At 34.3% G+C, this 144,179-nt stretch overlaps 4 protein-coding genes across 11 annotated transcripts; 3 read left to right on the top strand and 1 right to left on the bottom strand.

Annotated features, from left to right (window-relative positions):
- Positions 1-29,988: 29,988 nt before the first annotated feature.
- LOC141392954 (uncharacterized) lies at positions 29,989-31,890 on the top strand. The gene is made up of 3 exons (XM_073965916.1): positions 29,989-30,214; positions 30,283-30,485; positions 31,679-31,890. Exons 1-3 carry the CDS (start codon positions 30,151-30,153, stop codon positions 31,796-31,798), a joined length of 387 nt encoding a protein of 128 aa, XP_073822017.1. The 5' UTR covers positions 29,989-30,150; the 3' UTR covers positions 31,799-31,890.
- Positions 31,891-43,901: 12,011 nt separating this feature from the next.
- On the top strand, positions 43,902-90,409 carry Schip1 (Schwannomin interacting protein 1). 7 transcript variants are annotated; one of them, XM_073968299.1, is made up of 10 exons: positions 43,902-44,173; positions 59,359-59,828; positions 59,907-60,231; positions 60,292-61,184; positions 61,256-61,898; positions 61,965-62,053; positions 85,249-85,366; positions 85,426-85,805; positions 89,527-89,801; positions 89,876-90,409. In XM_073968299.1, exons 2-10 carry the CDS (start codon positions 59,370-59,372, stop codon positions 89,937-89,939), a joined length of 3,246 nt encoding a protein of 1,081 aa, XP_073824400.1. In that variant the 5' UTR covers positions 43,902-44,173; positions 59,359-59,369; the 3' UTR covers positions 89,940-90,409. The 7 variants fall into 7 exon arrangements, with proteins under 7 accessions (XP_073824400.1, XP_073824402.1, XP_073824406.1 ...); XM_073968301.1 differs by having other exon boundaries at positions 43,919-43,988; XM_073968305.1 differs by lacking the exon at positions 43,902-44,173 and adding an exon at positions 44,360-44,531.
- Positions 90,410-100,615: 10,206 nt separating this feature from the next.
- On the top strand, positions 100,616-110,754 carry LOC141394269 (tetraspanin-6-like). Its single transcript, XM_073968420.1, has 5 exons — positions 100,616-100,857; positions 100,930-101,118; positions 101,204-101,374; positions 110,342-110,461; positions 110,543-110,754. Exons 1-5 carry the CDS (start codon positions 100,768-100,770, stop codon positions 110,696-110,698), a joined length of 726 nt encoding a protein of 241 aa, XP_073824521.1. The 5' UTR covers positions 100,616-100,767; the 3' UTR covers positions 110,699-110,754.
- mthl15 (methuselah-like 15) lies at positions 110,752-143,592 on the bottom strand. Of its 2 annotated transcripts, none has more exons than XM_073968419.1 (8): positions 143,471-143,592; positions 141,985-143,247; positions 124,544-124,728; positions 124,228-124,483; positions 124,005-124,083; positions 112,017-112,195; positions 111,552-111,938; positions 110,752-111,495 (listed from the first exon to the last, which is right to left on the bottom strand). In XM_073968419.1, the coding sequence occupies exons 2-8, from the start codon at positions 142,925-142,927 to the stop codon at positions 111,344-111,346; spliced, it is 2,181 nt and encodes a 726-aa protein (XP_073824520.1). In that variant the 5' UTR covers positions 142,928-143,247; positions 143,471-143,592; the 3' UTR covers positions 110,752-111,343. The 2 variants fall into 2 exon arrangements, with proteins under 2 accessions (XP_073824520.1, XP_073824519.1); XM_073968418.1 differs by having other exon boundaries at positions 143,349-143,581.
- Positions 143,593-144,179: the final 587 nt, after the last annotated feature.

The following is a 144,179-nucleotide window of genomic DNA, read 5'->3' as shown; positions in this document are numbered from 1 at the left end:
CATCGAAATCACAGTACACATGATATACAACCCTGCTTTTGCCTAAAAAAGTACCAAAAGTTGCAACACTTTTCATGTATCACAATAAACAAGGTAGATGGTCAATTGCTGCCACAAAAAAATGTTAGAATCAAAATTTGTAAACAATGTGAAAAAATATTAAATTACTTTGTTACAATGCTATTTTTCATTGTTCCATTGTTTCATTTCCCGTACTTTTTTAATGGTAATACAAATTTCTTAAATTGCAAAAACCCCAGCATAAATGTCAAAATCAACGTATCAGCTATAATATTAGATGCCAATGAACAAGCTTGCTGCTAGTTTCTACTAGGCCAAAATTGTATGGCAGAAAACAGGAGAAGGGGGTGTTATTCGGTGCTATTTTTGTTTAAAGAGAAGTGCAAGTCTTGCTAGATTTCGAAGTACGGGAACGTATTTTTAGCACTAAACGGGAAAACTACAACAAGTACTAACATTGTGCAGGTTCTGAGCACAACTTTTATCTATCAAAATTTATTATTATGATATCTTAACGATAAAATCATTTTTTTTATTTTTTCATTTGTTAGTACCATACACAATTAATACTAAATATAGATAATTTTACGATAATTTTCCAAATAAAGTTGTAAAGTTCTATATTGTCGTATATTTTTGATGATTAACAGCGTGTTTTTGTAAAAAGTTTTTGCCCATTCGTTCGTCGATTTCATGAACGAAGACACAATTTGGTTTTCATAGCGGTTGACGTTTGTATTCGTGTGACAAACAAATGAAAGCTTTTTATTTTCGTAATTTTTTTGGTTTTCGTAACAAAATCAGACGAACGAATACGTCAAAAATAAACGAATGGAAAAGACCCATCGTTTTGAAAGAAAATTAAATAATTTGAGAAATTAATGGCACAAAACACACGAAAACTGGAAGGGAAAGCAATTTTATTTATTTCCATAGAAGCACACGCGTATATGTACATCTGTTTCTTCATATTATCACAATTATTTTTGGACAAATTTGATTACATTTTTTTCTTATTTTTTGTTTTACATCTGTGTATCGGGGTTGCCATCAAGTAACACATTTTACGTGCAGATGCCTATGCAAAATTCAGAAAATAAGTATCATGGAAACCCTGAAATATAAAAGCTTTTATAAAATAGACGAAAGCTTTCAGATAAAAACGAATGGTTCGTCAAATTTTACAAGAACCAAATTTTGAACGTATACGTTTTAGTACGAACGGTTCGTGTGACAGGCAAGCATTTTTACAAAAACACCCTGTAATTCAATTTACAACAACTTGTTTTGAAAATCTATGTTCGATCAGCTGCGCATATGCATCTACCTTGATCATTGTGATATGTTTGAAATCAACAAAAAATAAGTGTAAACTCCGGGGTGTATTTCAGGATTTCGTGAAATCCAGTGGATTTTGGAGCGCTAGTGTAAACTTGGCATTAGATTTATTAACTCCATAAAATCTCATGCGACAAATCGTAATAGCACGGTTACACTACAGCTTTTTGCCGGGTTAACCCACTTCATGAGGATTTATTTGCTTAATCTGCTCAAATCTGACCAGATTTGCCATACAAAAATTAAATCCTCTCATGGTTGGGTTTATTTTAAATCCGGCACAAATCCACCACAAATACAGTGTTGTATTCGGTATTTGTGCAAAAAAATCCAACTCTACTCAAAAAGTACCAAAAGTTGCAACTGTTTTTGCAACGGAGTTTGTCGTGTTTTACACGTTTACGATTGGTCGCATGGGATTTTATGGAGTTTATAAATCTGAAGTTATTTGGAAATCATAAAATTATTTGTTTTTTTTTCATTAGACACTTTTTAACAAAAAGTAAGCTTGATACCATGATACAAAAATGTATCCCTGTGTGTAAAATATACCAATATGAGCAAAGAGGGGACGATATCTCATACGAGAAATTGTAAAAGTGTAACACACGACTTTATTAGTTATTTTATATGTATACGTAAACAAAAATCAGCTGACAGTTTATATCCTCGAAAAGCTAAGTGTAACCTGCAAAGATTAACCCACTGGATCTATTAAACCCAGTGGGTTAACCTTCAGTAGTGTAACCGGGGTATAAACGTGTAAAACACGACAAACTCTTTTGCAAAAACAGTTGCAACTTTTGGTACTTTTTGAGTAGATTTGCATTTTTTTGCACAAATACCGAATACAACACTGTATTTTTGGTGGATTTGCGCCGGATTTAAAATAAACCCAGCCATGAGAGGATTTAATTTTTGTATGCCAAATCTGGTCAGATTTGAGCAGCAAAAAGCTGTAGTGTAACCGTGCTATTACTCTCAGAACGACGATAAAATGTGTCCCATCTCTAACAAATGAGAGAATTTATCGAAAAAAATTAATTATGACAGGAAAAATAAAAAATTAAAAATGTATTAAAAATCCAAACCTTTTTAGAAAATCCGCAAAATATGAATGAAAAGTAAACGGTTTAACGACTAGCAAATTTTGTCTTCTCTTTCATTGCAGTTACATTTTTTGTCCATCGTTTCAAATTCGCGTACAAATTTTGAAACAAAAATCAAATGCCTGCCGGAAAGTCTGTATACCAAAAAGTTTTTTGGCAGTTCTCTCTCTCGTTAATTTTTAAAATAGAAAATTTTGAAAATATACTGAAAACACCAACATTTTGAGAAAAAAAGAAAACATGAGTGAAAATAATATAATTTAATATTGAATAGATGTCTGTAAGGACAAATATTTTTTCAGATCATATCAATTAATTTTACTCGTCTTTTGGCTGAAACTTTCTTTAAAATCAGTAAGCAAAAACTTTGAAAATATGAATCATGTTGCACAATTGTACCATATCGTATGAACGGGTTAATCCATGTATTTAATTATGAGAACGAACGACGTGATTCAAATGCTGGTATGAACATGGCATTAGATATATTCGATATTTCATTTTGAAAAAATCGATTGACATCGATATTATAGGTCGTTTGTTATCACCATAAATAGCTTTGTTCCTTTACTTTTTTAATGGTAGAATGCTTGGTTTACATTTACGAAATCCACTCGATTTCAACTGTCAATTCCTTTGCGTATACGTCAAATGAAAACTCACCTGAAATCCATTGGATTTCATTTGACGTTTAAGCAATGGAATTGTCAGTTGAAATCGAGTGGATTTCGTAAATGTAAACCAAGCATAATTTTTTAATTATTTTTATGGTCTGTTCCAGTACTGCTAGAATATACTAATTTTTACTATTTTTTTCGATAACATAAAGGAAAAAATGTTATCGTAGTAAAAAATAGTAGCTTCTTGCAGCTTCTGGAACAGAGCCTTAGTAAATACATTTTTTGACCACTGAGAAGTCCATAACCAAATTACAGTAAATTTTAGCAGAATATGTAGATAAAAGCTTAAAAATGTCTAAAATCGGGTGGGCCTATGTCCACAATTTTTGATAGGGATATTTCGGGACCATTAAGAATTCCAAATTCAAGCTAAAAATGTATGCTTTGTTCCAGAACCTGCAAGAAGCTACTATTTTTTACTACGATAACATTTTTTCCTTTATGTTATCGGAAAAAATAGTAAAAATTAGTAGATTCTTGCAGTACTGGAACACACCAGTAGATAGAAACATGAAAATGCCTGAAATCGGGTGGTACCGCTATATAGGGGCTATAGGAAAAAATAAACCCATGTTGGTTCTGGTTTCATATTCATGTATTTTCATCCAAATCTGAAAAGTGTGCAAAGTTTCAGTTCGATTGGTCAACTGCAACTGTGTTAAAAATAATTTACTAGATTTGAACTAAACGGACACCAAAGCAAGTTAAATAAAACACTGTAAAAAGGGTTTTTTTCACAATAGACTCCATTTTCACCCTAAGGCGTTTGTTTTCGGGACATTGACTTTATTATCATACATTACATTACAAAAATTCAGTGAAATCGCGACTCTACATTGCACGACCTCCTTCTCGACTGCAGATAAAAATGTAAAAACGCTCAACATCAATAGTTTAAACAACGGTGGCTACTCACTTCGAGATGGCGCTCATTATAGCCACGAAAAGGTAGGTGTTGGAATTGCCAACATAAATGTGGGATAGTACTAAATGCGATATAACGTGTCGTTTACAAATACACAATTTTGAGCAGACAGTAGCAAAGACAGAAACCTTTTAGAAAATACATTTCTCAATAAGCATAGACTAATAAATATATAGACATCTAATGTGTAATGCGGCAAGTTTCCAACAGATGGATATTACGCAGCAACTATACCATAGACTAATAAATCGTATAGACAAAGAGATTGTAGTGTCTTCTCTCTTTGTAGGTGTCGCCCGTATGCAAAGTGCCTAATCTTTTCATTCAATTGCACAATGTTTTGGGGTAAATTACAATATTTTTTTGGATTTGTTTATATGAGGATGTAGATCTGGCCAAAGATTATCCATATTTTGTCTTTTATCAGAATAAATAGTTTAAAATCTATAGTAACTTTAAATAAAACTACTAACGCCATCTACCAATTTTCGAAAATTTCGAAGATAAGTGCTGAGAGCAAATAAATGTCTATAAATGTATTAGTCTATGACTATACTCAAAAATAAATCTGTGTCATAGCATAGACTAATGAAAAGATAGACGACGGAATGCTCTCACCGAGTATGTTCGAATTGAGTATGCTGAAAACGCAACTCAAAATAAAATGCCAAAAAATACAAGTTAATAAATATTTTGTTCTGGCAAAAGACAACTTGCGGTTAGTTTTTTTCAGACAAAAATATCCATGAAAATATTGCCATTTTTCGCAAAAATCGTCTTCGAACTTTTTTGGGTTTTCTAATATATTCACCAGATATAAATCAGGTTTGAATATGGACTATATTTGCCTATTCCTTTGGGTACCTCCCACACAAAATTTCGGATAAGTTCACTTTAAGACCTGCTCTTGACTAAAATTGATTTCTGTTGAAGCTACTTGCAATCGCTGTCTCATTTACAACGGTAAAAGTTTTTTCAGTGGCAAGTCCATACTTCTTGGGAAAACATCCCGAAAGGTGTAAAAAGCCCTATGTCACCATATGTGGCTCTGGAACTGTTCTACCGATTTGGTGCAACATTTGGTCTTCGTCATATTTTATCCAAACTTAGTTTCATGGGGCAATACCGGTCCCCAACTCCCGGTACTTCTCCCCAATATTTAAAAAAAGTCACTAAAATGTTAGGACGATATCACTTGAATGATGCAACCAATATGGTCCAAACTTTGGATCTCCTAATATTTTGTCAAAATTTAATTTAACTTCTAAAATGGCCCATATCGGTTCTCCCTAAGGGTACCTCCCCCACAAAAGTTCAACATTTGTGTTAATTCCTAATCCACATTTTTGTCGGCAAGTTCAAATGTTGAAAAAGGGCAACAAAATTCTGAAGAGACGCTAAATAAATTCTATCTGTCCGTAGATGAAAGTTTCAATAATTTTATTTTAATTTCAAAAATAGAATCCTATTTAAAGCCTTTACCTAATTAACTGCGTGTTGCGTGTGCGTTCAAAAAAAACAAAAACAAAATAGTACATGTATTTGTTGTTGTTTTCAATTTGAAATACATGTATTTTGTTTTTGTATTTTTGAACGCACACGCAGTTAATTAGGTAAAGGCTTAAAAAACCAAATTTATGTGTCAACATAGTTGATGCGACCACCTTCTATTTCTACACTAAACACCTGCATGGATACAACTGAATATATCAGTTCCGACATTTTTCAACATTGAGTGAGTATGGATATGTAGAATGTAGTTTCAGTTACAAGTTGATACTGATACTTTTTCAAACAGGTATGATATGAGTTGGTATAGACAGAAAAAAAGGAACATATTTGTTTATATCTGGTTTGTACAAACTGATATAAATGGATATTGGTGTGATACAATAAGTATTTATTGTATGTAGCCCAAACAAAATAGGAATTGAAATAGAAAAATTCCCACAGAGCTGAATTTTGGTGGAAATGTAGGATTTGTCATTACAAATGAGGTCCTAAAAATCTCTGTTGATCCCATGCATGCAAAGAAACTTATTCATGGTCATAGGTCATATTTTTGGGTTTTTTATATATCTCAAAAACTGTGAGCCTTACCAAAAAGTGACTAAAGCAAAAGACAACGACCGTAGAATTGTCTATAAGATATCGCGTTCCTAAAAGTCACATAATAATGATGTGCACATATAAAGCAGCTATAACTTATTTGACCCGAAAGTCAGGATACAAAATCTGGTTAGACATGGTGCTACTGGACCGAGTACTACAAACCAAATCAAAAATGTGAATTTCCAATTTCTTCAGAATCATTCCATGGACCATTAGGAATAACAAAATCGTTTAATTTGTTATGGAGGGTATATTATGTTTGTCATTCTGTTTGTAACTCCTCGAAATAATAATTTAAGATCATATAAAGTGTATATGTTCTTTATCAGCCTGCTTCTACACCGATATAGCCCCATGACTGTACTTCTGTGGAAGTGACTTTAATGTCCGAAGTAAGTAGGTGGATAATACTTCGGTAAATGTATTGTAGGTCTATTCAGCTTGGAACAACCCCTACCTTACAAAGTGACGCGTCGTTTTAAGGGCTTTTGATGGTATTATTCTCTAAAGGTCAATCCCCGAACAGAACAACAACATTTTCGGCGGTGGTGGCCTGAGTATTTCAGCCATGAAAACTTATTTACAAGTTGTGTCGTAAGATACTCCGTTCGGGCTCGGACTTGATATGGAAGAAGTATCCCTTTTCCCTTCCATGAAAACTTATTTACAAGTTGTGTCGTAAGATACTCCGTTCGGACTCGGCGATAAAAGTAGGTCCCATATCATTGTGCCAATATGAATCTCTGTGCACTCATTGATATGGAACAAGTATGCCTTCTCCCTTCCGGGATGTTGTAGGAACATATAATATGTAAGTATTTGTTTAAACTAACCATGGGAGAGCAAATATGTTACTCTCTCTATCTCCCTCTCTTCTTAATCAGTACCACACCAATTTAAAAATGTAACAAGCCAACACTTGCCTGCGGGAAATAAATTGGTTTGAAGGTATTTTAAACCTAGTTTTGAAATAACCAAAAAACGCTTCAATATAACAAAACTATTTGCAATAAATATTTGGAATATAATAAAACTATTTTTGATAAATATTCGCGTTTTCATTATTAGGTCGGAAACTTTTCTAGTAGCCCTCGTATATTCCACTCACTGAACCCAGAAAAACATTCGAATTGATGCGTTCAGTTATAACAGTTCATGTCTTTAATACTTATTTATCCCCTAAATAATAAAAATGTTCAAAAATGTTATTTTTTATGAAATTTTCCTTAGAAGTTATTCACACAAGCCTGTTACACCTATAGTATCTGTTGGTATCTGTAGTATTTGAAAAATATCTGTTGTACAACAGATACTTGAGAACGAAAAAACAAATAAAGTTCTCACTCGTTCATATACAACACAGAACTGTTTCTAACAATTATGTTATTGTGAGTATACACAACCCAAACAATATCATAACTGTTACACTCATTCCCACATTTATATCATATTATATCTGTTATGTATATGATATATCTGTTTTGTTGATATAAACAGTTATACCATTGCACGTGTTTATTCTACACACATACTGGAAATCTTCTTGGGACAAGGGATGATGCGACTTCCCGGGCCACACTAGCATGAATTTCATTAAAAAATTTCACGAAATTAGGTGTTCTTAAATCGAATTCCCCACTACAGCAATTTTATGATTTTACTCTACTATGGACGTCGATCTAGAGACTCATAATTTCATATCAAAATTTCAATGAAATTACGGTAGTGTGGCCCGTCACACTCAAATAAATCCTCATAAAGAAGGTTAACCAGTCAAAAACCTATAATATAAACAGGCTATAACACAGTAAATGAAAAGCCATATTAGGTCTGTACGATAACCCAAAAGTTTGTGCAAATTTGCACAATTTGGGCGTTTGAACCGACAAAAATGTTGATTTTTATTAAAGATCAAAAGTTTTGAGGAGGAGACACTAAAAGGAATGGATCGACATTGACCATTATGGAAGTGGATCTCCAGCCACTACATATGGTGCCTATGGGATTTTTACACCCTTCGGGCTGTTTGCTCAAGAAGTATGGACTTGCCCATGAAAAAAGTTTTACCATCGTAATTGAAGCAGCGAATGCAAGTTGCTTCAACAAAAATCAAAGTGATTCAATAGCAGGTCTTAAAGTGAACTTATCCGAAATTTTGTGTTGGAGGTACCGGATGGAGTCATGGTAGAATAAGAAAAGGTAGCAGCAATACACAGCTGACTGAACTGGGTTGTAACGTTAGTGTCAAATTTCATATGACATTTTATTCATTTATTTCTATTTCGATGTACATTAGGGACATATATTTATTGAGAAAAAAATATATCATTCGAAAAAAAAAACATTTCCCAGAAAGACTTCTTCATATCAATGATATGTAACCTCCTCCAAGTTCGAACGATAAGCCGCGCAGTAATAATAATATGTGAGGTATTTTGTTAAAATTTTAAAAAATAAAGCCCTAATAAACATGTGCTTCTTTGATTTCTAAAACAAAACATTGAAACAGCTTCTCCTTTTTCTATGAATTTCCAGCGACCCCAAACTTTTCTGCAAGAATTCTACTTTCTGCGAGAATTTATGCATTTAGTGGAATGATGTGGAAACATACAAATTGAAAAGGTAACGAATTTTCATTCATGTGTTCCAAAATATTCAACCAAATGTGACAAATTATTAGTTTTTTAAATTCCAATAATTTATAGACATTTCCTTGTTTTGTTTACAAATACAACTGGCAGTAACGTTACAAACAAAAACAAATTCCTTTGTGGTTGTTGTTCGAGTTGTATTTGTTGTAGTATTAACTTTACCTTATATTTGTTCTACCATGGGATGGAGTAGATAAATATAGTCCATATTTGAACCTGATCTATATCTGGTAGATATATTAGGATGTGTAAAGTATGGACCAATTCGGAGACTCACTTCAAGATTTACCGTACGAACAATTTTTGCGAACATTTTTGAACTTTTGTAGGGGAGGTACCTGAAGGAGTGGACCGATATGGCTTATCTTCAAACTTAAACTATGTTTGGACAAAATATTACTAAGGCCAAATGTTGGACCGAATGGGCAAATCCTTTCTAGAGTTATCTTGCGCTCCAACCATCTCACACGGTGTCATAGGGGTTTTTTTTTGCAACTTTCATGCTATTCTCTCAGGAAGTATGGACTTGCCCCTAATGAAACTTGTACCCTCGTTTGGGGGGCAGTAAATACAAGTTGCTAAAACAAAAATCAAAGCGATTCGAGAGATGGTCTTAAACTGAACTTTTCCGAAATTTTGTGTGGGAGGTACCCGAAGGAGTGGACCGATTGAGTCCATATTGAAACCTTATCTACGCCTGGTACACATTTCGGGATGGGCAAAGTATGGGCCAAATCGGTTACTCCCTTCAAGAGTTATCGTGCGCACTAATTTTCCGAACATATTCGAACTTGTGCATGTGCCCGCTACTTCGTTAGCGGAAGTGACACAATTATAAAGAAAATCTCAACATTAAAACTATTTTTTTAATAGAAATTATTTTTGTTATTTCTGACCGATTTCTGAATTTAATACCCTAATTTTGTTTTCAACAGCATCTCATATGTTCAACAAACCAAACATTATTGAAAGAATTTTTGTTTTAATTTGAAATTGAAAATCAAAATTTTTATAAATTCATCGCTTCTAATCATTTTTTGTCTAACTGTATTTTAAAGAAAGAAAATATTTTGTGCGACACCTGTTATGTGAAAACAAAACTATTAAAGAGACGTAAATCATTCGTAAATTAGAATGAAGTTTATACCATTATCACCAACTGCGACATCTGTTGCAATGGAAAATAACAACCTTCATTGTCTTTCCAATATATATTGGTTTACGATAAAATAAATGCGATATTTTATTTTTGTGATATTTTACGGTATTAAGAAATTATAGCATTTAATTTGACAAATGTGTTGCCAACTAAGTACATAAGTAAGTAATAACAGTGAAGAATAAGGATTTTTGTTATTGTTATTTTTTGTGGTTCCAGGACGAATTTTGCAAAACCCGGCCTTATCTCGCACATTTGCACCAACAGTGACCTACTGGTAAAATTTCAAGCTCCTAGCTTTAGCCGTTTTAGCTGGGCGTTGATGATGAGTCAGTCAGTCAGTCTGTCACTTATCACCAAACTCAAATATATAATAGATTATTATTATTATTATTATTCCATACAAAAGTGATTTTATGAAATTACTGTATTGGGAAACTCGATCTATAAACGCCAAAATAATGGGAAAGTTTCGTATGAAAGTATCAGCATGTAGCTTTATGGCCCCGGCACATACGGTACGTTGTGCGTCGCGTTACAACAACCACATGAAAACTTCAAGAACAAACTTGGCATCACTTACATTTTTTCATGTGGTTGTTGTTTTTAACGCGTGACGCATGACACCTAATTTCATGAAATTTTTTAATGAAATTCACGCTAGTGTGGACCGCGACTATGGAACTCGATCTATAAACGCCAAAATAATGGGAAAGTTTCGTATAAAGTTTTAGCGTGCAGCTTTAGTCCTTGGTCACACTAGATAGTTTCATTGAAACAATTTCATGAAATCCAGGATTCCTAGGTCGATTTCCATACTAGAGTAAAGTCATGAAGTTAGTGTAGTGAGGAACTCGATTTAAGAATCCCTAAAAGTTTCAATGAAACCACTCTAGTGTGACCTTCGACTTAGAGATACTAAAGGTTTTTTATGTTGCATTGTCCCGGTCCACACTAGAGTGATTTCATTGAAAAAATTGCATGAAACTATGCGTCTCTATATCGACTTCCATAGTGGAGTTAAATCATAAAATTGCTGTAGTGAGGAATATGATTTAAGAACGCCTAATTTCATGAAACTTTTTAATGAAATTCGCGCTAGTGTGGACCGGGACATTCCCATCTCTAGTTCAGCTTTCGAAATAGACTCCAATTCCACTCCATTAAAAATGTCCGTCTTGTAAATTACCGCAAAAATGTTCGCAATTTTAGTTTGTATTTTTTATTTTATAACAATTTATTCGAAATATACACACTCTTTTTTCTCTTTTGAAGAAATGATGTCGGCAGCGGCGGGTAGGGATCAACCAACTGTTTTTGTTTTGTAGGGATCTCTAAAGCAACTGCTTATTAAATGTATCCAAGGGAGTGCATTTTTCATAACTCCGTGTGGCCTGCATCGAAGGGTCCCAGCAAAAAAATTGGAAGTTGTTCAATTGGAGTTATGATTTCACAACATCTTTAGTCCAAAAGAGTTATGAAAAATGAACACCGTTCGATACAGATTATAAGCAGTTGCTGCAGAGATCCCTACAGAAAAAACAGTTGGTTGATCCCTACACATTTCTTCAAAATATAAACAAGAGTGTATACATTTCGAAGAATTTGTTATAAAATAAAGAAATAGCAACTTAAGTTGCGAACATTTTTGCGGTAATTCACGAGACCGAAACTTTTACCCAGCAAAAAGTTTGCATCCGCGGATGCAGTTAAATCACTAGGACAATTGCCGCTGGAGTACATCTTTTCCTATGAATTCACCTATGAATTTTACAAGAGAGCGCGCAGCTAGGATGCACTCCATTTTGCTTCCACGGCACACAGCTAGGATGCACTCCATTTTCGATCCAAATCGCAGCCTTTGATGTAGTGTTTTGGATTGAATTTAAAAGCAGTCTAAAGATGTTATATAATGCAAGCCATTGCAAATATCCCAAAATAAATAAAATACATTTCTTATTTGTATAAAACAAGAATATTAACTTTATTACATTAACACAAATTATAAAAATGCTCCATTAAATTTAATCGTAGCTGAGTTTACTCCTATGTTCTGCATTTTATGACACCGCAACTGATTTTGCTTCATCATCCAAATGGTTTTTCATTTTTCCTCCTGCTCCAGTTCAGATTTCCAAAAAAACACCAACTCCACTTCAAAAATAATTTGCGTCTCGTGAACTACAGCAATGTTCGTAACTTTAGTTTGTATTTCTTTATTTGTTTAAACAAATTCTTATAATTTTAGATACTCTTTCTTGTGTTCAGAAAAAAAGACTGCGACATTTTTAGGGATCAAAAAATTGGCTTGCTTGGCTAGGTATCTTTAAGCGAGTGCTTCAAAAATGTATCGAGCTGAGTGTATTTTTCATAACTCCGTGAGGACTGCATCGAAAGATGTATTGAAATCATAACTCTGCTTTGCAATACTTCCACAATTTTTTGCTGGGTTAATGGTTAATTTTGTTACAAACAAAAACAAATTCCTTTGTGGTTGTTGTTCGAGTTGTATTTGTTGTAGTATTAACTTTACCTTATATTTGTTCTACCATGGGATGGAGTAGATAAATATAGTCCATATTTGAACCTGATCTATATCTGGTAGATATATTAGGATGTGTAAAGTATGGACCAATTCGGAGACTCACTTCAAGATTTACCGTACGAACAATTTTTGCGAACATTTTTGAACTTTTGTAGGGGAGGTACCTGAAGGAGTGGACCGATATGGCTTATCTTCAAACTTAAACTATGTTTGGACAAAATATTACTAAGGCCAAATGTTGGACCGAATGGGCAAATCCTTTCTAGAGTTATCTTGCGCTCCAACCATCTCACACGGTGTCATAGGGGTTTTTTTTTGCAACTTTCATGCTATTCTCTCAGGAAGTATGGACTTGCCCCTAATGAAACTTGTACCCTCGTTTGGGGGGCAGTAAATACAAGTTGCTAAAACAAAAATCAAAGCGATTCGAGAGATGGTCTTAAACTGAACTTTTCCGAAATTTTGTGTGGGAGGTACCCGAAGGAGTGGACCGATTGAGTCCATATTGAAACCTTATCTACGCCTGGTACACATTTCGGGATGGGCAAAGTATGGGCCAAATCGGTTACTCCCTTCAAGAGTTATCGTGCGCACTAATTTTCCGAACATATTCGAACTTGTGCATGTGCCCGCTACTTCGTTAGCGGAAGTGACACAATTATAAAGAAAATCTCAACATTAAAACTATTTTTTTAATAGAAATTATTTTTGTTATTTCTGACCGATTTCTGAATTTAATACCCTAATTTTGTTTTCAACAGCATCTCATATGTTCAACAAACCAAACATTATTGAAAGAATTTTTGTTTTAATTTGAAATTGAAAATCAAAATTTTTATAAATTCATCGCTTCTAATCATTTTTTGTCTAACTGTATTTTAAAGAAAGAAAATATTTTGTGCGACACCTGTTATGTGAAAACAAAACTATTAAAGAGACGTAAATCATTCGTAAATTAGAATGAAGTTTATACCATTATCACCAACTGCGACATCTGTTGCAATGGAAAATAACAACCTTCATTGTCTTTCCAATATATATTGGTTTACGATAAAATAAATGCGATATTTTATTTTTGTGATATTTTACGGTATTAAGAAATTATAGCATTTAATTTGACAAATGTGTTGCCAACTAAGTACATAAGTAAGTAATAACAGTGAAGAATAAGGATTTTTGTTATTGTTATTTTTTGTGGTTCCAGGACGAATTTTGCAAAACCCGGCCTTATCTCGCACATTTGCACCAACAGTGACCTACTGGTAAAATTTCAAGCTCCTAGCTTTAGCCGTTTTAGCTGGGCATTGATGATGAGTCAGTCAGTCTGTCACTTATCACCAAACTCAAATATATAATAGATTATTATTATTATTATTCCATACAAAAGTGATTTTATGAAATTACTGTATTGGGAAACTCGATCTATAAACGCCAAAATAATGGGAAAGTTTCGTATGAAAGTATCAGCATGTAGCTTTATGGCCCCGGCACATACGGTACGTTGTGCGTCGCGTTACAACAACCACATGAAAACTTCAAGAACAAACTTGGCATCACTTACATTTTTTCATGTGGTTGTTGTTTTTAACGCGTGACGCAACGCACAACGTACCGTATGTGCCGGGGCCATAAGAGTTTAGTATGTCCTGGGCCACACTACAGTAATTTCACTGAAATTTTGATATGAAATTATGCGTCTCTAGATCGACGTCCATAGTAGAGTAAAATCATAAAATTGGTGTAGTGGGGAATTCGATTTAAGAACACCTAATTTCATGAAATTTTTTAATGAAATTCACGCTAGTGTGGACCGCGACTATGGAACTCGATCTATAAACGCCAAAATAATGGGAAAGTTTCGTATAAAGTTTTAGCGTGCAGCTTTAGTCCTTGGTCACACTAGATAGTTTCATTGAAACAATTTCATGAAATCCAGGATTCCTAGGTCGATTTCCATACTAGAGTAAAGTCATGAAGTTACTGTAGTGAGGAACTCGATTTAAGAATCCCTAAAAGTTTCAATGAAACCACTCTAGTGTGACCTTCGACTTAGAGATACTAAAGGTTTTTTATGTTGCATTGTCCCGGTCCACACTAGAGTGATTTCATTGAAAAAATTGCATGAAACTATGCGTCTCTATATCGACTTCCATAGTGGAGTTAAATCATAAAATTGCTGTAGTGAGGAATATGATTTAAGAACGCCTAATTTCATGAAACTTTTTAATGAAATTCGCGCTAGTGTGGACCGGGACATTCCCATCTCTAGTTCAGCTTTCGAAATAGACTCCAATTCCACTCCATTAAAAATGTCCGTCTTGTAAATTACCGCAAAAATGTTCGCAATTTTAGTTTGTATTTTTTATTTTATAACAATTTATTCGAAATATACACACTCTTTTTTCTCTTTTGAAGAAATGATGTCGGCAGCGGCGGGTAGGGATCAACCAACTGTTTTTGTTTTGTAGGGATCTCTAAAGCAACTGCTTATTAAATGTATCCAACGGAGTGCATTTTTCATAACTCCGTGTGGCCTGCATCGAAGGGTCCCAGCAAAAAAATTGGAAGTTGTTCAATTGGAGTTATGATTTCACAACATCTTTAGTCCAAAAGAGTTATGAAAAATGAACACCGTTCGATACAGATTATAAGCAGTTGCTGCAGAGATCCCTACAGAAAAAACAGTTGGTTGATCCCTACACATTTCTTCAAAATATAAACAAGAGTGTATACATTTCGAAGAATTTGTTATAAAATAAAGAAATAGCAACTTAAGTTGTGAACATTTTTGCGGTAATTCACGAGACCGAAACTTTTACCCAGCAAAAAGTTTGCATCCGCGGATGCAGTTAAATCACTAGGACAATTGCCGCTGGATTACATCTTTTCCTATGAATTCACCTATGAATTTTACAAGAGAGCGCGCAGCTAGGATGCACTCCATTTTGCTTCCACGGCACACAGCTAGGATGCACTCCATTTTCGATCCAAATCGCAGCCTTTGATGTAGTGTTTTGGATTGAATTTAAAAGCAGTCTAAAGATGTTATATAATGCAAGCCATTGCAAATATCCCAAAATAAATAAAATACATTTCTTATTTGTATAAAACAAGAATATTAACTTTATTACATTAACACAAATTATAAAAATGCTCCATTAAATTTAATCGTAGCTGAGTTTACTCCTATGTTCTGCATTTTATGACACCGCAACTGATTTTGCTTCATCATCCAAATGGTTTTTCATTTTTCCTCCTGCTCCAGTTCAGATTTCCAAAAAAACACCAACTCCACTTCAAAAATAATTTGCGTCTCGTGAACTACAGCAATGTTCGTAACTTTAGTTTGTATTTCTTTATTTGTTTAAACAAATTCTTATAATTTTAGATACTCTTTCTTGTGTTCAGAAAAAAAGACTGCGACATTTTTAGGGATCAAAAAATTGGCTTGCTTGGCTAGGTATCTTTAAGCGAGTGCTTCAAAAATGTATCGAGCTGAGTGTATTTTTCATAACTCCGTGAGGACTGCATCGAAAGATGTATTGAAATCATAACTCTGCTTTGCAATACTTCCACAATTTTTTGCTGGGTTAATGGAGTGGTGTTGGAGTCCATGTCGAAAGCTGAACTAGTGATGGGAAGGCAACATAAAAAAACATTTTGATGATGAAAGAAAATCAGATGCGCTTGGATTAAATCGAGAACGGAGGAAGTAAGGTCAAATGTGATTGAATTTAATGGAAACTTTTTTAATTTGTGTTTACATAATAAAGTTCTTTGTGTTCTTGTTTTACACAGATAATAAATGCATTTTATTTATTCTGGGATATTTCCCAAGGGCTTGCATTTTAATTGCATCTTTAGACTGATTAAAACTGCAATCCGAAGAATGCATATAAATTCAATCCAAAGAACTGCATCTAAAGTTGTGATTTGGATCGAAAATGGAGTGCATCCTAGCTGTGTGCTGTGGAAGCGAAATTGAGTGTATCCTAGCTGCGCGCTCCCTTGTAAAATTCCTAGGAAAAGATGTACTCCAAAGGCAAATGTACTGTACACTTTTAGAGATTCAACTGCACCCGTGGATGCAAACTTTTTGCTGGGTAACTCCACATGCACAAGTTCCAAAATTTTTTGCTGGGTATATCCAGGGAACAATACCCAGCAAAAAAATTTGGAAGTTGTGCAATTGGAGTTATGATTTCACAACATCTTTCGATGTAGTCCAACAGAGTTATGAAAAATGCACACCGTTCGATACAGTTTATAAGCAGTTGCTGCAGAGATCCCTACAGAAAAAACAGTTTGTTGATCCCTACACATTTCTTCAAAATATAAACAAGAGTGTATACATTTCGAAGAATTTGTTATAAAATAAAGAAATAACACCTTAAGTTGCGAACATTTTTGCGGTAATTCACGAGACGGACATTTTTAATTGAGTGGAGTCCATTTCGAGTCCATGTCGAAAGCTGAACTAGTGATGGGAAGGCAACATAAAAAAACTTAGGATGAAGAAAGAAAATTAGATGCACTTGGATTAAATCGAGAACGGAGTAAGTAAGCTCAAATGTGATTGAATTTAATGGAAACTTTGTTTAATTTGTGTTTACATAATAAAGTTCTTTGTGTTCTTGTTTTACGCAAATAATAAATGCAGTTTTTTATTTTGAGAAGAGGGGTGATTCAAGATCATCACATGTCCTTAAAAAGAAAGGGCATACACTTATGCCAGAAGAGGCCTGTTGTGCGCTCTTATTTTTTGTGTCCTGGGGCTCAATTCTGTTTCTATGAAAAAGTGAAATGAAAACTTTTATAAAGGAGAAAACTGTCAAATGAAAAAAATTATAAAGGAAATATTTTTCATTTCAAATTTTCATAGAACAAGAATCCAGCCCCTGGAAGTTGTCCCATTGACGTAGTCCCTCAAGTTTTTGAACCCGATGGCCTTGATATGGTCGAGTCCTGTAATTATGTCGTTTCCCATTAGTTGAGTTCTCAAGTTTGTGAAAGCCTGGCAGTGGCAGAGATAGTGTTCCAACATTTCGTTGTCCTCGCCACATGCCCTGCACAGCCTATCCTGTGCAGATGCGCTTGTAGTCCTAGATGCCCTGTGAGGACATCCTTTTTACTCATCACTAGGAGGTCACTTGTTTTGTCCTGGTCTGGGTTTCCCCATAGGATTTTTGTAGTTTTTCCCTTTTCCTGGTTATAACATAGGAATACATGAGCATTCTTTGCCCAAGCTTTTAAGGCCTGCGTACATAAGCTGCCTTGCCTGGTTGCCTTGCTTTCCTGCTTCATTTCTGACATAATAACAATAAAAGAATAAAGAAGGCCGAGCCAATTTCGAACTAGGTTGCCCTTTTCTTTTTTATTCTTTTATCAGAAGTAAGCAAGGTAAGCAGGCAAGGCAGCTTACGTACGCAGGCCTTTAGTTCTATACGAATTGTCTCTAAAGCCCTAGTTGGTGTAGTCCTCATCTCCCCGCTAATGCCTAGGCAGCACATTCTTTGGACTCTTTGCAATGTTTCCACATTGTACTTTTTGTCCATAGCTGTCCGCCATACAACAGATGCGTAAGTAAGAATCGGTCTTATTACGCTTCTGTATAGCCAGTGTATCATTCTAGGATTAAAACCCCATTTTGAGCCTATAGCCCTTCTACAAGTTGACCAACATCTGTGTGCTTTGGCAGCCCTTTCCTGAATATGGTCTTTCCATTTGAGTTTCCTATCTAGAATTACCCCCAGATATTTAACTGTTAGAGATATAGTTAATGTCTTATTCAGGAAAACTGGTTCCTCGACGGAGCCCAATTTCGTTTTCCTAGTGAAAAGACATAACTCTGTTTTTTCCCTGCCCTACTTTGTCTCTTCTTGTTACGTCATGTAGCGCGCAGTTCCTCAGCGTTTTGTCTACACGAAATACGTTGTTGAAAGCACCTTCTATGTCGATGCAAACTGCGAGTGTGTACATCTTCATTTCGAAGGTCCTCCCTATGTGGTGTACTACCTCATGTAATGCGGTTTCCACCGATCTACCTTTCACGTATACATGTTGTTTATATTAGCTGTGTTCCTTTACTTACCTGAGGTTATCATTTCTACCATTTGTTACCATTTTTAACCTGCAAAGCGTTCCTACAATTTTTCCGTTCCTTTACTTTTCTGGTAAAAATATTCATGAGAGAGCAATTTTGACACTTTTCTCTTTTACCACCCTTACCATTAAAAAAGTAAAGGAACAAAGCTATTTCAACATGTCGTTGGGGATTTTGCTCTTGATCATGGTATCGACTGTCCGTTCCATTGTCTTGAGTAAAAAAGATGTTAAACTTATCGGGCGATAAGATTTTGGTACTGCGTAATTTGCCTTAACTGGTTTGTTTTCACTTACTTTTTTAACTTTTACTAACTTTTGCTATTTTTGGAACACCTTTCTAGCAATAATATTCTGGAGCATAGCTGAACTGAATTTTATACTTTACTATATTTAGTACTTTTAACATAAACAGTGAAGTTCTAAATTCCATATGTTTTTGTAAAACGGACTAACTATGCCGATACATCTACCTTTATTATTGCACCATGCCATTTATGTCCAATTTACATTAGCAACTTTTTCGTCATTTAGAGCTGTTTCGTCATTTATTTGCTAAAACAGGCAACATTTTGCGTCATTTACCATACAAAAATAAATGACGATAGCTACGTCATTTATTCTAAACAACGCACGAAAAAACCATACTTTTATACGCAACCCTGCTTTTTCGTCATAAACTACCAAAAAATGCAACTGTTTTATGATGTCTTTGTTTGTTTGTGTGTGTTGTAGAAAAACAAAAATACTCAAACGATGACAAACTGAAAATAAATGGTTAAAAAAATTATGTTTTTTTTGTTTTTGGAATTAATTTAAGTTATTTGATACACATTGTGAAATTCCTATTTTTCTGAATAAATATATTGTGTGCGTGTGTTTGTGTTATTGTATAAGTGTGTATGTGCGATTGTGTGCGTAAGCAAATGACGCAAAAAAAACAGATGTAAAACGAAATCATTTAATATGCATATGTAAATTGGACTTTAACGTTTTAAGCCATGGCTGCAGGGTTGTATTTTTCGTTGGATTTTTTAAATCCGGTTATATATAAACGTACTATAAATGAGCTATAAGAACTTACAAATTTTTGCTGGGAAAATTTGCCGCGTAAAATTTGCAAGTGCGACCAGCTCACTTTTAATCAGCTGTTCGATGTAAACAAATGAAAATGTTTACGTTTTTACTCTTATGTTACACGCAAAAACTTTCATACGAAACTTTCCCATTATTTTGGCGTTCATAGATCGAGTTCCATACAAAAGTAATTTTATGAAATTACTGTAATGGGGAACTCGACCTAAGAACGCCAAAATAATGGGAAAGTTTCGTATGAAAGTTTCAGTGTGTAACAAAGAGTAAGTAAATTTCACAATATGAAATATTTCAGCTAACCCTGCGTTTACACATGACAGGACAGTTGACTACATGTATTGCTTGTCAAAAACCCAAAACTTGCCTGGCGTCCAGACAACTGCAAAAACAGTTGTAAAATTATGAATGAAAATCGTCGATTTCTTTTTGTGTTCCGTTCACATATTTTGTTTTTGTTCATGTTCTTTTGTTTTCAACGCATCTGAATTATCGTATCACTTCTTTTTCACAAAAATGTCAAAAATTTGTTAACCCGACTGTCTGTGAAAATATTATGCTGGAAGACAACCGACAAATGTATGTATGTGTTAGTAAATCAGAGTTGTATTTGAAGACAAACTGTCTGGTGTAAACGCCTAGTAATCAAACTCCGGCAACCATGTTACTACCCAGCAAAAATTTTTGGAAGTTGTGCAATTGGAGTTATGATTTCACAACATCTTTCGATGTGGTCCAACAGAGTTATGCTTGGTTTACATTACGAAATCCACTCCATTTCAACTGTCAATTCCTTTGCGTATACGCCAATGAAAACTCGTCTGAAATCGACTGGATTTCATTTGACGTTTAAGCAAAGGAATTGACAGTTGAAATCGAGTGGATTTCGTAAATATAATCCTACTATTATGAAAAATGCACTCCGTTCGATACATTTTATAAGCAGTTGCTGTAGAGATCTCTACAGAAAAACAGTTGATCCCTACACATTTCTTCAAAAGATAAACAAGAGTGTATACATTTCGAAGAATTTGTTATAAAATAAAGAAATAACAACTTAAGTTGCAAACATTTTTGCGGTAATTCACGAGACGGAAATTTTTAATGTAGTGGAGTTGGAGTCCATGTCGATGGGAAGGCAACATAAAACAACTTTAGGATGATGAAAGAAAATCAGATGCGCTTGGATTAAATCGTGAACGGTGGAAGTAAGCTCAAATGTGATTGAATTTAATGGAAACTTTTTTTAATTTGTGTTTATATAATAAAGTTCTATGTGTTCTTGTTTTACACAAATAATAAATGCATTTTATTTATTTTGGGATATTTCGCAATGGCTTGCATTTTAATTGCATCTTTAGACTGATTAACAATGCAATCCGAAGAATGCATATAAATTCAATCCAAAACACTGCATCCAAAGCTGTGATTTGGATTGAAAATGGAGTGCATTCTAGCTGCGCGCTCTCTTGTAAAATTCATAAGTGAATTCATAGGAAAAGATGTACTCCAACGGCAAATGTACCGTACACTTGTAGTGATTCAACTACATCCGCGGATGCAAACTTTTTGCTCTGTATTTTTTACAAGCTTTACTAATGGGGCTTTTACACGGTATGTTTTATACATAACGATAGTCACTTTTTACAGATCTGAATTTGTACATGTGTACAGATACAAAAATTGTAATACATCAAAGTGATATGGGTATGCATATGCATTTTTACGAATAAAACGCCCTCTATTCTTGACTGTACAACAAAAGGAAAACAGCTGTTTCATTTGTTGGCAATATTAAAAACCAAAAGAACAGAAAACGAATGAAAAATAAAATTTTGCTGTGCAGAAAGAAATACATATGGGCAAAAACACAGTGAAAGTTGCTATGCATAAACATATAAAAAAACATTTACGAACTCCACTCGATTTCAAGTGTCAATTTCATTGCTTAAACGCCAAATAAAATCCAATGGATTTTAGACGAGTTTTCATTTGACGTATACGAAAAGGAATAGACAGTTGAGATCGAGTGTATTTCGTAAATGTAAACCGCGTATAAGTCACTAAGACGGTTTTTACACGAGCGAAAAATGTTCGTTCAAAAACGTGTGTTCCGTTTTAATTCTCATTTGTATTTGCACTTTCAGTGTCGCGCTGTTGATGTCATTTTGAACAAGCGTACCTTTTGAACAAATAAATGTACCAAAAATGATTACTTAAAAAATTAAAAAAGACTGTAAAATTAGATAATAAAATGGGTAAAAATTATCAACAACCACCCAGCAAAAAGTTTGCATCCGTAGCTGCAGTTTAATCACCACAAGTGTACAGTACAAATGCAGTTGGAGTAAATACTATGTTTACATTTACGAAATCCACTCGATTTCATCTGTCAATTCCTTTGTGTATACGTCAAATGAAAACTCATCTGAAATCGATTGGATTTCATTTGCCGTTTCAGCAATGGAATCGACAGTTGAAATCGAGTGGATTTCGTAAATGTAAACATAGTAAAACCCAGAAAAAAGTTTGCATTCGCGGATGCAGTTGAATGAATCACTACAAGTGTACAGTACATTTGCCGTTGGAGTACATCTTTTTCTATGAATTCACTTATGAATTTTACAAGAGAGCGCGCAGCTAGGATGCGCTCCATTTTGCTTCCACAGCACACAGCTAGGATGCACTCCATTTTCGATCCAAATCACAGCTTTTGATGTAGTATTTTGGATTGAATTTAAAGGCACTCTTCGGATTGCATTTTTAGTCAGTCTAAAGATGCAATAAAAATGCAAGCCATTGCGAAATGTCCCAGAATAAATAAAATGCATTTAATATTTGTGTAAAACAAGAACACAAAGAACTTTATTGTATAAACACAAATTAAAAAAGTTTCCATTAAATTCAATCACATTTGAGCTTAAGGCCTGCGTACATAAGCTGCCTTGCCTGCTTACCTTGCTTACTTCTGATAAAAGAATAAAAAAGAAAAGGGCAACCCAGTTCGAAATTTTCTCGGCCTTCTTTATTCTTTTATTTTTATTATGTCTAAAAGGAAAGCAAGGCAATCAGGCAGAGCAGCTTATGTACGCAGGCCTTTACATTTAATACTCTGTAAAAATTAAAAATGTGTCCTAAATATTGTGAACCCTATCTGTTGTATTTATATACTTTGTGTCAATATTCCATATAAAATCAACTAACAAAAACCTCTAAAATAGCGTTCGTAACGTAACGCTAAACAACATTTGAGATTTTCATGATTTTTGGTCAAGGATCAAATTTTGATGTCAATATTTGTAGTAGTATGTGTAAATGTTTCTAAATATGAGAATGTGTGTGTGAATTTTATGGATTGAGGAAAATCAAAATAGTTTTGATCAAGGCACCTTTATATAAGGTAGAAGTGGCAATCAGCTGTATTATTACTTTTTTGTAAAATTGGTTTTCAAAATGTATTAGGGTCTACTCATGAAATTTGAAACTTCGAAATTTTGCTACCATAAAATACTTATTTTCATCGTAAACGTATAATAACAATGACCTACGACAGTTCTGAATGCTTTATATTTACATTTTGATTTAAATTTGTTCTATTTTAGAGGATTTTCCAAATGTATTTATGTTTTTTCTGAGAACATTTTTAGAACGAACCCATTATTCTATTTTTTCTTTGACCTATAATTTTCTATAACAATGTTGTTTTTGCAAATTTGTTAGTTGTTGTAATTCATGCATTTACCTTATATAAATATGTCTTGGTTTTGATTTTCAAAATAAAAACCCAGGCAATCCAATCCGATGAATATGGAACATTGTGTTTGCAATTCTATTTGTTTTCAAAACAATGAAAATAATGTCAAAAACGAAAACATAAAAGGAATTGCCTAAAAATTGGCAGTACGAGCACTGTTTTCCATTTCCAATCCCCTGGCGTGTCTCTCCTACAAACAGGGACTTGCCGCAAGTAAACTTGCCTAAATTGGGACTTTGTGACAGCTATACCTAACTCTCAGCGCGAGGTACAAAAATTATTCACCAACCTACCACAACAACGCTCTCTGAGCGTCCGTATTACCCAAATACGTTAAGTCCTAAATCACATTTAAAACACAAAATCCGCGAACGAAACTTATTTAAATGTTTTCATTCGTAAAACAAATAATTTTCCTTTGCAATGAATTGTATTTCATGTTTTGTTGCGCTTTTGTTTTTAACAAACAATAACGTTCTGTCAAAATTAAATTTTTTCTAGTTCTCATAAGAATACATATGTTCTACTTTTTTCACCACACACGCCCTGGGTATACGCAGGTATATAGGTATGGGCCTGAAGAAATAAAAAAATTATGTTCATTCATTTTTAGATGAAAACATGAAGATTTCGCTTGCACATTGAAGGCTGATTGAATGCTTCGGTACACACTTATCAAGCACGCACGTACAGAAGGAGTTCATGGGTTAGACACTTCAATTTGATAGTGTATGGACAGCTTTAAATTCCGGCTGACATCCGATTTTATCCAATTTTATTTAGCCACGAATAAAATTTCTTGTCCTTGTTTTCAATTTTAAGATAAAGTGTTAATGCAGTTTATTGTTGGAGCAATTTACCGATGCATCTACCTTTATAATTGCACAATGTCAACAACAGTAAAAAATGTCAACCCTGTTTTTGACAGAATAGGTCATAACAAGAAAAAAATTGTTATCAGCTGTTAGCTGTGGCCTACCTTATACATTACCCAGCAAAAAGTTTACATCCGCGGATGCAATTGAATCATTACAAGTGTACAGTACAAATGCCGTTGGAGTACATCTTTTTCCAAAGACATAAATACAACTAAGACTAGACAAAATGCATGCAACAAAAAAATGTTTACGAAACTTTGTATAGAAACATTACCCTTAACAGGTTGCAGTTAATTCAAAATCGCAACCAAGGAGGAACATTTCATGTAATGGTATCAGAAACGAAATTTATGAATTCAAGGATCTATTCAAGAATAATTCTATGTCAATTGGATCGGTAAATTCGGTTAAATACGTACAAATGTATAAAAGAAAAAAATGTTATATCACCATATCGTGATATAACATTATGTTAAATTCAAAAGCCATTCACTGAAAAATGATAGCAAACAAAATGTCTTATCTTGTTGTATTTATGTCTTTGCTTTTTCTATGAATTCACTTATGAATTTTACAAGGGAGCGCGCAGCTAGGATGCACTCCATTTTGCTTCCATAGCACACAGCTAGGATGCACTCCATGAGGACGCTGTAAAAACTGATGCGATCGAAAGGAAATTATACAAATAGCAGGATTAAAACGCAAAAATTTCAACAAATTCCAAAATGAGCTGTCTGAAAGCAAATCTCCTAAAGAAATGTGGAAATCGTTAAGAAATGTGAAAAAATATAGACAGGAGAAACCAGTAAACAACTCTTGGTGCGAAGAACAAAAAGGGGAATATCTGGAACATCTAAGAAAGGAATCATCCATAGCCCAAACGCCAACCCAAGTAAGATTTGGTCACACTTCCGACCCCAAACCAGAAGTGGAAATAGATGAAATGGAGGCTTTTTTAAAATCCGGAGATCCAAATTCTGCAGCTGGAGCCGATAACATAACATACAAAATGATTGACAGTCTTAATTCCTCAGAAAGAGCGAAATTTCTCGGCTTCCTAAAAAACATATGGGAGCAAGGAGTATTCCCAGAAGAATGGAGAGAAGTTCGCATTGCACCAGTGCCAAAAAGAGGCAAGGACCCATCTGAAGTTAAAAATTATAGACCCATCGCCCTGATGTGCACTGCACACAAAATTCTTGAAGGAGCTCTAAAACCAATTATCCAGAAATTTATTGACGAAAACAACATAATCCCGCAAAGATCGTATGCTTTCTCAGCTGGCAAAACTACATCCAACTGTATAAATGATTTAGTCAACTCCGTGGAGTTACACAAAAAAGCTGGAAAAATAGTAGTGGGAATATGCATAGACATAAGCTCTGTTCCAGAACTAAAAAGTTTTTACAATTGTTACCACTTTTACACATTTTGCGTTCCCGTACACAAAATTTATATGAAAATCGTTTACGACTTTTACAACTTTTACGACTTTTACCACTTTATAAAGTACGGGAACAGGCCAATAGACAAAGCCTTCGACAATTTGGATATAGGCAAACTTGCTCTAACACTCTTTGAGTATAACTGTAATAGTCACATAATAAAATGGCTGTTTGAGGGAATGGAAAAAAGGAAGTTGATTCTGGGAACAAAGGAGATTACCATCAAGAACGGTCTACCACAAGGCAGTGGGTTAATCCCAATTCTATTCAACGTTTACACGGCAAGTCTTCATTCATTTAATTCAGAATACTGTACACTACACCAATTCGCAGATGATTTTTTCCTGCTTTGTCACGGGCCAAACTTTCAAGCGGCTAAAACAACCCTCACTGCTAAAATTCTGGAGTTTAAGATGAAATGTGAACAGATAAACCTCCACTTCAACATGGGGAAAGTGAAGATAATGCACTTCAATAGAAGGTCTCGTCCACTGAACATTCAAATAGACGGCGTAGAGCTTTGTCAAACCAACAACCTTAAGTATTTGGGTGTAACTCTAACATCAAGCGGCTCGGCGAAAATATACATTGATAATTCAACCTCTGCAGTGAAAAACAGTTGCTCTTTTCTTAAGATTCTCAGTGGTTGCAAATTCGGCGTCAAACCTTCAAAAGCGATTCAGTTCTACAAGGCATTTGCAAGACCGAAATTAGAATATGGGGCAGCCACTTTGTCAAATCTAACAAAAACCTCAGAACAGAAGCTAAAAACCTGTGCACAAGAAAACCTTAGGAAAGCGCTTGGTCTCATACGCTCTACACCGATCCCTATTATCTATAATTTAGCGGCAGAATACAGATATAGAATCGAACTGGCAACAGCAAAAGAACTGGTGAAATGCAAAGCCTTCAATATACCAGCCGTAAACGCAGTCGAACAAAATTGTGACTTAAATACAAGCTACGCAAAAGTCTGGTCTAAATTTCACAACGTACTAAAGGAGATCGCTCCGACTAAAACAACTTGGGTAAAGCCAAAAAATAGAGACCTTGGGCGATTTTTTCAAGAATACAGCCAGGAAAAAAGTCTGAAACCAACTCAAGCATTATCTCTCAACTGCTACAGGAAAAAAATAACCAAGTTGTGAATGAAGAATTCGACATCTTTTTTACGGATGGATTTGTCCAGAACAACAAATCAGGAGCTGCCTTTTATCATTTGAGCTCGAAAACAACTAAATCCTTCTTCGTAAAGAAAAAACTCTCCTCTTTGTCAGCGGAAATACTGGCCTTTCTACAGGTAATATGTTACGCTGAAAATAACAATATTAAAAAAATAGCTATACTTACAGACAGCCTTAGCGGCCTGCAAGCGATATCCAATAAGAATCACAAAAACTACCTGATTGACCAATTTGTCACGAAAGAAAACAACTACGCAGATAAAATCCAATACACTACATTCCGGGTCACTCGGATATAAAATACAATGACATCGCAAACAACGCTGCAAAAAACGCTGAACACGATGGCACCCTTCTCCAATTGGCATGGCCAATTGGCAATGCAATTAACGAAATAGCCAGACAGATTTGGGAGGAATGGTCAAGTGAGTATACTGCAATAGCTCGAAACAGCAATTCGCAATTTTTTACGATTTTTCCGAACACATGCAGAACCCCTTGGTTCAAAAATTCCTCTTTGAACTCATTCCAACAAAAAACTCTAAACAGAATCCTAAGTGGTCACTGTTTCAGTAACAATACCTTGCACAAAATGAACGTGGTCTTATCTAGTGACTGTGAAGTATGTAAATTAAATGACACTGATTCACATATAATTTTCAACTGCTCTAAATATAATGACGCGAGAAGAATTTTCAGTTCTTTCTACGAAGTCCTCACCGTAGAGGAGTTCGTGAGTAAATTTGGCTTGGGCAGCCTAAATGTAATTGTGGAATTTTGTAAAAGAGTTAATATTGAGCTCTAATCTGATTATTGATCGATTGATCTTCTTATTTTGATACTTTGTACTTTGGTTTATGGCTCTGAACATCTTTCAAACTCCTCTAGGTAGGAGTGGGCCAAGGAGAGCGCTACTCTTTCAAGCATTAACTGTCAAAAAAAAAATTGTAATCAGCTGTTAAGGGTTGTTTACACCATCTATCAATGTCGTATGAGATGTCAAATTTTCTACCTGCGAATGTTGTACACATAGTGTGACCACTATGAAAATTTTCATCTATCAAAATGATTTGGCAACTCATATGTAAATTTTTCATTTAGGGAGCGCTCTATTTGATACGGCATTCTCGTATGTAAACATAAATTTATCAGCTGTTTTCTGGCATTCTCAAAAAAAAAAATTGAAAAACGAAATCTTTTAAAAAAGAAAATGGAAAGTTATGTATATTTAAGTATTTAGAAAAGTAAATAAAGGGTGTTTATAATATTATTTTCTGATCGATTGGCCGAAAGGAGCAGTGTTGGAAATTATTGCTTTGTGGCAAAACATTAATGCCTCTATAACCCCAAAAACCTATTCTACCACAACAAACATGCTAGATATTCATTTTCCTTCAACCAAAATTAAAAATTAGCGTAAATTTGTAACTCAACAATAAATGTAAACAATGACAAAAACAGCTGTTTTTATATTTATAGGTTATGTCATACGAAAATAACACTTGTAGGTATGAACGCACAAATTGAAAGTTGTATGGATGACGTCAATTTTGACAAACATAGAGAATGTCGAATGGTTGAAAGAAATGACAGCTCATATGACATTGATAGATGGTGTAAACAGCCCTTTAGCTGTGGCCTACCTTATACATTACCCAGCAAAAAGTTTACATCCGCGGATGAAGTTGAATCATTACAAGTGTACAGTACAAATGCCGTTGGAGTACATCTTTTTCTATGAATTCACTTATGAATTTTACAAGGGAGCGCGCAGCTAGGATGCACTCCATTTTGCTTCCATAGCACACAGCTTGGATGCACTCCATTTTCGATCCAAATCACAGTTTTCGATGTAGTGTTTTGGATTAAATTTAAAGGCACTCTTCCGATTGCATTTTTAGTCAGTCTAAAGATGCAATTAAAATGCAAGCCATTGCGAAATATCCCAGAATAAATAAAATGCATTTAATATTTGTGTAAAACAAGAACACAAAGAACTTTATTATATAAACATAAATTAAAAAGTTTCCATTAAATTCAATCACAATTGAGTGTTCTTCCCCCGTTCTAAATTTAATCCAAGCGCATCTGATTTTCTTTCATCGTCCTAAAGTTGTTTTATGTTGCCTTTCCATCACTAGTTCAGCTTTCGACATGGACTCGAAGTGGACTCCACTCAATTGAAAATGTCCGTCTCGTGAATTACCGCAAAAATGTTCGCAACATAAGGTGTTATTTCTTTATTTGATAACAAATTCTTCGAAATGTATACACCCTTGTTTAATTTTTGAAGAAATGTGTAGGGATCAACCATCTGTTTTTTTTTCTGTAGGGATCTCTACAGCCACTGCTTATAAAATGTATCGAAGGGAGTGCATTTTTCATAACTCTGTTGGACTACATCGAAAGATGTTGTGAAATCATAACTCCAATTGCACAACTTCCAAAATTTTTTGCTGAAAGTAGTAAAAGTTGTAAACTGCTTCCATATGAATTGAATGGTGCCTGAAGTAAAGGGACGCTTTTTGATTAAAATGTGGTAAAACTTGAAGGTTCTTGCACGTAAAGGAACATATCTATGAAGTCAACTGTCCTGTCATGTGTAACAACTCTGATTTACTAACACATACATACATTTGTCGGCTATCTCCAAGCTGTCCATCATTCTTTTTAGCAGACTTCATTTTTGACATTTTTGTAGAAATAAGTGAGACAATAATTGAAATGTATTGAAAACAAAAGAACATGAACAATAATAAAATATGAGAAAGCAAAACAGAAAGAATTCAATGATTTTCATTCATAATTTTACAACTGTTTTTGCAGCTGTCGGGACGCCTACATCACACAGCAAGTTGTGGGTTTTTGACCACCAATTCATGAACTCAACTGTCCTGTTATGTGTAAATACAGGGTAAACTACATAGCCAGATGACAATTTTGCTTTGTTTTCATTTTTCATCATTGATTCCGTTTTTGCTTGTTTGAATTTTGAGGAACGTTTTTAAATTGTTCGGCGTAAATCCACATTAAAAAGAAACACGTTGTTTGTTATTAAATGTTATGTTCCATTACTTTTGAAGTTGTAAACTGCTTCCATATGAATTGAATGGTGTCTGAAGTAAAGGAACAGAGCAAAAGATATTTTATTAAAGATGTCATTGAAGCTTTTGAAACAAAGTGTAGACATTGTCGAATCTGAATTACAGGAACCTAAAAGTTTGTTTGTTGTGTTATGTTTGTAGAAATAATAATTAAAGTTATTTTTTTTAAATTCATAATTCTAGGCAAGAAAAACAAAAAAGTTTCTGTCAAGAAACACGACGCATCTTCTCGTGTTAAAGTGGAGGAAAATCAATTTAAACAATATAAGAAGAATATACAGGATGTAAGGAGTGAACTTAAGACAAAAGACAAAAAATCTGAAGAAAATATTAAACGACTTCTGGCATTGTCTATGAACACCATCAATATCAAAGATGCAGAAAAGGTGAGCGTGGCATGATGGATGAACCATATGCTAAGGAATAGAAACAAATACAAGTTACTGTCGTAAATAGTCTAAGGGGTTTGATCGAGTATGCTGTGCAGACGAGGTTGTACTGCTTCTAAGGAGAAACAGTCCAGCAGGCCCGAAACGGCTCTTAAAATAGCTTGCACCTGGACTTTGAGGTCTGGGAAAACGATAGTGGGAGCTGTCGAGGAACCAGTTTTCCGAAATAAGAAATGTATTTCGCGGGATAGGTAACACAAATGGAAATACTATATTCAGGGAAGGGCTAATAAAGCCCACAGATGTTAGTCAACCTGTAGGAGGGCTACTCAAAATGGGGTTTCAATCCTAGGACGATACACTGGTTATACAGAAGCGTAATTAGACCGATTTTAATATACGCAGCTGTGATATGGTGGACAATATGGATATGGTGGACAATATGGACACAATCTTGTTTGCCCACCCCATAGAAATTCAGGTAAGGTATGAATCAGCCCTCGCAGCTATAAAGCATAAGTCGACGAGCGAGTGGTTCTAGACAAGACAAGACTCACAACGGGTGAGTCAATAGATCATAATGTATTCACATAAAGTTTTAATACGTAGCACAGGTGCCAACAGCAAGTTGCGGGTTTACAGATTGGGCTGTGCTAGGAGGAAAACGTGACTGGGTCTTTATATCGTAGAACCGGAAACAAGAATCTCCCTTCGACTTCCAGATCATAGGACGAGGAACTCCTTTCCTTAAGGTGCACCTGGAGGAAAAATCGCATTTTCACCTCAGGTAGTCCTTTCGGTCCTGATTCCAATGGTGAATAACTGTTGTCCCGGAAATGTCTATATAACCTCCAGGCCGACATCTGAGCTATTACAGAGTGTATGAACTGGTAAAACGCTAACACAAAGCCAATAACTGTAAAAATGCTAACGAACATATAGCTATAAAAAGCAAGAAAATGGAATCAAAAACTGTTTTGGAGTGCAAAAAGTCAATTAACGACTACTCCCATTATGGTTCGTAAACATTATATGGATACAAGGTCATGCGGGGATTAGTTGCAACTTTTTTGATCCGATCGATTTGAAATGTTTACCATACATTTTCTGCCACTTTTACTTCGAAATAAGTCAAGATAAACCTAATCCAAAATCTAATGTAACAGTTTCACGTTTTATTCTATTTTCAGATTGTCCAGAGGGCACACAAAGGACGTTATGTGAAAAAGATCATACCTAAAGTTGAACAAGAGTCTATATTTACTGAAGAAGATTTTCGCAAATTTGAAGAAGAGTATTTTAATTCATAGATATTCAATTTTTATTGTTTTTTAAGTTTATTAGAAAAATATACATACATATATTAATGTTTTAAATAAAGCTAATGTTTAAGTGTTTTTAAGTTATGTTGTTGTCCTTGTGGTTTGATGTTCACCATAGAATTTACATACAGCCAATTATAAATTTTCAGTTATGGGAGATTTCTTACTCTAACTATCTCACACTAAGGTAATACAAATGTGGTTATGGCTGACTTCACAAATGCCTTAATGGAGCACATTTATGCTTGACGACGCTTTACCACGACAAAACAATAATGGGTGTAAACACTGATTTGACAAAGAAAATTACAGGTGGTTTTTTAACAGTTCTGAACGCTCACAATGTGATTCATAAAATCAACAAGTTAAAAGGGCGTTATTCCCTATACCTTAACGTAATTCCCTATACCGAATTGTGTTGAAATTAAATTGATTATCTTCCTTTCGCTCGTGAAAGTATGTACTAAGTGTCTCTGCCACGTCAGGGCTTATTCATTGGAGATGTGGAATATTTTCTTAAACAATGAGACTCCGAAATACCAAATTACAGTCATTCCAATCTGAATCCTTAAAAATACGTTGAATCGGGTGGTACTGTTAGATGAGGACAACATACGAGGAGGTTTTCTATCCATTGATAAACCGAAATACCAAGTAACACTCACTTCATTCGGGAAGGGTAGAATAAACTTTTAAAATAGCTCACATGGGCGGTATCGTTACACACGACTACCAAATATACATAGGTCACATATTTAAAATATTTCAAATTTAGCTTTTGTACTGAGACCCGCGATTTGGGTCCAAAACTATGACGAAAACACCAACTATCTCGAAACACCTAAAATAGTTCTGTACCGTTCGTTACCTATATGGGGGCTATATTTTATCGTGTTTAAATAATTCCTTGCAGGAATCTTGCATTCCCATAACGAAAACTATATGTATACTAAAGTTAAGCAGAAAATTGGTCGCTGTCTTTCAATGGGGTTATAAAACATGAACATTAGGGCTGCTAAAAAAAACATTTTTTGGAACTCCTGCCAAATAAATTTCCTAAATTTTTCCCATTTGATCCAAAAACCTTTTATATGAGACTATGGCCTAAAAAACTATAGAAGGGAGTAATCCATTTGATCCAAATCGATTTCATAGATTAGGCTAGAATATGGATTATATCGGCTCACTTCTTCAAATACTTTCCATACAAAATTACTTCCAAACGCACATCTAGTATCAAAAGGGTCTATATGGGACAAAATCTTAGAATACCACCATCACAAATGTTCAACATAAGTGCAGATACTCCTTGGGGTCTTCTTTACAGCGATATTCGATTTTTCCTGAGCAAGTCCATGATTCTTGACATAATGGGCCAAAAGATCTAAATCCTGCGGTGACCAACTAAAATGGCTGTTCTATAGATTTTTCCATCTTGATCTTCATTACTCCTTTTACCATGCTTCCAACCGTTGATTAATCGGTGTGGGCAGAGTCTTATGTAACTTTTGAAGCAATAAATGAAATTTTGGAAATAATAAAAAATAAAAAAAAATATTTTGGAAATACATACCCAGCAAAAATTCGGAACCGTTAGTCATTACGTAACTCATTACAAAGTAATGTAAACAAGCTTCTTTTCGCATTACAAGTAATCTGAAAAGTAATGGGTTACTTCTTAAAAAATGTACGAGGCAAACCTACTTACTTTACTCCTCACTATGTAATGAGGCCGGTGGTACAGTGTGTGTGTGTCCGACTATAAATCCTGGGGTTGTGTATTCAACGCTCACCGTCGGCACGCGAGTTTTTGTTCATTAAAAAATAACAGTTCGTGGTACACATGTTTACTGCACATTTAAGACCTTAAGCAACCCTTAATATTCGTGTGCGTGGCACAGTGTGTAGTGTCTTTGGCTAGAAATCAGAGGGTTCGTGGGTTCAACTCGGGCAGACAGTGAAATAAAATAAAGTAAAATAAAAGTAAGAAGTGTGATGAAATTAAAAACAAATTCTCTACATCAACTCTTCTAGTGGCCACAGAATTACTAGTTATTCTAGTGGTCATAAAATAACTAGAAACTGAGTGCGACATGCCCTTGTAAAAATAATGGGGAAGAAAGGGGGTTTGTGAGTAGTTACGGCTGCCAAAAATCCCTTACAAAACCCATGATTTTGGTAGTAATTTGGCAATTCACAATTTTTTTGGTGCTAGTGATATAATTCGAATTTACTCAAATCTGATTGGTTGATTTGAATTTGAGGTAAACTTGTTTTTGTTTTTACTGTAGCAAACTTTCGAGCGCACTTTAAATTTAAAATTATAAAAAACGCAAAGATGGCGTAGGGAACGTGGTAACTGATACATATAGCGTACTGTTGTGTATTCGAGGTCATGTGTTACGAATGTGACAAACAATATGGGTGTCTAACGGAGGGTTAAACGTGTGCCCTCCGTTGGACACCCATATTGTTTGTCACATTCGTAACACATGAGTCTGGCCAGACCCATATAATTATTTATATTTTTTAGTAAACTTAATTAACATTTTCATATAAAAAGTTATAGAATATAAATATTTAAAGGATCCTAATATTTCATAAATAATCCTTATTCGCCAAAAAAACATGTCGAAAAACTTTAAATTTATTTAATATTTTGAAGTTAGTAAAAACGGTCATATAGCTATGAAGTAAAAATTAGCATTTTTCTTGTCTCTATGCTGGAAAATCCTATTTATATTTCATTTTGAGACACTTTATTTTGTTTTGGGGTATTATTCAGAACGAAGAGTGTCTATATTATAACCTTACAGCTTATTACAGTGCAATAACGATGATATCAAGAGGATTTTCTTCTTATTCCTATGGAGAATCCTATATTTGAATCAATCCACCCCACAAAAAGACCAGAAAAGCTAAGTAAAGTGTTTTATTTGTCCAATTATATGTATAATTGCCTAAAATAAAAGTGTAACCCTATTTGAAAGGAATTTTATAGTTTGTGTTTTTTTAGGTTGTTCGACACCATTTTGCACGACACGATGTGTCACGATTGTGCTAAATTTTTGGCTTAAATAATCCTCTTTAAAAGTTGTGTAAAAAGAACTAATGAACTCGAAAATCGAACAGTCTGCAATGTCAACAAAATATGAAAACGAGAAAATACCCAAAATGTAGTTTTCTTATAATTATTTTATTCGTTTTTATACCCCCCACTTTTTTCCGTTTGTGACGCATTGAAATAATCATTTGTGGACCTATAAAGCATATATATTCTTAATCAGGATAAAATTCTGAGTCGATCTAGCCATGCCCGACTGTTGTAATCACTCTAGCGTCCGTAAAAATTGGACTCTTTTTGCCATAGGCAGGTCAAGTTCGGCCCATGTTTCGGTATTCAAATTTTGAGACACTTGTTACCACATCAACTAAGATTAAAATAACATGACGCGATTATTTACTTTAAAAAGTGGTTAAAAAAAGGCTATAGACTATAAACATTTCTAAAAGAATTATTTTCACGGTTTCTCCCTAAGACTTGCCGTTCTTGAGATATGAGTCAAACAATACAAAATATTTCCACGCCACCTCTGAGGTAGTCTACACTGCGCGATTATTTTAAACTTATTTCGAAAACTGTGTTTTTTATAAAAAAGTGTTGCTTTTATCAAATTGATATCATTGAAAGTTGACTTCACCTGCAAGGTCTACTTCTAATTCTTGTACATTAAAATATTGTCCGTTCTTCAGATATGTATAGCGATCCTATGAGTTTAATTATGCATCATATGAGCATATAAGCTAAATATATATGTCTGAGCATTTACATATATGTAAGATACTGAAAATTCTACTGTTCTATGACCAAAAAAACCAAAAAGTCCCAAAATTTTGCTGTTTTCCACGCATGAGATCAAATTAACACCGCAAAGACAAATGCTTTAGCAATAAAAACATCAAACAATAGTCGCTTTGTTATTAGGCATACACAAGTACAGTTCGTAAACAAATTCTGCTATCTGGGAAGCATGATCTCAACCGAAAACAGTGCACAGACTGACATTGAATTCAGAATTGGAAAAGCCCACAGCGCCTTCTTCCAATTAAGAAACATCTGGAACTCAACGGTTATACTATCGACGTCAAAAATCAACATATTCAAATCAAACGCACTGTCAATACTATTGTATAGTTGCGAATCATGGCTAACAACAAAAACCTTAAACAACAAATTGCAAATCTTCACAAATAGATGCTTGCGACCTATTTTAAAAATCTGGTGGCCAAATGTAATAAGTAATGAAAATCTGTACAAAAATGCGATATCGAACCCATAATAATAAACATAAGGAAGTGGCAATGGATGGGTCAGACATTGCGAAAACAACAAGATGAGATATGTCCCCAAGCCCTAGACTGAAATCCCCAGGGTCACAGAAGGAAAGGTCGGCCAAAAACCACTTGGAGAAGAAGCCTGATGAAAGAAGGAGTTAATTGGAAATAAAGAAAGATGGGATCGATGGGACTTCTAGAACGTTGTTTTAAATGGCAAAATATAGCTCTCCACCAAAATTCAGTTTGCTATTTCAATGTCTATTTTGACAGAACTAAAATTTGATTGCGTGGCATAAGTATTTGGAAAAAAGTTCTATTGGTTTTTCGACCTCAATAATTAAATGGTCTGTTCCAGTACAGCAAGAATCTGCTAATTTTTACTATTTTTTCGATATGTTATCGTAGTAAAAAGTAGTAGCTTCTTGCAGGTTCTGGAACAGAGCAATAAATGTCTAATTTATACCATTGATTATTATCAGTTACTGTAAAAGGAATCAGAAAATTGGAATTTTTGTGCAAAAGTAGTTTTGGATTTCTAATTTTGTTCTATTTTTTTGGAGAGCAACATCTGCAATTTCACATTTTCTACCTACATGATGCATATTTACAGCGTTTGCAGTACTTTCATCCAGGGACGTAGCCAGGATTTCATTTCGGGGGGGGCCCACCTGACCAAAATTTTGAAAGTTCGTGTTAGCGAAAATGTCTTATTTAGCAAAGATGTAAACCTTATTTCAGACTTATTCTACTGATGAAATAATTTTCATTACTATTTTTTAATTCAAATAGCGTAAGACTTCTTGGCCATTTTTATCTTGTTTTTAGAACTTTTTTGACAATATGTCACAGTTAATATATAGTCAAAACAATGAATTTATTAATAATCCCATATATTTTTGGGCGTATCATTTATCAATTAATTCACATCTACAGTGAATGTTATGAAATTCAGTGATATCACTTCGGTAAGACCAAAAGAAATCGAATACAATGGAAAACCTTAGAAATATCATAACATTTAATTTTCAAATATCTTAACATTATAATTTCCAAAAATAAGCAAAAATCCGATGTCTACCTGTCACAAAGAATTTCTGAAGGCCGAGAACTAATGCTGAGCAATAGTTAGGCTATCCATCAAGAAATTCTAGCACCTAATCGCGGTTACGTAAATGACAAATTCTGTCGCCAAATCGTGCATCTGTCAATAGACTAATTTTGGCGTCCAATCGTCGGACTTCTCTTATAGAAATTCTGGATCTTCTCATAAACTTATCAGGAACAAGGGAAACTCTGGAATCCAGTCTTAACTTCTTTTAAAATGAAATTATGTCGCCCAATCCAAGGTCTATACATTCTTTTAGCAAAAATCCATAAACACAATTTTTCCCAATCTTCATTTTTTATACTCTGTGTGTTTGGAAGAAATCTGTTTCAGAAAACATGGAGTCGACTTAGCTATATCCGTTCGTGTGGGTAGTCGCCTGAGAGCACGATAATTCTCCAACAGATCAACCGATTCGGTCCAACATTTGGCCTTAGTGATATTTTGATGAACTTCGAAGATCGATCTACTCATTCGGCAAACTTGCAGTTTAAGACCTCTCTGGATAAGCTGTGTAAGCTTAAGACCTCAATGGTCATGTCTTCACTTCATTTATGCTAATAATTAAGTTATAAGTAAAAATATGAAATAAATAAATCAATAACTATTTTTATTTATCTCTCTCTCTGGAAACGCATTGCTTTTTTGCAACAAGTGTTCTCGGGGCTCCTATTACTACCGTACATATTTTTCAGAGGCAAGTCTATACTTCCAGAGAAAATGGCCTGAAAGCTGTAAAGAACCCCTAAGGCAATCATGTAGTGGCTAGTGCGCACGACAACTTTCGAACCGGATACTGCGTTGGTCCAAACTTTGTTTATCGCAATATTTCAGCGAGCCTTATATATATAAAATTCCCCCCAATTTTCAAGAATTTTAGCTAAAGTGGTATTCGCGAGTTTTCTTGAACGGAGCAACAGATTTGGTCCAAACTTTGGATTTAGTAATATTTTTTCCAAACTTAGTTTTTGCTCGAAAATGGGCCATACTGGGGTACTTCCCTCACAAATCTTCGAAATAGTTGTTTAAGTGCAGTATAAGGTGTTTAGAGCGGTATTATGTTTTTCGTGGGCAAGTCCATATTTCCTGACATAAGAGTCAAAAGGTGAAAATTATACTGTGGCGAACTGAAAAGACTGGTGGGCGCAATATCTTTTGAAAGGAATGACTCCCAAAATAAGATCTACGCCCAAAATGAACTATGTCGGTCCGGTCCATTTCTCCATACCTCCTCTGCAACACTTGTGATCAATGATACAAATCCATATTTTGTTTGCAAGTTCATACGTCCGAAAATGGCTACAAATTTCTGAAAATCTCCTAATGCATAGTTTTTGGGTTTAAAGATTTTGGCTGTGTAGCCGCTATTCGATCTGTCTATAGATGAAAGTTTCAATTCACACAGGCTCAGGGTATATTCATGTCCGCAAAGTCGAGTGGTACTTGTTGAGATTTTGTCGAAAAAGAACCTGTTTACGATAGGTTCTTAGATTTCGTTTGTCGTCACAAGGTCCTTTACCGAAGGAGGAAAACTTAACATTTCTAGAAATGTGCATCCATTGAAATTACTTTCTAAAGTACAATTGCTGTGACGTTTTCTTCTTGCTTCATTTAAAGAGTAATCGACAGAAAAATCTCTGAAGATGAAATTCATTGTAATTTTGGAATATTGGAAATAATATAATATATGGTCTGTTCCAGAACTGCAAGAATCTACTATTTTCTTCGATAACATAATGGAAAAAATGTTATCGTAGTAAAAACTAGTAGCTTCTTGCAGGTTCTGGAACAGAGCAATAATAAATCAATATATATAAAGTAGAAAAATGTTTGTACGTTTGTTTGTTTGAAGTTTATGGACTCAAAAACCGCTGAACCGATCTTCCTGAAATTTTCAAAGTATATCACTATATGGCCTGAAGGTAACATAGGCTATAAAAATTTCTGAAATTCCGCGTTGATCCGGAGATATAGCATCAGAATCGGAGGTACCTCCAAAAAATTTATATTTTTTATGCAAATATCTATAGAATGGTAACAGATGTCTCCAAATTTTGGATGTGTGCAGGAATTTGGTCTAGAAATAAATTTGCCAAATCATATTAAAATCGGTTCCGATTTGGATATATTTTCGGCCGATTTCATGTATTTTATTTATTAAACACGCTATGTATGTCCAATTTCAATGACATTTGGAATGTGTGACGAAATTGGGTCTAGAAATAAATTTTTCAAATTATATTGAAATCGGTTCAGATTTGGATATATCTCCCATATATATTTTCGTCCGATTTCATGTATTTGATGAACAAACACGCTTTATATACCCGATTTTAATGAAAGTTGCAATGAGACGAAAATTGGCCTACAAATAAATTTGTCAAAATATATTTTACCTTATTCAGGATAGCGAAGCGCACCGGGTTCAGCTAGTAAAATATAAACATTGACCTCAAGCTCAATAATGTTGATTTTATTAACATTCGAAAGGTCAAACAAAACATAAAAATTCGACAGAAAAATCCTTTTGTCCAATATACATTTACGACACTGCGGTGGCGTGAAAAAGCGGCGTATTTCATTGTGTTTCTACTTTAAAGGCCGCGGCACATACGTTGAGCGGCGCGTTAGGCGTCAAAAACAACAACCACATGAAAAAAGTGTAAGTGATGCCAAGTTTGAAATCGACAGCGGTAAATAGGAATCTGGAATCAAATGGTTATATAATGTAATAAATAGGTACATTGTATTTAAAAAACTGAAGAAAAAAGAACAACAACAACAAAGCACGAAACACACGTGTTTGACCGCATACACACCACCATTTATTATAAATCAGCATTCCTTCTTCTTTAACAAAAGTCCTCTCTCCACCTATAAAAAATAGGTTCTAGCATAAAAAATACGTTGGTACCCAAACAAATAAAATTGAGATATGTTACAAAATGTTGCAAACATATATTTGTTTGGACACAAATAAAGTATGTTTGGATCCAAACATACTTGTAACATATATTTTTCTGTGTGTACAAAAGAACTGTTCCAGAACTGCAAGAATCTACCAATTTTTACTATTTTTTCGATAACATTAAGGAACAATTGTTAACGTAGTAAAAATTTTTCCTTTATGATATCGAAAAAAAGTAAAAATTAGTAGAATCTTGCAGTTCTGGAACAGACCAATAGATAGAAAGTGAAACTCATGGCACAATTACCAAGGTAGTGGTATCACACCAGGTGTTCGAATATGAAGTGTCAAATCCCTTTATAAAAAAAATATTTTTGTTGTAATTTTCCCAACAACATAAAGAAATTTTTGAAATTACATATTACATATATATAATTTATTGGTCTGTTCCAGTACTGCAAGAATCTACTAATTTTGACTATTTTTTTCGATAACATAAAGGAAAAAATGTTATCGTAGTAAAAAATAGTAGCTTCTTGCAGGTTCTGGAACAGAGCAATTAATTGTTTCAATTTTAAATACATGTATTTTGTTTTTGTATTTTTGAACGCACACGCAACGTCCCAATTTACATTAGGCGAGTTTACTTGCGGCAATTGTCAGTTTGTTGATGAGAGAGGGTGCTGAGAGGCAAAGGGTTACCATATGCCTCACCTCTCTCTCCTACAAAATGACAATTGCCGCAAGTAAACTCGCCTAATGTAAGTCCCAATTTACATTGGGCGAGTTTACTTGCGGCAATTGTCATTTTGTAGGAGAGAGAGGTGAGGCATATGGTAACCCTTTGCCTCTCAGCACCCTCTCTCACCTACAAACTGACAATTGCCGCAAGTAAACTCGCCTAATGTAAATTGAGACTATATTGGGACAACACGCAGAGTTATAGGTTTGGCCCTCAAACTTTAACATAGAAATAGTGTTGCCATGTGTATGAAATATAATATTGCAATACACTACACGTACTGAGGATCTGGAAGGACCATTCATCTATCGTTTGGTGTTGAATATGAGCGGCGACCACCTAGACAAATAGACAGCAGTAGCTGATAGGATGGCTGCCTGCTGAACTGCTTTGCTAATCAGTTGATTAGCAAAATTTGTCCTGTGCACAAGAAAGGAGACAAAACGGTTTGTGTCGATTACAGAGACATACATAAGTCTCCTTTCCATCGCATATAAAGTGCTGTCGGGCGTATTGTGTGAACGATTAAAACATATGGTCAATGGAATAATCGGGTCATACCAATGCGATTTTAGACCTGGGAAATCTACAGTAGACCAAATCTTCACTCTACGCCAAAGCCTAGAGAAGACCCGTGAAATATAGATAGACACATACCACCTATTCGTCGAAAGGTGTTGCAAGCCATGTCCGAGTTTGTTATTACTGCAAAATTAATACGGTTATGCAGAATAAACCAAAGTAGGAAAGAACATTTACGTGACGTTCAATACCAGACGAGATTTCAGAAAACGTGACAGTCTATCGTCTGACCTATTTAACATACATACAGAATATAGCACTGTATACAATAAAGAAACAATATTACGTGTACGCAGATGACATCGACATCATAGTTCGGTCAAAACGAGTTATGTTTGGAAAAATTGAAAATGAGTATGTCAAAGTGGATCCGCAGAAACGGCGATAAGACTTATGCTATCAACATGCAAGACGTCCAGTAGCCAGTAGACTCGGACCAACTGTGGACGTTGAATAATTACAAATTTGAGGTAGTTGATGATTTTGTTTACCGTGCCACCGTCATGTATAAAACAAACAACATCAGTTTTGAAATGAAAAGAATAATATAAACAGTTTAAAAGCAAAATTCCTCGTCATAGAAAAACTATACTTTGCCAGACAATTATACTACCCCTACTTATGAATGGATCCGATGCATGGGTACATGTCAGCTGGAGGCATGGGAAGGGAATGCCAATGGAAAGACCAAGTTTAAAATTATACCACAAAACATGGCATCCAAAATTGGGAAGTAAAGTAGAAGATCGGAGCGTTTGAAAATCTATTCTTAGTTGAGCATATGGAACAAAACGTGCTAGAATAAAATCCTTCTAAGTAAATAAGATTAAAAACGAGTTATTTAACTAGGTTAAAATAATGGGCCTTATAATAACACTATGCAACACTAAAAATGCAAACAACTTCTAGTATGCATTTTTTGAAAGTATATGTTTAGACAACGAAAACCCTGGTAGGGTTTTGTCCTGTCAGATCCAGTTCGGATTTTATGGCCTCATCTAAACCCGGCTAAATCTACACTTTTTTGCATTTATAAGGCCTTTATCTCAGAAACGAATAGGATTTTGGCCTTGCTGTCTTTAGCAATATTGTAGCCCTAAACTAGTAGAACTTATCCTTTGAACAAACCACATAAGAAAAACTTCATCTATGGCATCAAAATCTATAAAATATAGAAAATTTTACATAATTGCTGAAATTCGGGTCAGTATCGGCTAAACTGTTGGGAGTTGAACCAAGTAACCTTTTGCAAAAATCTTCCAAATAAAGTTTTCAACAATTCTTTAGAACATTCTGAAACTCTAAAATGCTTACTTCATGTTGTTTCAGCGGTATTTTGCATCATATCTTTTACAACACGTATTTCAAACACAGTTCACACCAAGAGTTTATTCTCGCATTTCGGATTTCACTACATTATTGAAATTTTTATTAAATCGTCGTAGAAAAATGTACTGAAAACAACGGCATAGAGGCATTTTACAACAATGACATGTTCTGAAGAGTTGTGTATTACATTCCATGGAATATTTTTCCAAAAGAAAATATTAAGAAAAAATTAACGGGTTTGGAGATACAGTGCGAAATGTATAAAAATTGTGGAATTTTTGCATATATTTTGAAATTTGAGGCAATAAATGTAGTTTTTCGAGTTCATTATTTCTCCAAATATTTTATTCTTGTGCTTATCTACAAATTTGCTTCAGAGGTCAGAAGAAGATTCGCATTGTTTTCAAAGATATAGCCCCGAATTTCTTTAAAAACTCAATATTTAACCATGTTTAGATGGGGCCATAAAATCCGAGCTGGATCTGATACAACAAAGCCCAACTAGGGTTTCTTGTCGTTTGGGTCTGTACTTTCAAAAAATCCTCAGTTCGAATTGTTTGCACAAGATCAGCTTAAAAATGTTGCACAGTGTAATTGAACGAAAGTACATTCAAATTTAACATTCGCCTGAAAATAGGGAATACAAATACTAACAACATTCACACAAATTTGAAATCAACCAATAATATATGAATAAATTTCAGCAATTGTCTTCACTTGGATCGGTTCAATGAAATACTTGCAATAGCATCCTACTTGTTACTGTCGGATGCTTATAATAATGACCCTTATACGAAACATTATCAACAATGGGTTAGCAGAATCATTAACAAACATTAAATATCGATGATTTTGTGTGGAGATTTTCTCGAGATAAACGAAAGCAATTCCACTCATATATTGGCAAATTTGATTTCAATACTCTCTCACTCTCTGTTTATGTGGGGGTAACCGAAATATAAACAAAAGACCGGCTATCGGTGAACAGCTGTGCCTGTCGGTCACTTTTCACGTGGTATGCACCAGACGGACGTCATTCCAGCAGTCATGCGCATTACCAAATGTCAAATAAACCCCTAAACTCTGCGGCTATATGTCAAAATCAGTTACAGTAGATTCGTCGTGTGGCTCCGTGGTCGTCGCATTGAAGTCGATAGTTCCATAGCGCGTAACGGTAATATACGTTGTCTCGTCCTGTTTGTAGTTTTTAAAGGAAAGAAAAGAAGAATAAGAACAGAATTTCTATACATTTTCACACTCCATAAAGTAGAGATTTATTTTCCAGTCGTTTTCTCCATCGCTAAGTGTAGTGAGGCGAAAAAAAGTCCATAATAAAAACAGAAATTTGCTATATTTTAGGTAAAAATTAATTTGAAATTATTAAATTGGAAATGTTTAGATACTCCCACACTGTAAAATCCATAATTTAGTAATCACCTCTAGTACAAGGCTCGGTTGGTTGTCTGTATGGCATGATATGTGCATGTGAAGAAAGCAAAGAATTCGAAATTTTGTACGGTGGTTGTGAAGGTGGTGGTTGCCATCGACTTGGGTGACTATACACCAACCAAAAGGGGTTGAATATTTTCTCAATTACAAAGTGTACAAAGTGGTTCTTCGTCGGAACATTCTTTGATGGCATTTAAAGTGAAGTTTTAGTATTGATTTTTTATTTCATTATTTTTTTTAATTTGTTTATTTTATTGTGAAAAAAGTGGCAAGTTATAATTAATTTGAATAGAAATACGAAAATATTTAGCATTTAAATATATGTACGTACGTAGAAACACCTATTCATAAACTCATATTAATATACATATGTACATATATTGATATTTGCGTTGAGAATATATATGAACGAAGCTGTGTGGATGTCATAGCATACCTATTGTACATACAAACTGACAAACAAACAATCAAACAACTAAACAACCATTAATATCAAAAATACTCAGTAAAAATAGAATTTCAGAACGAAAAGTGTTGTGCAAAAATGTTCCGCGATAAGTTCAATCAACTGTTGGCATACATTAGCCTGAACTAACTGCACGGTGTACATAAAGAGTCTTGCAATTACTATGAACGGATAAATTGGCCAATTACCACCATATACCAACCACATATTGGTCTTTAAGATATTTTGATTTTTATTTCACTTTTTTTGCTCGAAATTACAATTTTTCTTTCTCCCCTCATCATCACAACGGTCGATGTCTCATTCGTGGTGAAAAATGAAAAACGCATGCGTCCAAAGAGTACAAAGTCTTCGTGTTTACGACAAAGACACCACAAATGAAAAAATCAATGTACAATCATTGCAAATTCGACAACTTCGTTCAAGGATAACAATCCCATTTACAATTTTGTCTGCTTTGAATGTAATAGTGAAATATCGAACAATAATCCATCTTTAATAACTAATTTTGTGGAGACCCAATTGGATTTAGAACTGAGACTAACAATACATAGTTGTGAGACCAATTAATCAGTCAATATCAATCAAAAAAATTCACATATCCATTAAGTGGTGAAAGTGTTTTTCGTCAAGATGAATAAGTGTTTAATGCATCCATAGAAAGAAATAGTGTCCCACATTTGCTGTTTCCAGTAAATTTATGTTTGTAACTGTGATGAACTAAAAAACAGTGATGTCATAGTTGTGCTGGAACATTCATCATTTGCAAAAAATTCAAACCCTCTCATTATAATTTTTAATTAAAAGTGTTTGCTTGCAATGTCCCAACGACGCAAAGGTACACCCATAAAGTTTTCTTCATTTCGTGACATACATATGTGACATTTTGTTAATTCCTTTGAAATATTGTAAGGACCACCTAATAATTGTAGTATTGGTTGGTTTTTATTAGACCAGTGCAATCTGTTGCACTACGCCCATTTTATATAGTAGAATCGTGATAACTCGTAGCCTGATAATTCGAAAATTTCAATAACATCTAATAACTTGAGGGTTCCTTGAAGCGGTAAATCTTAAAAAAATACCGGCTTAGGATAACGTTTTCGGATTTTACTGTATTTCAGAGTTCGAAAATAAACAGTACACTAACATAGTGTACCGCTCCGAGTACAGTATCACTAAAATATTTTTAGCGTTAGTGTTCCGGAACACAAACACTAAAAAATATTTTAGTGATACTGTTCCGGAGCACAACGACAAACGTAGTGTACCACATTTTGGTACACTAAAAACGTTGGGTACCGCAGTCGGAACACTAAAAATCGTAGTGCTCCGCAGTCGGAACACTAAAAATCGTAGTGCTCCGCAGTCGGAGCACTAAAAATCGTAGTGTTCCGCAGTCGGAGCACTAAAAAATCGTTGTGTACCACATGTCGGAACACTAAAAAAACGTAATGATAATGTACCAACCACGAGTTTATTATGATTTGCGAGGAAAATTAAATATTTATAATTTTTGAGATAAGTACAAATTAAGACATAAAAACTCAGATGCACCTCTTAAATCCATGTATGTATACATTTTAATTAATAACGTTGGGAACTTATGTAGAAAATATGAAAAACATTGATTCGGTGGTTGTACAATTGCGCACTAAAAATTGTAGTTTTCTGACTGTGGATACATAAAAAATAGCACACATGAGTTTATTATGATTTGTGAGGAAAATTAAATATTTTATATATTTTTTTTAATAAATACAAATTAAAAATAAAATTTAATAGAACACGTGAAAAACGCCTGATTTGATTTTTGGACAATGGATCAATAAGAATCGTAGTGCTCGCCTGCGGAGTACTACAAATCGTAGTGTTCCGACTGCCGGATCACTAAAAATCGCAGTGTTCCGGCTGTCGGATCACTAAAAATTTTAGTGTTCCGACGGCCGGATCTCTAAAAATCGAAAGTCGGCACACTACGATTTTTAGTGATCCGGCAGTAGGAACACTACGATTTTTAGTGCACCACAGTCGAATACTACGATTTAGTGCTCCATTGTACAAAAATCAAATCAGATATTTTACACATTTACTTCTAATTTGTATTTATCAATATGTATTTATTTATCCTAAAAACATAAAATATTTAATTTCCCTCATAAATCATAAATACCTTAACGTTATTTTTAGCGTTTCGGCTCGTGGTACGCTACGATTTTTAGTGCTCCGACAGTCGGAACACTACGATTTTTAGTGTTCTGCAGTCGAACACTACGATTTTTAGTGCTCCATTGTCCAAAAACCAAACCAAACATACATGGATGTAACATTTTATCTTCATTTTTATGAATCAATTTTAATTTTCATTTTCCTAAGAAAACATAATTCCTTTGTTATTTTTTAGTGTTCCAACACGTGGTGCACTACGATTTTTAGTGATCCGGCAGTCGGAACACTAAAATTTTTAGTGTTCCGGCAGTAGGAACACTACGATTTTTAGTGCTCCGACAGTCGGAACACTACGATTTTTAGTGTTCCGCAGACGAACACTACGATTTTTAGTGATCCATTGTCCAAAAACCAAAGCAGATATTTTTCACATTTTCTTTTAATTTTTATTTATTAAAAAATATATATATATAAAATATTTAATTTCCTCAGAATTCATAATAAATTCATGTATGGTTCATTACCTTATAGTTTCAAAACGTGGTACGAAACGATTTTTAGTGCTCCTGCACGACAATTTTTGTGCTTCATTCCACAAAAACTAAATATTGTTTTTTCATAATTTTGACCAAATTTCGCAATGTGTTTAACTAATTTAAACATACACGGATGTAACAGTTTATCTTTATTTTTATTTGATCAAATTTAACCAAATATTTAATTTTCCTAAGACAACATAATACCTTTATTATTTTTTAGTGTTCCAACACGTGGTGCACTATTATTTTTAGTGATCCGGCAGTCGGAACACTAACGATTTTTAGTCCTCCGCAGTCGGAGCACTACGATTTTCGTTGTGTTCCGGTACAGTATCACTAAAATATTTTTTAGTGTTTGTGTTTCGGAGCGGTACACTATCGTAGTGTACCTATTCACCGTGGTACGGTACAGAACGGTACGGTACGATACCATAGTGTTTATTTTCGAACACTGCTGTATTTAGGTATTTGCTGTTAAAGACTCTGTGAAATTGTTAATAAGAAAAGGAATTAAGAAATTTCAATAATTTCAGAGTAAGAGAGTCTTAGAGATGATCAACTCTGGAAGCAAATACCATACCTTGGGAATTGTGGATACACTTTTATAGGAAAAATTTAAGGAGCAAACATGACAAACATACAATAAATATCATATCCAAATTAATGAACATTAAAATCGAAAATACATATGTACATGCATACATATAATCCCAATCAGATCTTGATTTGGTTTTACGCAAAATTAATGAAAATATCTGTTAACCAACTCAAGATAGAGACATTAACACGATAATAAACGAAACTATAAGAGTATAGTTATAATGTCTCGACGAGCGGAGTCGATTTGGTCATGTGTGTCCGCCAGTCCATCTTAACCTTGTCGTTACCTACAGGTAGCATTAGATAGGATTGTCACAAAATTTGGTGGAGATGGAGAATATGAAGAAGAATCTTGAATATTGGTTGATGGTTAGGTAATAACAAGTAAATAGTTGTTAAGTTCGGCCGGGCCGAACTTTTTATTAATTAAAATGGAATTAGGTGGAAAAAATTTTCGACCATGGATACCCCAAGTGCCTAAATTATATAATCTAATCTAAAAAAAATCAGCCAGGTGAAAGGTACCACCTACAGGGCTAAACCAAAGTTTCGACCTATCTTTACAACTTTGGTGGAAAAGTTTTATAATTGCAGGGAACCTCAAAAGTCAAATTATGGGTAGTTCCGTTAAACAATGTAGCTAAGACCCTCAAAATACCGTTATATGGGAGATATACCAAAACATGGACCTATGTTGACGATTTTTACTGAAGCAGTTTCGTGGCCACTGAAAATTCAAATGTAAAATTACTGCTAAGACCCTCAAAATACCGAAAATCGGGAGATACGCTATATGGGAGCTATACCAAAATATGGAAATATTTTGAAGCAGTTTCGTGGCCACTGAGGTACCGTTATACGGGAGCTATACCATGGACCTATAATGACGATTTTTGGTGAAGAAGTTTCTTGACCGCTGAGAACCTCAATAGTTAAATTGAAGCTAGTTCGGTTAAAAATTTTAGCTGAAATCCTCAAAACACCAAAAATCGGGAGGTAACATTATATGGCGGCTATACTAAAACATGTACCTATGTCGACGATTTTTGGTGGAGATCTTTCGTGGCCACTGTGAAATTACAGCTAGTTCGTTAAAATCCTCAAAATACCGAAAATCGGGTGGTACCGTTATATGGGAGCTAGTTCGATTTTTGGTGGAGAAGTTTCGTGATCACTGGGAACCTCAAATGTCAAGTTAAATTGTTAAAAAATGTAGCTAAAATTTTCAAAATACCGAAAACCGGGAGGTACCGTTATATGGAGACTATACCAAACCATGGACCAAACCATGGATTTTCGGTGGAGAAGTTTCGTGGCCACTGAGATTCTCAAATGTCAAATTACAGACAGTTCGGTTAAACATTTTAGCTAAAATACTCAAAATACCGAAAATCGGTATGGGGACCATACCTTAACATGCACCTATGTTGACAATTTTGCTGGAGAAGTTTCACGATCACTGGTTAAAAATTGTAGCTAAAATCTTCAAAATACCGAAACTCTGGACCTATATTGACGATTTTTGGTGGAAAAGATTCGTGGCCACTGATAACCTCAAATCTCAAATTACAGCTAGTTTAACTAGAATCCTCAAAATACCAAAAATTGGGAGTTACCATTATATGGGGGCTATACTAAAACATGGGCCTATGCCCATAATTTTTGGAATATAAGTTTGTTGATCACTAGGAACCCTAAATGTCAAATTATAGCTAATTCGGTTGGAAAATGTGACTAAAAACTTCAAAATACCTGAAATCGGGCGGTACCGTTATATGTAGGCTATACCAAAACGTGGACCATCCATCATCTATCTTGACCTGCCTGCAAACAAAAGACGCATCTTCCCAAAATTTCCGTCCTATCTCAATTTTTGTGGATGCCAGAGTGATTACGACAAACGGACGGACACGCATTGATCGACTCAGAACTTTATCCTGATCAAGAATATACATACTTTATAGGGTCGCTAATGCTTATTTCAATCCGTTACAAACGGAAAAACAAACTTATTATACCCTGCATACTATGGTGGAGGGTATAACAAACTTTTGTGGGGAAATAGCCAACATTTCATTCTTATGTTTGTTTTTTTATTGCTATTATTTTATTAGTATTAAGGTTATTTATGTTTTGGGATTTTTTTTGAAAACGGTGGGTCAAATCAAAAAGTTACAAAAGTAAGGACCGTTGTTATATCGTATCTAAGTCCATTTTTAGTTATCCCTTACTTTAAGAGAAGTAAGGGATAAAATTCGCATTACATCCTCCATTTACAATAAATGTTATATTATGTAAAAATATGGCAATATCAAGCCAAAAAACAGTATTTTTCAATTCTACTGGAATCTGATTGGTTGATTTGAATTTGTTATCAAATTTTTCTTGTTCTTGATGCAGCATACGCTCAGGCGCACTTTAATTTTTAAAAGCAACACAAAGTTTCTTTTTTTGTAATCTGATACTTATTCCTAAAGCAAACTTGTAAGAATATAAAACAGGTTGTCAGTCAGATATCGACCAAAATTTAACTATAGAAAGGATATACATAATAATAGATCGCAAAATTCTCTACTAGTTTGGTATTTGTTATCGTTTTCCTAGAAAGAATCATTTTTGAGATATAGCGGTTCTAAAATACACTTAGGATCGTTCTTATGCCTTATCTTTAAAGTCTATGGCCCATTATTACATCCTTTCGGTAATAAAATGTAAGTCGTTTTCGGACAGATAACCCGGTTTTTATTTTTACATGTTTGCTTTACGAATAAGTGTCAGATAAATTAAAAGGAACTTTGTGTTCCTTTTGTAATTTAATCTGCGCCCGAGAGTATGCTTTACCAAAAACAAGGAAAATTTGAGAGCAAATTCAAATCAACCAATCAGATTTGAGTAAATTTGATGTATACAGACTTTTTTGCTTGGTATTGCCTTATTTTTATAAAATGTAACATTTATTTTAAATGACAGATGTAATAACAAAGCTCTGGTAATGTGAACTTTATTCCATACTTTTCTTAAAGTAAGGAATAACAAAAATTGACTTTAAAGACAAGATGTAAGAACGGGCCTATTTTTGTTATACCTTACTTCAATAAAAGTAAGGAATCATGTTCGTATTACCAGGGACTTTTTATTAAATCTTCCATTTAAAAATTAATGTTATATTATGACGATATCTAGCCAAAAGGCCAGTGGTATTAAGCCTGACTATTAAATCTTTGTGGCCTGACGTTGCCTATGGTCAATTTTGGTGTTTGTGTATGAGTATTTCCCATTCCGTTTGAGATATTTATATCAGGAATATTGTCAATTATTTCATATTCCATTTCAGAAAAAAAGGATAAATTTTTTTCGCTCTACATCAACGATTTTTGATATGTAGGTTAAGAAAAAGATTCCCAGTACGAATCTGGTCGCGAGCCAATTTTTGGTTGTTGCGGACAAAAGTTATGGCGCTTTCATTTCGCTTTTTAAGAAAGAAAATATTATAAAAACGCTAATTATTTTAATGCGCACAATTGTTACAAAAAAAGTTCTCTCAAAGTGACTTCAGCGAGTAGATTGCATAATACCTGCAAAATGTTACACAGAATTCGGGGAATGTACATAAAATTGATAAATTATTGAATATAAGTGTACTTTTTTCAAAATTAAAGCCCATTTAGTTGTCATATAATTACATAAAAAATTGTTGTGGATCCAAACTTCACGGCGTATCAAATGAGACTGCAATCATACAGATTGGTGTTATAGTTTGGATGTTACAGCCAAAATAAGCACATATTTTGGTCAAAAAATAATTTTTTGTTTGAAAAAATATTTTTTTCACATGCATTATGTAGTAGAAAATATTGTAAACATTTATAGGAATACTTCCTTCATTTTGCTTAAATCTCCTAACAAAATAGACGGATTTTGCTTTATTGACATTCATATTAAAGCTTTCCCATTAGGGAAGCTAATTGGGTTGATGAGGATATATGTCAAAGCTTCTGAAATGGAAATAGAGGTCAAATAACCCATTTTTATTTATATGCATTTTAAAATACGTGTAAATCGCGTAATTATCAAAATCGTTTTGTCCGCATGTGATATTCATGTACAGCAAGACCATATCTGTTAATTTGTATATATTTTTCGAAATTTAATTTGGACTCTAAGATGTAGCATCGGCTGCATCTTAGCATTAAAAAAACCTATAAAATATCGCTAATTTGCGCAAAGTGCATACAATTTTTGTCCGCATCCGATTTCAGTGTTCACCATGAAAATCTATATCGATATATATCTGTTTGAAGGCGATCAATCAAGAACCGTGGATGTAGCATCACACATTAGTTTTTGGGATAAAATTAATGTAGCTTCCTTATCAGTGAAGTTTTCAAGTCTCTGTTTCCGCTAAAACGAAGTTGCTGTATTATTTGTTTCATTGCAGTGGAAGCGAACCGCAGAAAACGCGATAAAATACGCGATATTTCCAAAAACACTTTTAGGTGATTTTTCTACTTTGGACTTTCTTGTAACTCGCGTTTTAGTGGATGGATTTTCACGGGGAATGACATATTAGATCCGGAACGTAAAAAACTAAAATGTGCAATCAAGTACGAGGAAATCGAATGACAATTGTAAAAATTAGGCTCGATAAATATGATTTTTAGAAAAATGTTCACACAAAATTTCCGTATTTGGATGCAGATTTCTATGAAGCTGTGTAGACTACATTCACGACACATATATCAAATAACTCAGAATCGCGAGTTCTACAATCCTATGTACGATTTTTTGTAAAACCTGTTTGCGGAATGAAATTAGAAGAAAATGTCAAAAAACACTGTAAAACTGGCTTCAAAATGTCAGCATCATTTAATGGTAGAAGCAGTTCAAATTTTGAAAAGTAATACATTAGTGAGATGATCCTTATTTAGTTTGCTTCTACTTTTACTTTGACAGAAGTGCGAGAGAAGTGTGGTTTACTCACAAATCGAGAGAAAACAAAAAAGACATGGTGGCTTCAACCCATTTTTACCCATTTTTTAACATAAATATAGCCACAGCTTCCACACAAATTATCTTTTAAGGCCAATATTTTTTGCCACGTCCAACAACATTTCATTTTATCCAAAAATATTTAATTTGTATAATATAGAACCACAAGTCGCGTATTCTAAAAGGGTAAACCTTGGCTTCAGCTATGTTAAATTTTCAAAAATATTGGTGATATATACTAAGTGGGTGTCGGTAGGTTATTTCAGAAGAATAAAACAATGGAAAGTACTTTTAAATAAATAGCTAAATTGGCCAAGTTATGCTTTTTATACCCTATACCACAATGTGGAAAAGGGTATTATAAGTTTGTTTTGGTAAAAATTCATGTAACACCGCGAAATATTCGTCGGAGACCCCCAATGTGGCATACCAATCTTCATATCTCGACGAGATAATGCGATTTTGAGATGTGTGTCTGTCCGTCCGTCCGTCTGTCCATTATAAATTGTAAACACGCTCCAGGCCGCAATTATGGACCGATCGTCACGAAATTTTGTATGGAGGTCGGGTTCAGATCAGAATAGATCCCTATTCTTATTGGTGATGATCGTGAAATATTTAGCGGGCGAAATGGACCAAAAACATAATATTTATCCAATTTTCTAGCGGCTCTGTAGGTCTCAACAATAGTCCGATCAACGCGTAATTTTAAATATATATCACAAAGGAGAAGCTTGCAATTTTAGATGGCGATCGGATAATATTTAGAGGGTTAAATGGACCAAAACTTTTGTGTGAAAATTGTGAAAATTTTTAATATACAGCTTATATCTTAATTCCTGGAAGTGACATTCCGGACAAGTGAGATATACTTGAAAGTGGAACGCTTGACCTTTCAATTGATGCCAATTATGTTGGTGTGTATGATCAGATAACAGAGTTACAGCCTAATATATTCCGTTATTTGTTTGTGGTGTAATAATAAACTCGCTAGAAGTCGCAATTATACATCAATAGTCACGAAATTTTGCACCGGGTAAGAGTATAGGTCGAAAAAGATGCCTACAATTTTGAATGATGATCTGATATTCTTTAACGGGTGAAATGGACCATTACTTTTGTATGAAAATAAAAACATTTTATTTTTGGTCGATATTTTAATTCCTTGAGGACATATATATTACGCAAAGTAGCCTACATATGGAAAAAAATCTACTGACCTTTCCTCTGATGTAAATGGCAATAAAGTGTTTGCTAGATAACGTGCCTACTGTCAGTGTTTGAATTTGCTACTAGTTTTTCACAGCACAGCACAAGGTCTATGCTGGTGCTGTGAAAGTGACGCAGCATAGCACATAGCCATAGCATCAAAAATAAAAACGAGTGCTATTGCTATGCTGTGCTGTTTTCAAAAACAAAATCGAAAACTGTTGCTGTGCTATGCTGCGAACATAAACGTAGCATAGCACAAGGTCTATGCTGCGCTTCTGAAATCTTCATAGCACATAGCATAGCATAGTCATCAAAATCAAAAACGAATGCTATTGCTATGCTGTGCTGTTTTCAAAAACAAAAACTGTTGCAGTGCTGTGCTACGAACATAAAAGTAGCATAGCACATAGCATAGTCATGAAATCGAAAAACGATTGCTGTGCTCTGCTATGCTGTAAACATTTCTACATAGCATAGCATAATTAATGTTAACCCAGCAAACTCACTAACTCCCATTATTATAAAGCCTTTTTTCATCGATTGGATAATAAATGTGGTCTATAGAGTGATTTTGTGAAAATTCGCCTTTGGCCCTATAAAATGGGGACCAATTTTAATTTGTATTGGCGAATTTTCACAAAATCACTTTACAGATCACATTTATTGTCCAATCGATGAAAACAGTTTACAAGATGCTAAACAAGTAATCCCACAAACATTTTTGAAAAATCGGGTCAGATTTTAATTTTGGCTATATAAACGGCCCATGGAAACTTTGAGGCCCCAGCGGCACGTGTTAACATACTCCGATTGAGTTCAAACTCTGACAATCTTAATTTTTAACAAAACTAAAAGTTTTAGGAGGGTGCCGCATAAAAAATCCGACATCGATTTTTAAAACCACTCTAGTACATATATTAAACCAGTAAGGAAAGGATCAAAGTCGGGCGGGGCCGACTATATAATACCCTACATCACTGTGAATATGTATAAAATATATATGGGAGCTAAATCCAAATCAGAACAGATTTTGATATAATTTTTCACATTTATTTGTAGACCAAATTCCGTCACATAGTTCAAATTTCATCAAAATTGGACATATATAGCGTGTTTCGTGCATCAAATACCTATATCGGTCGAAGATATATATGGGAGCTATGTCCAAATCTGAACCGATTTCGATATGATTTGCCACAGTTATTTCTAGACTAAATACCGTCGCACATTCCAAATTTAATTGAAATCGGACATATATAGCGTGTTTCGTGCACCAAATGCCTTAAATCGGGCGAAGATATGTACGGGGGCTATATCCAAATCTGAACCGATTTTTACCAAAACAAATAGCGTTCGTCCTTTGGCCAAAAAAACTATCTTCCCCAATTTTCATGCGAATCGGACAATAAATGCGACCTGTACTTTGTTTACAAAAATACATGGACAGACGGTCAGACGGATAGACAGACGGACATGCGTAAATCGGAACAAAGCAATAGTTGCGGTCAAAATAATAGTAGTTTGTTAAAAATATCGAAATATGCAATTAGTCATGGTTTCACAGCTTAATAGAAATTCTGTTATATTTCAAATACATACTTCTTTGCCATCAAACATTTTTCTGGGTTATGTTTGATGCTATGCTGTTGATTTTGTTCATAGCACAGTACAGCAATAGTTTTCGTTTTTGTTTTCTTGACTGCGGCTGTTTACTATGCTGTTAAAATGTCTGCAGCACAGCATAGCAATAGCATTCGTTTTTGATTTTGATGACTATGCTATGTGCTTCGCAGATTTCAGAAGCACAGCATAGACCATGTGCTATGCTACTTTTATGTTCGCAGATAGCACAGCAACAGTTTTCGTTTTTATTTTGGATGACTATGCTATGCTATGTGCTGTGAAGATTTCAGAAGCACAGCATAGACCATGTGCTGTGCTACTTTTATATTCGCAGCGTAGCACAGCAACAGTTTTCGATTTTGTTTTTGAAAACAGCACAGCATAGCAATAGCATATTTTTAGTGATTTCAGTGCTGTGCTGGTAGCAAATTCAAACACTGCCTACTGTCTAATAGATAATGGGTTCTGTGTAGAGAACCACATTTTTATCCCATGCTACATATTGTCTCTCCAAAAGTTTATGTAACACCACGAAATATTCGTCCTAGACCCCTTATTTACGAAATTCATATCTCGACGAGATAACGCGATTTAGCGATGTGTGTCCGTCCATTAAAAATTGTAAAGAAGCTTAAGGCCGCAATTATGGACCGATTGTAACGGACTTTTTAAGGAGGTTGGGTTCGTGCCAGAATAGAAATGATAAGTTTTTGCTGATGATCGTGAAATGTTCAGGGAATGAAATGGACCAAAAACAAAATTTTAACCAATTTTGTAGCGGCTCTGTAGGTCAAAATAATAACCCGCAAAATTTTAAACAAAGTTTGAGTTTATGATGAAGAAGAAGCGTACAAACCAACGTGAAGATCAGATAATAGTTAGCGGGTTAAATGGACTGAAACTTTTGTGTGAAATTGGTAAAAAATTTCAATAATGTAGCGGGTTTCATTACGTTTTAGTTTGTTTGAACTAAATTTTCCTTTACTGCTACAAAAATGTCTTTGTCATGCTAGATAACTTTTTGGTTTTGGTCATAAGTATTATACATTACATCTCTGATATTTGATAATTAAATTTTCACAATCATTGAAAACAAGTTCCGTGGAGAGCGATTGTCCAGGGATAGTGGTATTGGGTATTCCATGGTCGGCTCCGTCCGACTATAGACTTTTCTTACTTGTTTAAGTATGAGTTGTCGAGTAAAAATGTGGACATGAAATAATTTAGTGATTTTATTTTATGAAATGTCGTTAAATGTCAAATAAATTGAATAATTACAGCCAACATTTTTTTGAAAAATCTTACTGAGATGTTTATATAATAAAATTAAAGAAAAAAAATTAAAATTTGCAATCACAACTACTAATGGTATTTTTTTTAATTGTAAAGTTGCCTCTGGGCAACTTTGGCCATTGGGTTAATAAAGTGGATATATTAGTGGAAGAGGAAAGTGATGGTTAGTGGTATTGAATGAAGTGCAAAGGTTCATTGGGATTTTCGTGCTTGTGAAAAATATTGCATTTATGCAATTGCCCACAGGCAACATTTGGTAACTCCCTGACCTCGAGGAAATTATTATTGCTTTAGACCGCTCGCTATCTGTACTAATTTTATAATAAAATATATGTATATGGGAGCTGTATTTAACTCCGAACCGATTTAAATAAAATTTTGTTACCTTACAATTCTGTCACATATTGCAATTTTAATCAAAATTGGAGATACGTACATTGCGTGATCTGTGCATCAAATATATTAAATCGGGACTATATCCAAATCAGAACTGATTTCAATATAACTTGGCAAACTTTATTCAAGACCAAATTCCGTCACACGTTTAAAATTGTATCAAAATCTGACAGACTTTGGGTGTTTGGTGTACTAAATACCTCAAATAGGATAATATACCTATAGGATACTATATCCAAATCTGAACCGATTTCAATACAAGTTGACAAACATATTTCTAGATCATATTCCGTCACATGTTACAAATTTCAACAAAATCGGACAGAATTTGCGTGTTTGATGCCCCAAATACATCAAATCGGGTGAAAATATATATGGCTATATCCAAATCTGAACCGATTTTTTCAAAATAAATAGCGTTCAAATAAAAATTGGGGAAGATTAGATTAGACTAAAATTGTCAGCTGATAGAGAAAGTCAATAGATGCCGAAGATGCTGAACCGATTTTTTTAAAATAAATAGCGTTCAAATAAAAATTGGGGAAGATCAGATTAGACTAAAATTGCATGCTGTCAGCTGATAGAGAAAGTCAATAGATGCAATACATTTTTTTGCAGACGTTAATTAAATAGACCATACCACGTAAGTGTGTACGGTATAAATGCCAAGTTATGACTTGATTGCGGTCAAAAATGTAGAACTGTTCGTTTACTTGATAAACGGTACAAATATAGAAAATATGTATGTACTCGTATATGATTGAGACACTTGTAATTACCCAGCCAACATTTTTCGGAGTTCTTTCTGAATTTTGGTCCGAATCTCTGCACAAGTTATCGATTCCGAATTCTTTCCAAAATCTATACAAAAGTTTTAAGGACGTGTCCGCTGAAATCCGAATAGTTTTGTCGAAGAAAATTCGAAGGAAACATTCGAGATTTTTATTGAATTCGAAAAAAGAAATGCTTGAGAAAATCTAAGAGAAAAATTTAAGAAACCATATTGAAAATAGAACTCTTTTCGGATTTTTTCCGAGATTCTGAAAAATATCGGATGAAATCAAAATGTTTGATCCGGAAATCGGAAATGTTGTTGATAAGGTTTTTTTTGGTTGATAAGTTTTTTAACCACTACCATATAAAATAAATACCATAATAAATAAATAAATAAATAAATAAATAAATAAATAAATAAATAAATAAATAAATAAATAAATAAATAAATAAATAAATAAATAAATAAATAAATAAATAAATAAATAAATAAATAAATAAATAAATAAATAAATAAATAAATAAATAAATAAATAAATAAATAAATAAATAAATAAATAAATAAATAAATAAATAAATAAATAAATAAATAAATAAATAAATAAATAAATAAATAAATAAATAAATAAATAAATAAATAAATAAATAAATAAATAAATAAATAAATAAATAAATAAATAAATAAATAAATAAATAAATAAATAAATAAATAAATAAATAAATAAATAAATAAATAAATAAATAAATAAATAAATAAACACAAGAAAATGTGTAAAGATTCTTTGCGAAAACCGGTAACATTTTTAAGGGAAATTCAGAATAATCGAAACCCTCGGAAAAAATTATTGTTGTTGTTTTTATATATGTATGTATGTACATATATTTGAATGTGTGGTCGTTTTTAAAATTTCAACCTCTTAATGACAAGTCCAACTTTTTAAAAACCCTACAATCGTATTATTCACACATACATACATACATATATTATAATAAAAGTAATTACTGACTAATAGGACTTTCTTTCTTCTTTACAGACTAAAGCGTTATGCGAGTTCCCGATATATCAGCAACAGCTGGTTACGCTGCAAACATATTTAATCCCATCGGCATTCAAAGAGACAACGGAAGCTCAAACTCGCTTATATCAGCACTAGGAAACGAGCACAACAAATTCGACAATATTTCACCAACAGGTACCGGACATTATTACCGGGAGCCAACAACTACAAATTACGCCTCTACGGCAGATGAATTTGTACAAAAAGCACTAAGCTCAACGCCAACCGAGTATTCTGCCTCGCACGGCCTAAACGATAATCTTTCGCATTATTGTTGTGGAGAGATACCGAAAAATCTCCCAAATCTTACGTCAGCTGAGCAAACCGATGAATGCTACGACAAAGAAGCCAATACAAGTGGCAACACCTATAAAAGCTTCAAGGAGATATTCAACACAAACAAAAGCTTTTTTGAGGATTGTGTACGAGACTTTGAGAATATAAATGTAGGTTATCATCATAATAACCATAAATAGTTGGAACTGCTCATGACACCTATTTTGTGTTAATTCGTTTTTTTTCAGTTATTAAAAAATGTTGCGGATCATGGAAACGATAAAGAAGTCGTTGATCCCATCGATGTGATTAGTTCCCCAGAAAACCATAATAGCAATAACGAATGTGCCCTGTACAGTAGTAAGAACTCCTTTGATAATGACTTTAATCAATATAGTGTTACGAAGTGTGAACACCTGGAACAGCAACAGAACGATCGTAGGACTCCAGCTAAAGGCAACCAAGCTACGGTAGACGATTGTCTGCAATTGCCGGATGATAATGATTACGATGATCATTCGATGATCGACTTGTGCAGTGAGACTAAATCAAATTATGACAGTGACGAGAAAGGTGAATTTTATCAAATTGCCCTGATTGGTTTATTTTAATTTATGTTTTGGCCTTTTTTAGACGAAGATTTTCTGACATCTGCCTCATCGTCAACGATATCTTTGCACACCCAAAAACATTCCTTTTTCCCCAGAGGCATAATCAATCCCAATTATCCGGGATTCCAGCACTTGGCCCATACGCTGTCGGAGCATTTTGTAACAAGCTCTCCTTCCGACTCATTTGAGAGTGATATGTCGGAATATGAAATGGATTTGAGTGCAGATAGTTTCGATAGCCTAACTGAGGATAGATCTCAAATAGAGTTGAACAACTTCAATAATAATACGACACAGTCTATAACCATGAACCCAGATGGGTATCCCAATCATCGTCACGAAAATTTTGACTATATTCACGAAGAAGATGGTGATTTCTATTTGGTGGATTGTGACAAAGGACATCGACCCTCATTCGATGATGACGATGCCAATCGTAACAAACATCACTCGGATAATAATCCATTCAATCTTACCGATCTGCAAGATGGTGTACAAAGCAAGTTGTCACTTCTGGAAGCTGAGCAGAATAACGGCTGTCAAAATGATCAGATGCCAGTCTCAATAACACCCGACATTCTGATCAAGAATCACCACCAACAAGTAGAAACTCAGTTCAAGAAGGAGAACAGACCCGATCTCTTGAGAGGTGTTAGTCCCCATAGTATCAAAGAGACCATCATAGATCAATCACGGCCACCACTTACCGTGGCTATTCATCATCAAGTTCACAATGGCTTCAATACTCGCACTGCTGAGCTGAAAGATGAAATGTCTTTCGGTCTTACGCCTGTTGATATTATCGGAGATTTTGGTCAGGAAGTTGAAAGAGAGTTTGGACTGCTTGTCAGTGGCTATCGCCGTTTGGTAGATACCCAAGATAATACACTGACTTTAATGGAAGACGGTGATAAGGTAGGGTAGCTGCATGAACTTATTCTGTTTTCCGCAAATTCTCTTTACTTTGGTGTATATATATTTTCTAGATTTCTGATGCAGCCTTATCCCAGGTAAAGGATCAAATTGACTCTAGTAAGTATTTAGATGCCTTTAATAAGCAGACCGAGGAGAATGAAAGACACAGAACCACAATACCAGATTTGGCCGATGATAATGCTGTTGACATTCCAATGCCTACGCAAAATGACGAAATGACTACCAAACAGACGACGGAAGATTCCAGTATGGAACAACAATTGTCGTCATCCAATCCCTCTGAAAATCGTCGAAAACCGAAATACCAAAAATCTTCCTACGATGATCGCCAATTGCCTCCTGTGGCCATTGAGTACAAACGTTGTCAACAAACACGATCAGCTAAAAAACCCACAAACCACAACGACAAAACGACGACAAAAATACAGAAGATTACACATTCCAAACCAAGCATTGCCAGTCGTATATTTCATCCAAAACGAAACGGCAAACATGACAAATCTGACAGTAGTTCGAATCGCAAAAGAGAAGAAGCCGAACTGCACAAATATCAACAGTTGATCAGCGACAAGGAAGAGATTTTAAGCAATAGCAAGTATGCAAAACTGTCATCGTGGGCCCAGCATCTAAAGAATTCTGTCAAAGATCGAGGTTCCCGCAACAGTACGGATCTGATATCACCAAGCGCATTAGGTAAGATGAATCTAAAAAAAATTAGAGTCTATCAATTTTTACTATCTTTTGTGGTAACTCCCTTAGAACTTTTTGATGCCTATAAAATCGGAACAGAAATTGATATGGAGCAGCTACAACAACATTTAAAAATGGCAAAAGAGATAGAGAGACAGGTTTGTATAATCTATGATTCGTAATTTCGTTAGGTGACTAACAATTCTTAGCATTTGCTCATGCCCCTCACTGGTAATAACCTAAAATATTAATCTCTTGGAATTTTAACATATAAATACACGTCCAAATGAATTCAATATCTGCAATGAGTTTTTTTTTAATATCTTCAGAAGCTGAATAAAATCAGAATTACAGAATTGACTTAAAAAATACCTGAAATCGAGCGGTATCGTTATATGGGGGCTAGAACAAAAAGTGGACATACGACCATCATTTTTAGTGGAGAAGTTTCTTGATCACTGGGCGCCCAAAATGCCAATTTATAGGTAATTCGGTCTGAAAACGTAGCTAAAATCGTAAAAATAACTGAAATCGGACATTACCGTTATATGGGAGCTATACCAAAATGATACATATTCCGATATTGAACTTAACCTGCTCCCAAACAAAAGACCGATCTTTCCAAAATTTCAGCGCCCAATCTCAATTTTTGTGATTGCCACAGACGGACGGAGGGGTGGACTTGCATAAAAAACAAAAAGTAAAAACCAGTGTTCGAAAATAAAGAGTACACTAAAATAACGTACCGCTCCAGGTATCACTAAACAATTTTTTAGTGTACCGTACCGGAGCACAACCACTAAAAAGTATTTTAGTGTACCGTACCAGATGACAACGAAAATCGTAGTGTACCACTGATCGGTTCACTAAAATATCGAAGAGTACCACTAGTCGGTTCACTAAAAAATTTCGCATCGGTAATATATACACATGTGTTTTTTGTGATTTATGAGGAAATATGAAGTCTTTTATGTTTTATATAACTTGTAACAAAGGGGGAACATTCTTGAACTATAAAATCACTTGCATTAAGAATAATGTCAGTATCATGGTGTAATTAGGATGTGTATTTGCGACAACATCAATTCATATAAAGGTAATATATGCTAGATTAATTTTACATGTTCCAACAAAAAACCACAGTCGGAGCAGTAAATATCGTACTGTTTCGCAGTCGAAGGAAATATATACATCATGGGCGTAGCCAGGAATAGCTATGGAGGGGCAGCTACACACTCTAGATCCTAGAAAACAGTTCATTTGTATGTAAAGATTATAAATATTACAAAAAAGCAACCATTGACACCCCCTAGAACGACCAAAAAGAATTCCTGGCTACGCCCATGATTAACATACTTAATTAAATATATGATTATATAAATTAAGTGCATGAATGTGTAATATCCATCCATATCCATATCCATCCATAATGAAACGGCATTTCTATTAAATGTTTCAAGTAAACAGCGTCCGTCTGTTGAAATCAAGGAAAAGTTCGCGATATTTAAGATAGAGCTTAATAATTTGTGAAGACGTTTTGATATAGCCCCCGATTTTCGGTATTTTGAAGGTTTCAGCGTCATTATAAAACCTAAATAGACGAAATTTTGCATTAAGTCTTTGATGGTGGTATACAACTTTTCTCCCGAAATTTGTCAGTACAGCTTCATGTTTTGATAAACATAGCCACTACAGAACGGTTGGGCGCCACCCTGGTGCAATTGTACGCACACCCGCCTTGCACGCTGAAGGTCGTGGGCTCGATTCCCCGGCCAGGCAACATCCAAAATTTTCAACGGTGGCAAAAATACCTCTCAGTAATGTTGGCAACATTTCCTGAGTATTTCAGCCATGTAAAACTTCTCTACAAATGGTGTCACAAGACACGCCGCACTATGTCGCGAGTTCATATTAACTGTTGTAGTTGCATCAATTTTGGTACACATACCTATTATTGACTTACAAACTCCAGGACAAAAAAGCTGGGATGGTCGGTCCAAGTTTTGATATACCCATAGAACCGTACCTCTCTATTTTCAGTATTTTAAAGTTTTAGTCATAATAACCAACCGAAATTACTGAAATTTGCTGGTTAGTCTTCAGCAGAGGTATGAAATATTCCAACTAAGTATTTTGGGTGTAGGTCCACGTTTTGATATAGCCCCCATAGAACAGTACCTCCCGATTATCAATATTTTGAAGATTTTAGCCTCATTATTGCTGATATAGCGTGCAGAAAATAAAAAAATGGACTTGAAAGGAACTATGAAACATTAGTACAGTATTGAACTAGAGTGTTGACTGTACTTAACGGCATATATAATAATTAGTCAGAACGGAATAACGGTACATTACACAGATATTTTTTCAAACGTTAACGATGAAATTTTTTAGCTGCAAAATTGCTATAGACGTGTGCATTCTGTGAATATATTATTGTGGAATCTTTTATATGTTTGATATATCGCATAAATTATTTTAATTTAGATATTTTCTGCTAGCGAGCTTTATTTAAGTTTGGTTCAACTAAAACTACGAGTATGGTAAATTTTTTGATAAAACATATCAGATATCACTTGGAATTGATCGCAGCATAACAGATAAGAAAATACAACACCAAAAAAGTACGTCCTATGGTTCCTACGATATGGGTGGAATTAGGGAAATTAATGCAGTGATGTGTCTCCAAATACACAGTTAAAAACACGTTTTTATTACTAAAAAGTGCAGAATGGGTTGTTTTTGAAATAATATGTTTGATTTTTTTTAATAAATGGGTGAAATTTTAAAAATACCGAAAATCGGACTGTACCGTTCTAAGGAGGTTATGTCAAAAAGTGGACATGTGCTGACAATTCTCTGTCGGAATATTTTATACCACCAATGATAACTAAATGCCAAATTTCAGCCATTTGAGTTGGATAATGAGGCCAAAAACCTCAAAATTTAAAAAATAAGGCGTTATCGTTCTTTGGGAGTTATACCAAAATAACATAAAAAATATAAATTTACCAAATATATCAACAAATGAAGTAAAATTGTAAATCGGAAGCTATTATTATCATAATTATGGATAAACATACAATAACATAAGGACTTTTATTTTCTGCACGCTAGACCTGCATGTTCACCACTGTGCGCCCCACTTGAGCTCTTTTAAAGGGAGTATTATCAGTTAATATGCTCTGTCCCTGCAAGGATTAACAGGAAGACCTTAGTACTTTTATAAACGAAAGGAAACTAATGGTTTCTATTTACTTTAATACAGTTCGTGGTGAAGGGTATAATAAGTTCGGCCGGACGCACTGTGGGCGAAATCCAAATCGTAACGATACCTCCACATATAACATATATTGAACTCTTTCCCAGCTAGCATTTGGAAGACTGTTTTTTCAAAAATCACATTGAGGAGTCTTTTTAGAGTCCTTTTGGTGATCAAAAATTGATTAAGTCGCTTGTATGAACAGAAAGGGACTCGAAAGTGACTCCCTATAATGATTAAAAATGTGTAGCAATCACAAATAAATCGTTCAGGTGTTTAAAATGTGACCATTTTTTTGTTATTTATTGTCACATTTTGATCATCTGGAAGATTGAAAAATGCTTAATCAAAAAAGGGTCGTGCAGGTGTTTGAAAAGTGACTATAATTATGTATCTTCTCATCATATTTTGAACAGTTAGGTGATTAAAATTGATTGTTTTCTTTTATTTTTGTTTGTTTGATAATAATTCCCATATACACTTTCTACAAAACTTTGATATAAATGTAACGTATAATATTAAGAGTATAGACAAACACATGTTCAGGTTTTGCCAAGGGAAATGAAGAAGCAGTATACTAACCACCGCGCAATATAAAGGATAATTAAAAGAAATAACAAGCAGAAAAGACAACAAAATAAAGGAAAGAAACAAAAAACAAAAAAGAATAAAAAGAAAATTCTTTTAATTTATTTCGTGTAATAAAAAGACTGATATATGACTCCCTAAAGACGCATAAACGATTATAAACATGACTGTAAAAGAGTCCCAAATTATTCAACAAATCACCAATAAGTGATTGAAATACGACTCGAAATAGACTTTATATACCATCAAAAACGACTCAAGGAAGACGCATTTGTGATTTGTTTAGAAGAGTCGCCTGAAGTTACGTTTTCCTCCCGACAAAGGAGTCATTTATGATCAGAAAATGAGCTCATATTCCAGCTTTTTAATCGTGTAGTCGAATCAAAAAAGACTCGAATTTGATTAAAATTTTCAAAAAATGCTGGCTGGGGGAGACTTCTCCCATATCAATGAGTGCACCCCGATTCATATTAGCTCAATGATATGGGACCTACTGTTATTGCCGAGTCCGAACGGCGTGTCCTAAGACATCACTTGTAGAGAAGTTGAAAATGTTGATGCTGTCTGGCCTGTGAATCGAACCCACGACCTTTAGCGTGCAAGGCGGGTGTGCATATCATTGCACCACGGTGGCACCCAAAGCTTTAACCGATCTTAATGTTTTGCTATATGAAAGGCCCAAATGCCGATTTACAAAATTAAAATTGAAATTTTAAAACTGGGCAGTACCTATTTAATAAAATAAACAGGGTACACTTATAGGGGGCACATCATAAACTGTGCCTCCATAGATAATATTTCGCAGGATCGTTGATTACCAATCAGAATTCAAAATATGTACCAAACTACAGAAAAATCTATGGAATCCATAAATCTGGACGTATCTAGGTATGCATATATGGGGTCTATGCAGTGTTGCCGAATTTGATATATCGTCATTTTGATGAGTTTTTAATTAATTTCTTACATAAGACAAAATTGCATAAAATATTAAAAGGGATTTTCTGTTTAATTTTTCACCGATGTTTTCTGATCGCGGAGAGAAAAAATTGGAATTTGATATCAAAATATGCTACATTTATGACTAAAGTCCTTTAAATACGTTTTTATCTCATATGTGACTATTTAAAAATTATACTCCTAATTTAAGTCGTATTGCAGAATCTCCAAGATAATACTATCTAGTACTATTTTGCCAGTTTGTCCCGGTCCACACTAAAGTGAATTTCATTAAAAAATTTCATGAAATTAGGTGTTCTTAGGTCGAATTCCCCACTACAGCAATTTCATGATTTTACTCTACTATGGAACTCGATCTAGAGACGCATAATTTCATGTCAAAATTTCAGTGAAATTACTCTAGTGTGGCCCTGGACTTTTATGCAACAAAAGCGTTCCAAAAACTGTCAACATTTTTTACTTCTCTATATACAAAAATGGTGCTGAATTACGCTCTTTTATCTTACTTTCTGGTAGACAAAACTAGCAACTAGGATTGTTGGTTTAATGAGTTAATTTTCCTAAAAGAACTTATTTACCACTCCCTACATTCTATTTTATTTTAAGAGTGATTACTCATACGTACATATATATGTTGGTGTTGTATATATACCATGTACAACAACAACCATCCGTGCAATATGACCTAATGTACATCTATACAAACATTTCAAATACAAACTTGTGTGAGCTCCTACCAGTACCACTCAGTTGATTGTTTATGGCTTTTGTTTTGTTTAATATAATGTACTACCTTACTTTCGTTTAAAGCCATGTTAATACGACATACATACATACGTATGTATGTATGCAGTATGAACAATGATCGTCAGACACGCGGTACCATCATCCAGTTTTAGGTTTTGCTGCATTGCAAAGAGAAGACTTACTGACTCCAGCTACAACTACATGGATTTGACAGCTTCAGTTTGGTTAATTAGCCGACCAGGCAAGCAAGCAACCAACCAGATCAACTTTGAAATCAATTCCTAACTTACTCAGACGTTTACTCTAAAGATAGTACGCTCATTCAATATGGGAACAAATAAAGCTCTTTTTCGGCTATTTTACTGCCGTATAGCTGTGGTGCTAGCTCACCATGCCTTTTACTGTTTTCATCATCATCATTATGTCTGCTTTAAAAAAAATTCGTGTTCAATTACATTGTGTACAAATGCTGAATGTTTCAGTCAGTAGTAATTTGAAGTTCAGGCCATAAACTCTCAGTGTGGCGGTTGTGGCGTAGAGTAAAATAAAAATTCGGTTATTAAAAATTCGTGCATCGGACGAGTATTATTTCTTTGTTGTATTTTGGCTTGCAGGTTGATTCATAATCCAACAACAACAAAAAATTGAAAAGCTTCAAATACACACATAACAATAACCCCACTTTACACTCGGCATAATAATTGTAAATTGACTTCATTACACAATTGGCCCGAAAGCGGATTTTTCCTCCTACCGTCCGCGACCCTTGGTCAAGTCAACTAAGCATTTTTACAACAAAAGAGGGACTTAAAGAGAGTGGCAATTGTGCATTAACGTTGTTGTTGTTTACCGACAATAATAACAAAAACCAAAATTAATTTCGGTTGTGAATATAAAGTTTTTATTCGATTTTTTAGCAAACAAAATGTCAAAGATGAGCTTAATGAAATAAACTGAAAATTTGTGACAAGTGATTGTTTTAGTTTTAGTCTACATATGTACATATCTGTGATATACCATTAATAACGTCACACACGCAATCATATGCTATGACCATGACCACCATTGCCACTACTAACAACAACAACATCAGCGCCAATAATAATGACTTGCACCACGAAGAAGTGGCAAATGTTGGCGATTCGCTGAAATATCACTCACGACGTCATTATAAAAAGGATTCCCGATTTGTCTTCGATTTGTATACCCTTTGTTATGATGAGAACGAAAGTGTCGATACAGTGGAATTATTTACATCGATAGTCAATAATACGGCGGGAAATTGGATGGAAGAGGTACAGAAAACTTGAACAACTAATTATCTGACATTGAAAAGAAATTCTGGAATTTTTTATAAAGTTTTTGTTCATAGTGCCCCACAGTGGAAGTTTTTGTTTTTTTTTTTTTTTCAATCAAAGGTCTCACTAAACTTAAAATTTCGTTCGGGAATGCTCCAAAATATTATACGTATAAGAGCATAATACGAAATTATAGAAATATCGTTGTAAAAATGTGTTTGTATGACTAAATTGTCAATACCTCTCCAACAAAATTTTTATACACTTTTCTAGTTCATTGAGCACACCATTGCAGCACGGTGGCACCCATAATAATATAACATACATACATACATAATGTAACAAACCTAGCAAAAAAATCCTTACTAAATAATGGGTTTTTTTATTGTAATCATTGGTAGTCGTAACTACTTAGAAAAAACCCTAATAACCCATTATTTTAACAAGGGCATGTCGCACTGATAACTAGTTATTCTACGATCACTAACTTGTTATTTTATGGCGACTGGAAGTAGACAAATAAGCTGAAAGCATATCGATGCCTCACTTCCTCAACCTCGTATCTTAAAAAATACAATTTTTGAGGAGAGATAAAAAACTATCATTTTTGGATACATCAGGGTTTTTGAAAAAGTTTAAACGCAATTATTAGGGAATTAGATGTTCCCAACTTTCTAATAACTGAGTTTAAACTTTATCCAAAACCCCGACGTATCATCAAAAATTTTATTTTTTAAGGCATATGTTTTTCTATTTTTAGAACTGTTGAGGAGGGAATTTTTTTAATTTGAACACAATTCATATTTACACCCTCCACCATCGAAATATTCATCGTATATACATATGTATATATTCTTGATCAGGGTGAAATTCTAATCCGTAAAAACCAAGTTACAGCTCGCTATTTTAAAGATAGGATGTTTGATATTGGAAATGGGCTATATCCGTCCACGTTTTGATATAGCCCCATAAAACGGTACCACCCGAATTTCAGTATTTTGAAGGCTTTAGCCTCATTATCATTTTGGTACTTGGTCTTCCTTGGGGGAATAAAACTTTCACCCAGAAATGTATCGGTATAGGTTTGCGCCTTCATACAGCCCCCATAGAACGATACCTCGCGATTTTGGGTATTTTGAACGTTGTGAAGTTTGGTATTTAGTCTTCAATTGGGCCATAAAACTTCCCATATAAAATTCGTCGGTATAGGTCCACGCCTTCATACAGCCCCCATAGAACAGTACCTCCCGCTTTACGGTATTTTGAAGGTTTTGGCCTCAAGATGCTACCGAAATGGCTGAAATTTGGTATGTAGTCTTCATTTGGGGTATAACACCTTCTACATGAAATTTGTCGGTATAGGTCCGCGCCTTCATATAGCCCCCATAGAACGGTACCTCCCGAATTTCGGTATTTTGAAGTTTGTGGCATATTCCTCCGAAATTACTAAACTTTGGTATTTAGTCTTCGATGGGGGTATAAAACTTTCCCCCAGAAATTTGTCGGTACTGATCCACTCCTTAATATGGCCCCTATAGAACGGTACCTCCCGAATTTCGGTATTTTGAAGTTTGTGGCCTCAATATTCCATCGAAATGGCTGAAATTTGGTATTTAGTCTTCGTTGGGGGTATTCAACATTCTCCTTTAAATTTGTCCTTATAGGTCCATGCCTTCATATAGCCCCCATTGAACGGTACCTCCTATTTTCGGTGTTTTGAAGATTAGCCACATTGTTTTACCGCAATTTCTGGAATTTGGTCTTTAGTCTACTTCATAAACGAAATGAAACTAATTGTTCCATTTTACTTCAGTACAACTATACACCACGAATACGAACATTAAGGGTTGTTTAAACGCTTACATGTGCTTGCATGTGCATCACTAACTGTTCTTACCGGCCGACGGTGAGTGTTGAACACACAACCCTCGGATTTGTGCCACCGTACTCGTAACATTGTAAGGAGTAATACATATAAGCAGTTATTTTTGTTTACATTGCTTTGTAATGTATTACATAATGACTAACGGATCCGAATTTTTGCTGGGATATTTACACATTTTAGGTAAATGGATATTGAGTGGAGTGAGACATGAATGATAATGGGTAATATCGGTTTATGTTTTGATATAGCCACCAAAGGACGTACCTCCCGATTTTGAGAATTTTGAAACTTTAAGCCACATTATTCTAAAATTTGTATTTAGTGTCTGTTGGAGATATAAAACTTTCCTGTCGATAATTGTTATTGTAGGTCCACATTTTCAGGTACCTACCGATTTATGGGATTTTTGAAGCTTTTAGTTAAAATATTCAACCAAAATAGATCAAACTTTGTATTAAATCTTCGTTGGGCGTATAGCCTCATAGAACGACCCGATTTTTAAACTTTTAGGCACATTATAATTGTCCCCATATTTTGGAGGTTGGGAACCCTCAGAGGGGAAGAAGCCTATTGATTGTGGTGATGGTCGGATAATATTCAGGGATCCGAATGAACAAAAAACTTATGGGAAAAAGTCAACGTTTTATTCTTATACGAATACATCCACTTTTAGAAGGGATATTCCAAAAAAAAGCTTGTCAATGGAAGAAGAAAAGATAAACTTTGCAGTGATACAAATAAGGTTGGGATAGGTCAGTAATACATCCCATTTTGTAATTTTTTCTTTGAATTGTAATGACGAATATGCCAGCTTTGGTTGGGCGCCAATCAAATACTAGAGATATAGAAAAATACGCACAGGTATCCCAATTTCCATATTGTGGAATTTAAATTCCTAGCCGGATATCTCCGCTAGAAGAGAGAACCTGATAATGAAAGTAGATCGTCTGGGCCTTATATCAATACCAAATGCGCTGGTGATAATGGTATTGAAAATCGGTCCACGTTTTGATATAGCAGCCCCATAGAACCCTCCCGATTATCGATATTTTAAAGTTTTTAGCCACATTATCTTATCGGAATATCTAAAAATTGGTATTTAGTCTTCTTTGAGGCTACAAAACGTTCTCCCCAGATGATTTTTATGAAAAATCGTCAAAATGACAACAAATAAAATAAAAATCGTCAAATCTTTTTAAAACAAGTAAGAAAAGACTATAGTCGGAAGGGGCCTTTTTTAAAGAGACTTGAAATTATATTGGAAAAACAGTAGATCCTCATACAGGTTAAGATACAGGCAAGATATAAATAATTGCGTGTACTTTAAATTAAATTTCAGATGGTATGTGATCAATATATTAGCGGCAATTGTGATCAATATAGGAAAATGTTGACTCTATACCATATCGACCACATTGTTGACATCATTTGTATGCAAGACCGACCACATACTTCACGTTGAGGGTCAAAAGTTCCTCTTTCATATAATTTAGTTCCACAGAACTATAATATACAGTTTGAAATGTTTCACACAAGATGTATAGTCCGTTTGACTCACTAAATATCTCGTGAGCAATATCTAAAAGTAGGGTTCGTCCTTGTCATAAGGTCCCGAATTCCATGCGAAATTGTTTAACGATTGATATATGATTGAGTTCTGAAGATTCATAACAATTTATAATGAACATACGGGCCGACGTTCCAGGTGGGCCAACATTTACTATTGAATAAAATCAAAAGTAGCACCAGTAAAGAAAGGATCAAAGTCGGGCGGGGCCGACTATATGATACCCTACACCACTGTGAATATGTAAAATATAAATCGGAGCTATATCCAGATCTAAACCGATTTTGATATAATTTGGCACATTTATTTCCAGACCGAATTCAGTCACACATTCCAAATATCATTGAAATCCGACTTATATAGCGTGTTTGGAGCAGCAAATACGCGAAATCGGCCGAAAATATATATGGGTGCTATATCCAAATCTGAACCGATTTCGATATAATTTGTCACATTTATTTCTAGACTGAATTCAGTCACACATTCCAAATTTCATCGAAATCGGAAATATATAGCGTGATTGGTACAGAAAATACGTGAAATCGGCCGAAAATATATATGGGAGCTATATCCAAATCTGAACCGATTTCTATATAATTTAGCACACTTATTTCTATACCAAATTCAGTCAAACATTCCAAATTTCATTAAAATCGGACGTATATAGCGTGATTGGTACATCACATACGTGAAATCGGTCGAACATATATATGGGAGCTATATCCAAATCTGAACCGATTTCGATATAATTTGGCACATTTACTTTTAGACCAAATTCAGTCACACATTCCAAATTTCATCGAAATCGGACATATATAGCGTGTGTGTTACAGAAAATACGTGAAATCGGCCGAAAATATATATGGGAGCTATATCCAAATCTGACCCGATATCTATATAATTTGACACATTTATTTTTAGACCAAATTCAGTCACACATTCAAAATTTCATCAAAATTGGACGTATATAGCGTGTTTGGTGCAGCAAATACGTGAAATCGGGCGAAAATATATATGGGAGCTATATCCAAATCTGAACCGATTTTCACCAAAAGCAATAGCGTTTTTCCTATGGCTAAAAAAGTTGTAGTCCCCAATTTTCAGCTGAATCGGACAAAAAATGCGACCTGTACGTTGCGAACAAAAATACATGGACAGACGGACAGACAGACAGACGGACGGCCATGCATAAATCGACTCAGAAAGTGATTATATGTATATCCCCAAAGGGAACTATGGGTCTATTTCGTTTCCTTTTGTATGTTACATACAAATGCACAAAGACATAATACCCCTTACCACTGTGTGGTGTAGGGTATAATAAAAACATTAAGACGCTGTAGATAAATGGAAATCTAGGATATTCTCTGTCACGATTCCGTCAATTTCTTTACAATCATATAATGACAATTTGTCGGATGGAAGAAAAATATATTTCTTTAACAAGTAAGAAACGACTATAGACGGACGGGACTGACCATGTGATACCCTATACCACTATATCTGGCCACTATATCTGATTGCGACTTGTTGCTGCCGTCCATTGTACATTGTCCTTACTAGAAGGCCCAAGAGCTAAATTGCGCACTCTACACAAATTATATGAAAATCGGTACCACCAAATGTGTGTCTGGAACCAATATTTCGAGGTATTACATGTTACATGTTTTTTTGTTTTGGTAAAATAAACATAGTGCCCTCAACACACTGGGGTGTAGGACATGATACTTATTATTAAGAAATGGAATGATCTTTTCCGTCAAATTCAGGACTAAGAATTTACGAATGAGTTGTTTTAACCATGTGTGACAGTCGTAATCGTTATAGTTTATATATCTTAACATGTTTTATTTACTCGAAATATTAGGATCGCTATACTTAAGGCACCAAAATTTCGAGGTATAACATTATGTTTGAGCAAAATTATACAGAAATTTAAATACCCTAAGTATCACCTAGATTATTCCGATTTCCTTCAATATAAAAGCGTGGAATTTCTCTGTCGTGGTTTCTCTACCATGATAGCGTCAATTTCTTTATAATGAAAGCGAAATTTTGTAGCATAAAATAAAAATGTAGGTTTTTACACACAACAAAAAACTAAGGAACCCACCTATATATTAGGAAGCAGTTCCGTTATCAAACCGCTGCATTATATCAAGAGTTAATTTTGTCTATATAAGCTAGTTGGCAGAAATATACCTCAAGTAATTGAAATATGGACTAAAGCTTGAATTTAAATATTTTTCCCACAAAAGTTATGACCAATTTCACACACTAAACACCATTCAATCATCACCCAAAATTATTGGTATCTTCATTGACCTAAACTCTTACCTCGTGCAAAATTTTGTTACCATTGATCTATAACTACGACATTTTCGTGATTATAATACACTGTAACTCTGACATCTGACCACCTACGTCAACATAATTGACATCAATGGAAAGGTTAAGAGTTCCTCTTCCAAATGTAACTTACTGGACTGAAATGGGTCTCCAAGAATAAAGATACGGTCTGTACATTTAATTTTTTAAAATTTTCACACAAAAGTTTTGGTCCATTTAACCTGCTAAATATTATCTGATCATCTTCTAAGATTGTCATGAACTCAAACCTAATTCAAAATTTTCCGTCGATTCGACAACTATTGCGATCTACAGAACAGCTACAAAATCGGGTAAAAATTTTGTTTTTGGTCCATTTCACCCGCTAAATATTTCACGATCATCACCAATAAAAATAGCGATCTATTCTGATGTGAAACCGACCTCCATACCAAATTTCGTGACGATCGGTACATAATTGCGGCCTGGAGTTTGATTACAATTTATAATGGACAGACGGACACACATCGCTGTATCGCTTTATCTCGTCGAGATATGAAAATTGGTATACCACATTGGGGGTCTACGACGAATATTTCGCGGTGTTACATGAATTTTTAGCAAAACAAACTTTTTATACCCTTCCCACATTGTGGAGTAAGGTATAAATATAGTCAAAAATAAAATTACGCAAATTTAGATATATGTAAGTATATTTTTTATTAAAAGGAATGGATATTCAAGTTATTAAACATATTGTTACGGAATTAGATTTAACTAATCTCCGTGTAGACGTTGTTTTATTCCCCGATACGATTTGTACCAAATAAAACAGGGTTCGTTTTAGATTACGTTTCTACAATGCTTTATTTACTTTATTACACTTATTCAGAACCGACTTTAATTACAAAGCACACAGCAAGTCTCTAGTTAGCACGCAGCTCTTATTTAACCGATCTGTTCAGTTCAACGCTTAAAACACAACTCACTCGTCATTGTCAGTTCCCCTGTATTTATACCCCAAAGTCTCCCTGTTCTAGAGCAGACGTGACCAAAAAGAGAACAGCCCAAAATGTGAATGTGTTCAAACTATTGGCAACTTATGACTGTGTGTTAGTGTGTTTTTATGCACGCACGCTACAAAACAAAAACAAATCAAAACATTATCTCTTTTTCGTACGCTTTTTCTATGCATTCGGGTCGTATGTGTGTAAATTGCCGAAAAACTTCGGCACCGCTGTGTCAAAGAAGAACACATTTGTTCTAGAGTCCTCTAGAACACATATGGCAACACCTCGAATCTGTGCAGCGAACACACAGACGCACATTCGCACTAAGCGAACAACCATACTCACATACATACATGGGGGGAATACAATTGGAAGACAAGCACAGTAATGACGTAACTACAACAACAAACAGATGCAAGAAATAAAGAAGTGACAAACTAAACAATAATTACATGACTATGCCAAAACAAAATAAAAGCACATTAATGAAAGGTAAAGTAACATCTAGAATAATGAAGAGAGTTCTACATGGTAGTTGTTGTTGCTTAAATAAAGTAACTGCGTAATAAAAACTTTACGTTACAATTCAAATTTTTAAATTAACGGAAATTAAACTAAACTAACTTAAACCTATCAGTTACATTCGTAACAATATTTATACCCTACACCACTATGTGGAAAGGGTATTATAAGTTTGTTTTGGGAAAAATTCATGTAACACCGCGAAATATCGGTCGTAGACCCCCAATGTGGTATACCAATCTTCATATCTCGACGAGATAAAGCGATTTTGAGATGTGTGTCCGTCCGTCCGTCTGTCCATTATAAATTGTAATCAAACTCCAGGCCGCAATTATGGACCGATCGTCACGAAATTTTGCATGGTGGTCGGGTTCAGAATAGACACTTATTGTTATTGGTGATGATCGTGAAATTTTTAGCGAGTGAAATTGACCAAATACATAATTTTTATCCGATTTTGTAGCTGCTCTGTAGGTCGCAAAAATGGTCCGATCGCCTCGAAATTTTAACTAAAGTAAGATGACAAAGAAGAAGCTTGCAATCTGATATCCCATTTAGATATGACTTCATTAGCCGGATTTAGCACATTATCAGGTTTTATTTGCTAAATCCAGCCACATCTACCAGATTTCCCATACAAAAATAAATCCTCGTCTTGAGTGGATTTGTTTTAAATCTGGCATAAATCCTCGTATACAACTCTGTTTTTTGCAACACGTTGCTAGAAAATACAAAAAGTTGCAAGCTGGCACAAGAAACAAGGTAGATGCATCGGCGAATTGGTACACTAAAAATAATTTTAAATGTAAAAATTTGTAAACAAGGCGGAAAAATTAAATCTGTTTTGATGTACAAAGTTGATTTTAATCAACTAAGACTAATATTTACGATGTCTAAGCGATAAAATAATTCGTTTATTTATTATTATTTTATTTTAGATGGGCAAACTGCAATAAAATAATTCTTTATTTGCTCTTTAGTTAGCATTAGTAGCATAATGTGCTAACATTTTCAGTATAAAACAATAAATTTGCAATTTGACGTATGTTTATTGAGACGAATTCAATTTACAAAAAATTCTTTTGACGTTTCAAATTCGATCAGATGGGCTGAAGCATCTATCTTGGTAATTGTTCTATGAACAAAAAACAGCGGACTGCCATTTATATCCTCCAAAATGTATATCTAAATGCAATGAGCTTTGTACTGGATTTATTAAATCCAGTGGAGGATTTATGGCTAGTGTAAATGAGCTATGAGATAGTGATCAGATAATATTTTAGAGTTGCGTCGTTCATGAACGAACCGGCTCAAAGGAACGATTCCGTGAAAAGAACGAACGGATCCGTATCCAGCCCATTCTTTTTTATCGTTCATTTAGATCCCCGATGGACGAGTCACTGCTGCTTACAAAATTAGCAGCATTGGTTTTGCAGTCAAACTCTAAACCAGAGACGCGCTGTCTTTGCAAAGAAGTATAGTGAGGGCACCCACTGAGTTGTTTTTGCATTTGCTTCTCTCTCTCACGTATGGTGTACGTGTAAATAAACAAACGATGAATATCATGTGGTTGTTGTTTTTTTTTCACCAATGCATACACATATGCTGTAGTATTAATGGAAATATTATGGGCGACGCTGCTCTAAACAAACGCTGCGTTAGCGCAAACAGCAAAATTTCCACACAAAACAAACAATGATTCAGAGAGCTACTCTCGCTCAGTAACTCACCTCGTTCAGTAGCACATCTCGGTCATATCTTTCTTTTGCATCATTCGTTCATCTGGTTCTTTCATGTCAAAACCACCACCACTACGTTCAGAAACAAAACCACCCCCATTATCACACAATGTGTCATTCGTGAACGAACATTTTCAAAAGAACGATTCGGTGAAAAGAGAGACAGTCATATGCAGCAGAGAACGAACGACATCAAAAGAAAATAATAAAGTCAAATGTATTGTTGAACGAAAAAGAGCCAACGAACGAAGTAAACGACCCGGATCTTTTTGGTGAACGGAATGAAAAAGATCGATCCGCTCAATGAACGAGATTGCCCAACACTATAATATTTAGCGGGTTAAATGGACCACAACTATTGTGTGAAAATTGTGAAAATTTTTAATATACAGCTTATATATGTATTCCTGGAAGATACACTCCGCCCACGTAAAAATTAGGAAGGCCATTTCTTGACCTTTCCATTGATGCCAATTATGTTGATTTACGTGCTCAGATAACAGAGTTACAGCCTAATATATCCAGTTATTTGTTTGTAGTGTAATCAGAAGCACGCTAGAGGTCGCAGTTATAGATCAATAGTCACGAGATTTTGCACGATGTAAGAGTTTAGGTCGAAGAACATACCTACAATTTTGGATGATGATCTCATCTAGTGGGTTAAATGAACCATTACTTTTGCATGAAAAATATAAAAATTTTAAATTTGGTCCATATTTTACTTCCATGTACCAGCAAAGTAGCCTACATATGGAAAATTAACTACTGACCTTTCCCCTGATGCAAATTGGAATAATGTGTATCCTGGGTAACTAACGGGCCTACTGCCTAATATATAATAGGTTTTGTGTAGAATACAACATTTTCTTCCCATGCTACAATTTGTCTCTACCATGATAGATAAATTCCCAGCATTATTGCATATTACGTGGAACCCTAGCCATAAATTCGTTTGCATGCAAATTGTTTGAATTTCTACTCATTATTAGTTGTTTTTTACCGGTTAAAATATATTTTTGATATCACAATATATATCCACAATGAACTATTTTCGAAATACACAAAATCGCGTGCATTTCCAAACAATATGTATGGTACAATTGCACTTTTTTTGGACGATAGATCTTCAATAAACTCACAATGTTCCCTTTGAAAATTTTTATATAGCATTTACATTTGTTCAATAAAATTGGAGCAATGTCCGTCTGTCGAGCAATGTCCGTCTGTCGAGCAATGTCCGTCTGGGTATATTTGCAGGGGCTTATATATGTATTTATTTATATTAGGTGTATTCCAAAAAGGAACCTGATATTCAAAGAAAATTTATAGATGTATCAGAAGAGGCTACCAATGTCAATTTTCCAATTTTGGAACTTTTATTAGAAATGTATAATGATATACATAATTGTTCCACAAACATCGTCTGTTCGATTCCTCGGCGAGGTAACATCAAACTTTCAACGGTGGCAAAATACACCTCAGTAATGTTGGCGACATTTTCTGAGTATTTCAGCCATATAAAACTTCTCTAAAAGTGGTGTCTTTGGACACGCCGTTCGGACTCGGCTTTAAAACTGTAGGTCCCAAGCTTAATGTGATAAGGTGGCAGAATCCAAAAAAAGTATTTCTTACAATAAGCTAATTCCCAGGGACAGTGGTGTAGGGTATCACATGGTCGGCCCCGTCCTTTGCTTACTTGTTTTATTTTAAATCCGTACATTAAATAAGGAAGTTTTTTTATAAGTAAATATGTATGTGAATAAAAATTTCGCGATTTTTTAAGTAATTCATTTTGTAAAAATAATTAGCAACTCGGCTTTAATACACACAGAAATATATATGTTAGAAATATGTTTGGGACTGAAAAAAAGGCCCATATGTCCCAAACATATTTTGCAGCAAACATATATCTGTTTGCAAGCAGTCCCAAACATAACATATGTTTGGGTCCTGCAAACAAATATATGTTTGGGTGCAAACAAATATATGTTTGGGTGCAAACAAATTATATGTTTGGGTGCAAACAAATACAAACCGAAAAGCCACAAAAAACAAACACATGTACCAGTGGGCGCTTTCTGAGAGCAAGGGAGCGTAAATTTCGATGTAAACATATACACACATTTATAAATAATGGTGGTTGTTTATTGAAACGCATGGAAATAAGCAACAACAGATACATAGGTACATAAAAAATTCCAAAGAAATACATAACAGACTTTAATAAAAGAAAAACGGAATAAAATAACTTATAAAAAGTTACACTTTTAAAAAAGAAATAAATATATAGAAACATCGATAAACGCTTCTCCTTAGTTGTGAAATAAAACACATTTTCCTTAAAGTTGAAATCATCAGTGGGAAATCGGCATCTGGAATTAATTGATTATAAATGTAATAAATATGTACATCCATATTTAAAACATACATATGTATGTATGTATATGACAAATGTATTGATGTAATTACCAATATAAATGCGATTTATTCCTTGTCCAATAAAAAAATTCCATTTACCTTTTTGATTCAATTATAAAATGTCCAATTATAAAATGTATTGGACATTTCTTTAAGAAAACACAAAACACTCACTCACACTCACACACTCACATTACCGTCTTTACTCAACGATTTTATTTAGACCAGAGTTCACCAGCGAGCTGCTACTGAGAGCAAATTATCGTAACTTTCAATCCAAAACACACGGTAATGCAGAGTGAGGCAGAGAACATTTTTGGGTCTCTCTTGTGCTCTCAATGAGCGTAAATATGTTGTTGTTCACAACGTGTTAGCATCTACACAGGCTGTGAGCGATAAGAAATTTAAGCTCACTTAGAGCACATGGGCTCTCTTGTGAGTCACAATGCCTCCTCCTGCGGTAATGTATGCTCAGTTGCTCTCAGTACGGGCTCGCTGGTGAACACTGATTTAGACAACTGAAAAAAGAACAATATCATTAATTTTTTTCTTTTCCTCTTCGGTTGCTTTGTTGCTTAAGAACAACAAAGCACGAAACACACGTGTTTGGCCAAAGCTTCTGCGTCTCCTATTACAGCATACACACAGCTCTTTGTTATAAAACAGCATTTCGCATCCGCGAGAGCCCTTGTTGTTACTCTCTTTGACAAAAATCCTCTCTCCACCAATAAAAAATATATTCTAACAAAAAAAAAAAAAAAATATGTTGGTATCCAAACAAATAAAATTGAGATATGTTACAGAATGTTGCAAACATATATTTGTTTGGACACAAACAAATTATGTTTGGGTCCAAACATACTTATATTTGTTTGCAACCAGTCCCAAACAAATATTTGTTTGGATCCAAACAAATTTCTAACATATATTTTTCTGCGTGTGGCGAATGAGGTAGACCATTAACTTCTGTAAAATTTTGTTATTATAGGAAGAACATCTGAACTATAAACACGTTTCAAGTCAAATATTGCATTCCAAGAGCGAAATAAATCCGTTTCATTATTTTCAAAACCATAGTTCACGAAATTCTGGATCCAATTTTTTGCCTTTCTTCCTTATTCACAAAATGTGTAAAATCCTTAAGGATGAAAAATGAATTATTATTTAAATTTTTAATATAAGTAAGACTTATCTAAAATTGATTTTAATATTAAATCATTTTAAAATTTGTTTGCAAAGCTCAATATAAAAACGTACACAGTTATTGTATATTTTGCTTGTTTCACTTGAATTCGTTTTTTGAGTTACCGACAAAAATCTGTAAATTAATATACTTATAATTTCCATAATTAAAAATTTTTTTCGGCAGGTCGTAAAGTAACTACCGATAGCAAGAGTGTTGACAACTTTTATTAATACTTTACATTCATAGTTTTGCGTTTTGATTTTACCGATTTTTGTTGGCAACTAAAAAAAATTGTTACAGAATTCCAAACTGATGCTGATTATTATTTCAAAAATTCAAGCCTGTACAGAAGCTAATTTTATTGAATCAGGAAACGTTTAAATCTGGTTTGTACACATAATATCAAAAGTACTATTTATTGCCATTTTGTATTTTTGTCTACACTAATGCCTCGGTTTTTGTTGCCTCGATTTGCGTTGTTTCGATTCGATGAAAATTGTTTAGCAGTTCTTGTTGTGGCTAAAAAACGAATCATAGAAATTGTGAAAATCGGATCGGATTTTGGTATATCTCCGATGGGCCAATTTAAGGTATTTTGGGCCCTATATAGCTATATCGAAATCTAATCCGACTTTCACAATTTTTGTAGTATTCGAATTTTAGCCACAACAATGAAGTGGTGAAAAATGTTCATCGATTAGACCATAAATGGGGGTTTTAGAGAATTTTCGTGAAAATGCACCTTTGGCCCCATACAAATTACTATGGAAACAAAGATCCCTTTGGTGGCACGGATTAACGTTAACCGATCGCCATAAAATTTGATATATAAGGTTTTTGGATGAAATAAAAAAAAATTAAAAAATAACTCTGTCATTTTTTGGGTCGCCCTAATGTACATCTATTTAATATCTGGCCTGTTCCCGTACTTTATAAAGTGGTAAAAGTCGTAAACGATTTTCATATAAATTTTGTGTACGGGAACGCAAAATGTGTAAAAGTGGTAAAAATTGTAAAAACTTTTTAGTTCTGGAACAGAGCTCAATTGATAGCTCTTTTAGATATTTACGACAATGTTTAAAGACACGTCTGTCGTTTAATAACATATAAAGACGTGATTAATTGAATTCATTTAACAGAAGTTTGCGATATTTGTAGCTTGTTTCCAAATAATGTGTTACTTTTTTCCAGTCTCCATCATCTTCACCGTTCATTATATTGATTACCTTTACCTCAATCATTTCGTCTGGGTGTTGAATATCAGTTTTACAGACTGATTATTATTTTCCAAAAAAATATGGAAAGAGTTTCTTATCTTTTTGTTCTATTTACATATCCGCCCTAATATACCTGCACATGTGCAAATACATTTACACATGTTCGAATTTTGATCAGATGCAATTCCTTTCATCAACTAATCGCACCAGCTTAGCAGGAAGAAGTACTTAAATGTCCTCCAGATGGTTTCTTTTTCTTTTCTTTGATCAATCGCTTTTACCTAAGAATACAATGCCAACCCTAAATGAAATCTTTTGAGTAACCATTGTATGAATTGGTACATCTGTTTGGGTGTGGGTATCTGTTGTTGAGTGGTAGGTAGGAATGCTTGTACCCTGCTGCTTCTTAGAAGAAAAATTTGTGGAAGGTAGACAAAAATGCACTTGATGATTTTTTTCTTAAAGAAATACATATGCATGGATATGAGGCACTCCATATAAAAACAGAAAATTCAATTTGAATTTATAGAATATTTTTTTATAAAATTGTAAATATCAATCGAATTGATATTTTGTTAAAAAAACGTTTATGGCATATCAATTATATGAAATTACTAAAAAAGGTATGCCAAATCCGAATGAATATTACACTATGCAACACTGAAAATGCAAACAACTTTTAGTATGCATTTTTTGAAAGTACATATTTAGACTACAAAGCCCTAGTAGGGTTTTGTCCTGTCAGATCCAGTTCGGATTTTATGGCCTCATCTAAACCGGGCTAAATCTACACTTTTTGGCATTTATCAGGCCTTTATCTCAGAAACGAATAGGAATTTGGCCTTGTTGTCCTTAGGAATATTGCCGCCCTAAACTAGTAGAACTTATCTCTTGAAAAAACTCCATATAGGGCATCAAAATCTATAAAATATAGAAAATTTTACATAATTCCTGAAATTCTGGTCAGTATCGGCTAAACTATTGGGAGTATCGGCTAAACTATTGAAACTCTAACATGCTTACTTCATGTTGTTTCAGCGGTATTTTGCATCATATACTTTACAACACGCATTTCAAACACAGTTCACACCGACAGTTTATTCTCGCATTTAGGATTTCACTACATTATTGACATTTTTAATAAATCGTCGTTGAAAAATGTACTGAAAACAATGGCATAGAGGCATTTTACAACAATAACATGTTCTGAAAAGTTGTGTATTACATTCCAGGGAATATTCCAAAAGAAAATATTCAGAAAAAATTAACGGTTTTGGAGATACGGTGCGAAATGAATAAAAATTAGGGAATTTTTGCATATATTTTAAAATTTGAGCCAATAAATGTAGTTTTTCGAGTTCATTATTTCTCCAAATATTATATTCTTGTCCTTATCTACAAATTTGCTTCAGAGGTCAGAAGAAGATTCGCATTGGTTTCAGAGATATAGCCCCGAATTTCTTTAAAAACTCAATATTTAACCATGTTTAGATGGGGCCATAAAATCCGAACTGGATCTGACAGGACAAAACCCAAATAGGGTTTCTTGTCGTTTGAGTCTGGACTTTCAAAAAATCCTCAGTTCGAATTGTTTGCACAAGATCACCTAAAAAATGTTGCACAGTGTTATATGACCTATCTACGTTTTTGTTAAATATTAATATTTATTTGTTTATAAATTATTTATTTATACATTTTGTGTTAACGTTACGATTACAGAAATGGAGAATATGCCAAAGCGGGACAAATCCATAAAAATATTCTTAGAATAATGATATTTTCGGTTATAGCTACTCTTACAATAAAAAACAAATTTTCGCAAAAAATAATTTGGAAAATTTGGCAAATTTCAATTTTGGTAAAAACATAATATCCATGTGTGGTGGGATTTCTGTACACATCTCCTAGTGTTTATAGTAAAACTGGAACATCTGCTCGATATTTATGGGAAGATACAATATTTACTCTCTCCCTCTCTCACACACACCAAAACGAAAACCAAATTTCTAAACATTCCGCTCCTTGTCTAAGATCAGGGTTGAACACAAGTAGCAGGCAAATTTTATTTTCATGACGATGAACTGCTGCAACGCAAGGATAAAAAATCGTGAGCGTATTTATGTGTAGGTCAATCAGTGTCGAACTGTCGGTGGGGTGACATTATCAAAGAAGTGGAAGAAGTTTTCATTCAAAAAATTATTAAAGTTTTTTTCTTTTCTCTGCCTGTGATATTTTTCCAAATTAAAGACATCCAAGATGTTTGAAAAATTCATGTTTGATTTAAAATTTAAATTATTGCCAAATTTAAATCGTCGTTTATTGTACAAATATAAATCGTGTTCCCAAAATGAGGGCGATTGTGTTGATGGAATGTTTCCGCGGGTGTACAGCCAAAGTAAAATGACAAACATTGAGCTGACACTGTTCACAAAGGATGCATCCTTTTGCGATGCTGAATTTCTTTATAATATTGTAGACAAATTTTTAAGAGTCACAGACCCAAATGTTGAGGATTCCAAGAGATATAGTGTAAGAGATTGAATGAAGGCAAATGACTAAATGTTCATTATGTAAATATAAACCAAATAATAGAAAAATTAAACGATTTTCCTTTCCTTTCCTTTAGAGACGAAATGATCGAGAAGAAATACGACGTCGTTTGGCCATGGGTGCTGAAGAAAACTGCAATGAACAACAGGAAAGATCACCATGGAAATCTGGCACACAATCGCGTTTACAAAGCGGTAAGAATACGGCAATAACAATGCGGGTGGTCACATATTCAGTCATCATTCTCTTGTAGATTTTTCTCGCATTACAGGCATGTCATCAGACACCGAAAGTCATAGTTCCGATTCAGAAACATGTCCCAAACTATCGAAATCTAAAACACAATATAGCATTCACAATTTTGGTGGCACAGCGGTAGCATCCGTTACCAACCCGGTTACAGATAATACTCAATTACATCCATATCACGGTCGACCCCTATCTATCAGTTGTTCGAATAACTCTATCAACAATAATACCGGAAGTAAACAAACAGAAAAGGAACAGCATATGTCAGCCATATACAGCAGCGAGGATTTGGAGTGTGATTTCTTTACCAAACAGGCCAAATTACAAATTGAAGCGAGAATGGCTTTGGCACAGGCCAAAGAAATGGCTCATATGCAAATGGAGGTAAGTTGCAATTGGAATGGGGATTGTTTTGCGAAAAATGCAAAGGTATACCTAGAAGAAAGCTGGAAGTATTTGTGAATATATATGAAAACCATTTTCCATTCCTAACAAGTTACGAGATATCAAATTTTATGAATGGTTATAATATATACATTAGGGTGAACAAAAAAAAGAAAAAAAATTGAAAAGCCTACCCCCTAATTTTTTTTCCATTTGATCCAAAAAGGTTATATATGAAATTTTATGACGATCGGTTAACGTTAATCCGTGCCATCTGAGCGATTTTTGTTTCCATAGTAATTTGTATGGGACCAAATATGAATTTTCACGGAAATGCCCTAAATTCCGCAATTATTGTTCAAATATAATGTTAACAGAACGTCATAAAGTTTCATATATAAGGTTTTTTGATCAAATGGAAAAATAGGGGTTTTTAGTTTTTTTCTTTTTTGGGTCACCCTAATATACATACATTATCAAATAAAAGCAGACTATTAAGCGTTGATTAAACCATTTATTTAGAATATTAATTTTCCTTTGGCTTTGGCTTATGTTATTTGAATAGTGATCTGTCATAACTCCCAAAGGTAATAAGGCCCAAAAATAAATTTTGAGGTTATGTCCGTTCTGACCGCTTAGTTTTTATAACCTCTACCATAAGATGAAGTAAAACTATACTTGTCATTGTTACACATTGAAATATTAAAGAATATAAACTCTTGTTCGTTGAAATCAAGATACAGGTCGCAATTTTTAAGATCGATCTTTATAATTTTGTATAGAAGTTTCTATTACTCCTAAGATTTTGGGTATTGAAAATTGGCTATTTGTCGGTATTTTGTTAGTATAAATCTGCGTAATATAACCCCCATAGAACAGTACCTCCCGATTTTCAATATTTTGAAGGTTGTGGCCTCAATATCCCACCGAAATAACTGAAATTTGTAATTTAGTGTTCTATGGGTGTATAAAATATACAGTATTGGTCCACGTCTACATATAGCCCCCATAGAAGCGTACCTTACGATTTTCGGTATTTTGAAGGTTGTGTCCTCAATATCCCACCGAAACTACTGAAATTTGGTATTTATTCTTTGTTCTGGGTATAATATATAACTTGAGAATATTAAAAACGTTTTTACCTGACTATATAGGTACTACAGCTGTATAAAAGTCGGGGATATCATACCCCTTTGTGTTAAAATTGATTACAATTTCCTACTTTATTTGTCGTAGAAGAATGCCTCTTCCAGACCAATTTTCGAGCATTGATACATGTGGTCAACTGTGGTGGAGTGCTGAGCATGATACTGCTTACACTTATACTGCCAGGAGAGTTAAATAATGAAACTTGAGCCAAAATACCAAATATTTTCAATGACCTTTGTAGTTTATCGATCCTAATATTATTGCTAACACTTGGTATTTGTTCTCAGACAATTTGAGAAGCTCAGAAGGGGTCTTACGAAATCAAAAAGTTATTTAAGCCATGGTATTAAAACGTTTTTGTTGAAATATTTCTTGATTTTATATGAAAGTTCTTGGTAACTTTCCAGGTTGAGATTTGAACCCACGTACCTAATAAAGTGGTTCAAACTTTTTGTAGGATTTACCGGAATATTCCATTTTACTAAACTAAAGCAAAACAAGTGGGAAAAGCATTAAGTTCGGTCGGGCAGAACTTTTTATACCCTCCACCACAAAATTCAGCCATTTCGGTGGATTAATGTGGCCACAACCTTCAAAATACCGCAAATCGGAATTTACCGTTCTATGGGGGCTATATGATGGCGGGACGTTTTCTGGGGGGACGTTTTATACCCCCAACGAAGACTAAATACCAAATTTCAGCCATCTCGGTGTGATAATGAGACCAAAACCTTCAAAATACCGAAAATCGGGAGATATCGTCCTATGGAGGCTATATCAAAACGTGGACCTATATAAACATTTTATGGTAGAAATATTTCTTAGCCTCTGGAAACACAAAATATAAAGTTGCAACCGATTCTGTTGTCAAATGGGACTAATACATTCAAAATATATTAAAATGACGCGTACTTTATATGGGGCGTTATATGGGGGCTATACCAAAACGTGGACATAGAAACCAACTTTGGTATGAATGTTTTTTGGCCTCTGGAAACACAAAATACAAAATTACAACCAATTCGGTGGTAAAATGGGTCAAATATCTTAAAAATTCCTTAAAACGACGACGCGTCACGCGTCATATTGTATGAGGGCTATACGAAAGCGTGGACCTACATAGCCCGCTTTCAATACCAAAAGTCCTACGTACAAATAATAGATTTTCCCAAAATTTCATCCACCTACGTCAATCCTTTCGGACGCTAGAGTGATTTCCACAGACGGACAGACGGACGGACATGGCTATATCGATGTAAAATTGCACGCTGATCAAGAATATATATAGTTTGTGGGGTCTACAATGATTATTTCGAGTAGTTACAAACGTAGTGACAAACTTAATATAACCCCATCCTATGGTGGAGGGTATAAAAACTGGGCAAATTTTGCATACGTAGTATCTTTTTTCAATTTTATTTGATTCAAACCTAATCCGATGAGGCAAAAAATTTAGCAATTTTTTTGGTACATTTTTATTGTAACAGGGAAATTCTTCGAAAATATGGCAACACCGTTATGGGTTTTCTTGTGAATGTTGGCATAGTATAGGACTCTTAAAAACTATACGGACCTGTAATCCAAACGCAGCTGAAGAGACCTTAACATATAAAAAGAAAAATTTTCAAACCTATTCAGGTGAGCGGGAGCTATGTCCGTTAAATGTTATTTCATGTCGCATAATTGGACCTATCATAAAGACATCTTAATCTAGTGCCAGATTTATTTATTTATTTATTTTTTTTTTTGAAAAATATTATGTGGTTTTGTGCCAAATGGCCGTCCAAGAAACCCTTTTTTGTAAAAGCGTTTTGCGGTGCCAACTTTAGCTCAAAAACTAATAAACTAATCGTCATATATTTTTGTGGGCTTATTTAGAACATAAAGAACTAGTCCATCACCGATCGATTATTCTAAAAAATATTAGATTTTAATGAAATGGTAGAGCACAATAGTCAAAATTCCAATTTTTGGCTTGGAAAACTGATGCAAACAACATTTAAAAGTAAAATATGTAGGTCGATGAAGGACTAGGTTTTGATAACCCCACAAAATTGTATTGCAATCGGTTCATTAGTTTTCGAGCTAGGGTTGGCACCGATTTCAAAATGTCATTTCGAGAAAAAAAAGTTTTTAGTTTCTTTGTAGCATACAAAACACAAAAAAAAAACCTTCCAAAGCTCATATCTTAGGCAATATTGTTCTGGTCGTCTTGAGCCATTAACATAAGCTAATATTTTTTTCGTTTTTCTGATATTTACAAGTGGGAGTCACCCCATAAAGCCAATTTAAAAAAATGTTACTAACGCAAGGCATTGGGCCCTATTTTATTTCTTTATGACCATGGTCTGAACGGTCATAACGCCCAAAATTATTTTTCGGCGTCGTAATAGTTGGACTTTATGTCGCCTTATTTATGTCAATTTCGACCAGAAATTGAAAAAAGTTGAAAAAATAATTTTGGTATTGGTGGGGTGTTAACATTCTTTGTGCTGTAAACGGTATAATCTATGAATATATATGTATGAATCCTTTAATTTTAATAATAAACAATATTATTTTTATTTTACAGATCGAACGTCAAAATCAATCCGTATCACCCATTACGGCTATCATTCGAGGTTCCTTGGAGAAAGTCGGTGTACGAATGTCAGCGGATAAACGTCGTGTGTCACGGCAAATGTTAACCGAAATGAATATTGCCCAACTACAGATATTGGTCAATAGTCTGCACACACATATTGAAGAACTCAATGAAACGCTTGTAAATTATCTCATGGAACGTGATGACTTACACGACAGTCAGGATGCAATGCTAGTCGACATTGAAGAACTCACACGCTATATGTAAGTTTATCTAAACTTCGTCAAAAAAGAAACAAAAGTCTTATTTTTAATGTTTGCACTACTTTTTCTTTTAGCGGAGCAAAAGAACATATCGCCCAACAAGAACGGATATCAGCACTAAATAAATGTTCAAAATAAAATTGTAGTTTTTTTAGTGACGTAGCAAAAACTAAATCGGTCACAAGGACGATGATGAGGATGACGGTGATGGCGATAAAGTTAAAAATACGAAAAATTAATTATATTTGAAGAAAAACTCTTAGATAAAGGCAATGTTTATTAAGTTTATTAATTTAATTATAATCATAACCTAATTATTAATTGCATAACTCTTACATAAACAAATTATAAACATACCTACGTACATACATTATACACTGCATACTTACGTACATATATGATATATACAAAAAACATACATAATACAAAAAAACACTTACATATATGAACATATTTATGATCATTTAAAATTATAAAAAAAAACTCTAAACGTCAACCACAAACAAAAATAATGAAAAAGAAGACAAAATTATTATTATTAGAGTGTTCTGCGATGCATCTCTCTTTAAATAAAATTTAAATGAGTTACATTCAAAATTAAAACAAAACTAAATATTTGTTTTATTTATAAACTAGCAGCAATTAAAAGAAAAATGTATAGCATGGTAGAATAAAGTGAAGGTGGGCCACAGCTAACAGCTGATTACAATTTTTTTCTTTTTATGGCCTAATCTGTCAAAAGCAGGGTTGACATTTTGTACTGTTTTTGACATTATGCAATCATAGAGGTAGATGTATCGCTGAATTGTTCCAACAAAAAACTTCTGCTGTAACACTATATCTTAAAATTGAAAACAAGGACAAAAATGTGGCAAAATAAAATATTGATGTTAATTTAAATTTGTTCCAAAACTACAGGAATGTAAAAATTACAATTTTTGTAAAAATTCTGCTGACATTTATCTGCAAATCGGATGCCAGCAATCACGATGTCAGATTAGCCAAACTTGTCAATTAGAAAATAAGTGAATGACATTTTTTCACTGTCATAAGTTTGGGAAGAACTTTTGCTATTTTTGGAACACTTTTCCAACAAGAATATTCTGGAGCCTAGCTAAAGAAATGTTTTTACGCTATATGGCACTTTTGGAATATAAAAAGTGAAGCTCTAAGTTCCATATGTTTTTTGTAATACGGGATAGCTATGCAGCTACATCTACCATTATTATTGTACCATGCCATTTGACGTTTTAAGCCATGGCTGCAGGGTGGCATTTCTCAGTGATTTTCATACCTGGCCTACCTCTACTTCATTGTACCATGATGTATAGTATAGAAAATTGAATGGAACTTGAGACTTTCGACCAAATATGATCTTTACAACAGTGCCCACTAAAAAAGATAATCAAAACTCATTTATCAGCACTTTTAGAATGAAAATTGCTTGAAAATAATATAAATTTTTAAAGACTAGCGTGATTAGTTACTCGGAAATTGTTTTTTTTTTAGGACAGCTATAGAAACTGCTGATATTGGAGAAAATAATATTTCTATGTCAAAAATAGGGCCTGAATATGTACAGAAATAGTATTGAAGATATTACGATTGAAGACCATATTAATATCGATTGCGACACTTTAACTATGAATTGTCCATTTCTGGAGTCTCGAAACAATGTTCCCGATCATATATTTTGCTCATTGTGAGTGGCAAAATCAAGAACAAATGAAAATCACTTCAAATTTCACTCCTAAATTAAAATTCAATTTATGTTTATTCATATAAAAACGTTTTTCTCTATAACGAATTTTCTCTATAACGTAGTAATTCATCGGTCCTCAAGTGCTACTTTATAGAGAAGTTCGAATGTATATTTTAATTTAGGATCTTATGACTACCACTGATTAGACTGTGCAACAGCCAATCTGGTAGTGGGAAATTCCAAGTTGGGGTGATAGTATTCAGTTATTAGATCCAAACCCCAAAAGAGTTTTGAGTTCTCAGGTCAATTTTTTAGAGCCCCATATATATTGTCACCATAAATGTCCGAAAACGTAACCGACACGAAAATCGATGAAATTTGACGTAATCTGATACATAAAGCTAAAATAAATGCTCTGGCAAAATTTCAATCTTTTACGTTCAAAAACAACGACCTTTTTCAAGAAATGGCATTTCGGAAAATGGGATAATATTGCAGATTTTGTTGTAATGGAGAATCTCAAAACTAAGCACTTCAGCGGTTTTGGTTTCACTACTTACTCTCCTTCGTATATGATCGATAATATTCCATATACTCGCCTTCATAAAACAGTTTTTAATTTTATAACGTTTTTTGCTTCTCCTGTAAAGTTTTCGTTTTGTGGATTACGTCTTCGGGCATTTATGCTGACGATATGTAACCTTAAACCAAAGCGATGGGTTCCCAATATTAAGTGCTATACTTCGCAAGGTTAAAGATAAACCTTTAAAAATTGATAGAGACATTTGGTTACATATAGAATCATTGGTACAAAAAATGGGTCATGTCGGTATAGCCCCCATATAAGGGTATACCCCGATTTTCAGTATTTTTTACGTTTTATCCATATTTTCTAGCCAATTTCGCCAAATGCTTTGTAAATAGAAACCATCTATGCAAAAAAATATCAATATAGGTCCACACTGACAGTAAACGTTTAGAAGAAAACTTCAACTAAAAAAAAAAAATAAGGAAAATATTTTTCGTTTGAAATTTTCATAGAACAAGAATCCAGGTCCTGCTCTCGAATTACTTTGATTTTTGTTTAAGCAACTTGCATTCGCAGCCTCCATTACGGCGGTAAAAGTTTTTTTCAGGGGCAGGTCCATACTTCTTGAGAAAACAGTGTAAAAAACCTATGGCACCATATATAGTGTCTGGAGAGCACGATAGCTCTCGAACTGACCAACCGATTTGGTCCAAAAATTGGCCTTCGTCATATTTTATGCAAACTTAGTTTCAGTTCGAAGATAGGCCATACCGGTCCACAATTTCCGGTACTTCCCCCCAATATTTAAAAAAAATCACTAAAATGGGATGCACGATATCTCTTGAACGGGGCAACCAAGATATGACTCGCAAAATAATATCCATTTCCTTAATGGACTCTGTCGGTCCATTCCTTCAAGTACCTCCTCCGCAACACTTTTGAACTTTAATCCTAATCCATATTTTTGTCGGCAAGTTTAAATGTCCAGAAAGGGTCATAATATTTTGAAAATACCCTAAATACATTCGATCTGTCCGTAAATGAAAGTTTCAATTCACATACACGCAGAGAAAAAAATATGTTTGATCCAACAATATTCCAAGAGCAAAATATGTATTGTTAACATATTGTTGGATTCCTTATGTAGTATTGTGAATCCAACAATCGTTTTTGTTAAATCCAAAAATAGTTTGTGTCAACTGAACAATATTTCTCTCTTTTCTTCGAAAATTTTTTTCTCTTCTCTCGCTATTCGATGCCGTGTTGAAAAAACAATTTTGGTGAGTTGTGGTGTTTGTATGACATGCTGCCTTTATCTTTGTTTTTGTGTGTATGTATACCAACAATGAGACTCTTGTTTTTGTTTGTTTCTGTTTTGTTTCATTCTTCTTCTTTATTTTATTCTTCTTTCCTTTTCATGTTTGTTATGGTGTTTAATTATTCCTTATGTTGTGGTGGCTGCTTGTGGCTTTTTGTTTGTCTTTGTTGTCAGCTAAAGTAGCAAACCATGTATTGCGTTCATCAATGCTCGTAATATTATACGCGCTATTTATATCAAAGTTGTGTGGAAAGTGTATATGAGAAGTATATACACTCAAATCAAAAAATGTAGTATCTGGTTTTCAGGGCTGACAATATGTTTTGTAAAAAATTTAGATTATGATTGTTCCTACAATCGGTATTGTTAACGATTTTTACAATATTGCGGAAATTCGAAAGTTGTTTTTGTTTTCTATGTTCGGAACAAAAGATGGTATTTTTGGATTTGGATTGCAATGTTTGTACAAAACAAACACATTTTTGGAACCAAAATAGATATTTTTGTTCCAACAAAACCGAACCAACGAACCTCAGCGTATAGGCTGAGGGTATATCTCTGTCGGCAAAGCCGACTGATACTTTTTTACTTGTTTCTACATCAAATTCCATCACAAATTCCAAATTTCATTGAAATTGGACATTAGGGCGGTCCAAAAATGACAAAATTGTCTTTTTTTTTGAAACGCCTACCCCCTAAATTTTTTTCATTTGATACAAAAACCTTATATATATATATATATATATATATATATATATATGGCGATTGGTTAACCCCCAGCAAAATAAATTGGAAGTAGTGCAATGTGGACTAGTTCTGTCACGGCATGTTTTGATGCAGTTCAACTGGAGTCGTGAAAAAGGCACTCCAGTCCTCACATTTTAACCGCATTTGGATGCAATCCAAAGAATCACATCCACTTGTCACATTTTAACAACATCCGGATGCAGTTCAACGGAGTCGTGAAAAAGGCACTCCGTTCGCTACATTTTATTAGCAGTTGTTAGAGATCCCTATATGTACATAAATCAGATTGTACATCTCTACAGGCAGCGGCTTTCATTTTCCAAAAAGAGATAAGATTAGCCAGTGGATATGATTACTTCGGGTAATCGACCAACTACTTGACAACTGCTGCAGCAGACAAATCCAAAAAAAAAGAGATAAGCGTGTTAACATGTCCAAACATACAAACTAAATAATATTTAATATTTAAATAATATTTAATTTGTGAACATTTTTCCGGCAACTCACCAGAAGAAAATTTCCGAATGGAGTGCTGTTGGAGTACGTGGCGAAATCTTAACTGGTGATGGGAAGACAACCCATTTAGCAAATGAAGCAAAAACAGTTCAGCTTGGAACAAATGCAAGCGGAGGAAACACGCATGTTTGCGATTGAATTCAATGGAGAATTTTCATAATTTGTGTTAATGTAATAAAGTTGTTAATATTTTTGTTTTGCACAAATAATAAATGCATTTTATTTATTCTGGTATATTTTGTAATGGCTTGCACAATTTCCGCAGAATGCCTGTACCAAACACGTGCTTTGGACTGCCTCCTATTCTACCCCAAAGAGTTAGTTAAAATGCAATGCCAAAGGGTCAGTTAAAATGCAGTGCCAAAGGGTTAGTTAAAATGCAGTGCTTTGGAGTGCATCTTTCAGTAGTCACGCTCTTGTAAAAATCATCAGTGAAAATGCATAATTTGATGCACATCCAGATCACTTGTACATATCATTTAACTGCATCTTTGGAGGCAAACATTTTGCTGGGCCGTTAACCCGTGCAACCAGAGGGATCATTGTTTCCATAGCAATTTGTATGGGACCAAAGTTAAATTTTCACGAAAAGGCTCTAAAGGCGTCCAATCGATGAAAAAACTTTACCAGTTCATTATTGTGCCTAAAAAGCGATGTCTACAAAAATTTATGATGACAAGTTAATACCTTGTATAGGGGCGAAAGGGGAATTTTTAGGAAATCGCTCTCAGACCACAATTATTTTCCAATCGATGAAAAAACTTTACCAGTTCATTGTTGTGTCTGAAAAACGAATTCTAGAAAAATTTGTGAAAATCGGGGCAGATTTTGATTTTGCTGCAATATGCATACATGGCCAATTACAGGTAATCTGGGCCCCATAATATAGCTAATATTAAAATCTGGCCCGATTTTCTCACATTTTTGTAAGATTCGTTTTTTGGTTCGTTTTGGCTTTGATAGTCCGCTATTTTTTTTTAAGTGGATATTTTTCCCTCGTTTAAAGACGAGATTATTAAGTAGTTTATAAGACCATTAAAAAAATATGATGATCGATCCATTTCGTTCGGCTATACGGCTGGGGAGTTACCCCTTAGGGTTTGTTTGTGGGAAACGATACGAAGTACTTTCAGTGGGTTCGAATCGTTGGCTTTCCTTTTTCACTTGCATTATTGATCATTAAGCTCGATTCCAACGAGAAATTAATTAAAAAAGTCTAAAGATTATCTTCGCCTAAAAAAATGCAAAATTCTCAAATAAATAAAATCAGTTGAGCCAGGCTGGGGTTTGAACCCACGTCCTTGAAAAACACAGGAAAAATGTGTTGTCACGGCGTGTTAGCGTTCAGAGCCAAACTCATTACATTCAAAGGCAGTGTTAAGCGTTTGTCAGGAAAGCACAGCAAAATGGGCAAATCCCCATTGTTGTTGTAAAAAACAAAATGCATTTGAAAAAAGAAAAGTTTGAGGACAGCGAAGCTGCTCCACATCCGATATGTATGAATTAATACTAAAAACAAGTGAGCAAAGGCTATAGTTGTGACGGGGCCGACCATGTGATACCCTACACCACTACCCCTGTGCATAAGCTTTTCACTAGTTAACATTTCTTTTAGGGAATATAATCCGACTACCACCAAACATAATATGCCTCTTTCTCTCTGGGACCCCCATAAGCAACCAAAATTTCGTGGCCATCCGATCAAAATTGCGATCTGTAGCGCATTACCGACTATTTTGGTATCTCGCTTGTTTGACCACCTTCGCCAACCTACTTTACACCAATGTAACGGTAATATTTTCTTCTTCCATTGACAGATGCCGTTGGAATACCTCTACTAGAAGCCGATATATTCACAAAGAATAAAACTTTGAATTTGTCTCCACATGAGTTTTTCCCTATTCCGACACCTAAATATTATCCGACTATCACCAAAATCAAAAGGCTCCTTCCTCTGTGGGGCCCCATCAACCTCCAAAATTTCGTGACTATCCGTGATTACAAAAAATGTAAAATTTGGATATGTTACTGACTTTTGCGATATCTCGGTTGTTTGCCCACTTACGCCAACATACTTTGCATCAATATAAAGGAGATCTTTTCTTCTTCCATTTTCCTTTTGGAGTACTTCTACCAGAAGCGGAGATATTCGCATAAGACAAAAACGTTGACTTTTCTTCACATAAACTTTTTGCTTATTCCTACTCCTGAATATTATCCGACCATCACCAAACTTAATAAGCTTCTTCATTTGTGGGACCCGCATAAACTCCCAAAATATTCGTAACGATCCGATCAAAATTGCGACCTGTAGCGTGATTACAAAAAAATCGGAAAATAGGATGCATTACCGACTATTGCGATATCTCTGTTGTTTGACCACCTACGACAGCCTACCTTACATCGTTGTAAAGGTGATCTTTTCTACTTTCCTCTTAAAGAAACAGAGATATTGGTTTTTAAATAAGACGTTGACCTTTTCTCCAAATAAGTTTTTGCCCATTCCGATCCCTGCATATTATCCGACCATCATTAAAATCAATAGGCTTCTTCCTCAATGGAACCCCATTAACCCATAAAATTTCGTGACGATCCGATCAAAAATGCGACCTGTAGCGCGATTTCGAAAAAAATTTAAAAATGGGATGTTTTACCGACTAATGCTATATCTCCGTTATTTCTCCTGCTTTGCATCATTGTAAAGGTGGGATATTCTACTTTGGAAACTCTCCAACCAAAGCTGTGATATTCGTCATTATAATTAAAATCACAGAAATGAAAAGATGGGTTGTATTAGCGACTATTGCGATATCTTCGTTGTTTGACCATCTACGACAACCTACTATTATACATCGTTGTAAAGGTTTTGCTTTTGATGTACTCCTTATAGATGCGGAGATATTCGATTTGAAATAAAACGTTGACTTTTTCTCCAAATAAGTTTTTTGTCCATTTCGACCCCTGTATATTATCTGACCATCACCAAAATCAATAGGTTCTTCCCCTCCGGGACCCTCATCAACACCCAAAATTTGGTGACGATCCGATCAAAATTGCGACCTGTAGCGTGATTACAAAGTTTAGATGGACAAACGGACGAACGGACACACATAGCCAGATCGACTCAGCTCGTCGAGACTTTCATTTTGGTATATATAAGTATGGGTCTACGACCCTTATTTCTATGCGTTACAAACACATAGCACGATGGGGCCGATGATATGTTTTTGAGGCAAAAAATCACAGGGGCAAGCTAGATCTTCAAAATTTCGTGCAGATGTTTATAATCGGCCTAGAAGCTAATCTGCCAAATTTGATTGATATCGGTTCATATATACATATAGCTCTCATATATAAGTTCGCCCGATTTCGAGTAATTGATGGACCAAACACGAAAATTCTGTCCAATTATGATGATATTTGGAATATGAGGCGGAATACGGACTGAAAATAAATTTTCCAAGTTATTTTGAAATCGGTTCAGATTTGGATATAGCTCCCTTATATATTTTCGCCCGATATGAGGTATTTCGTGCAACAAACACGCAATTTCTGTCCAATTTCGAAGAAATTTGAAACGTGTGACAGGATTTGGTCTAGAAATATGTTTGCCAAATTATATTGAAATCGGTTCAGATTTGGATATAGCTCCCATATATATCTTCACCCGATTTTAGATATTTCGTGCAGCAATCACGCTATATATGTCCAATTGTGATGAAATTTAAAGTGTGTGACGGAATTTGGTCTAGAAAACATTATTGAGACATCATATTGAAATTGGTTCAGATTTGGATATATCGTTCATAAATTTTCTCTGTCGAAGTTAATTGTTTTCTCAATTTAGTTGGTTGATACCGAACTTCCTTGAGAACATAGTTTAAATATTTTTCTTTTGACAAATTGGCCGAAACAGAGGCGGCATGAATCAAGGGTTTGGTATTGTTGCCGTGTTCATAGCAGACTTCCGAAGCAAGTTTTCTTCCTTCACTATAATCCACATTAGGGCGCCGTCTCTTCCTTTTATCATTACCTTGTTCTAGCGTAAATACTGTGTCGCTAGCTAACCATAAGCTTTCAAATTGTAATACACGACTTTTTGACCTCCAATTTTTTATCCATTTTTGGTTAAGGCGTGCACAAATATTATAAATTTGCTTTTTAACTTCCGTCATGAAGTTGTCTTTGACACCTCGATTAAATTTTGCAGAAATCCATTCTATAAGGTGTTTAGGTTTTCGCTGATTTTCCAACCAAAAATTAAAAATATCCACATTTTTAAGTTTTACGAAATCTGGAAGTTGATAATTTTTTTATTCGCAAGTATACGCAAAAATTCTTTTCAAAATCTGTTAGCCGACATTGTCACCTTTCACCAGATACATATTTTTACGAGAATGCACCCTGAAGTCGAAAGTTCTACTCCAAAGGACACATGGACGATACCACAGACTACATCAAAAACCATCACTTACTGACACAACAAATTATTTACCACATCTAATATTACATTTACACTTTTAATAATAATCTTAATTTACACACCATTTCCCGTATTTTCCATTTTTAAAAAATAGATAATATCAACAGATCAGGTTTTGGCGCCAAAATACTTAAATTGTTTAATTACGACTAAATGTCAGAAATAAAAGTAATGAAAATTTTGACCTCTTTGACAGCTTGGCATGTCGCCGTGGGTCGTTGCCAGATTGTAATTTTTTGGTTTTGGAGGTTTGAAAGTGTTAAGAATATAATTCCGTTATTATTTGATTTCAATCGCTGAATTGAAAAAATGGCTTTTTTCCTCAAAAACCTGCTATTGGCCCGGCCCCATCGTGCAGAGTCATAGATTTTACGCACAAGCCATTCCCATACATTTTAGATAATATTTACCACTAGAGAATATGGCGACCCCTTCAGGATATCCACATTTCTTTTGACAAATTTAAGTTTTGAAGATTCGAAGTGTTGAAAATGGAGCATTTACAATAAAGCGAAGGGTTAAGATACAAAAAAATCTTTGAAAGTAAAGTTAAACGTCTTGCCCTAAAAAATCGCATTACGTTTCATGCAGTGTATTTATGTATGTATGTGTACGGTATTATTTCTAAAAATAGCCTGTAAATGAGTGACCTACCTTATCACCTCGCTCAAGGAGCAAAAAAAAAAAAAAACAAAAATCAACGACTTTTTTGTATTTGTTATTTATTTTTATGTCATTTATAAAAGACTCTCTTTTATAAAGATATGGGTGTTTTTAAGTACGTACGGGTGTATGTATGTTTGGTTGTTTACATTGTGCCTGTTATACCACGTTGGCGACAGTAAGTGTACCAACAAATGGGTCGCATCCAAAATGAAGAAACTGATAAAATGAAGGACTCATGTAAAAAAGATATCAATGTATTTCCATTGGACCAATTTTTGTATCGAATTTGAAGCAAGATTATTCATTGATTTATCATAAAAGATACGTACATACAAAGAAATGCAAATACATGTAAAACTTATCTTAATATATCCCAAACACAAAATAATATTTACCGATTGTTTATGTTTGGAAGATTTCCCGATGAAACGATACCAACTGCTCTATCAATGATGAATCAATACGTAGTCCTCACTTTAAAGTAAGCTACATTCCGAGAAATTTTATTAATTTAAAGTATTCACTTGTTGTTTTTGTTTTTCATTCTGTATCCGCTTTATAAGGATATCACCATATCCTGAAATTTTTTGACAGTGTTAACTGTTAATGGAGTTTCATTTTGACAACTACTATTTCATAGAATTCGGGGAGTAGAAAATGAAGAAAATGTATGTAGATAATGGCTTTTAGAGAGACACCATCATTATTGATTCATTTGAGAATTTTCGCACATTTTGTGATATCAACAATTACCCACTTTGCTGTAGACTCATTTGCATGCATGGCATATTTATACAGAGAGTACATGCTGCTCTTCTTATCGGAAGCGTTCTTAGGCTGATCATTGATTCGACCAAATGAGTGGCTTCGTTTAATTGAAGTGCAGCTGTAAGAAAACAGTCTTCTAGTGCGTCTCAATCTGCCACCTCGAATTGTGGGTGTGTGTGTTGTGTTTAAGTTTGAATTGTAAATTATATACCCATCATAGTTGCGGACATTAAAAAAATGCCGAAAATATACACCAGAGATAATAGCCGCTTCATTTCATATCCTTGTGTCAGAGCTCTTCTATTGCTTTTCAATATGGCATTTTGGGTAAAAACTTCAAAATTCATATGAACGTCATTTTCATTTAAAATAATGTTTGATTAAATTATATTTTATTAGTTGGCTGGGCTATCTTTAGTATGGATTGGTGTTTGGCTACAAACAGACTATCAGAAGTATTTAGATAAAAATCCATCGCATTCGGATATTGCACCCATGATTATAATTATAGCTGGCGCCATCATTTTGTTTGCAAGCTCACTTGCCTGTTCCTGTATCGTGAAGATTGATTCGGCCATGCTGGTGTTTGTAAGTAGAAATTGTCGTGTCTCATAGTATATTGAACTGCAGCAATTTGATTCAATTTCATTTCGTTTCTTCTTGGGGTCATTAGTACGGTGGCTTTCTGATAATAGCTTTGTTTTCGTTGATCTCACTTTCGATTTACGTCCATACCTATAAAGGCGAATTATTGGAGGGTGTATCAGATACCATTTCAAAGGAGATTAAAAGCTACAGCAATGAACAAAATACAACATCCAACATGGACTTTATTCAAAAGAACGTAAGTAAAATTCAATGAACGTATGTTAAATTTGCATTTACATCGTAGTTTGTCGTAGAATAAATATGAAATTCAAATACAGAATTCGTGCGAATGTATTCTTTTGGTAGTATTAAAATACACATTTCCAGAAATTGTTTCGCATTTCTCCCTGCAAAGAAATAGTAACCAAATTTTTAAATTCTATTATCGATTGTTTAATATAATGTTTTATAGAATACGTGGTAGATAAATTTTCGTACACCCCTGCTAGCATTTGGAAGTGAGTTTTTCACTCCCTCGCCTAGGAAGTCACTCCGGAGAAACGCCAAGGAAGATCATCGACGTATTACACAAACAATTTTTATAGCCTTATTATTATTACCTTTTATCGCGTATGCCGACACTTCGGAGCGACTTCTGAGTGACTTCCAAGGCGATTGTTTACATTTCTTTAATGATTCAACACATTTGAGCTAATATGGGATATTTTTCTATCTGATGATTGTATGAGACTGTGGTGCAGTGGTAAGCATACTCGCTTTGCATTCTGAAGGTCCGGGTTCGCTTCCCAAGTCAGACAACAAAACATCACATTTTTAAAATGACAAAATTACGTAAGCGGAAATTCCAAAGAATAATTTCTCTAAAAGAGCGTACTTCAAAAAATAAATAAATAAATAAATAAATAAATAAATAAATAAATAAATAAATAAATAAATAAATAAATAAATAAATAAATAAATAAATAAATAAATAAATAAATAAATAAATAAATAAATAAATAAATAAATAAATAAATAAATAAATAAATAAATAAATAAATAAATAAATAAATAAATAAATAAATAAATAAATAAATAAATAAATAAATAAATAAATAAATAAATAAATAAATAAATAAATAAATAAATAAATAAATAAATAAATAAATAAATAAATAAATAAATAAATAAATAAATAAATAAATAAATAAATAAATAAATAAATAAATAAATAAATAAATAAATAAATAAATAAATAAATAAATAAATAAATAAATAAATAAATAAATAAATAAATAAATAAATAAATAAATAAATAAATAAATAAATAATAAAAAGTAAAAAAAAATTAAAAAGAAATAAAACAAGTAGGAAAAGCGTTTAGTTCGGTCGGGCCGAACTTTTTATACCCTCCACCACAAATTTCAGCCATTTCGGCGTGGACCTATACCTACAAATTTCTGGGGAAAGTTCTATACCCCCAACGAAGACTAAATACCAAATTTCAGCTATCTCGTTGTGATAATGAGGCCAAAACCTTCAAAACACCTAAAATCGGGATATATCGTCCTATGGGGGCTATATCAAAAGGTGGACCCATATAAACATTTTATGGAAGAAATATTTCTTAGCCTCTGGAAACACAAAATATTAAGGTACAACCGATTCTGTTGTCAAATGGGACTAATACATTCAAAATATATTAAAATGACGCGTACTTTATATGAGGCGTTATATGGGGGCTATACCAAAACGTGGACCTATATAAACCAACTTTGGTAGGAATTTTTTTTGTCCTCTGGAGACACAAAATACCAAATTACAGCCAATTCGGTGGTAAAATGGGGCAAATATCTTAAAAATTCCTTAAAACGACGACGCGTCACGCGTCATTTTTTATGGGGGCTATACGAAAGCGTGGACCTACATAGCCCACTTTCAATACCAAAAATCCTACGTACAAATAATAGATTTTCCCAAAATTTCATCCACCTACGTCAATCCGTTCGGACGCTAGAGTGATTTCCACAGACGGACAGACGGGCTGATCAAGAATATATATAGTTTGTGGGGTCTACAATTATTATTTCGAGTAGTTGCAAACGTAGTGACAAACTTAATATACCCCCATTCTATGGTGGAGGATATAAAAAAAAAATAAAATAAGAATAAATAGAAAAAAAAACTAAAAAAATATTTTTTTTTAATTCCAAGAACTATCGCGTAAATAATCTTCCAGAAGTGTCGCTGGAGTGACTTCCAAGACGACACGCCGGCGTGGTTCATTTCTTCACAACGGAGGTCACTTCAGGGTGACTTCCGCGACTATCGCCGCGACTCTTTTCATCGCCCTGGGCGACACGCCTAAATCACTTCCGCAATAGTTTTTGCTTGCAGGGACATGTTCAATAAGCGTAACACGTCTACATAAGCAGTAACACTCATACCAAATATTAAACTTCTAAGTCTTTACCGATCGCCCTAATTTATAGACCTGTGGCCTGCAGGGCGACTACAAAATTAACTCAATATCTAGTTTTTGTAAAATTGTATTCGCTTCTATTCTGGGCGGTACCTCAACCTTATCCATTTGATATTGAGACGATCGTCCATAAGAGTTTGGCAGATATTAATATGGGTATACCAAAAGGAGGAGCAAGGTGAAAAACAAACTTATAATTAATTTTCTTTTCAAATAGTAGTGTAAAGTATGAAATCCTTGAGGCCGGCCTTTGGCATTTAAATCCTGTGACGGCATTTTTTGGGATTTAACGGTAACGAAAGAGGTCAGTACCATCAAAGTTCACTGTATCAAGGTCAGTCCAAAATCTACACCTATGTGCATACATACGTTTTTGCTGGACCATGGTTAATAAGACGACGCGACCTAGCCAGCATTACCGGTGTAATTTTAGTGCGTGGTCTAATCTAATATTTGCTAGATCTGCATGGAAAAGATGTACATTAGAGTGGTTTTAAAAAATCGATGTCCGATTTTTTTATGCGGCACCGCACTAAAGTGTTTAATTTTGTTAGATTTTAAGATTGCCAAAGTTTGAGCACAATCGGAATATGTTAAAACATGCCACTGGGGCCTCAGGTCCATTTACGAAATAGCCCGTCACTTAAATTTCTAGCCTAAATTATGTAAAATTTTTCAACGCAGATTTATAATGTATGTTGTTTTTCAAGACCTTCGCCCCATTTCACATCTTTATTTCTACTGGACTATAGCCGTGGACACCGCACGCTTTTTGACATACAATAAGAATCAACATCTACATGTCTTTATGACGTAATTATAATTTTAAGTTCTCACAATGTTCGATTTGTACATATTTAGAAACTAGGTTTCTCGACTATTATTTTTGGCAAAATAACTCAGTTGCACCTTACCGGACAATTTTGATGCCCTCTATTTAATATTTTGTACTTTATTGATTTTACCCCTTATTTTTAGAGTTTTTTTTTTCGCCAACACAATTTGTTATAAAATATATATTATAATACAATAAATCTTATCTGTTATATTAAAAATCGATTAATGATCAAGAATTAATAATAATATAATACCTAGTTTTGCTAAGAACATTTTTACAACAGCGACAATTTAAATGATTTTTCTACTCTAAAAAAACATATTATTTTACAATTTACTATACGAAACTTTTGACAGCCGTTACTTTTATTCTTATTGCTTTTCTTATTTCTTTCGCAAAATTTTTAAATCACTTATACTCTTATGTATAGCATAATAAAAAATCATGAAAATCGGCGAACATAAATGTTTCCAATTTTGGCCAACCCAAATGTTAAAAAGTCAGTGTGCATGGGGCGAAATCGTTGTTCTTTCCAAAACATGGGCTAATATTTACAATTTTCCGAATTGAGCGTATCGGTTCGAAAATTTGATAAAAAAAACCTCGAAATACATCAAATTGGGTAATACCGGTTCATAAGGTTAGACTAGCCCCCTGTTTTTGTAACTCAAATTTTCCGATTCGTTCGTGTTTGTCACACACAAAAACACATTTTGGTTTTTGTATCCAATGCTGTTTGTAGGTGTGTGAAAACCAAAAGAAACTTTTGATTTCCCTCATATATTTGGTTTACATAACAAAAAATACACCCGAAAACGTCTGAAAAAGACGATAGAAAGAGACCCAACGTTTTGAGTAGAAATTTTGTTGTTTGTTACAGTATTTCGCTGAAAACGCATGCACATGATGGCAAATCGATCTAGATAAATTTTTAGATTCTCATACATGTAAAAATTCGCCATACGGGCCATATATCGTAATCTTTCCAAAATGTCTTTTTACATTTTTTGAAAATTGTTTTCAAAATTTGTCTGTATATAGAACATTTCTTGGGATTGCCACAAGGAACAGATTTTTCAATGAGAACAATTCAAAAAATATTAAAAAAATTAACATAATGGAAACACTGATATACAATGATTTTCGTAATCAAACGAATGCTTTTTAAAATTTAAAATGGATTCGTTTGAGTACGAACGATACGTTTGAAAAATATTTTTTTTTGTTGGCGTTTTTTATTGTTGGACTGCAGAATTTTACATCTTTGTGTTTATTTCAGCTTTAGTCCATATTTTGTTGTATTCAAGTATTTGAATAACAACAAAATGTTTTACAGTGGATATGAAATTGATTAGTTGCGGGCGGAGGGTCGGGAATACTATAGTTTCAGTTGTCACCAAACAACTTCATCAGTTCCCTTTTCCGCCGACTCTGTATCGATAAACAGGTCAATAAGCCCATCCAGCAAATTAAACAAAATGAGAAATTTGCTATATGGCCCTAAAACTGATTACCCTACAATTTGAGTCGAACTAAAGAATTTTATATCCACCACTGTTTTTATGTCGTCTTTGCATTGCAAAGAATACGAACATAGTGTGTTGCTTCAATAAGCGGGGGTAAAACAACGAGAAAGTTGTTGTTTTTGCATTACGCATTGATCAACAAGGCCGTGCTGATGCCTATTATTGTTGTTGGCGTTTTTTATTGTTGGACTGCAGAATTTTACATCTTTGTGTTTATTTCAGCTTTAGTCCATATTTTTTGTTGTATTCAAGTATTTGAATAACAACAAAATGTTTACAGTTCGTATTCTTTGCAAAGCAAAGACGACATAAAAACAGTGGTGGATATAAAATTCTTTAGTTCGACTCAAATTGTAGGGTAATCAGTTTTAGGGCCATATAGCAAATTTCTCATTTTGTTTAATTTGCTGGATGGGCTTATTGACCTGTTTATCGATACAGAGTCGGCGGAAAAGGGAACTGATGAAGTTGTTTGGTGACAACTGAAACTATAGTATTCCCGACCCTCCGCCCGCAACTAATCAATTTCATATCCACTGTAAAACATTTTGTTGTTATTCAAATACTTGAATACACAAAATATGGACTAAAGCTGAAATAAACACAAAGATGTAAAATTCTGCAGTCCAACAATAAAAAACGCCAACAACAATAATAGGCATCAGCACGGCCTTGTTGATCAATGCGTAATGCAAAAACAACAACTTTCTCGTTGTTTTACCCCCGCTTATTGAAGCAACACACTATGTTCGTATTCTTTGCAATGCAAAGACGACATAAAAACAGTGGTGGATATAAAATTCTTTAGTTCGACTCAAATTGTAGGGTAATCAGTTTTAGGGCCATATAGCAAATTTCTCATTTTGTTTAATTTGCTGGATGGGCTTATTGACCTGTTTATCGATACAGAGTCGGCGGAAAAGGGAACTGATGAAGTTGTTTGGTGACAACTGAAACTATAGTATTCCCGACCCTCCGCCCGCAACTAATCAATTTCATATCCACTGTAAAACATTTTGTTGTTATTCAAATACTTGAATACAACAAAATATGGACTAAAGCTGAAATAAACACAAAGATGTAAAATTCTGCAGTCCAACAATAAAAAACGCCAACAACAATAATAGGCATCAGCACGGCCTTGTTGATCAATGCGTAATGCAAAAACAACAACTTTCTCGTTGTTTTACCCCCGCTTATTGAAGCAACACACTATGTTCGTATTCTTTGCAATGCAAAGACGACATAAAAACAGTGGTGGATATAAAATTCTTTAGTTCGACTCAAATTGTAGGGTAATCAGTTTTAGGGCCATATAGCAAATTTCTCATTTTGTTTAATTTGCTGGATGGGCTTATTGACCTGTTTATCGATACAGAGTCGGCGGAAAAGGGAACTGATGAAGTTGTTTGGTGACAACTGAAACTATAGTATTCCCGACCCTCCGCCCGCAACTAATCAATTTCATATCCACTGTAAAACATTTTGTTGTTATTCAAATACTTGAATACAACAAAATATGGACTAAAGCTGAAATAAACACAAAGATGTAAAATTCTGCAGTCCAACAATAAAAAACGCCAACAACAATAATAGGCATCAGCACGGCCTTGTTGATCAATGCGTAATGCAAAAACAACAACTTTCTCGTTGTTTTACCCCCGCTTATTGAAGCAACACACTATGTTCGTATTCTTTGCAATGCAAAGACGACATAAAAACAGTGGTGGATATAAAATTCTTTAGTTCGACTCAAATTGTAGGGTAATCAGTTTTAGGGCCATATAGCAAATTTCTCATTTTGTTTAATTTGCTGGATGGGCTTATTGACCTGTTTATCGATACAGAGTCGGCGGAAAAGGGAACTGATGAAGTTGTTTGGTGACAACTGAAACTATAGTATTCCCGACCCTCCGCCCGCAACTAATCAATTTCATATCCACTGTAAAACATTTTGTTGTTATTCAAATACTTGAATACAACAAAATATGGACTAAAGCTGAAATAAACACAAAGATGTAAATATTTTTTTTTACAAAAACTATCTGTTACTATCGATATGGTTATGAAACATGCCTACAGATAATTGTTGGTATAGATGCACATTTTAATATAGCCCGCGTTGAAGAGAAATTGCGCGTTTCAGATTGGAAGGTACTACGATACCGCTCGATGTGAAGTATTTAAAAGGATTAGTCTACTGCAGAGATAGTAACTTGGTATTTCGATTACTTGTTTCTAATTGTAATCTAGTTATTATACCCTACACCACCTTGTGGTAAGGGGTATTATGTCTTCGTGCATTAGTTTGTAACATGCAAAAGGAAACGAGATAGACCCATAGTTCCTTTTAGGGATATACATAGAATCACTTTCTGAGTCGATATACGCATGTCCGTCTGTCCGTCTGTCCATTTATTTTTGTAAACAAAGTACAGGTCGCATTTATAGTCCAATTCGCACGAAAATTGGGGAAGATAGTTTTTTTGGCCAAAGGACGAACGCTATCTTTTTTGGTAAAAATCGGTTCAACGAAATTTGGAATGAGCAACGGAATTTAGCTTAGAAATATATGTGCCAAATTATATAGAAATCGGTTCAGATTTGGATATAGCCCCCATATATATTTTCGCCCGATTTAAGGCATTTGGTGCACGAAATACGCTATATATGCCCGATTTCAATTAAATTTGGAATGTGCGACGGTATTTAGCTTAGAAATAAGTGTGTTAAATTATATAGAAATCGGTTTAAATTTGGATATAGCTCCCATATATATTCTCGGCCGATTTTAAGTATTTGATTCACGAAACGCGCTATATATGTCCGATTTCAATAAAATTTAGAATGTTTGCCGGGATTTGGCCTAGAAATAAGTGTGCCAAATTATATCGAAATCGGTTCAGATTTGGATATAGCCCTCATTTATATTTTAGGCAGATTTGAGGTATTTGATGCACGAAACACGCTATATTTGTCGGATTTCAAAGAAATTTGGACTATGTGACGGAATTTGGTCTACAAATAAATGTAAAAAATTATATCGAAATCTGTTCTGATTTGATTTTGGCTCCCATATATATTTTACATATTCACAGTGGTGTAGGGTATTATATGCCATTTAGATATGACACCATTAGCCGGATTTAACGCATTATCAGGTTTTATTTGCTAAATCCAGCCAAAATCTACCAGATTTCCCATACAAAAATAAATCCTCCTATTGAGTGGATTTATTTTAAATCTGGCATAAATCCTCGTATACAACTCTGTTTTTTGCAACATGTTGCTAGAAAATTCAAAAAGTTGCAAGCTGGAACAAGAAACAAGGTAGATGCATCGGTGAATTGCTACATTAAAAATAATTTAAAATGTAAAAATTTGTATACAAGGCGGAAAAATTAAATTTGTTTTGATGTACAAAGTTGATTTTAATCAACCAAGACTAATATTTACGATGTCTAAACGATAAAATAATTCGTTTATTTATTTTAGATGGGCAAACTGCGATAAAATAATTCTTTATTTGCTCTTTAGTTAGCATTAGTAGCATAATGTGCTAACATTTTCAGTATTAAACAATACATTTGTAATTTGACGTATGTTTTTTGAGGCGAATTCAATTTACAAAAAATTCGTTTCACGTTTCACATTCGTTCAGATGGGCTGATGCATCTACCTTGGTAATTCTGCTATGAACAAAAATCAGCTGACTGCCATTTAAATCCTCCAAAATGTATATCTAAATGCAATGAGATTTGTACTGGATTTATTAAATCCAGTCGAGGATTTATGGCTAGTCTAAATGAGCTATTATATAGTCGGCCACGCCCGACTTTGATCCTTTCCTTACTGGTTATTATATGTAAATGGCTATATCACATGTATGTTGTCGCTTTGGGTATAGTAATATACAGACCAGTAGTGCGATTCTCTAACACATTTTTTGAGTTACCGACAAAAATCGGTAAAATTAAAACGCAAAATTATGAATAAAAAGTTCAAATAAAAGTTGACAACACTCTTGCTATCGGTAGAACTTTACGACTGCTTTTTATTCGTCGCTAACTTACGGAAAAGCATAGGTAATTACCGAAATTATAAGCATTTTAATTTTACCGACAATTGTCGGTAACTCAAAAAATGAGTTAGAGAATCGCACTACAGCTGATGTCATACATGTGAAAAAGCCTATGGTGTGATATAACCATAATTTATATATTTGGTGTTACAAAAAAAGTTTGAGTGGATCGACAACCTTTTGCCACCTCTCCCAATAAGACCGAACATTGAAGTTTTCAACTGTTGCTCCCTCTCTCTACATATGTATTACCTGTATTTTTATTTAAGTTAGAGTCATTGTTTTTGTAATTTTAGCTACGTTGTTGCGGTAATGACAGCTTTTTGGATTGGCCACAACATTCTGTACCAAACTCTTGCTACAAGCTCCATAGACTTGAAGCAACCAAAGTTGATGCGAGTAGGGTTTTTGAAGTGGTAAGTGCTTATTTTATTTTGTAATTTACTCCAAACTTCTATAATAAGACTCGATTGTTTTTGTTATCCTTTTCATTACAGGGTTGTTTTTACAAACTTAGAGGTTCCATCAATGACAACTTTACAACCATCGGAGTGTCGACATCTGTAATAGCTCTATTTCCTCTCTTCGGTTCAATATTGTCATTTGGTCTCTCCATGATGCATCAGAAGGGGGACTATGAAATAATAATTTAAAAAGTTCAACTTTTGAATACTTACCAGATGTAAATAAAAATTCTAATATTATATTAGATTCAGGGTATTATCCTTAGATATTTATTTCGAAAGGCATTTGTGAAGCATTTGTGTATTTTGTGTATATTATTTTGCTGTTAAGTTTTTAAGAGACTAGACGGGATGTCATGTTTTAGACAACATACAAATAAAATGAATTAAGGTGTAAAGATAATACTGCAGCCGTGTTAATGCATTGCTCTTTTACGCAAATGAAATTACCTACTAACAGTCGATCTACGAATATAATTTTATTTTTGACATTTCCGCGATTCGATGTCAACAAATTTGTTTTAAAACAGACTTCCATTAAATTCGGTAGTGTCGCGCTCGACTTGCGTGGTGTATGTATGTATATATTTAACACTATATGTAACATGTAAGTATGTTGTTTATCAACAGAATTATATGATCGAAATGCAGAAGAAATCTTTGAACTTCATTTGATGGGCGTGAGAGAAAATACATTCATGTAATGGAATTAAAAAAATTAATATTAAAATTATTTATAAAACATACTAACATACAACTTAACAAAAATCATGAGAGGTATTATTACTATTATGTACGAGTGTGAGGTTTTCAGTTTTCTTTTCACAGAAGCGTTCAGATTGTTGGCACGCGGCGGGCAGCATTTGGACTCAACAGCGACGCATTGCCATCAATGGCATTAAGGCGATTCATCGATATATTGTTGTGGGTATATGTTGACATGGTTCCAGTTGGTCCATTTTTCATAGACTCTGATGTTCTTAGTCCTAAAACACACACATATTCTTTATTAACCAAATCAACATTTATATGATATACTTACCAATCCGTTCCAGAACCGAATGCCATACCCGTTTTTTAAATACAAATATAAAGAATACCGAGACTCCCAGCAAAACATTAAATGAATCACTTATGGCCCAAAAGAATATCTTTTTGTGATCATAGAAGAGTATGCTAAGCAATTCCAGGAACCATGTTATACCCATGACGACAAACAGCTTGGTATTCATTGCAAATCTGGCCTTATCCACAAAGAAACGTCGACGCATTATTGGCTTTTCAGCATTCGAACTTTGCATTCGGAAAATTTCACGTTTAACACGATTGCAATAGCGTAGTGTAAGGATAAATAGAATAAGATTGATCAAAAACAGTATACCAACTGGTCCAGAAAAAAACAATAAATTTGCAGAGCCAGCCGAATCATCTGTCAAGAAAACATAAGAGAGTACATATGTATACATGATAATATGATGATAATATTTTTGGCGTTAAGGACACTTACATGTAAACCAACAACGACCATGTCCGAAGTTTGGTCGAATATTTTCACTTAAAACTTCAGTTTTAGTTAAAGTCACCGTTACGACTGTTATCACCGTCGGCAAACCCCATCCGTATAGTGAATACAATAAGAAACGCTTATTTTGATTCTTTTTAAAGTTGTGTTTCTTTTTTGCTGACCTGAAATGAAATAATATATTGGTCGTTGTATTTAAATAACTTCAGTATACAAAGAATTTTACTGTGTTACTTTATTTTTTAATATAGTAGTAAGTAGTACAATTGTTAACTAATCTTAATATATAAAAGAGCTTAGTGATGAGTGAATGGGTGATCATCGCCTAAATGAAACCGCTAAAGCTAGAAACTGGAAATTTTGAGTGTGAGTTGTTCTTGCTGTGTAAGGGTAAGATAAGGCTGAGCTAGAAGAGGACGAATAGTACTAAAAGGCACTAAATATGGTACCCTTTGTATTAGGCAAACGCGAATAGCTAGAATTCTGAAATTTGGAGTGAGAGTCACAGATGGAGAGTAAGAGAAATAAACCACAGTTACTAAATTTGGTAACAATTCTATATTTTGAACGGATATAGCTAGAATCTTGAAATTTGGTATGGGAGACAAGTAGTTGTAGTTAGTTTTGGAAATGTGTCCGAAAAGTACAGTCGGACCTCGATTATCCGTGATGGTCGGGACCGGAGGCATTACGGATAATCGATTTTCCCGGATAATGGAGGCAATGCTTTAATGCATTTTTTGAACATATTTTTAGGTAAAAATGGCATATTATTGTACAATAATATGAAAATCATCATCAGATTCATCTGAATGGATTTTGTCCCATGGTTTTTGTGATACCATAATACACAAATTGTGTAATACGGGAGAATTTCCAGTTTTCGTTTGTTTACCTTTTGTTTGCTTAATCAAATTAATTGGAAAGTGTGTTTTTACTCCCAGGCAATGATGTTTTTAACGAAAAATAGAAGAAATTGAAAAAAGTCCAACATTTCTTTTCTATCACGGATAATGGAGGTTCCCGGATAATCGATTCACGGATAATCGAGGTTCAACTGTAGTTCTATATTTGGTACCATTTGGATTTGGATGAACGAATACAGCTGAAAATCTGAAATTTGGAATTAAGATTACTGTTGCACTGTAGGATTTAGGTAGTTTTGTACCAAAAGTACTAAATGGTAAAAACTGAATACAATTTGGATTTGAGTGAATTAATAGAGCTTGAATCTTGAAATCTGGAATAAAATATTGAAGATGTGTTGGAAATCCATACTTATGTGTACGAAAAGTATTAAATGGTACTAAATTTGATACAATTTGAATTCGGGTGAACGAATGAAAATGAAACCCTGAAATATGAATTAAAATTAATGTCGGAGAATAGGATTGAGATTTGTTGGTAATTTTGGAAATTAGTACCCTTGTGTACTTAATGGTTCTACATTTTGGATTTGGGTGTATGGAATATGTCTGGAGATAGTTGTGGAAATTCGTACTTATATGTACGAAAAGTACTAATTGGTACTAAGTTTGCTCCAATTAGGATTTTGGGTGAGCGGTTAGAGTTTTAGTTTTGAAATGTATGTATGTGTTCGAACGTGCTATATGGAACCAAACTTTGAACCTTTCGGGAATGAGTGCTTATGTGTAATAATAGTTCTAAATGGTAACAAATTTGATATTAGGTGTAGCTATAGTCGCTGTTGGTAAGTAGGTTTATGATATGGACGTGGTTTTAGAATTATGTACCATAAGTATATGAAATGTACTAAGTAGTACTAAATTTGTTACTGGATGTAGGCATATCTATATTTTGGAGTTAGGGTCAGTTTTGTTGAATAGCGTTCATATATGGAGGTCCGATCATTTTTAATTTTCAGGCATCCTTGGACATTTTTTCTACCAGCAAACATTCGAAATTGCAATTGCAGAAATTGCAAAAAAGGTTTGTTTTGGAATTTAAATATGAGCAATGAAATTATGACTTATAGATTTTTTTCTCAAAAATTGTTTTCCTGTTGTTCGAATAAATTAACTTTTGCTTAAACTGTGTGTACTTTTTGAGTTTGGTTAATATTCCATGACTCAAAAAATTATACACAGTTTGAGCGAAGGTTCACACGGTGCGCCTTAACTAACTTTAAATGAAAGCTGATTACACCTGGACATTGTCTGCGGATTCTGAAACTAAAATGTTCAAAGACGAGAAAAATCAAAAAAAAATCGCTGTAGGTATATTCAAATAAATCGCGGTCAAAGTTCACATTTTTAAGGTTTTTGTTAGGTTTTCACGGTTTTGCTTGGAAACTGCAAGCCCTATCGTAATGGGACGAAAGAAAATGCTTTAAAAGATTGACTTCTATGCCTTTTTCCTAGGTTTTACCATTTATGAGATGTAGAAGTTCAAATTAGGACAATGCATTGACTGTATCGCCTCCTTATAAAACAATGTTATGTACGGTGTCTTTAACTAACTTTAAATTAAAAAATGTGTGTGGACTTTGCTAGATATCACTTTTTCAATACAAACTCCTTAGGTCATGATAGCTCAATTAATTTAATTAAATAAAACTTTCACAAATAAATGACCCTCGTCCTAATAAGACAACAATAAAAAAGAAAACGTCTTACACCTGGGAATTTTTTGCGGATTCTGAAACTGCACTGCTCATAGATGTGAAAAATCCAAAAACAAGAAAAATTGATAGAGGGATTTTTAAATAAATCGCGGTCAAAGTTCACACTTTAAGTTTATTTTAGATTTTCAAGGTTTTGCTGTGAAGCGGCAAGTCCTATCAAAATGTGACTAAAGAATATGTTGTAGCAGGACTTACTGTTCCCAAGCAAAATCGTGAAACTAAAAATGTGAACTATGACCTCGATTCTTTTAAAAATTCAAGTGAGTGCATTGTCCCAATTCGATAGGACTTGCGGTTTGCAAGCAAAAACGTGAAAACTTAAATAAAAACTCTATAAATGTGAACTTTGGCCGCGATTTATTTGAAAATCCTTCCGGCGAATTTTTTTGTTTTTTGATTTTTCTCATCTATGAACAAAACTTCCCAGGTGTAAGCAACTTTCATTTAAAGTTAGTTAAGGCGCACCGAGTTCATTTATTCGTTTATCGAAAAAAATTTTGAGAAACAAAATTGAAAAGTTATCAACTTATGGTGCATATTTAATTTGCATTACCTATCGTTAACAGTACGTTGAAATCTTCTCGGTGTATTCTCCATTAGTGACCGAAATATTCATGGCAGAATGGAATTCCATGGGCTACACTTCGGTGCCCAAAGATGGATTATTATATTAGTATTGTAGCAGGTTTTGGTGTGTAGATTTTAAAATAGTTTTCCTTTGTCCAATTTTCAATGAAACACCAATGTTTTCCACATAACCGTTATAAATTTCATTTATTGATAATATATCTTACATGTGTGACAATAATTCCATATGCCTCAAACATGAATGCAAGGGAATGCCATCGCTTTCACCAAGATTTCGATGTAATTAGCTTTGTAAGAATAAGTCTACCGGCCACACTATCATGTTTCCAAGAAGACTTAGTTCTTACGGTATGGATTGTCAATAACCCAGTAAAATAAATTGCAAGTAGTGCAATGTAGACTAGTTCTTTCACGGCATGTTTTGCTGCAGTTCAAGGGATTAGTGAAAAAGGCACTCCGTTCGGTACATTTTACAAGCAGTTGCTTAGGGATCCCTAGCAAGCAAGCCAATTTGTAGATAACTACAACCACAGAATTTTTCAAAGATAGAAAAAGTTTGCATCAATTTCTTATATAAAATAAAAAAGCTACAACCAAAATGAAGTGCTGTTGGAGTACTTGTCGAAATCTCAACTGGTGATGGGAAGACAATATAAGAACCCCTTTAGCAGATGAAGCAACAACATTTCAGCTTGGATTAAATGGAGAGCGGACGAAACAAACTCAGTTGCGATTGAATTTAATGAAGAAATAATCTGTGGTAATGTAATAAAGTTCCAACTATGTTGGGGTGCAGCAACGCACGGTGGTCAAAACCACTGATTTAGCGGCGCGAAATTAATAACTTAAAAACGAATGGAGATATGTTACTGCAAAAACACAGCCTGTGTCTGTTGGTAATAATGTGCCAAATATGAACAATATTGGCTAATGTTTTGGTATAGCCCCCACATAACGGTGCCTTCCGATTTTCCGTATTTGGAGGATTTAAGCCACATTTTCTTTGCAAATTAGTTGTAATTTTGTACTTTGGCTTCCTAGTGGTCACAAAATATTCCCACCAAAAATTATGGACGTAGGTGCACGTTTTGATATAGTCCCCATGTAACCGTACCTTCCGATTAAAGGTATTTTGAATATCATGACCACATTTTCAACCGACTTGGCTGTTATTTTGCATTCCGTGTTCTCACTGCGCGTAAAATCTTCTTACAAAACATTTTCAAATGTGGATTTATGTTTTGATGTAGCCCCCTTTTATGGTACCCCCCGATTCACTGAATTTTTACTTGTTATCCCATATTTATTACCGGATTTAACTATAATATGGTATTTTAGGGTCTCCGGGGGTAGAACTCCTCCTTGCAAAAATTTCTCATGGTAGGTCCATATTTTGATATAGCTCACATACAAATGCCAAGCTAAATTAGTATTAATTTCAAGCAAAATACCATATTTTAAAATTGCAGTTGTCAGAAGATTTGCAAATATTTGCAGCCCTAATGTGGTTATTCCGTATCCAAAGAGCCCAATTTAATTCCCCAAAAAATAATAGAACCCATGTTCGGCCAAGTTTACAAAATGCACTCTATGGAAAAAGCGCGTAAATCCAATAAAAACCCTATAAAAATTTAATTTTTTGAAAATTTATTTTGCTCTATATCTATGTATGTACCTCCTGACACCAAACTATTTTTTTATAATTTAAGACACACCCTCCGCTATCAATTAAAAATAAATTATGTTCAGTTTTATTACGAATTTATTTAACATTTAAACAAATATAAAGACAATTTTTTAGCAACAATTTTTTTAAAATCTTATGCAGCAAAATTTTTTGTATTTGATAGCAAATAACTGAATGAATATTTACAACAACAAAAATGAAAGACCAAAATTTTTGTCAGCAAAGTGTCTGTATCGATACAATGGAAAATATTTCGCAATTTTATAGTTTGATTTTTGGACTTTCGCGCCGCTAGATCAGTGGTTTCGACCAGTGTGCGACGGTTTGTAATTTTGGATGTAAACTTTTTGCTGATGAATTAATTGTAGTTAATTCGTGAATTAATAAAGAGTTTTGTTTGTCACGAAATGTATATTTCAATGCAGCATTTTGCAAACAAGACATGAAAATGCCGTACCAAAGGGTTGGCGAAAATACCATGTCAAGCATTGGTGAAAATTACATGTCAGAGCATTGGTGTAAATGACACGCTTTAGATCCAAAAATGAATAGCATCTTTTGGGGTCCACGCTCACTTGCATCCATGATTGAATATCATCTTTGGTATCGAAGCTGGGACTAGACGTTTTCATGCAAAGTCCTGAAAACCTTAAAAATCCTAAAAATGAGACCTTTGACATCGTCCTATTTAAAAATCTTTCCGGCCATTATTTTTATTTTGTGATTTTTCTCTTCTATGAACATTTTAGTTTCAGAATCCGCAATAACCATCCAGGTGAAAACTCTTTTTACTTAAAGTTAGTGAAGGCACAGTGTGTAAGGGGAAAATATAAAAAATATATATAAATGAAGAACAAAATGTTGTACGTTTTTTTTAACGACTCCGGCTCCGACTCCGAAACCCTGGTTTTAATACCATCATAACTTGAAATTTTTAGAACCCGACCGTATATTGTGTTTATCAACACTTCTTGGAAATAATACATGTAGCGTTTATACCACAGATATTTGCACAATGAATTTGAGAATTATATACAAACAACCAATTTAAAAAGTACAGCAATTGGTTTTCTGAGATTACAATTTATGTAAAATGTTTAGATCAATCATGTTTGTGGAAGACGATTTGTATTGTAAACAATTTTAATCATATTTCTCAATTTCAATAGTTTATTTTGTTTTTGCTTGGAGGAAAGCAATATTCAATTAGTTAAAGAGGAGGTGAATTCTAAGACTAAGGTCTGTATTTTCTAGTTCTCAAAAAATTTTGCAAAAAGAATAAAACAACAAAATATTGTTGAAAATTTCAAATTTAGAAATTGTTCAAGTCTAATTTTGGTGGAACTGAAATATTATATACTGGTTCACCTAGTAATTACATCGTGGAGTAAAGAAAGTACATATTTTCGGTTGTTGTGTTGTTTAAGTTGTGTTACTGTTGCTATAAGAAAATAAAAACGCATTTCTTCTCTGCATGTAAACACAAGTCTTTCTTCTAAAATAGTTTGACTTCGAGCAATAGGATAAAAAAACAGAAACGGAAATAAAATAATTCGATTATTTATAGTGAATGAAATGTCAATGTAACTAATAATTCTTCAAGTTTCAATAAGGACACACCTACATATAAGAAATATTCACTTTCATTACTTCTTATGAAGAGGAATTTCTGTTACTATTCGTCATGTGTTTCTTTGCCAAAAAAGGCACGGCCGTTAAGTTGTTTTTAGTTATAAAATATGGTTTGGTCTCCCACCGAGTGTGGCCTTTAATAAGAACAGTTCGAAAATGTATTGGACCATTAATTTATTGAGTAGCCATTAAAATGTACATTTGGCGAAAATACTTCTCAACATTGTGACACTTTGTCATCATTAGCCGCCATTCAATTGTTAGGCGTCAACATTTGCACTATTGTCGGACGCCCGTCCATACTTCTTCAATCATCGATAATTTCCAAATAAACAATGTCATATTAATGGCATTTTGTATGTATGTTTGTCTATTGGCGAGTAACGACCATACTGACATGTGAGGAAAGGAGGGAGTTATGTGATGGGTAATATAATAATAATAATTGTTCCACAAACATCCCAGATGGAACAAGGGAGACTTCTGATGGGTAATTAAATGAATTTTATTTGTTCGATTTGTTTTTAGATCCTATGCATTTACCTCTGACGACCGTTAATATTGCCTATCAAATGATGATGAGATGTGGTTAATAGATGTATTCACAATCAATTAGTGTCATTAAATTGCACCGTGGGTGATTAATAAAGCTGCTGCTTTTGTGACATCAAATGTTATTAATTAAAACCAAAAATAATAGAAAAAGTTACGAATATAAACGATAGATTTTATTTGAGTCGAAAATGAAGAAATACATTGCTGCGATTGTAAGTATGTATGTAGTAAGACAAGCCGTTATGTCTCGGCTATAAAAATATGTCCTTTTTTAAAGATTTTAGTCAAATTTTTCTACTGATTTATTAATCAGAATAATACCCCGCGAAAAAATATGTTATAACCGTAGCATCCGATTTTATTAACTTCGTCGTTTTATGCACATTTTCAAACGGATATTTTTGTAATTGGGTATTGCGGGTTTGCAGAGGGTACGAAGGCGGCAGAGCTTAGTACTTTAATAAAGGAAAGGGAACTACAATTTGTTTGATTTTACTATATATCATGGGCGTAGCCAAGTATGGGCAGGGAGGGGCAGCTTCTCCCTCCTAGATCCTAAAAACATGTTGCAGGGGTTCTGATGTACTAATAGATTTCGTTGGAATCCATGGAATAGCCCTATCTGCCTACTCCTTCAGGTACCTCCCCCACAAAAATTCAAAAATGTTCGAAAAAAAGGAGTAACCGATTTGGTCCATACTTTACACATCCCAATATATCTACCAGGTATAGATGAGGTTCAAGAATGGTCTATATTTGGAAAAGTTTACTTAAAGACCTGCTCTCGAATCTCTTTGATTTCTATTGAAGGAACTTGCATTCGCTGCCTCAATTACGACGGTAAAAGTTTTTCCAGGGGGCAAATCCATACTTCTTGAGAAAAGCACACCATATGTAGCACGATAACTCTCGAACTGATCAACCGATTTGGTCCAAAATTTGCCTTCGTCATATTCTGTCCGAACTTAGTTTCAGTACGAAGATGGGCAATACTGGCCCACAACGTCCTGAACTCCCCCTAATATAAAAATGTCACTAAAATGGTATGCACGATATCTCTTGAACGGGGCAACCAATTTGGTCCAAACTTTGGATCTCCTAATATTTTGTCTATATTTAGTTTATCTCGGCCCGTATCGTTTCTCACCTTAGGTTACCTCCCCCACAAAAGTTCAACATTTGTGTCTAAGGGTAGTTTAGGGTCTGTTCGATGATCCTTTGGAAATGTATACCGATGCCTTTTTATTGTGGTCCTGTTTACAGTGATATTATTTTTTCGTGGACAACTCCATACTTCCTGGCACACTTGCAAAATAGACGAAATTCAGAAAAGACTCTAAATACATTCGATCTGTCCGTAGATGAAAGTTTCAATTGATAAATGCTGAGGGTATATCTCTGTCGACAAAGCCGACTGATACTTTTTTACTTGTTGATAAACAAAAGGAAACTAGTTATTCAATTTTGCTTCAATACCTAACTTAAGCTGGAAACAAATTGTCAGTTTTGAATGACAGCTCATGCTAGTGTGGCCGTTTATTTGTGCCATTCATCATGCAACCACAAATATTTTGAGGTTGTTGGACGGTTGGACAGTTATCGATTATTGCGAAAAATCGACATTCAAAACTGACAATGTGTACTGTCATTTTTTATTTTTTCGTGAAAATTCTCTCATTATCTAATTTTGACCTCCTGAGTCCGACCCTTTTTACCCGTTATTGCCCGGTACCATATGGAACCACCCCGCACGGACTCATTATAAAATGACTCAAATAAAATTGATGTTTATTTTGTTTGCGTAAATCAAAGATTTTTATTGATAAAATAAAAAATAATATAGTTTATGTACAAATGTTTGAGTTCAAAGATTTTTCAAATTAAACAAAGAGGAAAAAACGAATTTTACGTTTTTCAATCAATTTTATTGGCTGAAAATGTGATATTTTTCGAAACATGGATAAATTCATAAGGCCACATCGCATTTTTGACACTTTGTACGTGAACGAAGTATGCAATTTTAGTTTTGACATCTTTTTGTTGTAATCGTTTTTGTTTAAATAAATGACCTTCCTTGCTGCAATCCCTAAGACTTGCGCCTGGAAATAGGCTTCGAGGCATGAAATGCTGACTTGGACCATTTGAATTGGCCCTTCAAGTTTGGCACATTTGACGGAATATTTATTTCTTTATTTCGATGGAACCTGCGATATTTTGGAATTTTCGACTTTGGGCATTTCTTCGTCGAATCCCTCTTCCAAACATCGATTAGACTATAAATACGGCCTTTAGAAACAAAGTTACTTTGGAAACAAAGATCGCGCTGGTGGCACGGTTTAGCAATACTCGATCTCCATAAAATGTCATATATAAGGTTTTCAGATCAAATAGAAAAAAATGTTGTAATTTTTTTGGGCCGGCCGGAATACGACAATAATAGAAGATTCTTGGAGTTGATGGAACAGAATTACAAATTTAATTAAATGTGAATGTAACATTTCACACAGTTACAATCTGTTTGTTAACATTAGAATTAAGGATACGCAGTAAAATGCAATAATCGGTTTTACGATTATACGGTTTTCGTAAAAAACTTAAAACTCGATTTTCGGTGAGTCGATTATTTGAGAGTGTACTAAAAGTCGAGTTTCCGATCATAATCGAATATAATCGACAATTTTCGTTGATGCAAACTGTGATGTACATATGTACAAAAAAGTACCGTCCATTACGCGGTTTTAGCACACCCAATAGTCAACTAATGGGTCTATCTTGTATTGCCACTAAACTTGAGTTGCGTTGTCAGTTGTCTGCGCGACTGAGACGAAATGTTGTACCATTAATGTCAACTCAACTGGGTGGCCGATAAACATGTTATCGATCAGGGTTTTTTCAAACTTGTGAGCTCTATTCGCAAAAAAAAAACATTTTAAAAATAATTGCGCTTTGGATAACTCTTTTGTCTATTCTGGACAATATTTTAATATTTTGGCTGAGTTTTCGAGCAAATTTGGAAAACAACCCAAGAATATAACCTGTCCATTGAATCTTCGGATCGTAAAGTTTTATTTGCTGTCTCAAAAAATGATAAGTTCGGTGGAATTATTTTTTGATGATGAAAAAAATGTACAGGACATTGCATCTATTAGAAGAAATTTGAGGGACAAGTCGAATCCATTGGAATTGCCATCTGCACTGTAAGCTGATGATCATGTGGAAAGATCTGTATAATCAGTAAATTATTTCAGGTTAAAGGCGTATTTTTGATTGCCAAAGGATGCCGTAGTTTACGTTGTGGAAACGTTAAAGGATGACTTCAAAGTATGTTACAGATCAACAGCAATACCCCCACTTTTAAAAGTGTGCGCAGCGATGCGATTCTTTGAGGACGGAAGTTTCCAAAAGTCCCATGGCAATGATTTCAACAATTGCATGGCTCAATCTACATTGTCGAGAGTATTGAAGGAAATTGTCCACTTGATAGAGGACAAATTGTGTGTTTCGAAGTTGACAGACAGGCAAAATAAAAACCATTTTTATTCAAAAACGAAATTCCCTGGTGTAGTTGGCTACATTATGGGTCCAAAGGAGGATGTTCGTCATCTGTACTTAAACTGAACCTACTGTATTTGTCACCAAATTAATTTGCAAAAGATTTGCTGCTGTCCGCTCCAAAGGCGATAAATTCACTTATTGTGATGGACCACCACCAGTGTCGTTGAAGTTTATTTTATTTTGATGCATTTTCTTTTTCAACGAAAGTCCGGCGTTGATGTGTTTGCCGGCATATATTTCAAATGAATTTGAATTTTTCGGCATCATGCCCAACAGTGTAAAAACGGCCAAAACGACACAAAACTTTACCCAAACGTTGTATGTGTTTTCAGCTTTAAAGTGAATCAAGGCTCTGCCACTCTTCAGGTGTTCGTGTTGTAGGTTCATGGCTGTTTAAACTGTCCGAAATGGACCTCCACGCTTCATCCGCTGTGGCTTTGGTTTCACCAAAACTCCCGAACTCCTCGGGCTAAGTTTGGATTTTCACTCAGTTTATCAATTAATATTTCGAACTGTTGCTTTGTCGTTATTTTCACCATATTGATACACAAAATTAATTAATGATGCAAAGAATCAATAATTGTTAACAAAATGTTTATTTTTCCTTCTATTTTACTTCTTGTTTCTTCAAAAATGTTCACTGCAACTGAAAATTGGTGGTTGCTGAAAAACAGCCGCTTCGTCAACTGAGATTCGCAACTTCAGTTGAGAGTTGCCATACGTGGATCAATTTTGACAACTGGCAACGCCACTCAACGATAATTGTAATCGATGATCGACCCTTAAGACTAATAGTCGTCCACGATTAATAGTCGACTACGAATAATAATAGACTACGACTAATGGTCGACTACGAATAAAAGTTGACTCCGACTTTCGAATGTCGATTAAGAATAATCGGTTATACGGTTAAGAATAATCGGTTATACGGCTAATAACCGATTAATCGATTAACCGAAATCGGGTTTACGTATCCCTAGTTAGAATCTGGTTAATAATTAATTTTCAGCAAAACGTTTAGAAGTATGTATGTACATATTTAGGTAAGTAATATACTTTGATGTCACCATACGTAGATAATAAACAAATACACAAAATATTTCTGGCAACTACACCACCCCATAGGGCTTCAGCATGTAATCTAATTTGGTCGGCATTAAAAAGTAAATCAATTTAATTAATAACACCGTATTATCACTAAATGATAAAATTGCACATGAAGTGTACGTTTTGTTATGAATAAAAATTAATATTTCTGCTTCAAGTCTGGTGTATTCCCCCATTGGCTTAATGTTAATATTTTTGTTCTTACCCGAATGTCTGCCAGATATCGAAACAGGTGACATTCATCCAAGAAAAAGCAGCCATCAGACAGAAATATATGAAGAAACCTATAAAAAAGTAGATAAATTAAAATAACAATGTACCTTATAAAAATTTCTAATTAGAGAATCTCAAAGATTTGAATTTATAGAATAAACTTCAGCTAATTACTTTTATAAAAAACCTATTTAGAATATATTCACTATACTCACCTGATGCAAAACAAACTGTATCATTCGGCGTTGGCATCAGTTGACCCAGAGCTATTCCCAGATAAGCCGTAAAGAGACTGCTTACAAGACAAATTAAAATTTTGCCCGGTAGATTCCTAAGTCGTGCTATCGATAGGTAAACCACAAGTGTTGCTGCATAAAATGAGCACGATATCAAAAGCCCGATCGTGTACAGCCTAAAACGTATCCGATCATTTCCCACAACTTTCGAATCGAAGCAAAGAAATGTGTACAACTAATGTAAGGTTTTTATTCGTATCAAAATCACACATTTCCGATAGTTATGCTGTTTTACCTTTTGATCGGCCCACGTTGCATTGCGTATTTTCTCCACACAGTATTGGTTGTTGGTGTAGTGCTTCTTTGTGGCAGCCACCAGCAGCGATCCATCGCGTTCGCTAATAGTATGTGCTTCATCGGCATATGATTCCGGGTCCAAGAGATATTTTCGACAGTCTAAACTTCGCAGTATGCCAAATACTGAAAGTACAAGTATAGAAATGACAAACTGAAAGAAATCACACAATACTGTGAAATCGATTCAACATTTTTTTACATTTATTATTAATGATTTATTTGTTTTTACATTAGCAGGCAAGTGACATTAAAAAATATTTTAAATGATAGGATATTTTATTGTTTTGTAAATCCCCAAAAATTAATACAATGTGATTTGTTTGTTAAAAAAGCTAAAGTATAAAATATTTTAATAGAGTTTCGTTTTTTTCAAAAAGTATTCATTTCTTCTTCCATAACTATCTTGCCCCTTCAAAGTAATTCATTCCCCTCAGTTATAATACAAATATGCCAGCATTTTTTCCAATCCTCGAAACACTTCTGAAATGCGTTTTTTGGTATAGCCTCAATTGTAGCAAAACGCTTTCCATACATCGGGAAGAGGAAAAATACGGTGTTTGAGGCAGATAACGGTTTTGTTTTTGTCCAAAGACTCGCGCACAAGCATCGATGTATGGAGTTGGTGCGTTATCATGGTGCAACATTTAATTTTTTACACAAATTTTTTTGTTTTTTGATTCATTTTTTATCTCCCCCAACAAAAGTTCAAAAGTTGGCGCTAAAATAGTGCATAAGATAACTCTTGAAGAAAGTGATCGATTTGGTGCAAACTTTGCACATAGCTGTATTTTTTCCAGACATAGATTAGGTCCGAATAGATCCACTTTTGCAAGTGTCTCCTACACAAAATTTCATATAACCAATTTGGCCGAAACTTTCCACATCGTAAAATTACTTCCAATTTCCCTCTATATGGGACATCAGCTTCGTGTACCTCCCTCACAAAAATCAACATAAACGATAGCGAGTTTGGTGCATCAAATACCTCAAATCGGGCTATAAGTTTTTGAGAATCGCTTCAGATTTGCATATATCACCCATACTTATTTTCGGTATATAATGCACCAAACACGCTTTACCTGTCCAATTTTGAAATTTAGAATGTGTAGCGGAATTCAGTCTAGAAACAAATTTACTTAAGTACCTATATTGAATTCGTTTGAAGTTTGGATATAGTTTCCATATACGTATTACGATATGTACCGAAAACGATGCATGCCGTGAGAGAAATAAGGCATGCCGTGACAGTGGAGCTAAGTACTTTCATTACGGAAGATAAACTATGTATGTAATTATTCCATATTTCTTTCATATTTGGCTGTGGTGTTGTGTGTCATGTAGTCGGCTTTTCCCGACTTTGATCTTTTCTTTATTGGTTTTATTCAATTTTTAGGAAATTTATTTATTCAACTTCAACAACAATTTTTTGTATATATGAGCTTTGTTCCAGAAACTGCAAAAGAGTACTATCTAGTTCAAATGTTTCCAAATTTTGTGCTAGGTATACGTTCGCGTACTTTAAAAAGTAGCAAAACTTGAATTTCTCATTCAACCAAAATGGCACTGAAGGACGCTCTCTTCTGTTATTTTATACCACACAAAATTGGGTAAGTAAAAACTAGCAGCTTGTTTGCTGGTATCCGATTGGCTGATACGTTGACTGACTGACATTACGGCCAGATTCTTTGCAATTTTTTAGTTTCCGTACTTTTTGTACAAATTTCTATGGGAAAGAAAGTTTTTTTTTTTTACAGTTTGCTCTTTTGCTAGCTTTGTATACGTACATTAAATCCATATTGAATATCTTGAACTCAATATTTTAGTTAAAGTCAAAAAACAAAGAATCCCATATTATCATCAACAACATGCAAATTCTCTTGATACACGTAATTAGGGGTGTAACATGTTGATTATTTTACACACTACCAATGGATTTTGTAATAATCATGTTTGTCTCTTTGTCAGTATTGAAATAATAACGAAACAGAACAGAATTTCTACGTTCTGTTTGTTCAGTGGGTCATCATTATCGACATAATCTGTTCTGATTTAAAGATGCAAATCCTCTGAAAACTCTGTAAATTTAAAGTCTATTTTATCGGTTTTCTTCGAGTTCTTCAAAAGAAATATAGTTATATTATTGAGCATGTAATAATGAACGTCTAAACTTTTAAAATTATCAATAAAATGGGAGATTACAATAAAAGTCCTAAAATGGAATATTGAGATGATAGCTTGGCGCCTTTTGCTATATGTTTTATATTTGAGCGCAGTAAATTATTAGCAGGTTACTAAGTACCTTTTGTAACTACTTTTTAATTATCAGGTTTTATCCTTGGATTATGTCTAATAGAAGCAAATATATCCGCCATGGAAATTAAATCCCACAAATTTGAAATCGGATAGTTGGGTCTTTTTTCTATCTCTCTAGTATTTTACAACTTTTGGGATATTAGAGTGAGCAAAGGCTATAGTCGGGGAGGGCCCGACTATGTGATACCCTATACCACTACCCCTGTTCACTGGTAAACATTTATTGTTAGGGAAAATTATCCGACTATCGCCAAACTCAATATGAGTCTTTCTGGGACCCGCATTAGGCGCCAAAATTTCGTGACGATCAAAATGGCGACCTGTGATTACAAAAATTGTGACAACTCACTAGTTTAACAATCTTCGCCAACCTACTTTGCATCAAAATAAAGGTGACATTTTCTTCTTCCTTTGCCGTTGGAATATCCCTACAAGATGATGTTTTTTTGTCCATTCGGACCCTTACAAATTATTCGACCATCAACAAAATCCGATCAAAATTCCGACCTATAACGTGATTACAAAAAAATGGACAAATGGTATGCATTGGCGACTTTTGTGATATCTCCGTAGTTTGACCACATACGCCAACCTACTTTGCATTATTGTACAGGTAGGATTTTCTACTTGCATAGTCATTACAATTAAAATCGAAAAAAATTAAAAGTTGGGTGTGTTTAGCGACTATTGCGATATCTCCGTTGTTTGACATCGTTGTAAAGGTTATATTTTCTACTTTTATTGCCAGGTTTTGCGGAGATATTCGCTTTGCAATAAGACGTTGACTTTTTCTTCTAATAAGTTTTTTTGTCCATTCCGTTCCCAGAATATTATCCGACCATCACCAAAATCAATAGGCTTATTGCCCTGTGATCGCCATCAATACCCAAAATTTCGTGACGATCCGATCAAAATTGCGACTTGTAGCGAGATTAAAAGGTTTAGATGGACAGAGGGGCGAACACACATAGCCATATCAACTCAGCTCGACGAGACATCGACCATTATTTCGATGTGTTACAATCGGTTGGACCAAAACCAACTTATAATACCCTCATTGGAAAAAAAGGGATGCATTATTACTAGAGAGCGGAATTTTATCCAAGCCCTATTTTTGGTCCGATTCATGTCAAATTTTGGGACTGGACATATTTTTGGCTTCTGATTAAATTGCAATCGAAACATATGACATATGCAAAATGCATACATTTTTGCAATGCAAAATGCATACATTTTTGCATATGCAATATTTATGCATTTTACATATTTTCTTATGCAACAAATATTTCAATAATGAGTACAAAAATGTTTGTATGTACAATTTTTCTGTTTAAAATTCTTTTCAGACGAGTCAATAAAATAGAGAAATGCATAACCATAGCCTCAACCTTCAAAATATCGAAAATCGGGAAGTATCGTTCTATGGGGGCTATATGAAGGCCTGAACCTAAACCGACAAATATAAGGTGGAAACTTGTTTACCCCCAAGGAAGACTAAATACCAAATTTCAGCCATTTTGGCGGGAAATTGATGCCACAACCTTCAGAATACCGGAAATCGGAAGGTACCGCACTATGGGGGTATATGAAGACGTGGACCTATGTCGACAAATTTCAGGTGGAAAGTTTTATACTCCTAACGATGACTTTATACAAAATGTCAGCCATTTAAGTGTGATGTTGAGGCCACAACATGAGGCCGTTCTTTTGGGGCTATATGAAGTCGTGGACCCATGCGGACAAATTTCGGGTGTAAAGTTTCATACCCCTAACAAAGACTTAATACCATATTTTAGCCATTTCGGTTGTATATATTTTTGCATATGGTTTTGCATATGCTCATTTTATGCAAATATGTAAAAATATGCACGATATGCAAAATATGCAAAAATTCCTGGGCCTAATTCGTTTTATTTTGTGATAAAACGAGTTTCTGTCTAATCAGATTTTCTCTACGACCATCCTAATCGTATATAACTTACATCAATACAAATTGTTGTGTGTTTTATTTTTAATTATGTTGGGCGAGCAGCGTTGCTGGCTCTTATGTTCTTGACTTGCGACGGCAGAGTGAGTGTTACTCTTTGTTTTGAAAATGTTCTTCCCACCAAATTGCAACATCAGCATTTTCGTTTTATTTTGCTTCTCGCAGCAAACTGCAAACTCAGCGTCTGGCAATTCAGTTGGTATTTTATATGTTTATGTGTTAACTCAATTTCAGTGGAAAGGTTTTGGCCAAAGCCGCACATATTGAAAAATTTATTATGAATTATGACAGTCTTTGGGTAAATGAACTATATTTACACCCTACACCACGTTGTGTTAAGGGGTATTATGTCCTTCTGCATTCGTTTGTAACATTCAAAAGGAAACGAAATACACCCATAGTTCCCTTTGATGATCTGCCTTCATTCACTTTCTGAGTCGTGTGTCCGTCCGTCTGTTAATGTATTTTTGAAAACAAAGTACAGATCGGGAACCCTATTTATTTTGGTAAGAATCGGTTCAGATTTGGATATAGCTCGCATATATATTTTCGGCCGATTTGATGTATTTGATGCACCAAACATATGTATGTCCAATTTCGATAAAATTTTGAATGTGTGACTGTATTTGTTCTAGAATAAAAATGTGCCAAATTATATTGAAATTGGAATAGATTGTAATGTAGTTCCCATATATATTTTGCATATCCACAGTGGTATAGGATAGGTATCACAAAGTCGGCCGCGACCGACTTTGTTCCTTTCCTTACTGGTTTTATTTGGCCCCAGCTGTATGACATAAAATTTGTACTATATACAAATGTGTTTACTCAAACATATGTATTTACATAAGTAGATATGTGCATTTATATGTATGTACGTTTTACTCCTATGTTAATGATCAGACAACAGATAAACACGAATGCTATTAAGTGGTGTGAATTGGCAAACACAATGATTTGATTATTGTGTGTGATGGGCCAGACTATTGACGAACCGGTAAAGAGCAATGCAAAAATTGTTCACAATCTGTTAAACAAATAAATTGGTAATGGTTCTAATCCGAAAGTCGCTGATATATTTCTTTGTTATTCCGTATTATTGTACGCCAACCAATCTGGTGTTCGATTCGAGGGAGACCTTTACATTTAGTTAGATAGGAATATTTATTTGCAATGATAGCTATAGCAAATACTGTTGTTTTTAAGTTATAAAAGAAGCATATTATAAAGTTTACGGGACAATTACCCGGTTTTCGTTTGCTTGGCATTTTATTTATATTTATGTCCTTTTCCAGAAAGACTTTAAAACTGCTTGCAGCATAAACACAGTGTAACATAGCAACAACAACATAAGACTACACTACATAATGAAATAACTTTTTGAGCAGTTTTCTATCTATATAAAAAATCAAATGTCTTTCGTTGAGAATGGCTGGACCGATTGGTATATTTTTTTAATGTCGCCATAGTCAACTTAGATTTTTGTTGAAAGAAAAATTGACGCCCACTTGTTTAAATATGTCCGGTGGAAATAGGCTTATTTATTCTATAGGCATATTTTGTTGAATTTCGGAGGGATATATATTTTTTGTCATATATATTTTTTTAAATCTATATGTAAATGGAAATGATGTTAGTTACAACGCGTAGAACTCAAGAACGGCAGAACTGATTTTAATAATTCGCACCAATTCCGAATGGTCTAATGGCAAAAAAGGATAAAACCTAAAAAATCGCGAAAAATCCGCGAAAATTTGCAAAAAAATATAGGAAAATAATTGTCTTATGCTTCAGTTTTGTAAATACATGAAAGTTAACACATATTTTTTTGCATCAATCAATTTAATTTGCATTGAAATAATTTAAATGAAATAAAAAATGTCCACAGATCTGTCAACTCTATAAAGATGACCGAGATATAAAAGATTTCCCGATTCAAGAACTGGACCAACAATTTTCTGTAAAAAAGATTTGCGAAGACCAAATACATAATATCGGGCAATGTCATATTATTGGTGCTTTATCGCAACGTGGAGCTTTACCGAAAAAAATATGTAAGAAAGCTTTGTACCTCCACAAAAGAGCAAATAGTGGCGATTTCAAAACACGAACCGATATAATCCATCTTCAATACAAAAATTCCTAGGAGTTATATAGATTTTAAATTGTAGGAGTTGTATAATGTTCTTTGAAAGCTCTATCTTAAATGTTGTAAGCTTTGTGTTCGATTTTGCATTTTATGACAAAATATTAAGAAATGTTGCCGCATCGATTGTATAGAAGTTTTCCATTGCAGTTAATATAACCTATCTTTTATAGAATTTTTCAGAGCAGGAGTAGCTGCCATCATTATAGTATTTAGGACCATGCCAAAATCATGGATGTTAGGACTCGCATATCAGATATATATTCACTGGATAATAGCTATATAGACCATGCCCGTATTTTCACATACAAATCAGGAAACTTTGACTTATCCTGATGCCGTTATATTACTTTATAGTACTAAAATACGTAATTTTACAAAGTCCGATCTGGGTTATCAATATTTTCCCTATATATATTCACCAAAAACAGCTTAGATCGAGCACACATAATCTTCTGAAATAATTATTATGAAAAAACATCAATAAAATATATTTTGTGACCGCAGATAACGAAAATGTGAATAAAAACTGTAGAATATGGTCCTAAATCATATATAAAAAGCGAAAGATTCTGGAGATATTAAATATTATAGTTACAATTTTCTTTTGTTCACAGACTCATAATGAAATTTGATTTGGAACATTTTTTATATTGACACAATCCCCAAAAAGTGAAGTATTTTACTATATTTTGACTCAGTATGGAATAACTGTTAATTAAGAGTCTAAAAGTTTAACAAATAATTTCTACATATAATATCTAACTTTGTAACGCCATTTTCTTAACAAAGTATTTTACTTACTAGGCGTTTACACAAAGACAGTATTGGCAAGACAATAGCAAAGTTACAAACCATTTTCACCAATACATTCATACTATTCTCTATACATATTTAAAAATTTATAAATGTATTTGTGAAAAAGGGTTGTATTTTTGCTATTGTCTTGCCAATACTGGCATTTGTAAACGCAGGGTTAGGTATCTAGTTTTTTTCAGTGAAATGTTGTGTAGCAGGGACGTACGCAGGATATCATTTCGGGGGGGGGGCCCAACTTGGCCAAAAATCTTGAAAAATTCAAATGTTGTGTAGCGTTCCGTTAAGCTATTTTAAGGAGTTATGGGCACTTATAAGTATCAGAAAAGCCATTTTCATGCATTTTTTATAAGAAATCTATTAAACCTTGAGTTACCTTCTAACTTTTTTTTTGTATAATCTTTCTGATGCCCGCCTATAAAGCACTGTTTTTACTAAAGCAGTTTGCGGTACCCACTGTAGTTCGAAAAAGAATAAACCGATCAGCATATGTTTTTGTGGGATCATTACGAACCTAATAATCGTGTCCATTATCGAAACGGAATTAAAAAAATAAATTTTTGAAAATTTTGAACAGTTAAAATCAAAATTTCGGTTTAAAAAAACGGACTCCGTCAGCAGTTTTTTAAAGACTCTCTCGGTCAAGCACATGGTTTATGTGTATAATAGTCCCAAAAAACATATAAAAACCGGAGCATCCATTTTCGAGCTACAGTGGACACCGCTTTCAAAAGTGCCACTTCGAGGAAAAGACGCTTTTAGATTCTATGCTACTTACAGAACACAATAAATGTATCCCTTCGAAAGCTAATATCTCCGTAAATTTTTGTCCGATGGACAGGAAAATTTTGGCACATATTCCATTCTACATGTTCGATTTTTCGAATTTTATATGAAATATTGGTACAAAGTATATAAATTCAATAGAAAGAATTCATAATATTTAGGATCTTAAAAATATCGGCTGCCGTTGTCGTTGCTTTGTTTCCAAATGAAAACATTAAGAAAAAATTAACAGTTTTGGAGATATAGTGCGAAATCTATACAAATTATATAATTTTTAGAAATATTATAAAATTTGAGGTAATAATTGTAGTTTTTTCCAGTTCAATATTTGTCCAAGTATTTTATTCTGACCCTTATCTACAAATTTGCGTCAGAGGTCAGAAGAAGATTTGCATTGGTTTCAGGGACATATCCCTCAAATCCTCACTTCAAATTGTTTGCACAAGATTACTTTTAAAATGCTGCATAGTGTTATTTACCGGAAGAGATAGAGTCTGATACCGGTTACACTTAACCGGATTAACCAAGTGGGTTTGGATTTCAAATGTCAATTCCATTACGCAAACGTCAAATAAATCCTCTCGAAGTGGGTTAACCCGGCATAAAACTATAGTGTAACCGTACTATGATTCAGGATTATTTTTTTACTTTTAATATAATGTTAAAAAAGAAGCGTTATATTTTTTTCTTAATTGTACGATTAGAAGTTTTTGGACTCGATGACAAACACTTTGATGGACTTAGTTCTATATAGTTTTGACAAATAACAATCGATCCTTATTGAACCCCACTTAATTATTCGCTAATAATAAGCTAATTCATTTTAGAAATGGATCTTATTTTGAGAGACACTCCTCTCGATAGTTACCGCGCCCATAAGCTATTTTAGTTGGTCACCGTAGCATTGAGAGCTTTGTCAGGAAGCATGAACTTGTGCACGAAAAATAGGATATCGCTGTAAACAAGACTACAAAATGTCCAAAGGATCCTCGAACAGTCTTTAAACTGCAGTTATGTTAGACTTGTATGAGTGACCTGAAGATGTTGTCCAAACATATTCTCTTGGAACTTGATGTACTTTTGGAAGTAATTTTGCGAGTGGACCGAGATAGTCCATATTAGGTTCGATTTTAGACCGAATCGGTTAGTCCCTTCGACTATTTTATTGAAAATTGTTGAACTTTTATGGCGGAGTTACCGATATGACTTAAATTTAATTGGGACAAAACATTACGAGATCCATAACTTGGACCAAATCGGTTGATCCGTTCGACAGTTATCATGAGTTCCAACCTGCCAGACAAACAGAGATACAGACGGATGGACGGTGGTAAGTACTTCCATCATCTCCAAACATATTTATGTGGAGTCTAAAATCATTATTTTGATGAGACCTATTTGCATCGTATTCTAGTGTATATAATCTCGTAACCTTAAAATCTGAGGCTACAATTAAACGTCGGTGATGAGAAGAAAGTAAAAACAAGTCACGCACAAAAATTCATTTGTCTTCATTATTTTCTCATACTTTTTAGCAGCAAATTTGTCTAAAATAGAATAACAAAATGTTGGCGATGGCAGTAAAACAAATTTCTAATTCGCTTTCAAGATGTAGTCCACGAAGGACCAACCCTTCATACATTGTATCCAATAGACATTTTTTCATATACTTCCATTCCACAGTGGTCCCACTTGTATGGGAAGGTGCGACAAAAATATTTATAATCGTCGGATCAATCTGATTTTTTCAGTATATGCTAAAAATAAGTAAAAAAATACTTTAGCCAAAACATCATCAATATGGGTCCAGTTTTTCCTATAGCCCCCATATAGCGGTACCACCCGATTTTAAGTATTTTGAAGCTTTTATCTACATTTTCGGCCCTAATTGGCTGTACTTTGGTATTTGGGGTTCCCAATGGTCAAAAACCTTCTGCGCCAAAAATTGTGGTCTTAGGTCCAGGTTTCGGTATAGCTCTCATATTACGATACCTCCCGTTTTCAGGTATCTTGAAGATATTATCAAAATTTTCGGCCCGAATTGGTTGTAATTTGCCATTTGGAGTTCTCAATGATCAAAAACTTTTTTTAGGACTTGGAAAAAAACCCACAAGAAAGTATTATAAAAATGTGATTTCCAGCACATTTTATGCGAATAATGTGTACAATTTTTTATGTAAAAGTAATTAGAAAACCTTGTACTAAAACTTCCATTTCGAAAAAAATAATTTTATCCTTTCAATTTTGAGTTACTTGCCTTGTAAGAAGTCACAACCTTACTGATGTTTTTAAAGTTTCTAAGAGATTATACGCAAATGTCAACTTCTTCTGTATTGTTTTGTTAAATAGTGTTATAAATTACAAAAACAGTGCTGGAATACTAAAATATAATATGTTTAGAGAAAACTTGCTAAATTGTCGCAGAGATTTGCTGATATCGATTTTTGTCGCAGGTTGGGACCAGTGTGCATTCCCACAAAACTGAACTCGTTATTTTTGTTGTTACAGGATGAGTTTTAAGCCTCGAGAGCTCCATATAGTTTGAATATGACATAAACTTGGAGTATATTCCTTAAGGAATTCGCATTTGATAGTGGAATGATATGACATGAAGAAGTAATTCAGATTTCATTGGAAGTTTCTCTCAAAAACAGCATACAAACAAAAATTTTTTAAATATTTTCTTACAAAACTTGTTAATGATGTACATTTTCTGTTCAGAAACTTAAGAAAATATAAGTTTTAATTTGAAATCTCCAAAAATACAAACATTTTTATGAGAAAAAAATATAATAACTAGTTACAGCAGCTTAACAAATTTTGTTCGACCAAACCATTTCCCCTTGCCCCCCCCCCCCCCCCTGCGTACGTCGGTGTTGTGTAGAATATTTCTTTTTTAGCACCTTTCGTCTAAAACTAAATTTCATGTTACTCTCATGAATTAACTCGAAAAAAGAACAAAACAAATTTATTCAAAAAATATTTGGGTGTTTTGTTGGCAAATTTGATGTATATATTTTGTTGATATATATTGCAAATACATTTTTCATTTAATCGGTGACTTATATTGAAATTTGATGGAGAATATTTTTGTCTTTGACGTCTTCTACCTTAAATGAAGTTTTGTGGGACTAAACTTAATAAACTCAGATAAAGTACAACATTAACCGTAAAGCGTGATTATACCCTACATCACACTGTGGTAAGGGGTATTATGTCTTTGTGCATTTGTATGTAACATACAAAAGGAAACGAAATAGACCTATAGTTCCTTTTGGGGATATACATACATATATTCACTTTCTGAGTCGATTTATGCATGTCCGTCCGTCTGTCCATGTATTTTTATTCGCAAAGTACAGGTCGCATTATTTGTCCGATTCAGCTGAAAAATTGGAAATATAATTTTTTTAGCCATAGGAAGAACGCTATTGCTTTTGGTGGAAATCGGTTCAGATTTGGATATAGCTCCCATATATATTTTCGCCCGATTCCACGTATTTGCTGCACCAAACACGCTGTATACGTCCGATTTTGATGAAATTTGGAATGTTTGACTGAATTCGCTCTAGAAATTAGAGTACCAAATTATATCGAAATCGGTTCAGATTTGGATATAGCTCCCATATATATTTTCGGACGATTTCACATAATTTCTGTACCAAACACGCTATATATTTCCAATTTCGATGGAATTTGGAATGTGTGACTGAATTCGGTGTAGAAATAAATGTGCCAAATTATATCGAAATCGGTTAAGATTTGGATATAGCTCCCATATATATGTTCGGCCGATTTGGCGTATTTGCTGCACCTATATAAGTCCGAGTTCAATGATATTAGGAATGTGTGACCGAATTCGGTCTGGAAATAAATGTGCCAAATTATAAAGGAATCGGTTACGATTTGGATATAATATAGTCGGCCCTGCCCGACTTTGATCCTTTCCTTACTGGTTTTACTTTTGACAGATTCCTTGCGTTTAGGTACGATTTAAAGTTTTGGACAAATAACTTTGTAGAATATTTTGATCTGATACGATCACATTTTAAGGAGTTTTTTACACGTTTTTGAAAAAAAGGGACCAACAAGACCCGTTTGGTGACTCGCATGAGGGTTAATTTTTTTAAAAAAAGATATCCCGCATTGTTGTCAGTAAAAGCAAAGACACTTTGATTTTTAATATTTCAAATCCAGTATAAAGGGGCGGAACTTGCCACGCCTATTTAGGTTACTTCCCGACGTAAACTTTCAAAACGCCGATACATGTGTCATTCTACGTCGTCCTAAATACATCAAATCAAACATTTACTGCAATGTGCATTCAATCTCTGCAAAGTGATATCAATCTCATAGAATGCATATTTAAACTCACGTAATCAATACCCGTCCGCGAGACAAAGTTCGCCGGGTCCACTAGTATCTAGTATTGGATATTACTTACTTACTTAGATGGCTTTTATACTAAACAGAACGTCTTGTTCCATAAGCCGAACTAAGAATAGATTTCCAAACGCACCGATCTTTTGCCTTACTTCTCCAATTTTGGACGCCATGTTTTGTGATATCTTCTTCAACTTGGTCTTTCCATCGGAGTTTTGGCCTTCCCTTGGGGCGTATACCGTCGAGTGGCTCGTATTCAAATGCCTTTTTGGCGGGGGCATCTTTATCCATCCTGCAGACATGGCAAAACCAACGCAATCGTTGTAGTTCGATGCGTTTTCCTATATCGATGTCGGTCGGCTGGTATAGCTCGTGGTTCATACGACGTCGGTATTCACCTTCAACGCATATTGGTCCATAAATCTTTCGAAGAATTTTTCTCTCAAACACACCAAGTTCTGCCTCATCTGCTTTCGCAAGTACCCATGCTTCAGATCCATACAAAAGAACGGGTAGTATCAGTATCCGGTAAAGTGTAAGTTTTGTTTGACGAGAGGTGGTTTTGCTCTTAAATAAACAGTTATTTAGACCAAAGTAGCATCTGTTGCCAAGATTATTCTTCTCTTTATTTCAAGGCTTATATTGTTGGTTTTATTTATGGCGGTGCCGAGGTAGATAAAGTCATTTACTATTTCAAATAATAATTATCAACATCCACAGTTGGTCCGAGTCTACTGGATGACTTGCGTGTTGATAGCATAAACTTCGTCTTACCGCCGTTGACTGCCAGACCCACTTTGGCAGACTCTTTTTCAATTTTTGCAAAGGTGGCTGTTACGGCTCGCGCTGATCTACCTATTATGTCTATGTCATCTGCGTATGCAAGCAACATTACATCTTTATTGTATATCGTGCTGTTTTTGTCTCTGGCCGTATATATATTCGCATTTCTTATGACCTTTACCAGTAGGATATTAAATAGGTCACACGATAGACTGTCACCTTGTCTGAAACCTCGTTTTGTGTTGAAAGGCTCGGAGAGGTTCTTTCTTATTTTAACCGCTGATCTTGTGTCAGCCAATGTCATCCTGCATAGTCGAATTAGTTTTGCAGGGATGCCAAACTCAGACATGGCTTGAAACAACTTTGCTCTAATTGGGCTGTCGAACGCGGCCTTATAGTCGACGAATAGGTGGTATGTGTCGATTGGATATTAAGAATTGAAAATTAACCATATCGAACCACGTTCGGTCTGTCCCCATACAAAAGCTCTGCCCCGTTTCCAGCATTTTGAAGTTTTAACCACGTATTGGTAAACCCAGAATTTTACAACCGTTCGTGGTTATTTGCCATTTTAAGGCTCAGTTCCGGCAAATAAATGACACTGTTTTCGGGGTTGCAAATTGATGATCGTGAATTTTATTTTCTGGAAAATAAGTACAACAAGTATCAGTCGACTTTGCCGACAGAGATATGTCCTCAGCCTGTGTGAATTGCGATATTTGTCCATGAACAAATCGAAGAACGGCTACACAACCAAAACCTTTTTTCCCAAAAATTATGTATTTAGGGTGTATTTGGAATGTTGTGTTCTTTTTTGGGCAAATAAACTTGCCAATAAAAATATCGAAATTTTGGGACATTTATCTTAACGGTTATGGACGTTCCGAACAAACGGAAACATCTTTTAGTCCATTTTGGAAATTGATATTATTTTGAGTGTCACTCCTTTCGACTTTAATTGGTCACCGTAGTATTAACATCTTTGACAGGAAGCATGAACTTGGCTACGAAAAAGGGAATATCAAAATGTCCAAAGGATGTTCGAACAATCTTTAAACTGCACTTATGTTGAACTTTTGTGAGGGAGGCACCCGAAGATGTTGTCCATACATATCCTCTTGGAACTTGATGCACGTTTTGAAGAAATTATCCGATGTGCAAAGTTGAGACCAAATCGGATATTTCAAATTTTATTTGGGAAGTACTTGAAGCAGTGGACCATTTTATTGAAATCAATCATTGAAATCAAAATTTTTGTAAAGAGGGAAAAACTATAAGTTTTGATTTGAAATCTCCAAACACAAAAAAATTGTATGAGATGGAAAAAAGGTAATAATTTGTTACATTAGTTTAAAAAATTTTGTTTGACCAAAAAATTTCGGAGGACCCCCTGCGTACGTCCCTACCCATATACGCATATCTATTTTGACTTGACTAATATACTAAAAATATAGAATAAGACGCTCAATTATTCCAATTTGTGGAATTTTAGTTTCATGGTGGTATCTCTGTTTTTGTTGGGCATATTCCAAAGTTAGAACTTGATAATGAAACTTGACCATCTGAGCTTTAAATAATTACCAAATGTGTTGGCATTGACGGTAAAATATTTTTCTATTTGGTGTATTAAGAACATGTAACATGATAATCAAGAAGACTACATAGTAGTGGAATTCTGTAATATTTTAATTCAAGTTGACAACATTCATGACATCGGTAGAATTTAACGATTAATACACTTTGGTTATATCTACTGAACCGTTTTTCATTAAAATTTGCAGCAAATGTTCAAAGTTTGCCGACGTTTTCAGTACATTTTTCAACGACAATTTAATAAAAATGTTAATAATGTAGTGAAGTCCGAAATGCGAGAATAAACTGTTGGTGTGAACTGTGTTTGAAATACGTGTTGTAAAAGATATGATGCTAAATACCGCTGAAACAACATGAAGTAAGCATTTTAGAGTTTCAGAATGTTCTAAAGAATTGTTGAGAACTTTATTTGGAAGATTTTGCAAGAGGTTACTTGGTTCAACTCCCAATAGTTTAGCCGATACTGAACAGAATTTCAGCAATTACGTAAAATTTTCTATATTTTATAGATTTTGATGCCCTAGATGAAGTTTTTCTTATGTGGTTTTTTCAAAAGATAAGTTCTACCAGGTTGGGGCTACAATATTACTAAAGACAGCAAGACCAAATTCCTATTCGTTTCTGAGATAAAGGCCAGATAAATGCAAAAAAGTGAAGATATAGCCCGGTTTAGATGAGGCCATAAAATCCGAACTGGATCTGACAGGTCAAAACCCAACTAGGGTTTTTGTAGTCTAAATATGTACTTTTAAAAAATCCATGCTAGAAGTTGTTTGCATTTTCAGTGTTGCATAGTGTAAACCTTGAAACAACCGCACCAAAAAAATAATTTAAGTGATTCTATGAAATTCGCCGAGTGTAATAGTATTATTTGGGCTTGAAAAGCAACAAAGGGTGTTGAAACTTTTGTTTTTATAAAAGTAGAAATGATCGAGATATTGTCAACAATGTTTCTAAAAACTATTTTAAAAGAAAAGTGCAAAAAATTTTGTTCTATGTCCTGATTTTTACCTCTATCAGGGAAACACCGTTAAATAGGACAAGTCTGGCTAATACAGGACTTTCTATATACCATAAGATTGTTCGTACGTACTCTGGATATAACTCTTAATTATTTTACATAGTCATTTGTTGGAAAATAACTTCAAAAACTAGAAATTTCTGGCCAAATTGCCTGCAAAGCGACACTAATTACGATCATGCCAAGATTACGTCAGGAAAAACTTTAAAAAACGCCAACAACGAAAAACTTTTCAGCCTACAAAATTGTTTTTTGAATAGTTAAAAAATCTCAACCCGTTTCCAAGTTACCAACGTTTAAATGTTTTATGTATATTTGGTACAACTTTCAAAATACAGAAAATCGGGAGTACTTCAACGAGACTAAATACCAAAGGTTGAATAAAGTGGCTAAAACTATCAATTTACCGAAATCGGGGGTAACATTTTATAGACCTATACCGACAAATTTCTGGTGCATAATTGTATACCCTCAAAAAAGACTTAAACATTTCAGCCATTTCGGTATATTAAGGCCACAACCTTCGAAATACCGAAAATCTCAAGGTACTCTCCTCTCGAAGACTAAATGCGAAGTTTCAGCCATTTCAGTTGGATATTGAGGCCACAACCTTCAAAATATCGAAATCGGGAGGTACCGTTCTAAAGGTACTATTGCGACATCTTACCTACGCCAACCTACTTTGAATCATTGTAAAGTTGAGATTTCCTACTTTTATTGACAGGCTTTTCCCCTAATAGATTTTCGCATAGGAATAAAAAGTTGACTATTTCCTCCCAGAAGTTTTTGCCCATTCCGACCCCTGAATATTTGTTGACCATCACCAATAACACTGGTAAACAAGACCCACATCAGACTTTGTAGAAATTTCGTTTCTGAGTACTTTAAACTGAAATTTTGTCGAGGGTCTTGAAAACTCCACGATAAAGGCTGGTTTTACGTTACATGATATAAGTTAGAAATCGAAGTTACGGGCTTTTGCGAAAGTGATCACAACACAACCCTCCCAAAATTTCGGATGTTACCCATTGCTTGATATTTTTTTACTGATAGATAGCCGTAGACGTTTCACACATTTTAACATACAATATGAGATAACCACGACTTGGGGTGATTACAGTAAATGGGGATATACTGAAACTTCGACCTATTGTTTCCTTAATTTTTTTTTTTTGGGAAACCAGTGCCCCCTTAGCGAAGAGTATGCACAACTTTTTACGAAATGACGCTCAAACTCTTGATAGAATATTTTCGGAACTAAAAAACCAAATATTTTCATATGTGTTGATTTGTTCACTAAGAGATTGTTCATGTGGCGATTGTTTTGGTCTTTAAAGTAAACAAGTAATTGTACAATAAACAATCCTCCAAAACATACTAAACATTCAATTTGCTGTTAAATCATTTTCAAGAATACAGATTTATACACAATACATTCATACGTATGTACGAATGTACATATAATTTAACCAACGACTAAATTTTGACAACAAAACAAAAACTATATATTTTTAATATGCGAATTTAAAATGATAATTTCTCTTTAATTACCTGGAGGTTTACTAAAATTTCCACTTATATCCAGACTTTCAAAACTGTGAAACGTTGTGTCTGACTCATCCCTTTTGCAGTACGATGTTGCATTACCTTTGGTAAACATTTCACCGTCATTACAACAACGCCTAATGCAGGGCATTCGACGGCACGTAGATGTTATATCGTCACAGGTTCGCACCAAAAACTCCTGCTCACTTCTATAAGGTGCGTTGACTACAGCTTCAATACAATACCGGGATGGACCAAATATTTTATTCAATGGTCGAAGATATATGCGTCCATTGTTGATGGAAAACTTAAACTGTGTTAGTTTATATTCGACGAGTACTTTGTCACGGGGACAATCTATAGGCTTGTCATTAAAAATTACTACAGTCTTAAAAAATGGCTGATACACTTGGAAGTCTAGAGCTTCTGCTTTTTGAACACATTTGCGTTGACTACCATCGTAAACATAGTTAAGTGGACAACATTTCTGGGCAAATGATATTTGTCTCCACTGCTGATCATCTTGGGAGCATGATACGGTCACAAGTTCATCTTGTACACCCATCACACAGGCATCTGAAGCAATCTCCACGTCGTGATTCTTTGCAAATCTGTTGAATATCTGATTTTCACAGACGGGAATGCTTGAATTAGTCATATGATCTTCGCTCAGACGTATACCCAGACCGTAAACTGGAGTTGCATTTTCAAAAACAGTCGTTTCTTCTCTTTGACCGGGAGACAGTTGGGCTACACTTATATTTAAGGATTGTGGAACGCATTCATATCTATCGACTTCGTGTAGATCATTTGTTATCCGGGCCAACTTCCAATCGGCTCTTGGACAACATAGAGGCACACTTTTGAGATCGAGGACATCAGTAGCTGCTGTTAGTGTTACCGTTCGTTTGCCAGCAATGAGTAATGCACAAATTATTGGGAAAATCATTGATCGAACAAAATTCTTGTGTTCTGCAATCAGTGACGGGATCTTATGCAGATTTTGTTGGCAAACAAATATTCAGAAAATATACGATTGCCAATGACGCCTCTATTCTTGTGAAGAAATCGCTACCATTAAACATTTTTCTTATTACCCCTTTGCTTTAACGGCTTGTCACCAGCAGTAACGCCATCAATACAAACAACACCGGGCAGCGGGCGCTATAGTGACGAAATTTCCTTAACTGGCCGACAGATAAGAGTTACGATCACAATGTAAAAAATGATCGCTGTGAAGTTGTTGGTGTTTTCAATCAAATACCTAATCTAATCAAAAAATAACACAAAATATTGATTCTTTTCGCTAGTATTTTCGCTTTGTATTGCTTCGTCTGCGGGTTTGGGAGAATTCTATGTTTCACATTTACGCTTGGGCTCGAGAATTATTTTCGAAAGAAATTGAAATTTATATAAATAAACAAAATTCCGATTATTGATGGCAAACAATTGGTCTCCTTCTGAATATAAACAAAAGCCCACACACACGCACTTTAATTTCACTTTACGCTCGTAGTTCGTCCGTTCACTTAAAGTTCTCGCAATCAACTAACTGCAAAATGTTTTGGGGCACTTGGATAAGTGCTAAATGTTCGGCAAAACTCATTTCACGGTAGCAATGTTTATGAATGAATGGACGAATGTATGACTCTGAGTTGTTTCTACTATGGTCATAAACAAATAACACCTTTTTGCCTTTGCAACTATTCTCAATTAATAAAAAAGAACATATTTGAGATAAGCACACCTCTCAAGAATTTTTCCTTTTAACTGGACTGGATTTTTAAAAGCGGAAGAGAGTGAGAGAAAGAGTGACATACACAAAACGTTAAAAAATTGCACAAGAGTGAATAAAATTGTCCCGCAGGATAAAATTAATCACCGTTGCGCATTTCAAAAACCTTGGAAAGCTAATCTTTATGTTCAACATGTACATACGTGTTGAATAATTATTTAAGTATATTTTATGTTACTTTTCATATCCGTATAGAGGATACATTAAATTAATTGGAATTAAAAAAAGGTAAATAAATACAGCGGTTACCATGAAAAATGGGAAGTAGATTTATACATTGCAAGGGCTGCAATATTTTCACTATTCAAAGTTATTTTCTTAACGTAACTAAATTCAAATTCAAACAAGTGAGCAAAGGCTGTAATCCGGACGGGGCCGACTATGTGATACCCTACACCACTACCTC

The sequence above is a fragment of the Musca autumnalis genome, unplaced genomic scaffold, assembly GCF_047663935.1.
Source record: "Musca autumnalis isolate F117 unplaced genomic scaffold, ASM4766393v1 scaffold_2, whole genome shotgun sequence".
Taxonomy (NCBI): domain Eukaryota; kingdom Metazoa; phylum Arthropoda; class Insecta; order Diptera; family Muscidae; genus Musca; species Musca autumnalis.
This window is presented reverse-complemented; position numbering and strand designations above follow the sequence as displayed.

Bases quoted from the DNA above. Each gene is read 5' to 3' on its own strand.
- LOC141392954 (XM_073965916.1), top strand. From the start codon at position 30,151: ATGTCATTGAAGCTTTTGAAACAAAGTGTAGACATTGTCGAATCTGAA. The intron at 30,215-30,282 runs GTTTGTTTGTTG...TCATAATTCTAG, and splicing joins TGAATTACAGGAACCTAAAA to GCAAGAAAAACAAAAAAGTT. The intron at 30,486-31,678 runs GTGAGCGTGGCA...TTCTATTTTCAG, and splicing joins ATATCAAAGATGCAGAAAAG to ATTGTCCAGAGGGCACACAA.
- mthl15 (XM_073968419.1), bottom strand. From the start codon at position 142,927: ATGATTTTCCCAATAATTTGTGCATTACTCATTGCTGGCAAACGAACG. The intron at 124,729-141,984 runs GTAATTAAAGAG...TTGTACTTTCAG, and splicing joins AAATTTTAGTAAACCTCCAG to TATTTGGCATACTGCGAAGT. The intron at 111,939-112,016 runs GTAAGTGTCCTT...TTTTCTTGACAG, and splicing joins TGGTCGTTGTTGGTTTACAT to ATGATTCGGCTGGCTCTGCA.
- Schip1 (XM_073968299.1), top strand. From the start codon at position 59,370: ATGCGAGTTCCCGATATATCAGCAACAGCTGGTTACGCTGCAAACATA. The intron at 62,054-85,248 runs GTTTGTATAATC...CCTTTCCTTTAG, and splicing joins CAAAAGAGATAGAGAGACAG to AGACGAAATGATCGAGAAGA. The intron at 89,802-89,875 runs GTAAGTTTATCT...TTTTTCTTTTAG, and splicing joins GAAGAACTCACACGCTATAT to CGGAGCAAAAGAACATATCG.
- LOC141394269 (XM_073968420.1), top strand. From the start codon at position 100,768: ATGCCGAAAATATACACCAGAGATAATAGCCGCTTCATTTCATATCCT. The intron at 101,119-101,203 runs GTAAGTAGAAAT...TGGGGTCATTAG, and splicing joins ATTCGGCCATGCTGGTGTTT to TACGGTGGCTTTCTGATAAT. The intron at 110,462-110,542 runs GTAAGTGCTTAT...TTTTCATTACAG, and splicing joins CGAGTAGGGTTTTTGAAGTG to GGTTGTTTTTACAAACTTAG.